The 122098-nt window shown below is 39.6% G+C and overlaps 2 protein-coding genes across 9 annotated transcripts; both read left to right on the top strand.

Moving 5' to 3' along the window:
* Positions 1-8646: 8646 nt before the first annotated feature.
* On the top strand, positions 8647-39691 carry LOC144054941 (SEC14-like protein 1). Of its 3 annotated transcripts, XM_077570391.1 has the most exons (18): positions 8647-9001; positions 9317-9342; positions 12290-12379; positions 23544-23693; positions 23843-23974; positions 24904-25032; positions 25753-26026; positions 26157-26266; positions 26349-26538; positions 27946-28034; positions 28280-28350; positions 28820-28991; positions 30018-30152; positions 30365-30499; positions 32730-32981; positions 33082-33260; positions 33559-33585; positions 37052-39691. In XM_077570391.1, the coding sequence occupies exons 2-18, from the start codon at positions 9337-9339 to the stop codon at positions 37155-37157; spliced, it is 2247 nt and encodes a 748-aa protein (XP_077426517.1). In that variant the 5' UTR covers positions 8647-9001; positions 9317-9336; the 3' UTR covers positions 37158-39691. The 3 variants fall into 3 exon arrangements, with proteins under 3 accessions (XP_077426517.1, XP_077426520.1, XP_077426519.1); XM_077570394.1 differs by lacking the exon at positions 9317-9342; XM_077570393.1 differs by lacking the exon at positions 33559-33585.
* A 1711-nt stretch (positions 39692-41402) lies between these two features.
* Positions 41403-115176, top strand: LOC144055189 (endonuclease V-like). Of its 6 annotated transcripts, none has more exons than XM_077570966.1 (10): positions 41403-41536; positions 45036-45151; positions 52163-52297; positions 55414-55453; positions 58964-59076; positions 65252-65320; positions 67810-67938; positions 83836-83905; positions 105370-105389; positions 114072-115176. In XM_077570966.1, the coding sequence occupies exons 1-10, from the start codon at positions 41512-41514 to the stop codon at positions 114186-114188; spliced, it is 834 nt and encodes a 277-aa protein (XP_077427092.1). In that variant the 5' UTR covers positions 41403-41511; the 3' UTR covers positions 114189-115176. The 6 variants fall into 6 exon arrangements, with proteins under 6 accessions (XP_077427092.1, XP_077427090.1, XP_077427095.1 ...); XM_077570964.1 differs by having other exon boundaries at positions 45036-45207; XM_077570969.1 differs by having other exon boundaries at positions 45036-45207; positions 83836-83909; positions 114072-114184.
* The last annotated feature ends 6922 nt before the right edge of the window (positions 115177-122098 follow it).

The following is a 122098-nucleotide window of genomic DNA, read 5'->3' as shown; positions in this document are numbered from 1 at the left end:
TGCAAAAGCATAAGCAAGCTAAAGAGGCTGCACAAGACGACTACACGGCTATCCGCCATTGTTGTTGACAGACTGACGGTTCGTGCGCAGTCACGCGAGAATCGGCGCCTACGTCATCAATTTGCGACAATGGTTGTCATCAAGCGGCGACCATTACGTCGTCACTGGAGGAGTATCCTGCATAAGGTGTCCAGACAGATACGTACAGGGCGCATTTTGAAATCTTTCCACTCTGAAGCCCAGTTTCAAAAGTAATTCCCGTTTCAAGCTCCGAAATCGCGCCATCGTGTGGACGAACGGCCTCAACAGTAAGAAACTTGTGAGGATACATTTAAAACCAGTTTTCGTGTGGACGGGGCCTGACTCACCGAACCCCTGGGGTTTGATCAAACATAGTTTTTTTTTAATAGTTACAACTTTTACAACTACTGTACTCTTCTAAAATCTCAAATTCACAAAAGCAGTTTTTGTTTTTGTTTAGGCACATTGCACATTGCACATTTGTACACAGTTTGGTCCTTACGATTTGGACGTTTGCAGCGTTGCTGCCCATTTTCCACTACTGACCACTAAATGTAGCAAAATTTACAATTGTAACCCACTATGTTAATTTGTATTGATTTCAGATTTTTACTAGAGTGGCGGTGTTCATTCTTAGTAACGTAACGAGCAGCACTTTACATTTATAACATGTTATTTTTGTAATGCTTACAGATACTAACTGGAGAGGCAGTTTCAAAATATTAAGTGTTGAAAGATGTCAATACTTGCTCACTTTGCATAGAAGGATACTGCGTTCATTCATGTTTTGTTTTTTTACATCCTTCATATGTTGAAATGGTTCATGAAAACACATATTTCATCAAATCTGACATTAACAGTAGGGAGACTGGGATTAGTTGTATCACAAGTAAGTTGTCACATTGCAATTTTCTTCTCCACCAGAGGGTGCAACAAAAAAAAGTGGAACACTAGGGTTTTTTTTTCCGTATAAATGGTTAGGGGTGGTGTACTGTCTAAGAAGAGAATAGCACATTGTGAGCTGAGATGAGTGCCAGTTATCTGTTTTGAACAACCCAAAGTAAAAATTTTCAACTTCATATATTTTGAAACAAAAACAGCAAATCAGGTTGACCCGTTAGAGGAGAGATTCAGGCATCTTGTCATACCTGGCTCAGCCACTGTTCTGTCTTAAGCTAACTTTAAACTAGAGTTATTAGCCAACATGGTAGTTTGGGGCAACTTGTCTCAGTTGTTTGGGGGTTTGTTGTCACCTCTGGCAACTAGGTTTACATTTTTCAGAATTGCCCTCCGGAAGCGTGAGGAAATTAGTTTGCTAGGTTTTGTTTCATTGTTTAAAATTGATTTTCCGTTTTTCCAGTTGTTGAATTGGAGCTACAATATGCCCACATGTCAGGACTGGTTTAAATTTCATAATGAACCATTCATGAATCCACTAACCGAAATGCTTTATTTATTTATTTTAATTCAATTTAATCTCAAATTTCCAGTTTAAGGGATGCAAAACAGGCATTTGAGGCTGAGCGCTATGACTTAGATGCCAGCAGTTCGTAAGAACTTTAATATATTTTATGTTAAAGTTTGCTCAATGACTATGGTAAATTTTCAAAATTAATGATAAACAATTTCTCTGACTGTAAAAACAAACAAACAAACAAACAGGAGAACAAGGATAATTTTGTCCTTGTTTTATTAGTTGCAAAATCCAGTGTGACATCTTACCCCATATACACTTACACATTGGTGGGGTAATATGTCACATGTTCTCTCCCTCTATTTGATGGCTTATAACTCTGCACTGACACAAAGTTTGAAAATGACATTAATTCAAAAAATATCAAATAAGGCTTTGGTCTTGCATCTGGGATATGTTTTGTTTATATATGATGTATTCAGTACAAGAAATATATAAAATTATAAAAAGTGAAACAACTAGCCTCTGTCTCCCCTACCTGTCTCAATAGTTATATGGATTTTACAAATGGCTGGCTTAAATCGAACATCGCATTATCATTGTTTAAACTGATGAACGCACACGGACATCTCACCTGCAAACAATGTAGGGGTGCTGTTTCGACTGTGCAGTCTGGGCCTTTTCAGCTTCTGAGACACAGACCTCCAGTACTTTCTGAAGCGGGCCCCTCCTCCTCCTTGCTCAGCGTCTGTAGCGGCGTCTGCAGAAAGCGGTGTTGACGGTTCTCCCTGTGGTGTCCCGGCAGAGCTGGACGAGTGGGTCAGGGTGGCAAAAAGTGACACGGGAGGCAAAGAAAGAGCCCTTCTGAAGGGATTTTTTCCCATTGAGTTTGTCTTGGTTGTTTTGTCTTCCTCACTCAGGGCCTTGCGCCACAATTGCATCTTGTTCCATTTGTTGCCCTTTTGAGTCCTTTCAGTTGTAGATGAGGCAGAGGCAGCTCCGTCTTCAGTCATATCATGAAGTGATTCCTTTGAGGCAGTTTCCCATTTGTATGTGTTGAGGGGGTCAATGGACTCAGCTGTTTGTCCCTCGAGATGATCTAAAGGAGGATTCCTCTTCTTCTCCGGTGATCCTTCTGATGAATGAGCAGCAGGCTCCACTTCTTTTTGCTCCTCAGTTCCCATTTCAATGATCAAGCTGTGAACGACATTAGTATCTCTTTCCCGGGTTGCATGTAAAAATTAAAATAAAAAAATTGTGCAATATACGCAGTTCATTGGACAGCCACCTATTTTCCCAACTGACTTACCTTTTGCTTGGATGTACTTGTGTATAGTGAGGATATGAAGACCTGCTGGTTTTCTCTGCATCATTTCATCATTTCCTGTTTCCAGTCGACACAACATGTCTGTGGTCGCTTTGGTGCTGTACCTAACTACTTACTTCCTCACACTCACTATTTTGCCAAATATATTTACTGAATACAGGTAATCCTTTTCACATCCTGCTCTTGATTTTCCCCGTTATATGCAGTTTTTGCCTTAGATAGCATTTTGTTTTGTTTTCTTGTATTTATTTAAAAGAAGCTCAAAATTTGCAAACAATAAATTGTGTGATGTGTCCGTGTCAGTGTGTTGCCTCAAACAAAGACAGCATCTCAGGCATTGAGTCATTTTGTCTCCCACATCTGTGAGATAAGTTGATGGCGCATAAATAAATGTATTATTTGCTCAATAACTTATAGCTTACCATCCTCTATACTCTTAATAATGAGTTCACCCGTTAAATACATACACGCTGAATTCATACCACGTACCTGGATACTAATGATCCCTATTTTTTTATGAATACTTAATAGCATTGTACATGTGCAATATGGTAAGGCGCAAGGGTGAAGGTAGCAACTGATCTTTTTGTGGTATATTGACTGCGAGGCTGCACTTCCTGCACATTGGTTTGACAGACACTGAAAACCACTTCCTGTGTTCACGCTGCTCTCTCCACTGCCACATTTCATATACATTTCGTTTTGTTTTTTAAATTTCATATGATCAATATTTCTTAATTATTTTACTTTGTAAGAGAACATTATTTATTAATTTAATTGTAATGATAACCTTGTATAAAAACATTATCCCCATCCAATTTCTATACCGTTGTTTTTGTCAGGGTCGTGTGATTTTCTATAATACAACGTATAAAAGAAATGCTTTAACTTGAAATTATGCAACAGGAACAAATTTCACTATCATAAACTTTTTAGAAAATTGTTGTTTTCCCATGCTACTCATGAAAGGAGCAGGGTCCATGATCTACTATAATCAGCCACCAGGGGGCTTCACATCTTGTGTTGCATAAAACATGCCACTCTTGCAGCCACAATAATGAGATTACACAATACAGTAACTAAAGTGTTATAGTAGTAGCCCTACTGTATTACCCAATTACTTAAATCAAGACACAATTACTTTCTGTTCAAATCAACCATCAGAAGGTGTGCCATATATCCTTTAAATTTGTCATGTCTGGGAAGATCTGGCTTTGGTTGAGGATCCCGATTGGTCCTGAGTGGATTCCTGCCCTTTCGCAGGCTGACCAATCCGGGCCCTCAGCCACTTGTGCCTGGCCCCAGCTGTGATTAGTTACCCTAATTGGTGTGGGTGAATTTAATTCCCAGGTGGTGATCAGTTCCTTGTGGGATCATTGCCGCTTGTCACGGTCACCCCCGGAGTTCTGTCTGTCATTTTGTTTTACAAACAAACACTAACTAGGGTACTGGTTAGTATTAAAATAAACAAAGGAACTGAAAAGGTACAAAAACAAAATGACAGACAGAACTCCGGGGGTGACCGTGACAAGCGGCAATGATCCCACAAGGAACTGATCACCACCCGCGAATTAAATACACCCACACCAATTAGGGTAACTAATCACAGCTGGGGCCACGCACAAGTGGCTGAGGGCCCGGATTGGTCAGCCTGCGAAAGGGCAGGAATCCACTCAGGACCAATCGGGATCCTCAACCAAAGCCAGATCTTCCCAGACATGACAAAATTATCCTTTAAATTATAATACTACGACTACCGGGCTACTACTACTACTAATGATACTATTACTAACACAAATACTAATAATAAATGGTTATATTCAGCACTTAATCAAAAATCACAAAATAATTACTCTATAAAAAAGTTTATTTTCTATACCTTTGACTTTTACATCTTGGGACTATACTGTACGTATCATTTTCCCAAATTGGAATTAGTACAAGCAGCTTTATTTGGAGAGCAATTAGTCCAAAAGGTCCATTAGTATGAGCTGTGTTAAAAACATCCCAGGTGTCACAAAAGATACTTATATTTCAAAACCAAACTACAAACTGTGATTCCCAATGAGACCAAACTTGCTATAGGGAAGTCACATTACCAGTGATGAGTCATGGAAACACCAGAGACTTCAGTGGAAGAGTTGGACATCACCAATGCCTAAGAAAACAAGACAGTTATGACGATCACATTCCTGGATGTTTGGAGATTGTCCATTGTGAATTCTTGCTGCAGGGCCAGATGACAAAAGAATCACATCCACAAAGAGATCCTGTGACGTTCATATTGTTCAGTGTGGGACAAGAGGAGAGAGTTGTGGAAGGGCTATTCATAGATGCTTCACCATGACGACGTGCCTGCTCCACATTGCTCTGAGCATCTGACAGTTCCTGTCTGAGAAGAATAACACCTTGCTGGAGCAAACTCGTTGCTCGCCTGACCTAGCACTGTGTGATTTAACCCCCCTCTTTCCCAAACTCGAGGGGGTCATGAAGATGTGGCTGGGTGAGTCCTGAGTAACTGTGATGTAATTTTAAGTCAATTGCAAGTGTCAAAATGGTCGCCCCTAAGGTGAGCTCATATTCCATAAACACAATATTGATCAGTATGCCGTTTAAAATAGTGCGGGGGCATACAACATATGGCAAATACAATGTTTAGGTTGACTTCCCCTTTAAATTGAGTATGTAAAATAGCCTAAAATTGTACTGAAATAATAATTTGTTTCCATTTTGTAGTTGTATTAAGTGTCATTATTATGCTTTCTGTCTCTTAAGTGTAAATGTGAGTGCAAATGTTTTTTGTGCTCCAGCACACCTAGGATACAAGGTAAAATGAATGAATGATGAAATGCCATCCATCCATCTTCTACCGCTTATCCGAGGTTGGGTCTCGGGAGCCCTGACCTCTTATGACGAGTACAAATATTGGATCGTGGTTTCTCTTGCCCGGATGCGGGTCACCGGTCCCCCCTCCGGAGCCAGGCCTAGAGGTGGGGTTTGAAGGCGAGTGTCTGGTGGCCGGGCCTTCACCCATGGGGCCCAGCCGGGCATAGCCCAAAAAGGCAATGTGGGTCCCCCTTCGTATGGGCTCACCACCAAAAGGCCAAAGAGGTCAGGTATGTAGCGAGATGGGGGACGGCCAAAGGCGGGAACTTTGGCGGTCTGATCCCCGGCTACTGAACCTAGCTCTTGGGACATGGAATGTTACCTCTCTGGCGGGGAAGGAGCCCGAGCTGGTTGTTTAAGCAGAGAAATTCCGACTAGATATAGTCTGACTCTCCTCCTCTGGTCCACCATCCGGCGTCTCAGGAGAGGAAAGCAGTGCGCCATTAACACTGTGTATAGTGGAGATGGGGTGTTGCTGACCTCGACTTGGGACGTTGTGAAAAAGAAAAGGACAAAGAAAGAGAAGAGGTAGATGAAATGATGGTCCAACAAGTATTATAATTCATTTAAAGTCAATCTATGCCGTTTCCAGCTGCATATATAGTAGAGATGGGACGTTTGACACTGAGACTCCGGAGCGTGTGTCAGCCGAGTGAGACAGACTGCTCGAAACAATGTATCAAAAGCCCCAATGAAACCTCCGTGATCACGTGCTGATGACGTATGGGGCTTCATTCGCGCTAATGAGATACCGGAAATTACGTAACTGATTCAATTGTTTTGGCGCGGTGTCAGCTGTTAAAAGGAGACACCGAAACAACCACTGCCTCCCCCGTAGTGATGGGATTTTCGGCTCTTTTGGGTGATCCGGTTCATTTGGATCGGCTCAGTGAAAAGTGCCGGCTCTTTTTGGCTCTCAAGCGGCCCTTTAAACTTTAGCTTTTCTTTTAAATATTTACGACAAATTTACGTGAAAAAGAGAGAGCGACATATGTAGAGAGAGAGGGGGAGAGGAAGAGGGAGAGGGAGAGGGGGTGAGGGAGACAGTAAGGAAATGACGGAGCCGGCTCTTGAGGGAGGGAGTCGGCTCTCATCGTTCACTTCAACGAGCTCGTTCACGAACGACCCATCACCACTACTACTACTACTACTACTACTACTACTACTACTACTACTAGAGAAAACTGACTTGAGAGAGCTTTAGGATGGAGAATTCCAATGCAAGAAAACGATCTCGTGTTTGGCAACACTTTGACGTTGTGTCACCCACAAAGGTAAGATTTTAATTATTTGGCATAATATTAAATGGTATATTATCAGCCTTATCATCATCATTGTAGTGTTGTATTTACTATTGTACAGTTTTGCTAAATGGCTCACCGCAACATTTGCAATAATAAATGCTTACAGAAAATGAATTAATATTACTGTATCACTTTTAATAATGTTAAAACTTTAAAGGATTTAAAGGTCGCTGGGAATCTTGGCTGTGTTACCTACATTTAAAAATATCACAGCCTGCAGTATGTCCATGGTAACCATAATAATATCTTTATTGTTTCAGTATTGCATAACAATCAGAGGTGAGGTACTTACAGTATACATATATGATATGAAAAGTGGCACTATTGTTATGTTGTATTGAATGTAATGTTATGCTGCTGGAACTAAATTTCCCTATCTATCTTTACTTTGATTTATTAATCCAGTGCAAAAATGATTATCTGTCATATTTTTCTTTTCTAGATATTTGAAGGACAAACTGCTTCCCCGGATGGAGAAGCCACTTCAATATTGGTTTCTCCACAAAACCACATACCCACATCTGTATCCAGCGGCTCTGCAGTACCTCTCAACACCAGCATCTTCAGTCCCCTGTGAGAGGATTTTCTCAAAGGCTGGTGAAATTGTCAGCCAGAGAACAAGCCGCTTGAAGCCGAACACAATAGAGCAAATATTGTTTTTGAATAAGAACTTATAAAACAAATAAATATAAAAAGTTGGGCACAAGCACAATTCCCTCATATACATACTGGTATTTGCTTTATTTTCACTGTTGCACAAGCACAATTCCCTCATGTAGGTATTTGGTTCACTTTATGTTCACCTTCCATGTGTACCTGATGATCATTAGACAGACACAAATGTAAGACTGAATGTACTGGTGTTATGTTGGAATATAAAATCAGGCTTTGAAGACTATAGCTGGTATGACTCCAGCTGACCACCAGATGTCACCGGTACGATCTATCTTATGGGGCTTTGAAGCTTCGACTCTTTTTCCAAAGCAATCAGCCGAAAGCCTCAAAAGCGTCACAAGGCTTCATTTTCCCATCTCTAAATATAGTGACAGACAGAAATGTTTTTCCACTAGATGGCAGAAGAAACATTTCACCCGCTTATCCAACTGTTGCAATTTGTTTAACTGGAAAATAGCTTTGTTTTCAACTCAATAGAGTAGACCCATAATTCACCCTTAAAAAAGTGAGTAAAGTGACTCATTATTTCCATGTACTTTTTTTTTTTAATTATTTTTTGTTTAGCGATTTAGCCTGATCTTTCTAATGTAAAATACTGGGCTGGAAAGTATTGGTCTGTTATGAGATCGGCGGAGTCTCAAATGTCAGTAAATCTAGGCCTTTGTAAAAATGAACAGCAGCACGACAGACTTCTTTCATTACATCGTGGCACGATGATCGTGCTGAAGAATCCAGTGGATACAGCTGAGCTTTCCTCATTTTAAAAACGTAAAGCGCCACCTGACAGCAGTCATTCACATCAACATTTTTGAAGTAAAGCAACAATGAAACCATGATGAATTAATGTGATTATTGGCCTGGTTAATTTGTAGACCGTCTATAGTCTTTCTGAGTCATTTCAGTCGAACCTTCTGGAGGCCGCGATGCATTTATTTATTTATTTCCGTAGGGCCACGATTGCGGCAGAGTGTCTAAACCTGCTGACGTAAGTGGGCGGGTTGATGATGTAACGGGTCGAATTGAGGCAGGAGGAGGAGACTGAAACTGGAAGACGGATATGGTCCTCCCCTGGTCACTTTTTATCCACCACAGTAGGATTTATGTCAATTTCGCGAGTGCCAGTTGGGTCGTAATCCACACCGCGTCCCCTGCCGTCGTAACCCGAAGAAGATTAAAGCAGCGGCTTGATTCGGTGGCTACATGGCTAGCTAGCACAGCGAGGCTAACTAGCGTTAGCTTCTCCTCCAGCTCATCTCCCGGAGCCCGGCGAAGTGGAGAATCGATGGCAAGAATGGCCACTTCACTCGGATAGCCCAAGAAACGACCGATATTGCGCCCAAGCCCTTCCAAAACAAACACCTGCTTAAATAACCGGTAAGTAGATATTCAGTTCCATGCTGATCACTTAACAACAATTTGAAAAGTTCATGTTTGGCTTGCAGTGTCACTGCCAGCAGTCCTGTTGTGTAATGTATGTTAACGGTGAACTAAAACTGCTGACTACCCCCTTCAGCGTCCATAGCTTGATTTTTATTTGATATAACCGATAGTTGTGTATGCATATTAATTGGTCACTGTTCTGACAAAATAAAAATTGTAAATATAAGGTTTACAGACCAGAAAGTGGGACAACTGACAGCAATTTCTCTGCATGTTCGCCTGACTTCTTGTTTTGACGTGTCTCCAAAGTTTCTGACAGACCCTGAAGCATGACGGTAATTATTGATGAGTGTGAGCATAGCTGGAGTGTGTCATTATTTTGTGTGTACTATCCTGGTTATTATTAGTCTTTCTACCTACCCTGATCCCTCCTTATGTAGGATCGGCACCTTGGCTCCCAGCCTCCCTTGCAGCATTTGCTCACAAACATGTATCATCTTGCTGAATAAGCAGAACACGAAGAACACAATCACTCTTTGCACTTCCCTGAAATGACATCAAGCATAGTGCAGACTATTTGCTTATAGTCATATCTTGTTTATTTTCCTCAAACACACAGCATTCACGATTTTATTGGCGCATCTTAGCTACTGTGGCGTCCCCTTAGCAGTTTCAATCTTCTCTTGCATTGTAAAGCATGATCAGTTTTCATATTCTATTACTGTACACGTGCTGTCTCGTGACCTTTACAGTAGCTTTAGTAGGACATACAGTGGAACCTCTGTGTTCGGCCGCAGTCAATCTGTGATTTACTAATATTTTGAACAAAGTTTCTCCATTGGAATGAATACATACATGCAGCTCACTTTGCAGTTAACATTCTTTTGAGACACATTCCACTTTTTTGGGGGGGGGGGATACGCTACACCTGGGAAAAAAAGTTTGAATTGTTGTTAAAGCAGCCAATATTTACGTTATGGTCAAAATTCAGGCTTCTGGAACATTCTGGATAACGCATTTACATATGTGAGCAGACAGTACAGTACTCCCATTTACATATCCCAATCTAAAAAGCAGAGCATGCCAACGTCATTATGCAAAATTGCAAATAGACATCATTTCCGCTTTAACTTTCCACTGTCAATAAAATACATTTATATTCATGTCATTCACCACGCTATTAAAGTAGCCGGTATCCTCCTTGTTCCAAAAGTGTGGGTCTCTGCTAGCTTGCCATGTTTCGCCATTTTTATGTTTGACTTAAGTTTGTGTATTTCCAGTGGGTTGCACGCCAGACAGACCGTCACAGACGGACTAATTATATGTTGCATATATGTGTATCTGTAGCATTTTCACCATAGAGACAAAAAATAATGTGAATAGGCCGCGGACAAATCAATGTATTCTAGTTAAGCTCATTTAGCGAGTGGCAATGTAAAATGGCTGCCATCCATAAAATAGTTCCTGATGACCAAGATTCCGTGTGAACAGAGCATGCACAGAACACAAACCAACGTTCCGTTCAAAGGAGGTACCCCGATCACCTTTATATAACAATAATATTTAGGTTAGAAAAGGGGTTGCCCAGGGGTCTTAGTTGGGTTTTTACAGATCCGAAATAGAGCATATTTGGTTTTTTTTGCGCGTTTACATGGCCTTTTAAAACACAAATATTGCCAATATTTGGGTTTTGAAAGGGTTATTGAGACTGCATGTAAACAGTCATTGATGTAAATCCACCCGGTTTAATGCTTGAGTTCAATATGGACTGATAGTATAATGTATTAGCTGTTAGCCTTAGTTAACTAGACCCTACCTTTGCTTTGGTAAAAACTGGAAGAATACACCATAATAGTGCGATTTTACTAACATCTTCAACTTGTGTGGGGTTTAAATCTCCTCAATGCAGGAAATTGAATTTCGAATCGCTACTGCCACGCGTGGCCGATAAATGAAACTGCACACTCCCTACTTCACGTGCACACTGTGTGCATGACGTCACATTCACTGACAGAGGGCAGGAAATTTCCACCCGAATCCCGTCTGAAAACTATTGGCTAGAAGCTTGCAGAAGTACCCATTGTGAACAGCTAAGGTGTTAATCTGCTAGTTACAAAATGTTTGAGTCATAAATGGACTAAGAAGCTGTTGTAAATAGATTTTGGGGCAAATTGCTACATAGAACAGCTTTAAGAGTGAGACCTCTGCTATTGTTTTTCAAATTCGGACGAAACCTAGTCAGGGTTGCGGTGGCAGTTAGGCGGTCGTGGCTGCACATGGTAACACTACAGTGTTTCCCACACCATGTTAATACTTGGGTGGGCCACCCAAGTAAACCGGCCACCACCCAAGAAGTTTTCAAGAAAATGCAATAAAAATACATAAAAAACAAAAAAAATGTGTCGCGATCAGATATACTGTATGTAACGTTAGTTTGCCATCACTCACTTGTGGATCTTGATGCTAAAGGAGACGCAAGTAACACGACTGAGAACCAACCCCCCACACCTCCACCGCCAGAGTCCACCCACACAAGTAGATTTCATATCTGTGAGAAACAATGTTTGTTTTTGATTTTCAATATAAAGCAACTTCAACATAATATTGGATGCATTCATTTTATGCATGCTACTCACGTTAATTGAACTTGTCTTACCTGGTGTAGAACTTTTCTTGACTTAACCGGAGGATGCAAATCAATGAATGCGGAACCACGCTGTAATGCTCAGCAATAGTGCCTCTTGTTCACTGAAACTTGAAATTTTTCCTTTTACTTTGGCAATTTATTTTTGACTAGTAGATAGCGTTTTGAAAATTATAGCCGAATGCTGAAGAGACAACTAGAAATAGTTGGGCTGGAAATATTTATACGGAGATTCCACCTTCGAGCGTTTGCATAATATGATCAGTTTTGTCAATTTCTGACTGGGGCATTTGAGGTTCCACTGTACATCATTTTACTTTTGCGCTCTCTAGTTTGCAGTGATGCTGTTGTTTGTTGTGATCTGTTGTGCAGCCAGTGCTGCGTTCCTTGATCAGTGATTGATCATCCCTTCTGATCCATGTAGTAGATTGGTAGGCTTCGCACAGTACAACACACACACTCACACGAAGAATTCAAATAGTCTTCTAAAAACACCTAAATTATACACTTGGGTCTTTTGTTGTAAATCCCGATGAAGCCATAAAGCTGTAATTGTGGCATTGGTTTTACAGCTAATGTGATGCCTCTAATCGACGTTTTTTTCTTCTTTTTTTTTAAATCTACTTAATTATTTTCAGGTTGTTGGTGTTGCTGCAGTTCCAAACATGGTGCAGAAGTACCAGTCACCCGTGAGGGTCTACAAGTACCCCTTTGAGCTGGTGATGGCAGTAAGTGTCTTTACTTTCCACCTGTCTAAATGAATATTGCATGTTATTGATGCAGTGTAATGTAATAGTGGCTAATCAATGTAGTAGTGGCAAGCATGTTCCCGTTCCCCATGTAAGAACGATACTGAATAACACACCTTCCATGACAAGCATAAACTTGTTCCATTACAAATTGGAAAAAACAATTTGTGGAAAAGTACTGAAGCACAGTATCTGGCTTGATCAGAGTTTTATAAACAAATGCTGTTTGAATGTGTGAGATACATAATGGTCTTTAGCTGGGTTTCAATCAGTGTTGTTCCGATAGCGATACTGGTATCGGCAGAGGCCCCGATACTCCATTAAAACAGTGGTATCGGTATCGGTGAGTACTAACAAGTAACATGCCGATACCATTCATTCTGACGCTAATATAGGACTTTGGATGCAGCATCTTGTGTCTTGCTCATGCACGACATTTACTGATGTGCGATATGTTCACTGCATGCCGAGCTAAGATATCCTATTGGCCCTTCAATGCTCTGAACCAATGGCAGGACAGCTTTTTCATGTTGAGAAAAAATAACAACTTGGGTATCGGTATGGTATCGGCATCGGCCGATACTGCAAAGCTGGGTATCGGGGGCCAAAAAACGGTATCGTAACAACACTAGCTCCAATTACAGGTTTTGGGTAAAACAAAAGCAATATTTCTACAACATAAAGAACCATTTCTACTTGTACCGGTAGGTGTTTCCATTGAAGAGTGTTTGGCTTATGAAGCAGAATTCTTTATAGCCAAATTGCTTTGCGGTTAAAAGGAGGCAGTTCCCAAAGTGTCCCGGAGATGACGGGTACAGCGCCTCTGAGTTCCGCAATATTTTGAACATTCTGTATACATTAACATATTAATTTATGAACATATTTTAATAATCAAAATGTGGACGTTTGTGGCTCGATTGAGACTCGTCCATGTCTGAATCGCGGTGCATCTAAGAATGGGAAATTCCCCCCACTCCTAGTGTTGTTCATTCCATTACCTACATTCTTTTTTATGTCACTGAGACACTTGTGGATCCAGTTATCCGTGCTTTGTTAATTGGAATAATTACACCACGGTGTAAGCATGGTGTCAATGTATTTCCAAGTCTTGCCGTGTCAGACAGGTGCTGCTTTATTTAGATAATAAGCGTTCTCCACCAGCAAGCGGAAGGATGCAGGAAGGCTAAATCTCCTTAGCACAGGGACAAACAAGTATCTATTAATAGAGTGCTAACACGTGAACACACTTGCTCACAAACACACACACACATGCACGTACCTGGCTGCACACATGTATGCGGGGCTTGTTGTTGAAAAGATTTGCACAATTTCTTAGATGAAGTTTAACCATACTACGGTCTTCTGTGCATGAAAATGATCTGCGCTCCATCTTACTGTGCCTACATAAGCACAAGCAATTTTGTCTTATTTGATAGTTAATCGTTTTTAACCGAGTTTGTGTAATTTGATTGCTTATCATTTTTCTCTGTTTTAATTTTAAGATTTCCACTTTCATTTTAGCTATGTAGCACCAAATCAGTGCATTTTTTTGTCATATTTAATTTAGGAATGGGCGAGTAGTACCCGACCTTATGGCAAAGTATCGGTACTCGTGATTGCGGCCAACATCAGTATTGGCTGCCCTTTTGTGGCTGTTAAATGATCAGGAACTCGAAATGATAAAATAATAGAAAATTGCTATTCATTTTATGCAATTATGGAAGGATGCTATATTGGGATATATAGAGCTTTAGCTTCAACATTATCTGCCATTGTTTTTTTGTGGTAAATAAAAAGTACTGGTGGTTTCGGTACTCGGTATAATTATCGGTGACTACTCAAGAGTTGCGTACTCATACTGGTATCGGTCTGAATAAAAGTGGTATTGAACATTCATCGTCATACTTACCATGGGGTTGGCCTGTCATAGGCTTGGCAAGCCAATATTGACTTATTTCGTTTGTTGGGGGATTTTGCTTGACTTTTTTTTTTGCCATGTGAGGAATTTGTGATGCTTTCTCCATTTGACTTTCGGAAAATTTGAGTCCTTGGAAATGCACAGATATTTTACCAGTGCTCTGCTGTGTCCTGTATAGTTGATGGTTTGTGCAATGCAGTTTTTGGTACAGACCTTGAGGGGCCATGCAGCACACTGACAGGTGTTATGGAAGAATTTCAAGCTCTGGCTAACACAAGTGTGGCTTTAAGTGCTGTTGCATAAGTCTTCTTGGATTGCAGCCAGCCAGCCTCTAAGCTGTGTTCCACAGGGGCTACTTATGACTTAGTTGAGAAATAATTTCTGAGTAATCACTATGTAAAGCATTTGGGATATGGCAGATTTCGTCTAATAGCTGTTTCATTTGCATCCTCAACCATTACAGTTCTCTGAATACTGTAATTTTGACCAGAGTTGGAGAGAAATAAACACGAGTGCAGACCTTTCAAAGCAAATTTGTCACCCATGTAATTAATGAGTGACGCTAAATCTAAATGTAAAAAAATGCCCACATTTCAATAGAAGCAACTTTGGAGTTACATAACACTCACAGAAAATAACACTATTAATACTGGCCGTGTGTACTAATGATACCAGGGGCATTTAAAAGTACTAAAGTTTAACTTTAGCGCCTGCAATAGTCCCTGAAGTGTACTTCCTTGTTTCAATAACAGGAAATATTGTTGCTGCTACTGCTATTATCATCTGGTAGGTAGGTGCTCTAGGCTTTTCTCTGGGGAGTCCCACAGGAATGTCAAAAAGCTGTACACAATATCCCATGCGCTGTTGTTTCAGGCCTGAAGGGCCAGTTGATGTTGGAACATAGCCATGAATAGGAATGACTTAAATAACAAAAAATAAAACTCAATAACTAACGCCAACTTGCAGATTTTGCTGTGCATAGTACCATTTACCAAAATGTTGAAAAATTATGTCATTATTTTATATAAGATCTGTACACATTAAAAGCATTTTTATAGCAATATGCCAAGTCGGGTTTTCATCTTGATGGCATGCATACACAAATCATCAAAACAAGAATCCCTATGCAAATGTATCCGGTGTTGTGTAGTGAGGATGTCCTCTTTTTAGTCCAAGGTGGTACTTGCTACATCCGCAACAGTTTGCACAGGACTATGAATTAGAACAGGAGGTGTTGCAAGTGATACTCTGTACTGTATTGTTGACAGAATCATCTCTGTCTATGGATCAATAAATGTAGAAAATGCCTAGGATTCTCTTGGATGAAGAAGAGAAGTCAACAAAAAATTCACATTGTGTTAGAGCTGTTAAAATTTATCGAGTAATCGGTTATCATATAAACCGATAACTATATTAAACATCGAATAACTATTTGGAGCCATTTCTTAATTTAAAATTGTCCAAATTCTCTTATTTCAGCATATCAGTAGTAATTGTTTACTGATTTCCGTAGTCCTTCGTAAAAGAAGACTGATTATCTTCTGTTTAGTCACAATAAGACATTTGCAAACACCTGTTTTTACTTTGGAAAACAATGACCGAACCGTTAACATAGTGCACGATCAATCCCCCCCTTTTTTAATCACTATACAAATATGAAGTACAAAATAACCACCAATTACTGGTTAATAAACAGTAATGAGGTAAAAATGCTTTCGTAATACACTTTAATGCCAAATTAAATAGAATATGATTAGTCGATTGATTAATTGATAGATTACTCGATTCTAAAAACATTCCATAGTGACAGTACTACATCGTTTACAGTATGCAAGCATCTCTGAAAGGTATCTGAGGAACTACAGTTGACTCATCTTTGATAAACTAGGACAGGAAAGTAAGGTAGGACAGGAAAGCCCAAAAGTGATAAACCAAACCATTAGTGTGTTTTTGATTCTCTTCTGTTCTCTATTCCATTGTCAATTAGGCCTTATTTCAGAGGTGGGCAATCTCGGTCCTCGAGGGCCGGAGTCCTGCAGGTTTTGTAGGTTTCTCACTTCCAACACAAGCTGATTCCAATCAACAGGATCGTTATCAGGCTTATGCAGAGCTTGCTGATGAGCTGATCATATATCAGCTGTGTTGGAGAAGGGCAACACACAAAACCTGCAGGACTGCGGCCCTCGATGCCCACCTCTGCCTTATTTGAATGTATTGTGGAAGCTACCGATACTTAAGGCAAAAAATCATCTCAAGTAAGTCCTACGGCAGCCATTTGACAGATCGGCAAATCACCATTTGTGTCAGAAAAAAGGTCTTCGTTCACTATTTTCTTTCTTTCTTTAATTATTGTGTTAATTGAAATTTTAGATATCAAAAATACTAGAGGTCGAGGAGCTCGGGATTGGCGAGTACTCAAAGAGCAAATCATTGTACTGATTTCGGTCTGGAATAAAAATGTTTTATTCAACATCCCTTATTATCAATCAATCTATTATCTTTATCAATCTTTTTTTCAAAGTGGCAACTCTTCCATCAGTCGGGCCATGGATAGGCAACTTTGATCATTGCAAGGGTCAGCAACAATAACGTCTTTGTCAGCTCTTTGCAATTTGATGTATTTGTGCGTTGGTATTGCAGTAGCGACTTGGTCAAATATTTTTCTCAACAATGTTGCTCCATGGACCAAGTGGGCATTTTAGAAATGTGTGGTTGTACTGCAAACAAATGTTATGATTATAATATATGTTATATCATTCTATACATACAGTTCATATTTTAGAATCAATCACCAGATTTGACTGTTTCTATATTATTTTTAATACTTTTCTGTGTAATGCAGACACTCCCATGTAAACAAGAGCCTTTTATACCTTTTACAATGCATCAGTTTTAAAAACTCTTTGCTACCAATAAACTGGCAGAATGTAAATGCACAACACAATGCAGTTTAATTGAGTTCTAACAACTTAACTGTTTTCAGTACGGAGCTATCATCGATCATGCTTTTCAAACTTTTGTACTCAATATGCACAACTAAGTTATTGTAGACATTAAAGAAAAAAAATACAATTTCCAAGAGGAAATATTCGATATTTAAAAATGATTTTTTAAAATTTAAAAATATTTAAGTGTACATGCATTTTACTTTTTCAGTGTTTACGAATTTTTCACATTTTGTACCTACTCCACATGCGTACTCCACATAAGTTACGTGTACATTTTTATTTTCAAATGTTTTGTTGCAATTTTTTTTATATGCTTACATGGTTATATATTTTTAAATTGTCAGAATTTATTCCCATTTGTGCTTTTTTTCCCCTTTTTCTTTTTCTTTTTTTTACCTTTTACTGAACTAATTTGGGTCATCTAAATCAATCTCTCACTTAACAACCAAACCATCATGGTATAGCACCAGCCATACAACTCGAATGTCATCCTCCAAAATAGGAACTCATGTAAGGTAGAAGCCTTTAGTAGCTGTAAACTGTCCTTCCCCCTGAACTTTAACTTGAATCATTGGCCTGGTAAAGTTTTATGGAAAATCTATTGCACTTTATGTCTGCACTTTGGAGTGCATACCCTGTAAACCTTGTTTGGTTGTTATTGCATTCTTCTACATTTAGCAAATTTTTCCTCACAACTGTATGCCCCTGTGTGCGTATATGGGTCATCCGTAACACAGTGTTCTAAATATTGGGGCTACAACACATTGTCTTGTATTTACCACTGAGCCACTGTTCCTTAACCTAGCTCATCTTGCTGTCCTCTTTTTCCCCGAGTAGTGTCCTGACCCACTTATGGCAATGTCTGGTTAATACTTCTGCAGCCTAGTTTTCTGTTGCTGAATTATCCATGTGTGTGTGTGTGTGTGTGTGTGTGTGTGACCTGCTGGCTTGTGAGTCACTCGCTTCACAGTCCCAAATTGAGTAGTATGTAAATGGTTTGTGAAAGAGTCTTGGAATTTTAACAGAACCACACACGCTTGTGTCCTGCCTTCATCTTTTCATCATCTGAAATTGAGTTTCATAATGATGCATTGTGATACTCCTTAGAGATTAGAAATCAACCCAAAACAGATTTCCTTCCTGCTTGTGATGTTTGAAGAGATGTACATGTGCGCTGTTTATTTGCAAGCATTGCACTTTTTCTTTTGAGACAGTATTGTATATATTATTAGGCTGCTACACTGACCAGTGTTAACGTTTTGTCTTGTAGATTAGTGAGCCAAATATAAGCGTGTTGGAATCTGCCTCAGTGAGAGAGAGCTTATCATCATGTTGTGTGCTGCTTGGAACCGAATGCAGCAAGGCTGTGCTACAGTCATGTGACTCATTGGAGCCAATGGCAGTTCCGCAGCTTATTTCATTCACTGATCACAGCACACTCATTCACCCTTTTTTTGTGCTGCAAGGTCGAGATGCTGCCCATGCAGCTCCCTTCCCCCTTTCTGTTTCACAGTGCTGGAAGCAGATGACACTTCTCACGGAAGTCACAATCCACCCTTTGCACTGCAGTCATGCGTCAGTGTGCCACTTCAGATCTATGTTACAGTATATAGACGATTCATTGTCTCACCGTGTCTTTTTTTTTTTAATAACAGGTTTTCTATTTGTTTCCATGACTTTGGTTACACTTTAGACAAAAAAAATGTGTTATATAAATTGCATTATCACGTAGCCATCCTTTTTCTTGTCCTACATAAATACCGAAATGAGATGGCCACTACTGCATCACTCATCACTGCAGTTGAATCAAAATAGGCCAGCCAATATTGCTACCTGCACAATCTAATGATATGAGATGTAATGCAAAACCATGTAAAATAATAAAGATAAGTTGTTCTTTAGTGATGTCAAATTGCACTGCATAATACAGGCTGATGTAATGGCAGGTCACTATAAAAAGCTCACCAAGTATTTAGGACTTAAGATTTTGTTACGCTGTAGGTTTTTCAAGTATATTATTTCTCTCTCCTTCTTCTCGTTAGTTTTTTTGTTTTTTGTAATACGGACCGCATCATTGAAATTTCTGGAAGAAGGAGAAGCGGGTGGCATGGCATGCAGAGACTAAAGGCTCTTGTATTTGTTCAGACAAAAGTCCGTTGTTTTCACCCACCCAACAGCCACTTCACATTCAAGTTTCAAATTCGTGTGACTTCAAATAATGCCAAGAAAATAGTGGCATATTACCGTAGTCACTCTGTGGAGAATACTAGTGAGGATATAAGAGTTCATAGCCCGCAGAGGCACTCGTTAGTTCACCTTAAAAGCACACATTCTCAGTTACCTTTTTAGTTTTAGAACAGCTGTGTGAAGCACAGCTAAGCAAATTTTCTTTTTCATAGGTAACAATGGAAAATGCCTTCCTTCCACCCTCAAGTGTAAATTTGAAGTAGTTTTGTGTAAATAATGTGTGTATTGTCCTGTAGCTATTCTTGAAACCACCATTCTCCATTATATCCATTTTTCTTGCCTGTTGTTATCATGACCTGGCCTCAGCTGGTTTGACTGAACTTGAGATCTGTTCTACTCAATAAATGTAAAGGTTCTTTTTATGCCATAGTTTAAAGCTATACAATGGCCTGTACACGTACTCAACTTCCTTTCTTTCTACTTCGATATCCTGAATCCCATTTTTCTACAAATTCACATATTGCTATTGCTTGTTTCGCAAGGGGGGGAAGTATTTCTATGTATGCAGGAAGAGATGAAGTAATATGCATTGCTTTGATATTTTTTGTCGTGCACCATTGAAGCTCAGAAATTCTTCAACCAAGATCCAGGAACCATTACTCACAGGCTCTCTAGTTAATTTGGGTTTGTAGATGTCATTCTGGATAGTCTCTTTGGCTGTGCTCAGTAAGTTGGAATTCAGTATTCTGATCCATGACAAGAAAAGAAAAACGTTAGTTGGCGTGTACACTTGTAGTTTTTGACATTGGTCCAAACTAGACTTATTGAATAATCATGCCCACAAAGCTATTGTGTCCAATGAATGAATGATGTGTAAATTCCTCTGGTCTAGCACATGTTGCAGAATTATTTGTGCATTGTTTGAATGAATAATTTCCTGTTCATTCAGCGGTTTGTTTCATACTTCATATTCGTATAGTGATTTAAAAAAAAAAAGTGGTGGATTAATTTATTAAATTTAACAGATCTAGTTGCCAATGTATAAATTTAAGCATCTCAAACAACTCAAAATTTGTACTAATCTTTTTTTTTTTTTTTTTTTTTTTTTTTTACAATTATGCTGATTTTGTAATTGTGGAGTGTGATCATTGAAATTGTAATTGAATTTTGATTAATTGCACAGCCCTATAAGAGCCCAGAAGAACCTCCAAAGAAATGAAAGGTGAACTCGAAGGTCAAGTTACAAAGTTACATCAGTGTCAGATTACACCAGCCGTTGTTGTTTGAGCTATAGTGGACTTCATTGAAAGCGACCAAGGACGACACACCACCTGTTGAAACCCCCCCAAAAAAGCGACACTGGAATTTGCCAAACTTTATGTTGACAAGTTTTCTGGACAGACGAGACAAAAGTCAAAATCTATGGCAAGCTACATCAGCTCTCTGTTAACAGATGCCAAAATTATGCATACCAAGAAACAAACACTGTCCCTACTGTGAAACATGGAGGAGGTTCTGCTATGTTCTCGGCCTGCTTTTCTAGACCTGGCACAGTGTTTCTTGAATCTGTGCAGGGTGCAATGAAACCTTAATATTATATAATATAGTATTCTAGAGAGAAATGTGCTGCCCAGTGTCAGAAAGCTCAATCTCAGTTTCAGGACATGGGACTTGCAACAGAATAATGAGACAACACGAAAAACACCAAAAAATGGCTAAGAGCAAACCATTGGACTATTCTATAGCGGTCTACTATAAACCCTGATCTAAAGTTGAACATTTGTGGCAGAAGCTGAAACATGCCATTTGAAAAAAGTACCATTTCAATCTGAGAGAGAACATACGACAAAGATGTATTTCAGTCTGACAAAAGCCTTCACTGAGAAGTCAATGTTGCGATTGTGGAAATTGTACTGTGCTTAATTCTCATACATAACACTTCAGATAAAATTAACCTTACTTACCTCAGCTACACTGTTAATCAGCAGGTTGTTTTTTTAGTTCAATATATATTATTATCTGTCTGAATTAATACACCAAAAAATAAATCTCAACTCTTTAAGATCATATTTTGTTGTGTTGTGTTAGATATCACATCAAATATCGCTTGTAAATAATTTAGGGTTCACGTTCAAACATTTTTGGCTCCTAGCCTTTTGAAGAAGCTCTTGTTTTACCATATTGAGGCCAATGTCAGCACAAAGCATTTTTGTTGACCTCTCTTTTCCATGGATAAGCAGTGTAAATAGTCAGCAATTGTGCTGACAGCAGAACAAATATTGTATACAATGTTCCAGAACATCATGGCTGAATAACAAGAGTTGAGCATTCAGTCAGTGTACAGTGGAAATCCGGCAGCTGATTGGCTCACCGGTCTTGGCACTGGCAGGTCTAGAAATGCTTACTTGATTGATATTGTTTGGATACATAGTGTGTCACCTGATGTACAACAGAAACTTATTATTGACCACAGTATGAGTTGTTATTTTGACTTCTACCATCAGGAGGTGCATCAGTGGGTCATGCTGTTCCAACCCACATGGTTTTATTCCACCCCCATTTATCAAAAATTGGGAGCAGCACTGGAGTACTCCAGTGAATGAATTGGCAACCCACAGTTAATCCTATATTTTATATTCGTGGACCAGTTGTATTGATGTTAATAGATTATAGTGGAGAGAGTGATGCAGGATGAAGCACACTATCTGTGAAATGGTAAATTGGCTGGTTTTTATATAGCGCTTTACAATGCCTCACATTCACCGCTGCCAGGTCCACTGGGAGCAAATCGGGGTTCAGTGTCTTGCTCAAGGACACTACGACATGGTCACTATGGGTGAGGATCGAACCCACAACCTCATGGATGGGAGACGACCACTCTACCACTGAGCCATGTTGCCACAGTGCATCTATGTATTACCACTACCATTGGCCTAGATCATTGTAGCTTGATCCTCACGAGTCAGTCCTAATATTGCTGTAATTGTTGTAGTATCACAAGAATTTCTCACATGATGTTTCTGCTTTCCTCTATCTTATTTCCAGAAAAGGCACAATGGTGGTCTTTCACTTGTATGGCACTTTACCACGCATTAAAGCACTCAAAGCGTTTCACACTGGCTTCTACTAATAGTGCAGCATCAGGGGGGTTCAGTACCTTCCTCAAGGACACTTGAATATGCTCACAAGGGCCAGGGATTGAACCCGCAACCGCTGGGTTGGGGGGGAAGACCACTCAACCACTGATCCATTTGGCCCTTATAACAACTGATACCAAATCATGTATCCCAATTAATTATATAGTATGCACAAGCGTCTCTACTAGTTTCCACAGTGACTCAAAGGGGTTGTTTTTGTTGTAAAATTTCAGGCTTTAAGCAATTGAGGCAGGAATCTACCATCATCTGGCATTTTCATGAAGCACTGACTGCTGTGTGTGTGGAGTCAGAGTTCTACAGTTTCTGAGTGTGCGAGGCAATGATGGTGTCCGAATGTAAATACCTAAGCCAGTGTCTGTGATTGAATGAACGTGTGGGGGATTGGGCGTGTACAAGCAAGGATGACGGCAGAGGTGGCAAATCCAGGTCCAGAAAGTAAAAACCCTGCCACACTTTGGCTTTAGCTCCTAGTGCTAGCTAGCTAGCTCCCTAGCAGGTAAACAAGCATCATGGGAGCTAGCTAGCTCCCTCCCTAGCAGGTAAACAAGCATCATGGGAGCTAGCTAGCTCCCTCCCTGGCAGGTAAACAAGCACCATGGGAGCTAGCTAGGAAGCTAGCTAACTAGCACCTGAGGCTAAAGCCAAACTGTGGCAAGATTTTTTTAATTATCTGGACCTGGATTTTCCGCCTCTGAATGACAGGGATAGTGATCGAGTGACCTTGTGTTTGGAGGCGTGCTGAAAACTATATTAATGATGATTCAACGATGATTATGTTGCGTAAAGTAATATAATTGTTACTTTTTCATCTGCTATCTCAGACATCAATAAGCAATATATTTCAGTCATCTGACCCTTGAATGTAATGAGGGGAAATAAGATGTGCTCTATTTAATTCCTAACCATTTGATTACACCTCTTTCTTATTCCAGGCCTATGAACGCCGGTTTCCTACATGTCACCTTATTCCCATGTTTGTGGCAAGTGATGTGGTGGATGAAGAGACAAGTGAGGATAGATCCACTCATAGGGTCGAGCGGCGCTGTGCCCTTGATGTGGATGCTCCACGCCTTCTTAAACGGGTAATCTACCAATCACGTTACCACAAATTGACACTCAAAGTTCAATGGACTGTGGTCAACTTACAATCTTTTCAAATAACTACTTTGTAGTTTGTCGTTCAGTGCATTGGCAATACTTTTGAAGCTATAATGATTGTTTGTGTCTGCAGATTGCTGGTGTGGACTATGTCTACTTCATCCAGAAAAACACACTTAACCGAAAGGAGCGGACACTTCACATAGAATCACATAATGAGACCTTCTCCAATAGGGTCATCATCCATGAAATTTGCTGCTATTCGGTATTTCCACATGCTCCTCTACATATTAGTGTACATTCTGCCTTCATAACCTGGTGGTTTACACATTTGATGCCTTTAGGAAATTCACAATTTCCGCTTGATCCTGGCTAAAAGCTCTGTAATAGTGATCTGAAATCTGTATATCTATTCTAAACAGGCCCACCATCCACTGTTTGCTATGACTTCAAATCTACTAATCAATGAATGAGCATGCATAGGTGCACTGAGTTAAACAGGTCAAGCACATTGTATTAGCACCCAGGGCTCTAATTTTAGCTCCAAGGCACCACCAAGGTTCTTATTGTGCACGTTAACTCACAGTATTAAGAGTAACTCAGCTAGACAGCCTAATTAGACAACGCTAATGGACCTGGCTAAAGCGGAAATGTTTTCGTTGCCAAGGGGGATGAAGCTACCAGCACAGTGTCTTGCATTTTCCCCTTGACTTTTTACAAAATGGTATCCTGTGTTCAATTATTATTATTTTTGAATAATATTAAACACTGTCAACTTAAATCTATTACAAAACTGCCAGAATTTGCTGTTGGCTATACAATAACAAAATAATGTAATTCTTTGCATATGATTTGCGATCCACTAGTTTAAAATTCTGCCTCAGTGCCTCCCAGTGTCTTTTCACATAAGAGGAAATCTATGACCAAAATGTTCACTGAATGCATACCCTTACCCAAGTACATTCACAGGAGTTTGACCTTTATTTTAACCTCAGAACTTTTCATTTGTAAAAGCCTGCTATTTTTATATGGATAGGCTGACACAAGCACACTTCATCTCACTGTGCAGTGCACATATTTCTCTTTGTGCATCCTGTTCTAGTGAAGTCAAGTGACCCATTGTTACAATAGTGGCAAAGCCCCCTTTATTGCTCATGTGTACAGTATGATGCAGCATGTTCTCACATTTTCCAGGTTCACCCTGAGAATGAAGACTGGACGTGTTTTGAGCAGTCAGCCAGTCTGGACATCAAGTCTTTCTTTGGCTTTGAGAGCACAGTGGAAAAGATTGCAATGAAGCAATATGCCAGCAGCATCAAAAAGGTGTTTGTGTTATTTTTTTTCCAGAATGTCATTTAGCAACTTCTTGATGCTGCATAGATGCAGTTCGTCACCGAGGATGTATAAATGTGCTTGGGTTATATATCTGAGCGATAGATCTGATGTTCCAGAATGTGCATTTAGGTAGATTTACAATTGTTATTTCTGTTTCTATAGGCTTACATTAACTCGTTTACTCTCAGCTATTTTCACTGAAGCAACCCTTTTCGCTCCCGGCTGTTTTACTGGATTTTGACTGATTTTGTAAAGCCCACAGAATATTGTGTTCTATTGCTATAAAAACATGGAACCTACCAAAACAAAGATTAGTCTCTTCTTTCATCAGGAAAAAAATATATATTTATATCTGTTTCCGTTTTGTAGCAATTAGCATTAGAATACAGCTAAGTTTCATCATTATTCACAAATCAGTTTAAAACAGTGGGGGAACTTTTTGCAACATGGCCCTGGTTGATCTCTTATACTCTGCTGCCAACTACCATTGCTTCAAGCGTTCTCCAGTTCAGAGGCTGCATCAAAGCCTTCTGTATGCTCTAGCATAAAAAAACACACATAAAAAACATATAATTCCGCCGTTGAATAATGTACATGAGGGACATATTAGTCCTCTGCTAGACCCAGAGAAGGCAATTTCATTATTTCACTCGTTGCTCGGCTTTTTGTACCATCCTAACTCTAACTTTTATTTTATTCTACTTGCAGGGAAAGGAAATCATAGAGTACTACCTAAAGGAGCTAGAAGATGAGGGGATCACTCATGTGTCACGATGGAGTCCGACCTGTCTTCCCCTGCCTCCCACCAGACCAATCAGTCTCTTTATCAGCCCACCTGCTGACCCCAAGATCCCCGTCACAGCCGCTGTTCCCATCCCACTGGCTACTGATGCCACGGACAGCAGCTCACAGGATGCCAAGCAAGACGGCGCTGGCCTTCAAGCAGAAAGTTTAACTGAGATTTTGTCTGGCACACCAGAAGGTCTGTTCAGCTGATGAGTGGGAAATTAGTCCATTCACAATAATTGAATTGGAGCTTTCTGTGAATTGTAATTAGACACGTGATGTCAATTATGAATTTGAGGTGGGATTTGTTTGTTTTGTTTTTGCAGATAAATTGGATGCTGATTATATCAAACGCTACCTTGGCGACCTTACACCCCTGCAGGAGAGCTGTCTAATCAGACTTCGGAAATGGCTACAGGAGACCCACAAGGGAAAGGTAGTTCATACCGTTGTCCGAAACACAAGTTAATTTACATTTTAATCCATTGTTTTAGAATTTCTTACTATCTTCATTTCAGATTCCCAAGGATGAACACATCTTGCGATTCTTGCGGGCCAGGGATTTCAACATGGACAAGGCTCGTGAAATTTTGTGCCAGTCGCTGACCTGGAGGAAGCAGCACCAAGTAGACTATCTTCTTGAGACATGGAGTTCACCACAAGTCCTTCAGGACTACTACACAGGGGGCTGGCACCATCATGATCGAGGTAGGTTGAAACATGTACCTGCGTTACACACCCTGGCTGTTTAGATGGCTTTACACATACATGATTTATGCCGGCTAGTCTTGCAAAGCTAGACAAGATCGCTTAGATCTTTGCTCTTGGGTTTCCTTCGGACTCAAGTTACATGATAATGAACTCAAAAGGTATTTTTTTTCACAGCCATTCAGAACAAAAGTGACGTAACCGTGCATACATATTTCAGCTTGGTTACACTGACATTAACATGTTCTTGGCTTTGGTACACGCTGTCACATCCTGTGTAAAGTTTGTTTTTGTACTTGTATTTATTTTCCCAGAGGAGTGTGCAAATAGTGTTTATATTTCAATAGTTGTGAAGGATAAATGGAACAAAAGTCTTTTCCCGGCTCTTATTAATCCGTGTATTATTCGTTCAGTCGATTTTCCCAACAAAACGGAAGGTGCAAAAACAAAAAAAATGATTTGTATTCTCAATATTCGTTCCAAAAACCAAAATGAAGAAAATTTCCAATTTTGTGCACAAATGTAAAATGGGAAAAATGGACAACAGGCGATTTGGACGCTTGATCCAGTTTGGATATTTTCACTTGACGCTGACCAGGAAGTGTTTTTTTTTTGTTTTTGTTTTTAAATCTGCCTCGTGGTCGTGCACTGATCTGTATATATCACTGGATAATCAATAAAAGAAAAAGGGGGTCTTCAAAGCAGCACATACTATCCACTTGTTAAACAATAGTGACCACCCCGCCAACCAACCACCACCCCCGCCCCCCGGCCCTATACTAACAGTTTACGAGCTGCATATGTCTAATCTGTACATATATGTATATTTTATAATAGTCTGCTCGCAGGATGGGAGTGGTAAGATGGCCGCCTTGTGGCTTCAGCGGCTTGCATGGGCTATCGGCTATCCAGTAATATATATAGATCAGAGAGTGTACACTACGAATTGCAGAAATGGATGTTTATGTGCTCTTCAGCGAGGGTAACTCTGAGGCCAAGAAGACATGACCACCGACAAGGTCAAGCCACGAGTCAGATAAAACAAACAAAAAATCACTTCCTGGTCACACAATTTGCGGCAAGCGAAAATATCTAAACTGGATGAAACATCTAAATCGTTTTTCCCATTTTCCATTTGTGCACAAAATCAGAAAACGAGTGCTTCTCAGTTTTCTTCATTTTGGCTTTTGGAGTGAATATTGTGAAAACAAGCCATTTTTTTGTTTAGTTTTTTGCTTCCTATTTTGTTTGGAAAAAACGAACAAATAATACAGGGATTCTTATTGTCTACATAACAGAAGAGCAAGTGACTATAAGGATTCTGAGCAGTTTAATATACAACCCAGTAGACTCTTAAGATTGCTACAAGTCATTGAAGTGTTTATTATTCTATTTTGTATCTTCTAGATGGCCGGCCTTTGTACGTCCTGAGACTTGGCCAGATGGACACCAAAGGACTGGTCCGAGCTCTTGGAGAAGAATCTCTGCTTAGACATGTATGCACAGTAGTTACGTCACATTAACTGTTCGCATGAAAGTACATATTAAGTCTTGATGTAAACCATTCATGTTAGGTAATCAAGGTCCATTGTCTTAAAGGAGTCAAGTGCTTTAAAAGCAGGGCATACACACAGTTGCTATATAAATAGTGCACTTAAAATGCACTCAGCGTAAATCACTCAAATCAAACTAGGGAGTTGCTAAATTCTTGAAATAAGTTTGTGGTTCTGTTGATTTTTAGGTGCTGTCTATCAATGAGGAGGGTCTGAGACGCTGCGAAGAGAACACAAAGGTGTTTGGCCGTCCCATCAGGTAAACTGAGTGCAAATGTGGACTTATAACACCAAGTATGCGAGTCAAATTTACTTTCTAGAATGTAATAGGTGCCACTTAACATTTCACCATCAAACCACATGTTGTTGGCTTTTTATGTTCGCTTCCATAGTAGGCATGCACGCTATGAGGGAGCAGAATGAAGACATTAAAGTATGTTGGCTTGTGTATTGCTGCAGTCCATGGTGGGAAGAGTGAGGGGAAGGAATGGAGATGGTATCGTTGAGCAGTAGGTGGGGGCAGGGAACTGAGCCATACAGGATGGCACATCAACTATGAATAGCTGTTGCGCTACGCTGGCCGCGAGCCACACAAGAGGATGTAGAGGGAGTCTAGAATTAGTATGCATTGCTGTGGTGACACTTCAAGCACACTTTGCAGTGACAGACTCTAAATGGTCACTTATCGGTTTGTGTTTTGTATGTTTGTGGTCTCCTCTTCTGCTCAGTTGCTGGACATGTCTGGTGGATCTGGAGGGTCTCAACATGCGTCACCTGTGGCGGCCAGGAGTCAAGGCTCTGTTGAGGATTATCGAGGTTGTGGAGGCCAACTATCCAGAAACGCTGGGCCGGCTGCTTATCTTGAGAGCTCCCAGAGTCTTCCCAGTGCTTTGGACTCTGGTGAGCACTGGTGACCGCTGGCTCTCAGATTCAGCTTTTATATGAGCTCATATTTATGGCTTTCAAATCAGTTTCAGGTGTTTGAGCCACCATTAATTTCAAACACTGACACAGTATAAAGCTCATTGTTCTACATTGTCATTTAAAAAACACTCCTACACAGCTAATGTGTTTGAGTGTAGCTACTTTGAGCAAGCGTGTAAAAGAAGTAGGGATAGGCCAATTTCCGGCCGCGCAGATTAGTGCTGTTATTTGGCATTTTGACAAATATTGCCATCGGCCTTTTTATGAATCTGAAGGCTAATAAAGTTGGTATCTCATTGAGCGGTGAATGCTTGCTAACGACAGTTTTTACTTGTCGTAAACACATTTGGAACATATTCAGACAATGCTTCACTGTGAAGATCTTTTGAAACATTTAACAAAAACCCCAAATGAGTTACATTTGCATGCATTTGTTGCTCAGTGAGATGCAGGGAACTTTTCATTTGTGGATCTATTTAAATTTCCAATAAGAACTCCTACACTTTTTATTCTTAAAAATTACACCCAAAAAAAAAAGAGAAATTTTGGAAAACTTTATTTACAGTAGGGATCTATTTACTTGCTTAGTTTTTACTTTATCTTAACACATGCTGATGACCCTGGAAACTCTCTGCAATTTTTGTTATAAGTTTTTAAACCAAATCTGTCGATATAGTTTGAAAGAAGAAGCTTTTTTTTTTTAACGCTAATATTTTAATGCAAATTAATATCTGCTTGAAATATGTTATCAGCCTCCTTGGCGGCTAATAATCTGTATCGGTATCGACCTCGGAAAAAACATCGGTCTATCACTAAAAAGAAGACATAGTGTTTCAATAAAGTAAAAATAAACAATATTGTGTGTTGGGAAGCTGCTAAAACAGCCTTTTGGGGAACACATTAGTGACTATTCTCTGCAAGTCCTGCCCTCTCCCCCATCTATAATCAGCCAGTTTAGTCAACATGTAACCTGATAAACATTTTGATGTTTCATGACTTTAGGTGAGTCCGTTCATTGACGAAAACACCCGCAAGAAGTTCCTAATCTATGCAGGAAACGATTACCAGGGCCCCGGCGGACTGGTGGACTACATAGACAAGGAGATTATCCCTGACTTCCTGGGCGGCGAGTGTATGGTGAGTGTCGAATCACGCATGTATGTTAAAGAACATGATTAAATTCTGAGATCCCCTTTACTGACCTCATTTTATGTGTGATTGCACACGCGCTCTCTCTCTCTCTCGCTCTCGCTCTGTCTCTCTCTCGCTCTCGCTCTGTCTCTCTCTCGCTCTCTCGCTCTCTCGCTCTCTCGCTCTCTCGCTCTCTCGCTCTCTCGCTCTCGCTATAGTGTGAGGTACCTGAGGGAGGCTTGGTCCCAAAGTCCATGTACCGCACTGCAGAGGAGCTTGAGAATGAAGATGTACGTTTGTGGACCGAGACAATCTACCAAAGCGCCAGCATCTTCAAAGGAGCTCCACATGAGGTGAGATTTAGTAACACATGCAGAACAAGAGGATGAAAGCAGTGACACTTAATTGATATGTAGGCCAGGACAAGACAAGAGCAGTCAACCATGCCTCAGAGATTATGTTTTGTTGAAAAGTCTGCCATCTAGTGGTTGAAACTTGTACATGCACCTTTTTATTTCTGGCATGGGACATTCTTATTTGGCATATTAGGGTATGCCTACAAACACGATTTGACCAAAGAAAAGAAAATTGTCACTGTAGCCTTCCAGATGTATGTTACATAATTGTCATAATGGCAAATATTAGGGCTGTGCAAATAATCAAAGTTGAATAACATTTTAAATTATTTCATTTACAAAATCAGCATAATCGTAAAAAAAGATTATTAAGAATAATTTTTTAGTTGTTAAAATGTATACATTTGCACCTTTTTTTTTTATGGCTAATGTAATAAATTTTGTTTCGTCTAAAAGGAACTTGCATAATTATAGTGTTTCAAAGAATTGTATTTGTCTTAATATATATATTTTTTTATGTTTAAACATTTTCTTGTTCTGTACCAAATAAATAAATGATCGTCTTACTGCACAGTGCACATGCTGGAGTCCAACTTCAAGTTTTTGCCAACATAAATAAATAAATAAATATCATAAATTATATATATATATATATATATATATATATATATATATATATATATATATATATATATATATATATATATATATATATATATATATATATATATATATATATATATTAAATTCTGTTTGGTCCAAAAAGAACTTACAAAATTAAAGTGTTTCTTTTTTTTCTTTTTAAATTTGTCTTAATATTTTTAAATGTTTAAACATTTTCGTGCATCATCATTTTAAAAATCGAATTGTTGAAAATTTGCTAAATCTTGAAATCGAGTTTTATCTTCTGGATTAGCTGGACAAAGCTGTTGTTCTTATGGTCTGTTATATCCAAATGTTTTTGTGAGTTGTAATTTTGCACAAGTGGCAGATTGCTGGATGGGTGGTTTATAAGACATGCTTACAATAGCTACCAATAGGGGTGGGCGATATTAGCTCGTGTGACGAAATGCAGGGCTCACGATCTCTCATTTCTGTGGAATCGTCTGATCACAACGTAAAGCAATTCAGCACAATTTGACCGTCAGCCGCTGGCTGAAAAAGACAGCCATGCCGCCTGTCCCTATTTGACAGCCAATCAGTGTGGCGTGCAAGGCGAGGATGAAGACAAGCTATGGCATCACTACGAACTTCCATCACCTGAACCGTCAGTGTCCCGCACAGTACAATAAGAGCCAAGATAATAACTAGCAGCGACAACAGCTCATACCAAAATAGCAAACCGTCACAGAAGCGTTTACCAAACTCACGCCGTATAACATTGGATCCGCGGTCCGAGCTGCCAAGTCGTAAGTTATCGACTTTTTCCCCAAACACCGCCATTCCTCACATGTTTGCAAATTGTAGCAAAATAGTGGCGTAAAAAATGTGCAGTTTTGTTTTGTTTTGTACAAGCGGCCACTGTAGCGTTTGTGAAATGATCAGGCCAAGCGGCAAACTAACACCTCAATGCCAATTTGCAAAAGCTACCCGTCTATGCCAGAAAACAACACGCTAACGTGCGTATTCGCAAAAAAAAAGAAAAAAATAAGTCTGTGTTGCATTCAAGGCCCGTTCAGACCATAGGAAACTACATAACCCGCGACTTGTTATAGCATTGACCTTTATTTATAAAAGGTGCTTTTTACTTAGCAGTGTGTTTTAACTTTGTAATTACATGCTCCTCTTTACTCTTTTTAAAAAAAAAAAAAATTATCATGACTTTACCAGCCAAGTTGTGTTTACTTTAAGACATTCGCTGTTTTGAATTCAGTACACTACTTGAAAACAGAACTGTGATTTTTGTAAAATGTATATTTTTCTTTACACAAGGTATTTATTATTATAGTGTTCATTTTCACAAACTAACAAGTGTAGCCGTACTAGCCTCGTATTTATTCAATACTACTCAAATTTAATTTCTATTTCATATTAATTTAAAAAATAAAAATCGTGATTTTATAATTAAAAAATCGTGATATTCAATTTTTGCAGGATCGCCCACCCCTACTATTATTTTTTCCTTAATCAAGCAACCCTAGCAAATACTGTTGTGACCTTCGGACCCTTGAAAGGTGCTATATAAATTCAAGCTTTTTATGACTATTTCTTGTTCTTTAATGTCCAGCTTCTGATTGAGATCATTGACGCCTCCTCGGTCATCACCTGGGACTTTGACGTGTGTAAAGGTGATGTGGTTTTCAACATCTACCACTCCAAGCGGGCGCCACAAGCACCCCGTAAAGACCCACTGGGAGCGCACGGGATCACCTCCCCAGGTGGCAACAATGTGCAGCTCATAGACAAGTCATGGACGCTGGGGCTAGATTACAGCATGGTAGAGTCCCCTCTAACCTGCAAGGAAGGAGAAAGTGTGCAGGTGAGGTTTTGAGAATATACTGTAAAGGAAGTAAATCATTGATTTGGTTCATCTGGCAAGACATTTGTTGTGACGCACACCTTTTTTTTTGTTTGTTTAGGGCTCCCATATTACACGCTGGCCAGGTTTCTACATCCTCCAGTGGAAGTTCCACAGCATGCCGGCTTGCTCGGCCACTAATCTGCCTCGAGTAGATGATGTGCTGGCCACACTGCAAGTCTCCTCGCACAAGTGTAAAGTCATGTACTACACCGAGGTTTTGGGCTCTGAGGACTTCAGGTTGGTCACTCATCCAGATGGCCACAAAACACTTTTGAATTGAAATGATTGAACCTCAATTCTAGAATAAGTTCAAATCAAATCTTCCCGTCCCCCCACTATAAAATATATATATATATATATATATATATATATATATATATATATATATATATTATCAGCCCTGAGTATTGAAATGAGGATGCTGCTTTCCTTTCCCAGACTTTTTATTTGAAATTCTTTTTTTTTTTTTCCTTCCAACGCATTCCTGTTCTTTCTTGTCCTCTTCCTCCCACCGCTCTATCTTCTTCCTGTGAAGAACGGCTTGCTGTGACGTGCAGAGTTTGTAAGTGGCGCAGTGGTTGCCTCTCTTCCTTTAGCACTACCCCGTCGTCATTCCTGCTTTTTGGCTGCTAACTTGACCTCCATGGCAGCTGGCCAGGGCAGTCCCGATGCCCTGAGCGCAGTTGGGCTTTCAGCCTGTTGAACTGCTTGCATGACTAACAATACTAGCAATCGCTGGCCTTAGGTTGATTTAAACGATCAACCTGCTGAAACTGCACTAGCTGTTTTGCTGTAGTCTTTTACTACAGATATGACCGCACCGTCTTTAACATTTTAGAACTGTTGGACAAACTAATATTTGTTTGTATACAATCTCCTCCAAAAGCATTGGAAGTGCAAGGTCAATTCAATTGTTTTTGTCGTCGACTGAAGACATTCGGGTTTCAGAACAAAAGATACATATGAGACAGAAGTTAAGAAGTCCAGCATTTATTTCTCCCTATCTGTATCTATTCAACCATCTAATTTATCTGCATCTGTATTTGGAGGGGGCGTGACCTAAACTGGAAGTGGGTGTGGCCTAAATTTCAAATGGCCATGGTTTGATTGGAAATAAGTGGGGCTTACAGCGGTAGTATTTTATTTATTTATTTTTTCAATATCACACTTAAATTAAATGGTAAAACAGTGTGAAATTGATATGGATTGATCAAAAATTAAGAGAAGGAGAGTGTGAGATTGAGATTGATGAGACCAAGAATTACCTCTCGACAGTGATGGAAAAATGGAGAAAGGAAAACTCTTATGCTTATGGTCCAAAACACACTAGCTCATCTGTGGATTATGGTCTTGGGCTTTCATGGCTGCTTCTGGAATGGGGTCACAAGTCTTTATTGATGATGTAACTCATGATATTAGCAGCAGAATGAATTCTGAAGTCGACAAAACCATTTTGTCTGGCAAATGACGGAAAAATCCAAACTAAACTTGTGACAAGTTTCATCATGCAACAAGGCAATGACCCAAAACTAGAGCTGGTAAAATTAATTGATTAATCGATTATCAAATTAATCGACAACTATTTTACTAATCGAGTAATTGTTCAGAGCCATTGTTTAAATTAAAATTGTCCAAATCCTCCAATTTCAGTCTCTCAACAGTAATTATTCTCTGATTTCTGTAGTTCTTCATCAGAGTAGACTGATTATCTTTTGCATTTAATAAAAATAAGACATTTGCAAACATTTACTTTTACTATGGAAAACAATGACCAAACCTGTGACTGAATTTGTTTCAAAAAGGTTGGTAAGTACAACATAAATTCCTAATGCTGAATTGATGTGTTGTTGGTTTTTAATCACTAAAAAATACTAAAGAATCAACAATAATTGGTTAATAAACAGCAATTAGACATAAATATATGATTAATCGATGGAATAATCGATAGAATAATTGATTCTAAAAATAATCGATTGTGACAGCCCTACCCAAAACACACTGCTAACACAACAAAGGACTTCGTCAGGAAGGTTTTTGACTGGCCGAGTCAATCTCTGGACCTTAACCCAATAGAGCATGCATTTTACCTCCTGAATAAAAGACTGTAGGGAGAAAGCCCCAGAAACAAACAAAAACTGAAAGAGGCTGCATTAAAGGCCTTTAAAAAAAAAAAGCATGTAAAATAAAGAATGCAAAAGTCTGGTGAAATCAGTGGGTCGCAGGCTTGATGCAGTTATTGCAAGCAAGAGTTATGCTACCAAATGTCAAGTGTATTCACTTGAAGGTCATTTAGTAATGTCTGTTCCCATACTTTTGCTCACTGCATATGTTGGTGGCTTCAAACAAAACGTGCTCTATCCCGAGTTGTTTAAGGCATCTAGATGTAAATACCATAAAATAGAAGTTGGAATTCTAACCTTCTGTCTTGTATTCGTCTTTTGATCTGAAACCCAATTTCTTCAGTATACAACAAAACAAAGACACTGACCTTGCCATTTCAACACTTTTGGAAGGAACTGAACCTGTTGCTAACTCAACTAATCTTATTTTAAGTATATAAACGGCTTGTGCTCTTCTTTGTGATCAGTTGAAATGAAGTGATACGCATTTAACAATAAACTATTCGGTCTTAAAAATCCTTAATTCTGCCAAATGAAAAATGAACATTTTTGGCTCTGTGATTACTGTATACTCTCTTTGTGGAATCCAATTCTATCCTAATTTGAGCGGCATTCACAATTAGTTAATAATACAAGAAAACAAAGGACAAAATTTACTGTATTTACTGTTTGTGTTTATGCTTTTCCACAAACAAACACGCCCTTTAAAATATGCAAATGGTTGAACTTCTACCAAGTAAAGCCTGTCATGAATTTTCAAACAGGAATAATGAAATGCCCTTTTGTTATTCTGTGTCGCACACACACACACAGTAAACTTTTAGTAGCTAAGCTGATGCATTGTAGGACATGGGTCACCAACCTTTTTCAAAGTGACTGCTACTTATTGGGTACTGATTAATGCTAAGGGCTACCAGTTTGATACACACTTCTGAATATATAAAGATGAGTTGAGATAACAAATGTGCTCAATTTACCTTAAATCTCCGCCAGTGTGTACATTTTCAAATGAGCACTTGTACAACATTCCTAGAAAATTACAATGCGCCGTCATTGTTGAGCTATTTTCAGAACAGGCCCGCTCCAGGCTACTCATGTGGTCCTTGGGTTGACTATGGGGAGACATTTGTATAAAAAATATTCATGACATATTCGTCATTTTCACAAGTCTTTTTAAATTTTGTGTGTGCATTTTTCATGACTTTTGCTTGCGAGTTGGCAAAAGTGCGTTTGTGGATCGTTGCGCACGCTAATTTATTTTTGAGACAAACATCACGCTTTTTTGAGATATTCAGACACACACTAGCTCTCAGATATTCGCGTGTCTAAGGCCCGTTCCTCCGCCGTCCACGGGGAGGCAGTGTTACTGTCTCCATTGAACGGGAACAAACCGTTTCTGTTTCTCGTTTAAAATTAGACATTGAAAAACAGAAATCGAGTCTTTATCTGACCTGTCATTATGTGTTTATTTTGCACAAGTTGGGAAACAAAATGCAACCTTATTTTAAGTTTGTTTCTCTTGAGCTTCCTTTAGCTTTACTCGAAAGGCAATCTTCTTCTTTGGCCGCTGCTGCTTTAGTGGCGTAGAAGAAGAAAATTCAACAGCAGAAGAAGAGACGTGTGAAAATCGCAGATACATTTGCGGATTTGAAAAACACGTGAAAATCACCACAGTGAATATTTTTTAGACAAATGTCTCCTCATAGCGGGCACCACGTTGGTGACCCTGCTGCAGGGTGTTATGGCCTCTGATAGAACCTAAAGCATTGAGTACCGATGAGTCGATCCTGGTAGAAGTGTGCGTCATGGTCACATGATGCTCATTTAGTTGGTCAAACTGGGGCTATATTTGTAGCTGGAAAAATGTAAAGGTTATTTTCCCTTACCAGTCTGTGTCTCTCGTTGCAGGGGTTCGATGACCAGCTTGGAGTCGAGCCACAGTGGCTTCTCTCAGCTAAGCGCTGCCACCACTTCATCCAACCAATCCCAGTCCAGCTCGATGATCTCCAGGTAGACAGAGCAGTCGGAGAGCACCGCCTCGACACCATTTTCAACTTTGGATGCTGACCAGCAGAGAGCAAATCGTGGCTCGAAAAAAGAAGAAAAAAAAGAAGAGAGAGTGCGTGACCTCCTTTTAAAGGGCTGATTATTTTTTTCTGTTTTTGCACAAAGGTCATATTTCAGTACTTGGTGTCTTTGCTAGGTAACGAATGAGACCGAGCATTAGGAGAATTCAAGTTTGTGGCTTAATTAGAGTGCAAATGTTAAAGGCATCTTGGGAGGTTAAAAGAAGCAATATTTTCATCCCAGGAGCAGCACGTTTGAATGGATGAAGACACTGGAGGCGCTGTTATTATATACTGTATAGGCATTTACTTTTACACTCCAAAATTCCGTAGGCAATAATCAGATGACGCGCCCCTCATTCTTGAGCGCGACTGTAGAAGATTGGAACTTCTGTTACACATGTTTGACTTTGCTCTCATGATATTAGAACAGAGATCTGTTTCAATGTAGAGAGCAGTGTAGAAAATCCAACACTCTTGTTGAACTTTACATTAACATTTATTCAAGAACTGATCCTCAAAAGTTGCACATCGTAACCCACAAATCCATTGTGAACATTTGTATGGGCTTCTTACACTTTGAAAACACAGTTTACGGAAATTTGTTTCCAATAACATGCATATGTTTTCAAAACAAACAACGCTCCCGAGTGGGTGGGGCTTATTGAATCATGGCAATACAAATGGAGTCAAACGGATTGGGAATTGTCATCTACTGGTGTCCAGATGTTCTCTGAGCATCCTGACCTTGATTTGGCAGGCCCCGCCGTCATTTTGAGGGCTCGGCCCGTCGACCATGCTATGAACAGCTTTCTTTACCAGCATCTCACTCTATAGTGCTTGAAGCAATAACATAGATTTCTACTGTGTGACATATTTATATTTATCATTGAGATGTCCATTTGTAGATGGCGGTGATGGTGAGGGCTGATTGCAGGTGACCTTAATGTAATGCACAGGCAGGCACAAAGGCAACCTGAGCCACTATGTGTGTTTGATCATAAACAAGTAACTCAGCCCTTTTTTTCACCATGGGCACCGCAAGTTTGCTTTGCATTCTTGTTTGTGAACGTGCTCGAGATCAACAAATTCATTGCCAAATTGCCTCAATTGTACGAGGTCATCATATAATCGGACAGAGCTGCCATCATTTGACTTTTTGAGGGGAGGGTGGTGACATATGTCATTTCTGCAAAGGTGGCAAATCCTGGTCCAGAAAGTAAAAACCCTGCCACAGTTTAGCTAGCTAGCTCCCTAGCACCATGGGATCTAGCTATTAAGCTAGCTAACTAGCACCTGAGGCTAAAGCCAAACTGTGGCAGGATTTTTACTTTCTGGACCTGGATTTGGCACCACTGCATTTCTGTGTGCATAAGGTTGAATATCTTTATAATAATGTTTATCATTTGACAGTGTTTTAGTTGAAAAAAAATCTCTACATGTACTAATTATGTTTGAGGATTGCTACTGTTTTTGACATACTTGATGGGGTTGAAACAGTGGTTTGTTACTGCATGCACGTTACACATAGTGACTTGGTTCACCAGTCTGCTATTTGTAAAAAACAAAAAAGCCATTTTTTAAATTGTCAATTAATACCATTTTAGCCTTTGTAAGACTCACGTAGAAACAGCTGCTCTTTTCAAGTCAATTAATGAATAATCATCATTGTCTAAAAACATCATTTCTAACTGGATTAGAACAAGCATTGATGACTTGACTGTAAATTGCCACGAGTCATCAAATGCTATCTCTAAGGACACATAGAAGAACTCCAAAGGATACTCACCGTGCATGTTTTAGATACACAAAACTGTTTTTATCTCCAAATGAAAGGTCAAGATTTTGTGTGTGGAATATTTGCAATAATGTGAAATGTTTTACCTCCTACGAATGAGGGCTATCATGTATGGATGTACAAGAATGAATGCTGGAAACAGCAGTGAAAATATGACATGCCTGTAAAATGTATGTACTGTACACAATCCCAATTTGAAGCATGTCTGGACCCACACAGTCAGCTAATTCTTTATACAGATTCATCCATTTTATTTAACTGGTAGTATGATTAAATATGCAGAAGCAGACCTACAGTAAGTACTTTTTTTGTATATCTAACAGAGTGGACCTTAGATTTGTACAACTGCCTTGCTGAAATTGAAGCCATGGGCATAAAGTGATCTTGGATCCAGTATTTTCATTACCACGTGAATTCAGTGTTTGCGATACCGGAGACCCGTCACGTTTTCTGTATCCTGCTGCTCTGATTTCCATCACGTGTACATTCTCAAAGATCTCTTGAGGGCTATAAAATGTTTGTCATTACTTTTCCATGTGTTTGTTTGTCCGCTTCCTACTCTGGCAAAGTTGCATATCTCCTATCTTTATGCGAGATATTATGTAAAAAGTACTTGTTTCAATTCATGAGAATATTGCGCCTTTGCTTTTTTGTGTGGAGAACATTAAACTTGAATTATGTACAGTTGTGTCCTATTCATTTGCATGTTACTTAAACCAACATTATTTTATCTTTACTTACTAAAATAGATCTATTGAAAATTCTCGCTGTGCAAAAGCACTTGTTTAAAGCAGGAAATGCCTAATAAACCTGATGATTTCTTTCTATTTGTTGTCATGGTAAAAATGTTAGGGGAAAAAATTGCATAAAGACTTTACAGCGCTAAAGAAATGAGAGTAAGCCAAAGGAACACATTTGCCTTATTTAATTTCCTGTATCCACTTTTGCTATTAAAATTTGATCACAAGGCTGAGAAAGCATCCACAAAACTTTGTGAAAGTTGAAATCACTGACCATGACTGAACCCACCCGCTTTCCAAATTCGGCAGAAATTAGAATCTTAAAATGAGTTGATGTTCTGCTCTTTTTCCTTCCCTACCAGAGAATATGTATTAGTATATTAGTATAATAATGTGGACTACTGGCATTCCACGGGAAATAGTAATTTAGTCTGTGGGGCTGAAGCCTAAAGTACTGCACTGCGGTCAGCCTCCAATCAAAAGCCATCCACCACAAAGATTGTGTTTATATACTCTACATTACAGCAAGTAAGCATATTAACTCAGAATTTCTCCCAGGAAGTCTCACACAGATCTGATGTTGCATTTCAAAATTAAAGGGAAAGTCAACCCAATACCTTTCTTAACAACAATAATGCGTTCCATGCTGCCCCACTTTTCTAAACACGTTAAAGTGATTAATATTGCATTTGTAGAATTTGAGGTAAACAGTAAAATGCACCTGTCTATCCATCCCAGGGGGTGGCCATTTTGTCACTTGCCATCAACTAAAAATGACACATAGTTGCTCAAGGGCTCCGGTAACGACCAATATCACAGTTTTGGCCCTCTTCGTATTCTCGTTTTTACAACCATTAAGCCTGTATCTCACTGAGCGGTGCAGACTAGGGAGGGTCCGTCCACGAAGCGAGTGTTGATTTTTCTGCCGGCTTCTTTCAATGTGGCAAAACGTCTTGCCGCACTCTCAAACCCTCTTTATCCTGTCAAACCCTTTTTCTTGGCGCAGATTTTTTTTTAACATGTTAAAAAATTTATTGGGGGGTTTGACACGATCACATGACACAATCAGTGGCAAGGAAATATCCTGTTACAAAAAAAAGAGCACATATATTCAAGGATTTAACAAACTAAACTAACTATAACTAACTAACTAAATCCATTTAAAAGTCTTACGTGACCACTTTAGAGTGCATTGTGGGATAATTTTTTAATAGCACAAATATGTAGTTTTCTGCAGGCATAATAATGCTGCTAGATGAAGTAGCATTATTTTTTACAGGACTAGTAGTGGTATTTGATTGGCAGATGACAATTGAGCGTGGACCAGCGCATTGATAGCGGAGAGAATAGCTTGAATTGGTTTAGGCATAGTCTACCTCATTCAAGTTTAGCAGTAGTAGGCTGTTAACTTTTTTCTGTGTCAAATTAAAAAGGCACGTTCATTTTCACTTTACAGGGATTTTGAAAGTGTCATTAATTAATTGTAACTGGGAACAACAGGTACTGTATATGTATTTAATTTCAAGTCTTTATTTGATGGTAAGTTTGTTAAAATGGTGCCACTTTTGGTCCTTTTGTTTTAATAGTCACTGTGTTTCGCCTTTGTGCCGCTAGACGGTAGTGTTAACATAGGTGATGCTTTCGCAGGGTTCAGGCGCAGGGATGACGTCACACACGGAAGCAATGTACCCAGAGTAGCAGTAAATAAAATGACAATCGAATGTCTTCTGTCAACCCGTTCTATAGAATAAATGTCTCCAACAGATGAGTTGGTCAAGCAGTGGGAAAGGTCAGTGTGTTTGCGAAATAGTATACTTATGTTTATGTTTGATCAATAATCCGTGTTCTGAACGAGTAGTAGATAGAACCACTTGTCACAATTCAAGAGCGCTGTCTATCATTCTTTCTCTCCGAAGTTAACATTGCTCAGTTTTGAGTAAATACCCAATATTATGGCTCAACACACTCACTTGTACGAACCAAATGATTAGAAACAGTTATCAGTATTTTGTAGCGCAGTTTAAACCACAGATAGAAATGACAACCTTGGTTTGTGTCAGTCAAAACTGAGCATTGTTGTTATCTTTAAGGAAGAATTTGTAATGCAGATATGGTATTGCACTCATTACCTCATCATCTGTAATAAACAAATAAATAAATAAATAAATAAAAAGGGGAAATATTTTATTTTATTTATATATTTTAATTATTTAACTGGGTCGGTCCCATTGAGAACCTTTATTTCAAGAGAGACCTGGCCAAGACAGGCAGCAGCAAAAAAACACAAAGTTATTTTGCTACTGCTTGTGTGTGTGCGTGCGTGTGTGCGTGTGCGTGTACTTCTACATACGACATTGTGAGGACCAAAACATTTGGCCGGTCCTCACAACTCAAGACCTCTTTTTGAGGGTCAAGACTTGGTTTTAGAGTTTAGGTTTGAAATGCGTTATGGTTGAGGTTAGGGTAAGGAATAGGGGTAGGCAATCATTTTTGATAGTTGGGTTAGGGGAAGGGGCTAGGAAATCAATTATGTCAATGAGATGGCCCCACGGCAGCACGGTGGCTGACTGGTTAGCACGTCCGCCTCCCAGTGCAGAGGACGTGAGATCGAGTCCGGGCTTCGGCCTACCTGGGTGGAGTTTGCATGTTCTCCCCGTGCTTGCGTGGGTTTTCACCGGGTACTCCGGTTTCCTCCCACATTCCAAAGACATGCATGGCAGGTTAATTGAACACTCCAAATTGTCCCTAGGTGTGATTGTGAGTGTGGTTGTTCGTCTCTGTGTGCCCTGCGATTGGCTGGCAACCAGTTCAGGGTGTACCCCGCCTCCTGCCCGAAGCCAGCTGGGATAGGCTCCAGCACCCCCGCGACCCTTGTGAGGAAAAAGCGGCCAAGAAAATGGATGGATGGATGGATGGATGGAGATGGCCCCACAAAGATAGTAAAACAAACCTTTGTGTGTGTGTGCGTGCTTACGTGCATGCGTGACTGCGTGAGTGAGTGCGTGCGTGTGTTTGTGTGACGTAACCCGCTCCGGCAAATGGGTGGGCTTGTCAGAAGGATTCATTTTGAGATACTGACAATTATAAATCATGCTGTATTACAAGAGGAAAAAGAGAGCCACAATATAGTACTATAAAGAGAAAAATGAGGGCTACCAGACCCCAAAACAAAGATCTGACAGCATCCATCCATCAAGAAAGCCTGCACAGTAAATTCTGTAGTGTAAATTTGACTCCTCCGTGAGTCATCATCTTATCGTGGTGGTGGGGTTTGCGTGTCCCAATGAGCCGAGGAGCTATGTCTGGGGCTGCATGCCCCTGGTATGGTCATCCATGGCAAACAGGTCCTAGGTGAGGGACCAATCAAAGCATGGCTCAAAAAGACCGCTATGATGAACCTCAATTTTGGATCACGGTTTCCCATGCCTGGGCGCGGGTCACCGGGGCCCCCCTCTGGAGGCGGGGCTCAAAGGCGCACGTCTGGTGGCCGGGCCTATACTCATGGGGCCCGGCCGGGCTCAGCCCGAAAAGACAACATGGATCCCCCTTCCCATGGGCTCACCACCTGTGGGAGGAGCCAAAGGAATCGGGTGCGCAGTGGGCTGGGCGGCAGCCAAAGGCGGGGACCTTGTCGGTCCAAACCCCAGCTACTGAAGCTAGCTCTCGGGACGTGGAATGTCACCTCTGTGGCAGGGAAGGAGCCCGAGCTGGTGTATGAGGCCGAGAAGTTCCGACTAGATATAGTCGGACTTGCCTCCACACAGCTTGGGTTCTGGTACCAATCCTCTCGAGAGGGGTTGAACTCTCTTCCACTCTGGAGTTGCCCACGGTGAGAGTACCCACCCTTTCTGGAGTCTTTGGAGGGTGTGCTGGAGAGCGCTCCATCTGGGGACTCCCTCGTTCTGCTGGGGGACTTCAACGCTCACGTAGGTAATGTCAGTGAGACCTGGAGGGGCGTGATTGGGAGGAACTGCCCCCCGACCAGAACCCAAGTGGTGTTTTATTATTGGACTTCTGTGCTCGCCACAGACTGTCACAAGGGTGGCCAAGTTCGGTCCTTAAGAGCCACTATCCAGCCTGTTTTCCATGTTTCTCTCCACTCACACACGTGATTCATGATCAGGATTGTTATCAGGCTTCTGCAAAGCGTGCTAATGAGCCGGACATTAGATTCAGCTGCGCTGAAGGAGGGATACATGGAAAACAGGCAGGATAGGGGTTCTCGAGGACCGAACTTGGCCACCCCTAGTCTATAATGAACATCATGTTCAAACACAATGGTGTCCATATGTGCACATGATCGACTTTGTAGTCGTTTCATCGGTTACTGGAGAGGAGGGTAGTCGGGAAGTCGAATCTCGGATTCAGGAGGAGCAGTGTGGTTTTAGTCCCAGCCGTGGAACAGTGGACCAGCTCTACACCCTTGGCAGGGTCCTCGAGGGTGCATGGGAGTTCGCCCAACCAGTCCACATGCGCTTTGTGGACTTGGAGAAGGTGTTTGACCGTGCCCCTCGGGGAGTCCTGTGGGGGGTGCTTTGGGAGTACGGGGTACCGAGCCCCCTGATACGGGCTGTTCGGTCCCTGTACGACCGATGTCAGAGTTTGGTGTGCATTGCCGGCAGGAAGTCTAATTAGTTTCCAGTGAGGGTTGGACTCCGCCAAGGTTGCCCTTTGTCACCGATTCTGTTCATAACTTTTATGGACAGAATTCCTAGGCGCAGCCGAGGCGTTGAGGGGGTCCGGTTTGGTGGCTTCAATATTGCACATCTGCTTTTTGCAGATGATGTGGTGCTGTTGACTTCTTCAAGCTGTGATCTTCAACTCTCACTTGAGCGGTTTACAGCCCAGTGTGAAGCGGTTGCAATGAAGATCAGCACCTCCAAATTCGAGACCATGGTCCTCAGCCGGAAAAGGGTTGAGTGTCCTCTCCGGGTCGGGGATGAGATACTGCCCCAAGTGGAGGAGTTCAAGTATCTCGGGGTCTTGTTCACGAGTGAGGGTAGGTTGGAGCGGGAGATCGACAGGCGAATCGGTGCGTGTGCAGTGATGCAGACTCTGTATCGGTCTGTTGTGGTGAAGAAGGAGCTGAGTCGAAAGGCAAAGCTCTCGATTTACCGGTCGATCTACGTTCCTACTCTCACTTATGGTCATGAGCTGTACACTGTAAAATACTATAAAGAAATCCCAGGCGTACAAATGATGAACCATGATATCGTGGACTTTATTGTTAAATATAATGCTCAGCATGTACTTTTTTTTTTTGCATTGGTCCTGTGTCATGTGTGCAGTGAGCAGGCTTGTCTCAGAGAGCAAGTGGTGGAGGAGGACACGGAAGACTGGCAGAAGAGGCCAGACTTCTCGGGACTGGAACGGGTTGCTGGACTGGACCTCTCCTTCATCAAAGGTGATGACATCAATGCCTGCTCCCAGCTCGTTGTGCTCAGCTACCCTGACCTTGAGGTGAGCTGTGTTCGCTCTTTGACTACACTTTTTAAGACACCAATGTGATCACTTAATAAACCCATGACTAACATTTTGTTGTATCCTTTGAAACATTTTCATTCATTGCTTTTGTTCCGACTTTTTGGGGTGAAATCAATTTCTTTACTTCTACCACATAGAAATGAACAGCTGAACTTCATTAGGGGTTAATCAGAGCTACTTTAAATGGTGGCAGATGTGTGTGGACTCACATTTTGTAGGCCCCGTCCACACGAAAGCCAGTTTCAATGTATCCTTACAAGTTTCTTACCGTTTAGGTTGTTCGTTCACACGATGGCGCGGTTTCGGAGCTTGAAACCGATCACTTTTGAAATCGGCTCCAGAGTGGAAAGATTTCAAAACGCGACCCATAAGCTTCCGTCTGGAGACCATATGCAGCAGTGATGACGTAATGGTCGCAGCTTGATGCCGACACATTGTCGTAGTTTGATGACGTATATTCCAATTCTCGCGTGACTGCGCGCGAACCGCCAGTTTGTCAACAACAATGACTGATAGTGTCGTAGTGTTTTTGCACAACTTCCTTAGCTTGCTTATGCTCTTACAACAAAATATAGTGATTCTTTATTCCCACGTTCAACAAAGGGTGGAAATTAATAAGATATTATACCAGCCCTCTTCATATCCACCGCGCAAGATGGCGAGAAGTGCAAGCAGACGAAGATTTTAATAATAATAATAATAATGCATTGGATTTATATAGCGCTTTTCTAGACACTCAAAAATGCTTTACAATGGAATGTATACCTTATTCATGCACTCACACATTCACACTGTGGTGGCGGTAAGCTACTTAAGTAACCACAGCTGCCTTGGGGCAGGCTGACGGAAGCGTGGCTGCCAGTGTGCGCCTACGGCCCTTCCAACTACCTCTAAACATTCGCACCTTCCATACACCAGTGTGAGTAGCACTTGAGGCAACGTGTGTGAAGTGCCTTGCCCAAGGACACAACGACACGTGACTTGGGGAGAGCGAGGATCGAACAGCCGACCTTCTGGTTACTGAACGACCGTCTCTACACCATGAGCCACGGCCACCACAATTTTGGGTAAGACCAGGCAAAACCAGCAGCTGGTGGGACAACTTTGTCAATGGGCGAGTTGTCGATAATGAATGGAGGGAGAACTTCCGCATGTCTCGGTCCTTTCTCGTCACCCTGAGCGAAAAACTGAGCCCATACATTGAGTGAAAAACCAAAAACACGAGGATCCCAATTGGCCCAGTCAAAAGGGTGGCTTTGACGTTGTACTATTTACGCGACGAAGGAAGGCTCCGGAAGACTGCTAACCCCTTCGGTGTGTCTCGGCAGGCTGTGTCGGTCATCGTAAGAGAGACATGCTGCGCGATCACCATCAACCTGGCTCCTACCTACATCAAGCTGCCTTTTACGGAGCCCAACGCTGAGGAATTGGTTTGCAGGCTTTCACCGTCCGCATGGCATGCCACAGTGTTTTGGAGCTGTGGACGGCACCCACATATAAATAAAGCAGCCTTCTACCAACTCTATGGATTACATTAACAGGAAAGGCAAATATTCCATCAACGTGTGATTATATGTGTAGATTCATGGATGTTGTGATAAAGTGGCCTGGAAGTGTGCATGATGCACGGGGTCTTTGCAAATTCCAAGTTGAACAATTATTTAAAGACAAGATGACAAGATGACAAGATTCCTGCTTCCAAAAAACAGATTGTGGATGGTGAAGATCAAATTCCTATTTTTCTTCTTGGAAACCCTGCCTACCCCCTGCTTCCTTACCTGTTGAAGGAGTATTCAAATGGTGGCTCAACACCTCAGGAGCAGTACTTTGGGTTGTGTTTATGTCGAGCACGTATGGTAATAGAGTGTGCTTTGGCCGGTTAAAGTCCAGATTTGCTGCTCTCAAAAGGCCTATGGACATAAACCTGAATGGCTTGCCATTTGTTATTTACTCCTGCTTTGTCCTCCACAACTATTGTGAGGCCCGGAAGGAGGCGGTGGTTGAACCCTCGGTGCTGGGAGCAAAAGCGGACTCACAGCCTCCCATACAGTGTAACAACTATCTGACTGACTGCAATGAGGCTGAGGGGAAAAGGGTGAGGAGAGTGATGATGAATTACCTTGATCCTTAATGACTGTTTGTCTTAGATCATGTGAAGTCAATATTATTTTCTTTCTTGTCACAGCATAGCTCACTGGGTGCAATTTTGTTTAGAAGAAAAACAATTCAATGGCATCACCATAATTGCATTACATTTTTGCTAACAAACATTTTTTAACCTGTGTGTGACCTATGTTTAGATAAGTCACCCAGTGTAATGACATGTAAATACCTTCTTTTTTTTGTCACAGAACAACTGCTGAGTCCATTTTATGTTTTGGAGAAGAAAAACAATGCACTGGCATTAGCAATATTTTGCATTTATTTTTCCATACCACACATTTGGTAAACTGTGTAAAGGCATTAATAATTAACTGTGAACTTTAAATGAAAGCATCCAGTGTATTAACATGATGAATAAAATGATTGAAAGTATTGTCACAGAATGGCCACTGAGTGCATTTTTGGTTTGTTTTGAAGGTAAAAAATAAATAAATATTCCAATTGACTCCGCTCTGTCGGAAACACGTGACCTCCAATTCTATCTTATTTTTTTTACTAAGCCTAATCGTAACTATAACACTAAACATAACCATAATCTTAACTCAAACTAGCATTAAGTAGTAGTATTTGTATTTTTGAGTATATTTCGCTGTTTTAACTACTAACTACTGTTTCGTCACCACCAGAAACACGTGACCCCCATTTGAACACCAAAGTTGTAGCGCAGCACCACCGAATAGTGAATGGAGTGTAATTGCAATACATCGTGTCTTAAACGCACGCATTTGGTTTGTCTGAACAACTAGGTGGGTGGAATCTGATTTATGTTGTGATGGAAATATTAATTCACAATGAATTGAATTTTGGTCAGTGAGAATATGTATATATATTGACGTGGTGCTGTACTAGACACGACAGCAAATTAAGTGAACCTGTCTAATTGTTCACTTAATTTGACAGTCATGTACATTGCTGTAAAATTATAACTGTTGACTGAACATTGAGTGATGAAGAAGAGAGGAAAACAATGTCAAATTTCCTTTCAATTTAATTAAAGTTGGTTTACACATAATACATGAAAGCCTACTACTCAATTGTGCAGGATTGTTGGATTAAGCATATTGCAGTACCCCGAGTCTTAAAGGTCTCATATTATTCAACTTTTCAACATGCTAAAATAGTTCTCAAATGTGTAAAAGACATGTCTGTGACATGAATTTGTCAAAATTGACTTTGGATCTAATATTTTTGCTGTCCCTAAATCAGCCAAAATTATTTGCCATAGATTTACATCCACTAATTTCACTTCATAAAAAGAAGTTGCACTCACTCATTAGAAGGTCATCTTGCGGGCCTTGCGCTCAGCAAAGTCATTTATGACGCTCCTCAGGTCTAAAGACCTTGCTCTCCTTTTCTCAATAGATAGTCGTTCTTGTCCCGTGCTCCTTAAATATGTCTTTATCAGCTTCAGCTTGGAGAATGAGCGCTCTGCAGTCGCGACAAGACAAACATCAGCAAATGAAGCTGCGATAGTGCTGTTTTCCACAATTAGCATCTTAGCCAGATCCTTCACATTTGGCTCTTTTGCTAGACTTAAAGCAGGCTCTGAATGCAAGGAGTTGGTCGGTGGAAACTGGAGGATAAATGCCTGCTGTATTGGTCCGCAAGGCGCTGTGCATCTTGGTGAAGCGTGTCATCCTGCGTTTTTTCACTGTTTCCGGGTGGATAGCGTGGAAACACATGGTTAGTTTCACGCATAGAAATGAACCTCTGTGAAAGCTGGCTGATAACGATGTCCAAGCTGTCATTGAGGGCATTGATTGTGAAATAACTTTCACCATCACCGAGCCTTTTATCTTCACAAAGTTCATCCAAGTGGAGTTCCACTCTCCTTTTGCGCATTTCCATCAACTCAGTCTGTGCTCCCCATTTTGCTGCACAGATGCGCTTCACCTGGTCAAAGTCATGTCGGTTTGCTTACAGGGTCTGAATTGTGTTTGCTTTTTGGATGTTGAAATCTATTCCTTGTAACGTCTTTGACACTGCATTCATGTTTTCTCGTACTTTTGTTTGCAGTACAACTAGGAAAATGAAGCAGAATAAATGATCAGCTGGTATAGGAGGTGGAAATGATCATTTGTCTGTCTACAAAATAAATCTGTGCGTCGCACCGGCTGCACCGTCGATACTTACGCCACTGGTCTGCAGCTAGACCCTTTGTGTCCCTAAGCGTCTTTTAAGCTGTTTAATGACACTCCAGTTGGAGTTAACTGTAATACTAAACACAAGATAAGGAGGATAACATACAGTGTGTATTTAAATACAAAACATGCTTCGTTTTTAACACATCATGAGCCTAGCGGTAATGCTAATGCAAGTGAATGGAGGATCCCATTCAAATGCTAACTGGGAATTAGCATAAACTTCGGGAGTTGTGTCAAATAACGAATATTCACACACAAATTCTGTGGAAACATATAACCATTAAGATAACACTACTTCAAGGCACATATTATTCCCAATTTGTGAAAAACAAGTTATTTTAATAGAATTAAATCACAACTTTTTTCTGTTCTCATTGTAAGCGTGTACACCATGGATGCATGGCACCACACTGCCCCTAAGAGGCCAAAACGAGCAGGAACACCCAGTATTTGTTTTGCAGTTACTGTTTTAGTATACAGTCTTTTTATTTGACTTTTTAAAATTTATTTAGTTTTTTTATTTTAAAGATTCACATAATTTTATTTTCCTCAAAATTCAAGGATACAAATATCCAAGGACTTTTTTGCCACAAGGTGGGCATTGTTGCCGATTAATCGAAGTGCTTAGCTTTGCTAATTACCTTAAATAAAGTTCAGGTGTTCTACCCGGTTTTTCCTGACAATTTTTTTTTATTGATTTGATTATTTTTTTACTTTCTAGCAGAAGCCTGAAGGTTTTGTGCTAATACTAACTGGTATTTGGAGCTGGTTATCATTCCCTCCATGTTGGCTAAACCTTCACCACTGCACTCTACTGTAACTATGATGTTCTTTTGTTGATGAGCAGTGTGTTTGCATCCATACATACCTTTTTCAATTATGGCTTAAAAGTTCAGTCCCTCCAGGCTGTATTTTTTTATTTATTTATTTACTTTTTGTTATTATTTTGTTCGCTGTGTTCCTTGGTATATCGAATGCCTTGGAAATTCTTTTGAACCCTTCTACTGATACCTTTTGAACAATGAAATCCCTCTCATGCTGTGGAAGCGCTCTGCCGACCATGGCTTGTGCTCTGTGATGTGACTACAAAAATATCAGGAAAATCATATTACAACATCTAGACTTTATTTGTGGTTAATAAATTGCACATTAAATGGTGGCAGGTGTGGGCTGACTCCAATATAAGTTTGAATGTGATTCTGTACACAGCCACATCCTTAGTAATAATGTGCAATAGGGCCCGACTGATTAATTGGCCGCCGATTATTATTGGCCGCCGATTATAATTGGCCGATCATTGCCTTTCAAACACCGGCCAAAACAATCGGCTAATTTGGCCAAATGGCCGATTATTTTCCCCTTAAAACGTTATCATCGAAGAAAACCGAAGTTTCTGACTATGTGAAAGTACTCTGAATGCATCATTTTGCTTGCGTAGCATTAACAACTAGCATGTGTGTAGCGTATGTTATTCTGGTTATTCTGTTGTCCCTAAGCGTCCTTCAAGATGTTTAATGACACTACAGTTGGAGTTAACTGTAAAACTAAACACACGATGATAAGAATTACATCCACTGTATATTTAAATACAAAACATGCTTTGTTTTTAAAACATCGCTAGCCTAGCGCTAATACTAAAAGCGAAGGGAAGATCCCATTCAAATGAATTGGGTGAGGGGGGGATAATTTTATGCAATAAATATTTATTTTTAAATAATCGTCAGATTAATCTGTAATCTGTATTTTTTTTTCTTCCCAAAATCGGTATCGACACCATATTTCAATGTATCGGTACTTGCAACAGAGATCGACTCTGGTTTCGGCAGCCGCGATTGTGCTTGTTTTACAATCAGGAACTAAAAACATGTAAGGTTGATAGCTGGTAAATGGTAGACATTTCTAATGTTAATTGAAGCACTATTGTTTTCAATTTAATTCTTTGCACTTCATTGTATAGCTTAGAAATAAGATGTACAACCACATCTTTTGATTGGGACTTTTTCTGGCCACTGGATTATTTGTTTTATTTATTTATTTTTTAATTCATTTTATTGTGTATTTTCTACAAAATATGTCTTTCATGTACAAAAGGAAAATATCATAGAAAAATGTTATTAATTTCATGCAATTTTATATACAGTATATTAGGACATATAGGTCTTTCTTAAAATTATCTGCTGTTTTTTTTTGTGTGTGGGGAAGTTTTATGTATCAAAAGTACTAGTATCTGCACTTGGTATCAGTATTGGTAAGTACTCAAGAGTTGGATATTCGTATCGGGATTGGTCTGAGAAAAAGTGGTATTGAACATCCCTACAAATAAAGTTTCCTCAAAATGTATTAAACTGGAAATTATTTTAGAAACTTGTATCTCATGATGTCATTAAAAAACAAATCAATCATACAGTTTGAATGTGATGGTTAATTCTGAACACATACACTTTAACAGTTATTGGAAGGTGTGCATACTGGTTATCTCAATTGTTTATTTTTGCTTCCCTCTGGATATTTCATCAATTTAAGAGCCCCTCGACAATAAATTGTGTCTAATAGTTTGTGTTTATTTGTAAATCCGGCTGCATTTGGAGGTATTTGAAATCTTTCTGACTCCTTTCTTCCTCCAGGTGCTCTATGGGGACAGCCAGATGGTGACACTGACAGCACCCTACATGGCAGGCTTTCTTGCCTTCAGAGAAACGCCTTTCTTCTTGGAGGCTTTGCAGCGGCTTGAAAGGGAAAAGCCCGCTCTTGTGCCTCAGGTCAGATTACATTGTGGAGTATCCCATGCATTGTGAAAATAAATTCATGGGACCATCATATTCTTTACACTTATCTACAGTACATACACGTGGACAAAATTGTTGGTACCATTTGTTAAAGAAAGACAAACTCACAGTGGTCACAGGAATAACTCACAAAAGCAATAATACAATAGGAAAAACAACCAATAAAAATCTGACATTTCTTTTAAATTTTTGGTTCAACAGAATTATTATTATTAAAAAAAAACTCTTAGGGGTGTGCCCAAAAAATCGATTCTCATAAGAATCGCGATTCTCATTTAGTACGATTCAGAATCTATTTTAAATGTCCCAAAATCGATTTTATTTAACATGTTTTATACTGTCTTCCCTTTATTGGGAGCGCTGTTCATGTTGTACCCAATTTGGCCACTTAGGGGCAGTGTGGTTCCACGCGGTCTGATACACTGTTAAGTTGTAGCCACATTAGAGAGTAGAAGGAAAAAGTCACAATCAAGTTATTCCAATAAAAGTTGTTTTTTTGCAGCGTGGAGCCGTTCTTTTGAGTGATAAAAGTGCCACGAGTAGAGCACTAATTAGCATTAGCGAGTCAGACTGGAGTAGATCATTACGATTTCTTGAACATCTATAAATTGAAGCAAAATCATTGTCAATCAAATCATTTTGAATCAAGAATCGATTCTGAATCGAATTGCACACCCACAAATTGGAATCGAATCGAATCATGAGACATTCAAAGATTCCCACCCCTAGTAGAAATGATTGAAAACAATTTGTACAGATGTTAAACCAAGGTGTGTCCCTTTAATTAGCATCACAGGTGTTTTCAAACTTGTCAGTAGGTTTATTCAAAGGGTTACAAGTAGTCACTGTTTGGTGACATGGTGTATATCACACTTAACATAAACCGAAGAAAGTGAAGGTGAGAGTTGTCTCAGGAGATTCGAAAGAAAATTAGAGACAAGCATGTTAACGGTAAAGGCAATAAGACCATCTCCATACAACTTGATGTTCCAGTGACTACAGTTGCACATATTCATACATTTAAGATCAACTGGACTGTAGCCAACTTGCCTGGATGTGACCGCAGGAGGAAGATTGACAGTTAATATGAATGGTAACAAAGAGCTTAGAACAACTGCCAAAGAAATTAAAGGCCACACCATCCGTTGTTGTTTGAGCCAAAATGGACTTCATGGGAGACGTCTAAAATAAATTGATAAATGTTGAAAATAAATACAAAAAAAATAGGGTTGTGCCCAAAAATAGATTCTCATAAAAATCGCGATTCTCATTTAGTATGATTCAGAATCGATTTTAAAAGTCCCAAAATCGATTTTATTTCAATTATTTTATACTGTCTTGCCCTTGTTTGTGTGTGCCTTTATTGGGAGCACTGTTCATGTTGTACACAATTTGGCCACTTAGGGGCAGTGTGGTTCCGCTCGTTCTGATACACTGTTGAGTTCTAGCCACATAGAAGCAAAAAGTCATGATCAGGTTATTCCAATAAAAGTTTTTTTTTTTGCAGTGTAGGATGTTAAGATGCTTATCTGTATACATTCCTGAAACATTTTGTATGAATAGTCGTTCTTTTGAGTGATAAAAGTTCCACGAGTAGCGCGCTAATTAGCATTAGTGATTCAGACTGGAGACGATCATGACTATTCTTTGCATATCTATAAATTGAAGCAGAAATCTTTGTCAATCAAAAATTTTTTTTAATCTAAAATCGCTCTGAATCAATAATCGATTCTGAATCGAATCACAGACACAAAAATCGGAAATAGAATCGAACCGTGAGACCGTCAAAGATTCCCAGCCCTATAAAAAAGCGAGACTGGAATATGCCAAACTGCATGTTGGCAAGCCACAAAGCTTCTGGGAGAATGTCCTATAGACAGATGTGACAACATTGGCACTTTTTGGTAAGGTGCACGAGCGAACATGTTTACAGATGCAAAAAGAAAGAAGAGAACACTGTCCCTACTGTGAACCATGGCAGAGTCTCTGTTGTGTTTTAGGCCTGTGTTTTGACATCTCAAGACAAACAAGGTATTCTAGAGAGAAATGTGCTGCCTAGGGTCTCGGTCACAGGTCTTGCAACGAAAATATGACCCAAAACACAGAGCTAAAATCACCTAAGAATGGCTAAGCACTCTTCTCCATTGAAGTGTGTGTGTGTGAAGTGTGTGGGTTTGATCCCTCGCTCCTGTGACCTTACTGAAGTATACCTCTCATTGTTGCATTATCAGTCCAAGCATGAGCTTTTTGATACACAGCAAACATTTTGCTCATTGATGAAGGAGGTGACATGATAGATCTTATACACAGAAAGGTGCTGTGTAGATAAAATCAATTTACAATTTTAATCAGAGCAGTTATTCAAATGTATGCTAATATTCCTTTCCAATCCAACACAGCATGGTAATTTGATTGCAATATGGCGACAAATGTTACACGGCACACGGTCATTTGTAGATCACAATTTCTTACTGTGCTCTGCGGATCCACACCAACTCGTAAGGGCTTCGCTTTTGTGTGTGTGAAGGTAATAAACATATATACAGTATGCATATAAACATAGGTGAAAACATAAACTCTGTTGCGCTTTGCTCTTGGCAGGGGTAATAAACCTAATGAGTTCCATTTGTTGCATGCTAACATATAATAAAGACAGCAGACAAAACCTCCCTTAAGGGATACTTAAACAGATGGATGGGAAAGTGCGATTGGTAAGAATTGCTTACTTCCCAAATAACAATTCATTATGATCATCATCTAGCTAACATTTCCATAGTCACCCATATATGATTATGGAAAATTCTGCAAACATGCACCTACACATCTTTCAAAGTGCATATGAAAAAAAAAATACAATAATATTAGGTTGAATTATCTGTGACCAATAAATTAGGAAAAGTAATCCATTTTGAGTTTTCAACTAATTTTATTGAGATGTTTAACATAATTGTGATGGTTATTGATTGGCATCAAAGATAAAATGTCCCTGGAAATAAAAACATGTTGATTCAGTTAATACTGCAAATTGCTATAGTTAAGATCAATTGTCAGTGTTAATGTTTTAGTTGGTAATGTGTTTGTCTCAACAGGTGCTGTTTGTGGATGGCAATGGCCTCTTTCACTACAGAGGTAAGAAAACATTAAATTACTCATTTCTCATGCAGTGTAGGTGCTGCACCACTCCAGACATAATCAACGTACTGTATTGTTAAATTAATAACTCTTATTGTGTCCATACAGACTGAGAAGAAATTTTTTTCTTGGTCTTCTTGTTTTTGAATTTAATTTGTTAGTTGGTGCGTGATATGGAAATACACTCTGGCCATATTATTGTAGCACTTAGTTTATTTTATTTTTTAAAGGCCTTTAAACCCACTTTTAAAACGATACAAAAACATTTCAACATGTGTCAAGTAATACAAAAGAGGAAGATCAATGAATAACACATTGTAGATATTGTACTAACAATGTGTACTCAGGGTGACTCACGCTGACGACAATAATGAAGATGAAGCTGACGTAATACAGTACATTCCCGTTTCAGCGGCGAAGTGAAGGTGTCTTATTTGTAAACAATTGACAGACTTAAAATGTGTTGAAATTGACCGTCTAAAATGTTCTGCAATGCATGGGCCTATGATACAACTGTGCAACAACATCTCAGTTCTTCATTAACTCATTTGCTCCAAAATACGTATAAATACGTTGTATTTTAAATATTACCATGCTCCCAAAGACGTATTTATAAGTAAAAAAAAAAAAATGTTTTATGTTTGTTTAAAGTAATGGTAGTTATTACAAAAAACAGCCAGCAGGTGGCAGCAGAGTATAAGAGATCAACCAGGGCCACGTTGCAAAAAGGTTTTCCCCCCACTGTTTTAAACAGATTTGTGAATAATGATGAAATTTAGCTGTATTCTAATGCTAATTGCAGCAAAATGGAAACAGATACAAATATATTTTATTTTCCTGATGAAAGAAGAGACTGTAATCTTTCTTCTGGTAGGGTCCATGTTTTTATAGCAATAGAACAGAATATTCTGTGGCCTTGCAAAATCAGTCAAAATCCAGTAAAACAGCCGGGAGCGAAGGGGGTTGCTTCAGTGAAAATGACTGGGAGTTAGGGGTTGGCGATATGATGATATCAGATCGTGTGATGAAATACAGGGCTCCCGATCTGTCATTTCTGTGGAATCGTCTGATCAGTAAAATTTGTCAGCTCATTTTCTGCAACTGACTGAAAAAGACAGCCATGCAGCCTGCCCCTATTTGACCGCCAATCAGTTTGGTCAAGTAGCGCACACTCCACATTCTCTTTACAAAAGGTATCTATTATTACAATGTTCATTTTCACAAACTAATAAGTGTAGTCTTACTAGCCTACTATTTGTTTAATACTACTCTATTTTAATGTCTATTTCATATTAATCAAAAAACAAATCGTGATAGAATCAAAATCGTGATTTAATAAATAAAAAATCGTGCTATTCAATTTTTGCAAGATCGCCTACTCCTACTGGGAGTGAATGAGCTCATGACTTTTTTTTGTTTTTGCAATGAACATGGATATACATATCCGATTTCAATCATCAGATTTAAATAACACGGTTACGTTAACCGGTCCCACACAACTATTTCATTTAAATTGGATTAATGTTGGATAACTGAAATTTAACTAATGTTCTAAATTTAATACTACATTATATAGTTGTGTTGAATTTACACAATGCTGTTATGCCCATGGGCAGTCACTTGCTGGCTGTGTTACTTATTTATTTACATTTTTTTTTATACCTGAGTGGCTTCGTCAATGCTTTTTGGAACTGCAGTGAGCCACACCGCTAATATTAGCATAGCATAGCATGGGAAACACGGAAAATTAGCGCTTTAGACTTATTATATATGAATGGATTAACAATAGCGCTGACTCGCCGTAGCGCAAATTGAAACCATTGGCGGCCATCTTACATTGCCTCTCACTTTTAGCACGCCTAATTTGAATGTATTGATTTCTCCACAGCATGATCACGTTATTTTCTGCCTCTACAGTGAAATTGCTCCAGTGTGTGGTTGTACGAGTAAGTCTGGGACAACTGCTATGCATATTTAATCAGTAAGACATTGTGATTATAAATTTTCTCTCATAAGGTATATCTCAGAGTGCCACTCAAAGTTTTGTCTACATCATGTTGTCAGAACAATGAGAGTTTTACTTTTCCGTTCTCCGTTATGTTACCATAGTAGGACCAAAATTGACTTTAGGTTACAGGGATGTTTGGGTATTTAACTCTTTGACTGCCATGGACGTTAAAAGACGTCAAGTAAAAACCTACGGAGGGCCGCCAATGACGTTAAAAGACGTCATCCAATTTATTATTTTATTTTTTTTGAAACGGGTGGAGGAAAGCCTTGGCCAGCTGTGGTGAAAGTTTCAAGCAGATCTAGTTAGCCTAATGACTATTTTTGGCCCCTAGATGGCAGCAATGACTCTCTTTTGACAAGATTGGGTAGGCGTCAGTAGAAGACGTGAGGCGGAGCTAGAGGGGACAATGGCTGGGGAAGGGAAGAGAACATGGCGACCGGTTGCAAGCAGCTCATGCTCGAGCAGTTTTTTTCAAAGACGAAAAGCATCAACCAACGCTAAAGAGCACATTGATGACGACGATGATCATCATCGATGATGATGATGGTGACTCCAAGATTGACGCCGAAGTTGGAAGCGCTGACGCGGCGGCTATGACGACGTCATAAACGTTCACGGGCTAGCGATGCTAACACCGGAAAACGCGGAGCACAACCGAGCACGCTCAGGCGGACGTTCAATCGGACGACGAAGAGTGCCCCGAGTCCAATGCATATTCATCGGAGTAGTGGGTACAGTCTGCTACTTGCTATTCCCCGGAAAAAAAGGCCGTCAAGAAAGTGTAACATCTGCACGCGAAAGGAGCCATCGCAAGTAAAACTAATCTGTTGTGCAAATCCTGCTGCGTCTCCTTGCACGCATGGGAGCGTTACAAAAAGAAAAACTGTATTTGAAACATCCACATAATTGTAAATAGTACCACAGTTGCACACATTTGTAAATAGTTTAAGAAATTATTTTGTCAAATTGTTTTGTCAAATTGTTACACTGTTGAATGGAAATAAACGTATTTTGCAACCTAAAAACACTTTTTCATTGTTGGTGATAGTGTTTTACAGAAGTAAAGCACTATTTAGGTGTTTGTGGCATCATTCATGGACAAAAAGAAGTGTAGAATTCACTAGAGTGCATGAAATAACATCGTTTCACAAAAAGCTCTTTTTCTCCGCTTTTTGTTTCAAAACAGAGCATTTTGGTGAAACTAACCATTTTCTATTGTTTTCTATTGTTGATTACTGAAGAACGGAATAAGGTAGAAACAAACTTTTTTTCTGATGAAAGATGAGAGTTCAATATTTCATTTGGTAGTATGTGTGTTTCCATAGTCCAAACACAACATTTTCTGTGGACCTTGAAAGATCAGTCAAAATGCTTAAATTGGCTGGCACTGGTGACATCCCGTTTCTGAAAACGTCTGGCAGTCAAAGAGTTAATATTGTTCTCATCATACATTGATGACATTTTTTTTGCATTGCTGTTCTATGTGGATCATGTAGAATTTGGACTGGCATGTCACCTTGGAGTGCTGTCAGGGCTGCCGTGTGTGGGTGTTGCCAAGAACCTGCTCCAGGTCCAGGGTGTCAACAAAAATGAAGAACACCAGTCTCAGGTAAACTCTCATATTTATTTTTTAAATTTACACTGGTTTCTTTCCATACCCTGATGCAGCAAATTGTAATTGAGTGCCCGACAAAACTTGTGTGGGAGAAATTTGGGCAGCTATCCATTCTGTCTGATTCTCTATTGCATTTGTGAGTATTTTTTCTCTGTCTTTTATTGGCATTGGCAATAAGAAGCTCACACCAACCGTCCATCCATCCATCCATTCATGCATCTATTTTCTTCTACTTATCCGGGGTCGGGTCGCGGGGGCAGCAGCTTTAGAAGGAAAGCTCGGACACCCTTCTCCCTAGCCACTTCGTCTAGCTCCTGCAGGGGGATCCCAAAGTGTTACCAGGTTGGCCAAGAGACATGATTTCTCCAGTGTGTCTTGCGCCGTCCCCGGGGCCTATTGCCAGTCCAGAGCCTTTCGGAATTCTGGGCGGATTTCATCTACCCCACTAAGGAGCTTTTTAGCCACCAAGGAGATTTTTAACCACCTATGTGACTTCAAGCCCAGAGACAGGAGAGCCAAACTCAGAGTCCCCAGACTCTGCTTCCCCAAAGGAAGGCATATCAGTGAATTGAGGATGTCTTCAAAGTATTCTCCCAACTGACTCATGGTCAAGCAAATGAATGTACTGGTGCATTATTGTATATTTGATTATCAAGTCTAATGTGAACGGTAGTTTGTAGTCTGTTTGCTGATGTCTTTCTTCACAGCTCTCACAATGTCTTCTACTGAAGCTGTTTTCATTGATCTCTGTTTACAGCTGTTAGGATATCAACAGTTACTTTCTTCTTCTATATAACTAGTATAAATGTAGTATTAATTCAGAATCAACCCACATTTGAAAATGCTCATTGGTTTTATATACTGTAAATTGTGTATTAGATGCAGATGTAAATACCTGGAAACTGTAGTTTGATCTACATCTTTTAATTTGAGGTTTACAGCAAAACTAAAGCAAAACCTCTGGAGGGGTGTGTGTAGCAACGTGGGAAAAATTAAATTGGATTTCATAAATATGCAAATTGAGCCCCAATGACATGCTGAGGGTCCAGACGGATCAATTCGTCCAATAAGCAACCATCTTATGCAGGCATCTAAAAGATAAGAAGAAGCAATAATGTAGTTGTTGGATTTGGAAGAAATTATGTGGCGTCTGCTGAATGAGGCCAGTGAGCTGACTAATAATGCATTCGACATGGATAGTAGACTGCAAGCATGCACATATACTGTTTTCCCCCCCAGAACTTTCCAGAACTCCATCATTATAGGTTCCGTGCAATGAGTGTATTCATACACTTAAATATTTGAATAACATTATTTGTATTCCTATTAGTGTGACACATGTGGAAGGTTTCATCTCTTATAGTAAAAATATGATGTAAGACAGAAATTGAACACTATATTCAGCATTTGGGTACTCAACCAAAGGATCCAAATCTTGTTGTCCATCCATCCATCCATCCATTTATCTTCTATACCACTTGTCTGAGCTCATCAATGGCATGCTTATTCAAACATTAACATTGCATCATCACAGAGAGCAAGCCATTCTCAACAATTAAGATGGGTCAGTCATTTGTAAAAAAAAAAAAAAAAAATTAAAATATTAATAATAATAATAACACCCACATGTATGGTGCTGACACAGTTATGCTTGAACAAAAACATGGTGTTCGTTATGGGCAATCCATGACAAGCACAGAAGTTCAGTAACAGAACACCGCTTAGGTTCTCATTGGGGGGGGGGCATATTTACCTGTCTGTTCCCTCTGCCAGTCTCGCCACCTTGGGGAGCACAGCATTCAGCCGATCTCTGCAACTCACGAACACTCCAACTCAGAAACATAGACTTTCAACCCATTTCAAATCACAATCACTTTTTGCTCTGCTCTTTTCATTTCCCCCCAAATGTATTTCTTTGATTCCGCTTTTTATTGTTGCATTAACTTAATATAATATCCATCCATCCATCCATTTTCCTAACCGCTTTTCCTCACAAGGGTCGCGGGGGGCGCTGGAGCCTATCCCAGCTGACTTCGCAGCAGTAGGCGGGGTACACCCTGAACTGTTTGCCAGCCAATCGCAGGGCACACAGAGACGAACAACCATACTCACAATCACACCTATGGACAGTTTGGAGCGTTCAATTAACCTGCCATGCATGTCTTTGGAATGTGGGAGGAAACCAGAGAACCCGGAGAAAACCCACGCAAGCACGAGGAGAACATGCAAACTCCACCCAGGAAGGCCGAAGCCCGATCCCGATCCAGATTCCTCGATCTCACGTCCTTTGCACTGGGAGGCGGACGTGCTAACCAGTCAGCCACCGTGCCGCCCTTAATATAATATATTGCCTAAAATGCATTATTATTATTATTATCATTATTATTATTATTATTATTAGACACTTGTTGGTGGTATATCTCTGTTTCTTCAATAGATTTTGGGAGTTTTGCTATGTTCTGGCCGGCCTGGTACTGATCCCCCTTGAATAGCTTGGGTCCACACTATTACTTAAGGCAGACATCAACACTTAAGCGAACTCTTGGAAAACATTGTGTCGAAGGTTAAAGTTATTACTCCTTATTGCTTACTTTGGGAATAATGGTGGCGATAACAACCCATTGGCAACAAAGTCTGTTTTGTTGACCTATCCATCTTCCCAGAGGCATAATTTCTGCCTCTGCTTTGGCCATGATTATAGTTGCAGCTGAAAGTAAATGCCCAAGGTTGTAAATTTAGTTTGTTTTGGGGTGCCTGCGTTTACGGCTGATCTTGTCTTTTGCCGGGAGGATGGTGTAACCTATCGATTAGACGAGCCTATTGAGTTAGTTAGGTGCCAAAAGCCACTTTGTAAAATGCATTCAGAGTGTGATAAGGATTTTACCTGGATGTGTTTTGATTTACTATTTCTAGTGTGAGTAGAGTCAAGATCTGATTAGAACTGTTTCAAGAAACAGTGCGTCATTCAAAATATCCATAAGAACACATTTTGGTTATTGGTTTTGGTAATTTATTGTTTTTAAGGAGATCAGGACTGCAAAATATGGTTTGATCAAGTTCTGTTGTTAGTCGCAGCATTGAAGTACAGGCTTAAATTGGAAAAGCAATGGTGAGATATACTGCTTTACAGACATGGCTGGTCTTTTAGATTCTAATGTGTGTTTTATATACACGTGTTGTTCCTTCGAATGGTAGATGATGGTGGATACATGTAGAATGACAGCATGAGTCAAGCAGAATACAAAATAAATACATTTTCTCAAAAAGGCTATGAGGGCTAAAACAAAGCCAGCTCAAATAATACAACTAGCACAAGAGCATGTCACAAAGAGTTATTACTCGTCTGTAGATGTGTTTATGAGACATGCCGCAGCTCACAGTGACACGTGACCTCTAATGACTGGTAGTCCTGGTCCAAGGAAATACATCAACACAGAAACAGCATGAACTACACATTAAAGCCATGAAACAAACTGCAAAGCATTAAAAGGACAAAATAATATGGTATCCAGGAGAGCACTGTTCAAGCCAATACTGTTTTACTCCAGTCCTGCACGTGTTGCTAATAAAACCATTTTCTTTAAATCTTTTCACATCCGATTTGACCTCTAGTGCGTCACTGCCCTTCTCTCTCGTCCCCATCCCTCCCTTCCCTCTTGCCCCACTAACCTAGTGCTAAAAGTCAAACCATTCTGTTATTGATGACTTGCTGGCTTTGTGACGTCTGCTGCTGTAGTATGGACCCTTTACTTGTTTCGCCTTGCACTCCCCGCACAGCATGTAGGCAAAAACAAACAAACCTCACCTGCATCCAGCAGAGATCTGTGCCCCCTTTTAACCTCCCTGTCTCCTTGTTGTCTCATTGCTTTGATGAGTCATAGTAGACTGGACACCGCATCCATTATGGAAGTGCCCTTCATCGTTCTGGTCTATAATGCACAGTACACCTTCCGCATAATGACATCTGACTTCTTCTCAGTTGTGTGAGAGAAAATCTTGAAACAATCAACTACTCATTGAATTAGAAGGCTATAATCACTTGCATTGGTACTGGTTTTATTATTTTATTGTGGAGATTCATCAAAAGTATCAAGATTCAGAAACATCTGTATTTCCTATCTGTGGTTAGGTTTCTCCAGGTATTGTTATTCAGTGCTAACCACTTAATTTCAGTGTCGAGTCTTGGACTTCATTTGAAATTTATGAACAGGTTTGTGTGATCAGTCAACAGTGTAGATGATTCAGCAGGAATAACTGAAAACTACAAGTCATGTTTTATGCAACAGCACACAGGTAGCCACTCTTATGTAACCGTGACAACTAAACCAGATGGTTTCTTCAATTCTTTTGAACGTGAAAAACTGTCCAAGAATCAGAAATGCTTTCTTATTTCCCTCTGTCATGATGAAATACATTTGACTGATTGTTTTTAGTGCCATATTCTCCCGTGTGCTTCAGTCAGACAAAAACGCTGTGGTGCACACTTTTTTGGTTGTGCCGATTCTCTCACCTGCCCCTTGTATGCTCACTGACTGCCCAACGGCTGTGTATGTGTCGCAATACATTACGATGATAGCTGAATGTCGACATTAATTTATATCATATTCATTAATGCAAAAAAGGGTCAGCGACAGCGGACCTTTTTTCTTCACCTGTGAGGACCATATCCACATGCTGTTAGGACTTGCAGTTGAAGTGCCGATCACTAACAATAGTCGTTGTAATAATGGACCATTGAGTTATAGTTACTATCAGATGTGCTACACGTGAAGTGCATTGCTGGTCAACTCTCAATTTGCCAATTTTCTCTTTCTTTATGAGAATGGCATCTGATTAAATTGCTTGAATTGGATTTATTAAAATGAGTGCTGTCAAAGTTAAATCATTAAAGGTGTATTCAAGGATCTTTTGTCGCTGCGTCTTCCGGGTGGATCATCTTGGATTGGTTCTCATCCTGTCAATCAATCTGACATAATGACGCAGTGTGTGCTCATTGCTAGCTGCGCATGCGCACTTCGAGTGTTTGTAGCATGTAGCCGGTGAGCTTCGGATACAGCCAATCATCGTTGTAGCTCCACCGATCCCACTACATACTTTGAAAATGCCTGAGAAACTTAAGAGGACATCCGTCTATGAAGCGAGGCCGGCTGCAGAGACTGATGAAGATGAAAATGAAGATGAGCCCACACGTTCCTGATATTTGATAGGCGTTTCCCCCGGACGAGCAGGAGAGCTGGTGAAAATGGACGCATGGGTTTTACTTGAGAGAATCCCTGAATACACCTCTTTGATTAATCACAAAAAAATTATCGCATTAATCATATATTAACGCAAATTAATCACACTATTAATTTTGACCACAGATGACCCGTTTAGCTTGATAGCGGATGGTAATGTAACAGGTGCTCTTCAAATTTGGTGGGCAAAAAAATGTTGATTAAAAAGCCTTTTTAATTATTTGATTAATCATTATTAATCAAAATTCTAAGATGTGATTAATCAGATAAAAAAAAAAATCAATCATTTGACAGCTCTAATTAAAACGTAAATGCAAAAACACAAGGTCCTTCAAAGTAGCCTGTTTATGAGCCGCACACACGTCACCGGCGATAACTTCCGGTGTTAATTTCACACTTTACCAAAACACGGCTCTTTGGTGGTTACGCACAAATTTCCTAATTATCCATGGTGGCTTTGTCAGAGGCCTTGACAGGAGAATTGCCGTGCTTTGAAAGTGCGCAAATAAAAGCAAGAAAGGAATTGACATGGTCGCAAATGGGAAAATATGTCCCTTAATGCCTTGATTTAGGTAATTTATCTGTAAGGTAAATTTCAGTATAAAGGTGTATTAACCATGACCAACATTGTACATAATATATCAAAGGTTTTAAGGATGTACAGAGAAGATGTAGATATTTTTCTATGGATAATTTGGTGTCATAATATCTATTAACCAACCTCACCAGATTTAATGTAGCATTATTCAGCCTTTTAACCACAAGTTTCTCTTCTTAGAGGCAAGAGATGTTGACATTGAAACCTCCAGATATCCAAAAGGACCCAGATAATAAATAGAGCAAACTAGTAATACATTTACAGTGGATGTGTGTGTGTTTTAATTATTATATTTCTGATTATGACGTCCAGTATATTTCCTTTGCCTTCATAGATATCAGCACTGCAGAAAGGAGGAGACAGCTTTCCACTCAGAGCAACCTCTGGCAAAGTGCTTGGAAAGGTACAGAGGAAAGATGTGCTAATTAAAAATGACGTACAATCTCTCCCTCGCTGTAGATGATTACAAGTGTAAAAATTAATGTGCAACAAAATGAACCTGGCTGTCACGGTTAGTAGACCTTACATGATCAATTTTTTGGGGGTCAATCATCAATCACCGACCTGTTTTACGCCATATATTATCAAGTATTAGACCCCAACGTACACAACTAAGGGTTAGGGATAAAACAAGGCTAAATTATTGGAGTAAAAATAACTTCAAAGCAGCAATGCGGGAAAATAAACCCCCAGAATCAACCAAAAATCCACAATGTGGATGGACGGAGCGCTAAGCAAACAAAATTTTAAAAAATGAAATAAGGACTAAACAAGGACAAACAGGCGACACTAAACCAGAAACTAGAAACAACAAGGCAATGGCATTGGGCAATGATTAGGTAATAGTCTGGCATCTTAGGTGTTGTGTTTTAGCGATGTTCTGCTGTGAAAGCATTTTATTTTTTTGTCTATTTGTGAAATTGCTCTTGCCGACCTGTTTGTTTAGGAAAAGAATGTAAATAAGAGCGGCAAATAAATGTATTTTTTCAAAAATCAAAATCTACTACTTCTCTTCTTCTCTTCTACTCTTTCTTCTTCTACTTCTTTATGTTTTAGTGATGTTCTGATGTAAAAGCATTTTTTTTTTTTAATCTGTATTATTTTAATTGCTCTTGCCGAGCTGTGTGTTATGAAACGAATGTAAATAAGTGCGGCAAATAAATGTCACTTTTCAAAATCAAAATCTTTTTCTTCTTTCAATAATTGGCGTATTACAAGCAGTGTTCAGGTGCATACCGTGATCTACTGTACTCACTCATGTCCTACTTCTCAACTTAGTTGCCCTCAAAAATGTACAAAGAGCTTACCTCACACACCTGAACATATCTCCTTCTCCTTCAGACCAAAGTATACCACCACTCGTCCACTCAGGCTATGCTGCTCTCGCATTCCATTTCAGCCTCTCTCTCTCTCAAATGTGACCTTTCCACAGTACACAATTCCTTCGTAATTTACTCTCAACATTATTTATTTATTTTTTTAATATTGTCTTCCATTCTTTTCCCTTTCCCATCTTTTTTTTTTGCCATATGTCTAACCCTTTTCCACTAATGGTGCTTTCTCCCTCTCCTTTTCCCAATGGTACTGCAACAGTTATATTCTTTCCAAGTGCTCTTTTTGCAAGAGCATCTGCCACTTCATTTCCCTTCAGCCCTGTGTGTGCTGGCACCCAGCAAAATTGGACCTTAATGCCACCCTTGTGAATCCTGAGCAAACTATGTTGTATTTCAATGAACAAGTCCTCCCTGATTATGTTCCTTGGGTGTAAATTCCCCACCATAGACATTGAATCTGTATGTATCACCATCCTATCTGGTCTTATCTCTTCCATCCAATTGTTGACTAATAATTACCACCCCCAATTCTGCTGTGTATACTGACAAATGATCTAGGTAGACACTTTGACATTCCAACCCCAAATTCTAGAATAAACACCCTCACCCTGTGCATTCTTCAAACCATCAGTATAAATCATAAGGTAGATATAATATGTATGTGAGTGACTATCTTTCTCTAAACACTTTGTATTCATATCTGTATTTGCCTCTGGATACATCCATGGAGGAATTGTACCTGGCATGTGTCCCCTCTACTCCTACACTTAAAAAGCTGTTTTCAATAAGGACCAGTGTGTGCAGGACACAGCCACTGAAAAAAACAACAACCCAAACACAGACCAGTCAAGATCACAGGCTCATAAAAAATCCAATTGCAAAATGGAGTAATATTTCTATTTAACAGCATGGCTCATTGAGAAAGTGGTTGTCTCCCTAACTCGATGGTTGTAGGTTCCATCCTCAAACTTGACCATGTCGAAGTGCTATATTAAGTGCGCTCCATTTACCATTTGACGAGTACAACTTCATTTTTAGCAACAATGTAGCTGCTTTCAACACATGAAGAAATGCCTAAAGTACTAAATTATTTTGTTAATACATTTTCAAAATTATATTAATACATTCTTTATGAATTACTAAAAGATTATTAAAGCATTTTTTAGGTGTAATTCCTGCATGGCAAAATGAAGTGAAGTGAGATGCTCCTTTGTATATTCTTTCTTGTATTAATGGACAACTTTATAAATCTTTGTAAGCACTGAGGGCATTATGCAAACAGGTTGTCACATTAAGTGCCAATTGCATGTTTTGTTTGTGGGAAACACTGTGTTTGTAATCACTTAATTCACGGATCCAGTCAATGACATCATTGATTGGATCAACAAATGAAGGCAATTCACACAATGTGCATAAAAGGCAAAATATCAGACCATCCGGTTTAGCCAACCAGGTGGGTGTAAAACCCAGTCACAATACAGGACAAGGAGATAATGCAGTTTTATTTTTGTTTTTTTGTTTTTTTTACACATTCACAACCTCTCAACTCTTCATGCAGGCACTTCGTAGCTCAGACAAGAGCACCAAGCCAGTCTATGTGTCAGTCGGCCACAAGATCACTCTGGATACAGCTGTTCATCTCACACACTCCTGCTGCCGGTTCAGAGTTCCGGAGCCAATCAGACAGGTAACAAAGAACATGCGCATGTTCTTTGTCCCTTCCCCTAACCCCAACCATCAAAAATGTTTGCCTACCCCCATTACTTAGCCTAACCTCAACCATAACCCAATTCAAACCTAAACTCTAAAATCAAGTCATGACCCTCAAAAAGAAGTCTAAACTTGTGGGGACCAGCTAAATGGCCCCACCCGTATGTGAACGGTACACAACCCTTGAGTAGTCACCGACACCTATACCAAGTACCGATCCCACTATTACTTTTGATAGATAAAAACTATTTCAGACAATTTTAAAGAAAATCTATACATATGTCCCAATAAGGCATTTTTCTTAAAAATGCATGAAATGATTGGTAATTTCCTATTATTCTTTCTAGTTCCTCATTGCAAATCAGCCACAAGAGGGTGGCCGATATTATTATCGGTCGTCGTCGTGAGTACCAATACCTTGAAATAAAGTCTAGTATCGGCCTGATACCGATATGAGGTATCGGTACTCTCCCGTAAATAGACAAAAGTCATCACAAGACAGCTTTAAAGCTGCCCAATGCAGAAAATTGAATTTCAAATCGCTACTGCCACGTGTGGGCCGAAAAATGAAACTGCACACTCCCGTCTCATGTAACCTACACAATGCGTGCATGATGTCACATGAGATGACAGAGGACGGGAAATTCGAACCCGAATCCAGTCTGAAAACTATTGGCCAGAGGCTTGCAGGAGTACCCAGGTGTTAATCTACTAATTAGAAGATGTTTGAGTCATAAGTGGTCAAATAGAACGGCTATTGTAAAGATTTGTTTGGCCAGTTGCTACATAGGGCAGTTTGGGAAAACAGGGAACCAATTGGATGGACAAAACAGGCACAGTAGACACAAGCCTTGTAGTTTATTATGTTAAAAAAAAAAAAGGCAAACTAAAACAGGGAGGATTTAAATGTAGCAAAGGACAAAGAAAAAATAATGCAGGGGAGAGGGTCCTATAAAACTAATAACAGGGACCATGATGGCACAATCTAATCTAAATTTAAATCTAAATCTAGAATCTACGTTTTATACTTTTTGAGGCTGTTGAACTCACAAAAATAATCTTGCTAATCCATCATGTTTTGTAACAGTCATTTGAGGGGACAAATGAACAGTTTGTTGACACTTGCTGTGTTACCAGGAGGTGTACTATTAGCGTTTTAGTGCTTTTCTTGTTTTCTGTCTTCTTTGGCTAATTTTTGGGGGTAATTTAATGTGTTTGTCGGATTACGACCGTTCCTATTGCTTTTCAATGGAGGAAGTCAGATTAAGGTGAAAGAGCAGGTATTGTTTTAAAATTCAACCGATGTAATATCACAGAATGAAGCAAGTAAAAAGTAAAAAAAATCTTCTGTTATCGGTTTTTAATGACCACCAAATTCAAATGTTTCATGTCAGTCACACAATACATTAGATATACGATAGGACATTAATTGTTGCCCTGAGGTTGTGACTAAGATTATTACGCTTCATTGTGAACGGTCTCATCTCTATTACTCATCTCCATTGTGTATTACGGGAAATATTCCAGCTGCTGATGACTCTTAACAAGGTACGTGAGTATTGAGAACTACTGTTAGTTTTACAGCCCTCATGCGAACACTCAAATAAGATATTGCATTGACAGCATCAGGTCTTATTAAAACACCCACGTTTTTTGGAAGGAGGCAAGAACATGTTTTGGTTGACCTGAGCTGATCCTTCCATCCTGCCTTTCCCCCCCACTTGCTTCCACTAGGCTGTGCTGTGTTCCCACACTTGAGTATCCTCACTGCAATGACATTTCTTATGCGCACACATTTTAAAATCAGCAGCAGCAGCTAACTCATCCCTGCCTTGCCTTTATGTGTGTTTATTTAATCAAAGTGTAATCGTGATTTGTTTCGCTGGTGGGAGGGGAGTGGAGGCGTCTTTAGCAGTGGTCGTAGCAGCAACAGCCGACTTGAACGTGGACAGCAGACAAAAAAAGGGGCACATTCTTCTGTCCACACTACTGACTCTTTTTGTTTTTTTGTTTTTTACACTTGCTCCCAAATACTGTTTCTCCTGTGTCAGGCTTCATTTGTCACCTGGGTGTTTTTCCCAAGCATTGTCTTGTCTTTATCACTGACAACGCCTTTGACAAGTTTTGTGGGTGTTATTTTAGATACGCACGTCAAAATGGAGGTCAACGGCTCCCCTCTTTGGTGGAGGTTCTCATGCATGCTTGATCCACCACACCAGCATCTACTGAAATTCAAACAGAATTTGCTTCTCCCACTGGTCGCTGAATCAGTGGAGGCTGGTGTTTGAGGATCTCGCTCTTCTTTATCTATCATTCCTTTAGTCTTTCATCTGGTCTCTTGAGGTCTCCCTAATCTGTTGGAATTTAGATGTTTCTGCAGGTTGGTGAAAGATACTGGTTTTGTAACTGTTGGTGGTGTGTGGTTGGTGCTGGATTTTGGACTTTGTTTCATCTTTCTTTCCTTTGATCCTTCCTCTGCTCTCCTGATGACTGGCGAGACTCTGAAGTATCCGGTTTAGGTGAAGGGTTTGGGATTTTTAACAGGTTTCAGGTGAATTAAAGAGCACAAATGCACATGGAAAAAAAGTTAGAATGGATGGCAGCACTGTTTTTTAGTGTATAACCACAAGGTAATCATATGAACATGGTAAATAGGTTTAAGTGTTAGTAAATAATACTTAACGTTTGTATGTATGCAATGTGCACACTCAGTTGCTCGGACTGAACAGCTGCAGATTTCTTGTGATGTGACAGACTTTGTTTGTGCTGTGGTTTTGTCCTGTGGTTAACCACACTTTGTAAATGCGCCAACCGTACTTAAATGTGGTAGGTGTAGTAACATTCTTAAACTCATTTTTTGGAGCATTTTTTTTTAAATTATTATTTTCCAGCATAATTCAACTTTTGCTGTAGGAGTCCACCATCGTGGCTCATCTTGACTTTGAAACATTTGCCACTTCTACTTGTGAAAGTGTCTGATTGCTGATCAGGGCGTCTTCCTTTTCCTTTTTTGCATTCAAATCATGATTCAGGGTCAGGTTGGGGCCATTCCATTCTCATCTTCTCCTGAATCAACTCTTTTGTTGACCCAGATGTATACTTTGGGCTGTTTAAAGGTGAAAATCTGTTTATTTTTTTGCAGAAAGCCTTTGTGTTTTGTGTCAGACCTGACTGGTATCTAAAATCGGTCATGTGTTCCACTCAGAAAAAAAAATCTACAGTTGGAAGTTTTTCTTTGCATTTTTCTGGTTATAAATGATGTCTCTGACTACATCTGCATCACTAAAATGTTGTATTCTTATGTAAGAGCTGGTAATTGATCACTCTGTATAGAAGCTCAAATGAACCTTTCTGTCTCTTCCGCTTATATCACAACTGAAAAATAAATTAAAAAAACCTTGCTCCATTCAGCCCAACGAGGGATTGGAAGTAAGAAAAGATGAAAGGAAAAATGACATCATGGTGAGATCCTCCAGTGAAGGTTGATGGGTGAATGCACACTGCAGCAGAATTGCTCCCACACCTTTAGATTCTAACACTTGTCACTGTCTCATGTTTCTCACAATAAAGCCCAAGCGAAAGTACTGTAAACGGAAGTGGAGGATGGTCACGCAATAATCACAAGTCATTTCTTGTTTTCTGTTTTTGTCTTCCCAACCTTTGGGTTGTAGCAGTGAAAGACTGTGAATAAGACATCAGAAGGCGCTTGCACATGAGTTGATAATTTTGTGGCCACTCAAAATCATGTCATATAAAAGATATATGTCAAAGAATTATGTGATTTAATGTGATTGTGTGGTTTTAAAACACTGGAATAATTTTGTCTCATGGAACCTAATAGACCAAAACCTGTTAGCATTAAATATTATTAAATTGAGTTCAATACACTCTGTATGAAATTATGTCTCAATGTTTCCATCATAGCTCATCTATCTCAACCATTTCTTCTTTTACTTTTATTAGTTTAAATATGTTGAGTGGTGTCATTGCTGTTGCCTGTGGATGATTTAAGAATAAAAACAAAACAGAACATCTCTTACTATTAAAATGTATGAATACTCAGAAATAGGCTAAAATGAAATGAGATGATAATCTCACAAATAGCAATCAATGATGCTGTTGAATAAATCACAACATTTCTCTTGGCTTCTCGGAACAGTCCCCAGACACCATGCATGTATATATACAGTATATATGCCCTTGCCGGGCTGTGAGCAATGTGGCGATGACGTCATTGCAGTCTGATACCTGCTTATATAAAGTGTTTGCAACGATGCCGTGACAACAATGCCACAACATTGTGTTTCTGTTGCATTCTATCACTTTGCATTCAATCTTGCAGAAAAAGTGAAATACATATGAAATAGTATTGTGGTTCGTCACCAGGATTATTTTTTTCAAATTTACTGAGACAAGTGATGTATAGTTCAAGAATTGGCAAACCAATTACACTGGCTCAATATGTTAGGTCCTGTTAGTTCCCAACCCTAACTTGGTGAATGGCTGTGTTAAGTGGCTGTGCTATTATTGAGCATTATTAGTTGACGAATCATAACAAGAAATCAAATTCCTTCAGAGATTGTGTATGTGAATGCTGAGATACGTATGTTGCCATAAAGCTGGAAAATAAATGTCATTGGTAAATTTAAAGAAAGAAGAAGAAGAAGAAGCACAGTCCCAAGCAATGAAAGCCAGAGGGGATTGCTTAAAAAAAATCAGCATTTTTAAATAACATTGTTAACAAACCATAATCTAATAAAAAGGTTAAGAGAAATCTATTGCTGACATTCAGCACGGTTCATAACCGTCAATCCGTTGTGTCATAAATATTTTTCAAAAGCATATCTTACAGTTCATATGAAGGTCAAATTCTTCTTCTCCACCATACAGTTTCACTTTAAATTCATACTCTGATCCTCAGAAAAAAAAAAAGTCTGTAATGAGAATTTATTGTTTGTTCCATTGAATCAACACATACTAACTTTTTTCTTTCTTATTGGCAAATCTTTGTGTGCGAATTGAGTGTTGACATTTACCACACACTTTCTCGGAACACTAAATCTGTCTATGCCTCAATCAAATCACAGCACAGTAGATGACCAGTTTTGATGCGCCCCAAAACGTTTTTTTGACGATGGGTGGCGGATAGAGTGTTTTTACTCTTGCGATGTCCCCCAACTCGGGTATCGAATCAACACCGCAAGCACATCTCTGATTTGGGAGAGCAGAACACTCACTGCTGAGCTAAAAAGTCTGGGCTGCTAAATTAGCTCAGCACCTAATTAGAATGTACGGTAATTTAGGTTTTACACATAGCTCAAGCTGCTAATGGTTAAAGGTGTATTCAAGGATTTTCTCAAAAAGTAGAAGCCAAACGTCCGTTTGTCACTTTCTGAAAAATGCACATGCGGAAGATCATCCTTCCAGCTTTCCTGCTCCTCCGGGGGAAACCCCTACCCAAATGTCAGGAACGTTAGGGCTCATCTTCATCTTCATCAGTCTCTGCAGCCGGGCTCGCTTCATAGACGGACGTCCTCTTACGGGTCTCAGCCACTTTCAAAGTATGCGGTGGGATCGGTGGAGCAACAACGATGAATAACCGAAGCTCACCGGCTACATGCTACAAAAAGTACGCATGCACAGCTAGGAACGAGCATGCAGGATGTCATGATGTCAGATTGAATGAGTGGATCGAGAACCAATTGTTGATATGATTCATCCGGAAGACGCGAAAAAAGATCCTTGAATACACCTTTAAATATGAGGCGGAATATTTGCACTAATGAGAAAGGATGGGATGCGTGGAAGTTTTAAAAAGTTTTTCGGACCTCAATTTTGTTTACCAGAATCTCCATTTTGTGACGTTCTCTAATCTGATTATCTAATCATGCAGAGTTATTATTCCCACTGGCAGTCCCTTTTTATACTAATTTGCATATTTATATAGTGGTGTGGAGAGACAGTGGCTCTGGTACACCAACATTTCCGCATTGAATGTGATGTACCAAAGGAATGTCCTTGTATTCATGCGTACGCAACATTTTCTGGATTTAGCCGTACGCTGGTTTTCAAAATGAAAGCTAAACAAATTCTGAGACCCCAAGTGACTTAAAAAACACATCATCCCGATAGGCTAAAACTTCTCATCACTCCCCTCAAACGTACATCCACCGGTAATAGGACTCTTAGGAGCTCCATGAGACACACAGTAACGTCATACTTCCTGATCCTACCCCCTTTGTCTGGAGTGTGTTCCACTAAATACGTCTTTAATAATATTTGCTGCCTCCTGACATCATTTACTTGTACATTGTTGCCAGAAAAGAGCTTCTTGGATGCCTTTTCCTCTTGTAAAATACTCACATTTACTACACTGCCGTCAAAAGATCTTTGCCCTCTTCAGACTAACTTATTTTTTGCATAGTTTCCCCATTTTAAGGTTTAGGATCATCAAACAAATCTAAATGTTAGACAAAGTAGAGTGGGATGGCCATCTCTTGCCACTCGAAGGCCCAGACACTGCTGCACTTTTATTTACAAGGCACTTCCTTACTACCTTAATATTTTTGTGCCTTAATTACTCTGAAAAATGCTGAATCTCATGCACAAAATGTATTTCTTTCAGTTCCCTATGCTTATACTGAGTTGGGTAAAGGAATTTTTGTTAACTCTGCTCATTATGTGAAGAATATGCAACAAAAAGGCTAGAAGCTAATCGATTTAATTTCTTTAATGACTTTTTAGTCCAAACTGTTTTTGAGACAAGTTCCATAACTTGCACTTATTTTTTATAATGTGTTTATATAATGCCATGTTAAATTTTTAACTGCATTTTATGTTTGGCCAGGACTCCTTTGAAAAAGAGGTTTTTAATCTCTATCGGATTTTTCTTGGTTAAATAAAGGTTAAATGAACCAAAACAAATTCTGCCGACCACAGCATGTGGTTTAGGTCCTGAAGTAACAAAGCAGTGTCAGGCAATCACTCTACCACCACCGCTGACTGTTGATATGATGCTCTTTTTCTAAATTGCGGTGTTACATTTACACCAGATGTAACGAGACACACATCTTCCCGAAAGTTTGTCACATCAGTCCATAAAATACTGTATTCTTCCAACAGTCTTGAGAATCATTCAAATGTTTTGTTTTGTGCAAAAGTAAGATGAGCCTTTGTTATGTTTGGTCAGCTGAGTTTATTGCTTTGGAACTCTGTCATTTTTGTGCAGGCTCTTCTATTTTGTTGAACCCTGAACATTGACATGAACTGAGATGAGGGTGGCTTGCAGTTCTTAAGTGTTGTCCTGGGTTTCTTTATGACTGGCATGACTTGTCGTTGTGCTGTATGTTGGCCACTCCTGAGAAGGTTCACCACTGTTCCATTTATTTATATATTTTTTAATATTGGTGGATTGTGGCTGTGGCCTTGGTTCGCTGGATTCCGAAAGCTTTAGGAATTGCTTTGTCAACCTTGGACTTCAATGACTTTATTTCTCATCTGTTCTTGAATTTCTTTGGCTTGTAGCATTTTGTTGCAGCTTTTTGAGATTTTAAGCTGACTTGGTTTTTTCAAACGGTTCTATTTAAGCAATTTAAAAAAAAAAAAAATGTAACAGGTCTGGATGTAATCAGGCTTGATGTGGTTATTGAGAGTGAACTTAGCTTTCCCCAAAAATTTGATTATTGCGGTTAATTCTTGATTTAACAAAGTCGACAAGTACTTTTTCACACAAGGCCGAGTGGCATTGAATATATTTTTATTTAAAAACTGAACTTTATGTTTACTTGGTTTGTCTAATTCTGATGTTTACATGTGTTTGATTATCTTAAACATCAAAATGTGGGAACTGCAAAAAAAAATTTTGAGAAAAGGGCAAGTACTTTTTCACAGCACCAATTTGAAACAGTGAAACTGGTTACTGTGTTTTACTTAGGTTCTTGTCTTGATGCTGCTTATATATAATATAGCTTTACACTATCTTTCTGCAGATCCACTAACACTTAAAGAAAGGCTTCCTTGCAATACCGAAAGCTCTTTGGATATTGGATGTGTACAACCTCCCAGCTAAGAAGCAATTGGTGTGCCTCCATCTTGGGTTTCCATGCTGCCCGGGTGTCAGGCAGACAGGAAATGTAAAAGCAGCTGCAGTTCCAGATTGCAAAAACAGATGGAATTTTAATGCGAGTGATAGGCAATGGGAAACCTGCATGAACGGAATGAAAGCGATTGTGGAATTCATAGTGGGTGGCTATACATGTGGTGAGAAGAGGAGGAGAAATGCAACATGTTTGTTTTGGGGAGAGCCGTGTGTGGCTGCGTGTGTGCGTGTGTGGTATGGCTTGGTCACTTGTGTCCCCACTTTTTCCAAATCTCTTTTGTCCCTAACTTCTTTCATCCTCTGTTCACATAACTGTCTTTTATTCATCCATCTATAGCCACCTGCATCCACATATCTCCTTCCCTCTCTGAAACTTTCTGAATAATTCAGAGCAGCGTAGCTTGCATATTTTTGGATGTGCTCTCACTTCTGCAGTTCTAGAAACAGCCGGTACTGCAATACAAGCACACAGTCCTCCATGTGCACAAATGTGACTGCAAAAACTTACACACAAAACTTTACTATTAGTGGCACCACAGAGACTAACAAGGAGAAATAATATCCTTATTGAGAGGGAGGGAAATCCTTACAGGGCTTTTTCAGTGTCAGGGATGCATCCTTCCAGTCTCTCCTGCTTTTATTTAGGTCCATCCATCTATCCATCCATGTGTTTTCTGTACCATCCGTCCTAATAACTTTATTCTGTTTATCTAAAGTAGTAAAGTAGCATGTGGTCAAAATCACAACTTTGAAGTGTCTTGCTTGTGATCTCATGGAACAGTCTTTTCTCATTTGTAACCATCACCTACAGAGACTTGTTAACCTACCCCCCCCCCCCCCCGTGTTTGTTTTGTCTGACGGTGAACACAATTTCTCAAAAAGTTATGAACAGATTTAAACTAAATTTTGTGCTTTGCTGGGCAATGGGCCAAGGAAGACGATTAGATTTCTAGGTCAGCCAGTTAATGCACTGAACTTGAGAAAGAATTGTTTGTATTGAGATGCAGTTTGCTACTAGATAAAATATCTGCACATATATAATGTGCAAATATGGTCATAAATAATTATTGCAGGGGCTGTGCTCTCTCTCTCTCTCTCTCTCTCTCTCTCTCTCTCCCTCTCTAAGTGTGTGTGCATATGTGTTTTTAAGTTTTACCTACATAGCCTTCTGTCCATTATTGTAAACAAAAACAAATTGCATGCTGTCCTTTCCTTGCTGCGAGTTGCCAACTTCTCAAGTGGACTTTCAGATTTATGGGTGTTATTCCTTTTCAGAAGTAGCTACTGTATTCCACTCCACTTTCAAGGTGCTTGTTTTTACAAGGCACTTGCTTTTTGAGGCAGGCAGACAGACAGATAAATAGACAGACATACAGACATTATAATCAGATATTATAACTACATGTCTGATGTTTGGAACAAACTAATCAATGTCCAAATCATTAGCAAATTTGATAACTGAATAATTTGTTGGAGCCAAACACAGTTACCTCAATACAAGTGAATGCAAGAAATGGCCGGAAACTCCGTTAAAGATGGCAACTAAGTGTGAACGTTCTTAAACGGCGAAGGCTCCCTCTAGTGGTTATGTATCTCTATGTCCATGTGTCTCCCAATACAATGGTACTTCCCAACGACTTCACTTCGGGGCGACGACACACCGTTAGTGAACTACAATACAAAGGACTGTTTCAACTTTGTGTGCCATATGGCCTTATTGCTGTCACAAAATCAACTCTGCCGCAGTCAGTACGTTTCAAATAAACCTTAAAGGCATATATATTGGATTAATTGGCAAAGACTAAAATGAAGGACATTTTCTCTAGTTATTAGGGGTGGGAATATTTGAATGTCTCAGAATTCAGAATCAATTTTTGATTAGGAGCGATTTTTTATTCAAAATGATTTGATTGACAATGATTTTTGCTTCAATCTATAGATGTGCAAGGAATTGTAATGATCTACTCCAGTCTGAGTCGCTAATGCTAATTAGCGCGCTACTCGCGGCACTTTTACCACTTGAACAGTGCTCCCAATAAAGGCACACACAAAGAAATGGAAGACTGTATAAAATAATTTAAATAAAATTGATTTTGGGACATTTAAAATCGATTCTGAATCATACTAAATGAGAATCGTGATTCTTATTTGAATTGATTTTTTTGTCACACTCCTAGTAGTTATAGTTCATTTTTATTAATTGGGTTAACTCAACAAACAATTTCCCTTTTTTTTTTTTTTTTTTAATAAAAATTCTTAATTGTTTTGGTTTGTTTTCATTAACTATAATAACTTTGGTCGTCAGAGCACACTTTTTGAAGACTTGTAAACATATTTTAACTCAAACAATGAACAAAATGTATAGAACTGTATTGTACGTAATCTGTGTACATTGCATGTGCCTTTAAGAGGCGGGACGGCACATGAGTGTCTGTGCGAGAGCTGTGCCCAACAGCGACTTCTGTGGGAGTGTGCTCCCTTTGTTTTATTACTTTCACGTATGAAAAGTGCATTGGTGTCTATGGTGTCCGTTTCCCACACGCAAGGTAAATATAGCAGCGGATTAATTGAATAAATTTTCTGGGTAGAGAATGTAAAATAAAATGATTTCAAGGAGTGTTCTTCTCAAACCTTTTCAGCTTCCGACCTGCATTAAAAACTCCCTGACTTTTAAAAATACACGATGTCTAACATAAAAATCAACATGTACTTATAAATTATGGCTAAAGAACAAAACAGGCATTTTTTTTATAACAATAAAGATGAATCAGAGGGCCCTTAGCAATAAAGAATGTGCTATACGACTGTGTGAGTACCTTAAACTAAGTTTGTGCCTTGGGCTTATTACCAAGGATTTGTTGAGCCACAATGAATTCTTGTTCTGACGCACTTGACTACTTTCTGATGACTGATCCCTTGACCACGCATGTGAAATAAAGATATTAATTGACATCTACACAGTCATGACAGAGAGGTTAAAATGTCATTTAAGATTGACGTCATTGCTCTGTTGCTGCCAGCTGTGCCAGTTGACTTGTGGAACTTATCTGACTGTACCAGAAGGGTGTGATTGATTTAAATCGGGCATCTCCTTTGAGCCCTGAGGCTGTCTAAATGTTAATATATGGCTGTCTGACATTCTGCTGCTGCAGCCACTGGACTGGAGGTCGTCTTTGGGTAAAGTGTGGTGGGTGGCAGTGAGAATTAATTGAATGACCTGAAGGAAACCTAATGATTTCAGTTATTAAAATGCTTTGGCTTGAACCAACCATTTGGGACGGTGGATTCCAGTGAGAAAGACAGGATGGAGTGGACAAACAACGGGGCAGACAAGCATAGCTGCTTGGTTTAAGGGCTTTTGTCAGGCTAAATGATAAATACTTGCCCGGGGCTATTGGTCCAGTCACCTCTGCACATGTGTGTGTGTGTGTTGCCTGACAGCGCTCAAAGCTACTACAAAGAGCCAGCAGTGCACATCTGTTTGCTTGTGGCCTTTTCTTCACTCTGCATAAACACAGCCCTTCTTTTATCCCTTTTTCAACTCACTCAGTGCTGTGGCTATGTTCTCTTGTGACCATTAAATGCTATATAAGTTGCCTATTGACAATACTGATATATCGCACAACATTCTCTTGAAGCAGTAAATGCAGTGTTTCAGTAATACTTTGTATTTCAGATGTTTTTCGGGATGAGTAAGGGAGTCAAAAGATATTTGGCAAAGAGACAAATGAATGACAGCTGGTTTAATGTCAAAGAGGGACACTTTGAAATGACTTCTGGAAATGTACTTGAAATCAAGCATGAAGAATTTTAATTTATTAGCCCTATAAAGCCTGAACCATGAAATAATTGACAGAACATTCTGATTCTTTGAAAATTTAGCCTTTATTGGTCCTTTTGAACAAATCTTTTTTTTCAACTTCCAAATATGACTTTGTGCCATATTTGATACTTCCCACGAATAATCAACTGTGTAACTGCTAAATTAATAGAGCAAGGCGAGACCTGGTGCTGGACCAATTCAAGCTTAAAATTCAAGTTCACAGTAAATATATCCTATGCCGTAATTCCACATCGATGCTTCTGCGGCGCCACAAATGGTGCCTCTGTAACACTTGTCTTTACCTGCTAATTGTGACTGGACTGCAGTCACTGGATATGCTCGTGCTTCTCAACACGGATCAGTAGGTTGGAGATTTATTTTTTGAGCGCAGCCGTTTCACAGATTTGCCTGCGGGTCAGATTGTGCAGAGTTTCAATGTTTTGTGCTTGTATGGGTTCTCTGTGGATTCCTTCTTTCCTGGACTGTGAGTGTAAAGGATTGCCTGTGTTTATACGGGAGTTTCGAGATTGACTGGTGATCTGTATACTATGTACCCCGACATCTCGTCTCCAGCTCCCCTGCAAGGTATGAGCAGTATGGAACGTAGTGTGATGGATAGTCTGCCTCTCCAACTGACAAAATCGGAACGGCAGAGGAAGTGTTCCTAATTTAATTGTCTTTTTGTGTTGATTTTCCAAATTTTTCCCTTTTGAACTCTCATTGATTGTGGATGTATAATGCGATATACTGTACCCAAACTGCACTCCTAGCCCTTGTAAAACAGAAATAAAAGTTTCTGAAGTAATGTTGTCTCATTATAACGAACCATTCGCCAAATCAAGTGGGACTGTTTACTGTTAAATGCGTTTAAGAGACAGTCACAAGAAGTCATGCGCCATCTGAAAAAAGTCCTTTCAACTCTGCAATTCCTTGTGTCTCGGTCAGTTCAGCACATGGTGACAAATTGGTGCTGGCTTCTCCCAGAGTATTTTTTGGAGTGTGTTTTCCCAAGTTTTAAATACAGTGTTAAGCATCCACATCAACACGGGACAAGTTGCCTAAATAAAACAAAATAATTGGAGAAATATTTGTTTTCTGTAACGCCTTTGTTTACCTCTTATTAACAATTCTAATTCCATTACTTGATTTAATTACAAAAACATTACTTTCTCGCATAGTGTCAGAAAATTTCTTTGGTGTAAGGCTTGGGAAGCGAAAATGTATACAACAGATGCATAAAATTACATGAATCTAAAAAGGGTAAACACACTTGTAATTACTTCATGTTATTATTGAAGTAACACTGCTGGAGGAATAAAAGTGTTATTGTAAAGTGTTTTGTTTGGTCAGGGGTTCGTGGTAATGGCTGCCTGAGGTCCTTGATGATGCAGACGGATTTCCTATGTACTGCACGAATGTGCAGGTCAGCGAGAGGAGTTGGAGTGGTGCCGCCGATTTTTACTGCTTGTTTAATGGCGACTTTATTCTTGCTTTTGCTTTAAGGAAGTTATACCAGGATTTGATGTTGAACATGAAAATGGGTGATGGTATACTGCAGTTAAAATGCCCTGTCTGATGTTAAAATTCCTCAGCCTCCACGGAAGAAACTTGCACTGCTCTGTCATTTTGTAAAACCCTTCCACATTCTGCGTGAAAGACAGGAGTTGGTCGATATTCTTACCCAGGCACCTAAAAACATCGACCTGTTTCACGGTCCGCCAGTCCCTCTAGCAAACGGCTCAGAGAGAGGATGTGGTGTGTCACGGGTCTGTCATCCCCTGCAGTAGAGCTGTTTTTCTTTTCAAATTAACATTCAGTTCTAGTGAGATGAGAGAGGAGTTGGGTGGAGTTGAGGTGGAGCTGGTGGTTTTCTGTAATGTCACTCCTGAGCCTGGTGTAGAAGGTGTTGAGTTGTTGTTTAACAAAAAAAGGCAGGGTCTGAGCACCGGATCACTTCAACTCTCTGCCCATCATGATGCCTCTGTTGTTTTTCCTCTGGTGAAATTGTTATTCCATCTTGTTCTTGTAGCGGAGCTCAAATTTTTGGTCGCATCTTTGTCACCTTGCAATAATAAATAAATAAATAAATGAATAAGGAAGAAAGGAATTGTTTTTTAAATTTAATTTTGTGCCCTCCCAAATGTTCCATGGTAAAAGCCTTCACAGCTACCTACACTCTAAAAAGATGTTGAACCAATTTAAGGTTACAAATTGAATTGTTGACTTAATAAAATTTATTCAATTGGTAACACACTATTTAATTTAATTAATCCAAAGTGAATATATTAAGTTCAATTAATTATGAATTCATTAAACTTAACCCCTCAATGTTCCGACTTCATTTTGGATTAATTTTGGATTAATTTAATCCAAGTGAATATATTAAATTTAATGAACTCATAATTAATTAAACTTAATATATTCACTTTTGTTGAACTTAATTCAATTGTGTGTTACCAATTGAAGCCATTTTATTAAGTTGGACAACAATTCAATTTGCAATCTTAAATTGGTCAAACAATTATCTTTTTAGAGTGCAATATGCAAAACCCTCTTTTAAATACGGTACCACTTTTACAAAGTAATGCAGCGATGCCAACAGTTTCAATTTGTCTGTATTTTGTTGTGGACAGTTGGCACGTGTTCCACTGCTTTGAATAAGTCAAAGGTGTCCCATAGAGATAATTTTTGAGTTAGTTTAACTTGGAGACAGTGTGCCAGTAAGCGAGCGACCTGTTTGTATTTTGGGATTCTTGGGATTGTGGTAGATACATTTGGACACTATCAACCAATCGCTGTTGAGTTTGTTGATGTCATGGAATCTTCCTCATTGTCAAACTGACTTCAAGCACATCGGACTACAGGGCTCAGGTTGGCAGCCCCTTCGACAACAGAGCATTGGTTGGCTAGCTAGCATGGCTGAACGTGGTGCAGACCTGTTCCACCATTGCCTTCATGGCAGAGAATAAGCAATACTTTTGACAAGTTTCGTTATCACGAGAGGAGGACTTAACAGGAGAAGATAGCTAAGTCATGCTAAACCGTTGAGATATTGTTAAATGTAGCCAAGAATCAGAATCTGCGTTACGGCAGAGAGTGATCAACTCTCAACAGAGCAAATTAATTTGTGTCAAGAGAGAAAACATAATACATAGACACGCACAGGCCAAGTCCAAAGACAGTCTGCCATCAGAATGTATGTGTTTACTTTAAGCTTTTTAAAAATTGCCATGTAATCATTTATTTTAAACACAACTCAACTTTATTTCATTTTTGATATTGTATCTAATGTTGCAATTTAACAACAATTGCAGGTGTAAAAAAAAGGTGCTGTACATAAAACACAAAGCCAGTAATTAAAATAATACAGTCATCCATCCATTTATTCTATGTACCATTTATCCTCACAAGGGTCATTAATGTCATAAAATAACTAATAAAATGTTGTTTTCTAAATAAGATGAGTAAATTTAAGTGGGAAGAGTTTGATGAAGACCATTTCCAATTCCTGTATAACTGCAGTGCATAAAGCAAAGTCCCTGAAAGCATGTTTGGATGAATTTGTAATGGGGGAACTTGACAGCTTTGAAAACAATGCATTTTTATCATTTAGCCAATCCCAAGCAGACCACAGCTTTGTCTGGTCCTCAAATAGGACCAAGCAGTGTTTAGATAGAAATGCTGAGCGGCGTTGGACTAAAGACCCGTCTGCACACAATGATTTATCTTTGTCAGGTTTGGCAGCAGAGACCAGAGTTTTGTTTGTTCTGTGTAATGTCAGCATCAAGGTCAGCTCATTTCCATTTCAAACATCCAGTGTGTGTGTGTGTGTGTTCACCGTGTCGGGGCGTTCCCGCACACCTCTGATTGCATCTGATTGTATGAGTGATGTCTTCCTTTCCGTGTCTTTCCCTCGTTGCGTTCTCACTTCCCCCATCTTTCTTCTTTCGCAGGCTGACTATCGCTCCAGAGAGTACCTCCGTGCTCACTTCCCTGTTGCAGAGACAGGAAGCACAGAATCAAGTGGGTGAGTGAACGCAGTTTTGTTTTTTTTGCGGTCTGACGTACACACACATTTTTTGGCACCCAATTAAGGAGAGCTAATTTGTCTCAATATACGTTTAAAGCCACAGCATATGACTCATTGGGGATACTCTGAAAATCAATGTACCCTGTCAGCTTTGTTGGCAAGCATAATCATTCTCATCAAAGTTGCCATTTCATTTTAACCCATATAATTTAGAGGTGGATAAACACCCTGAGGAATTCAACTTTTGTTAAAACATTTGCTAGAGGTGTTTAAATTTCTTATTAGAGTGCGGTCAGCGACCACGGTGAAGTCAGAATCGTTTGAATCCAGTGAAATTAAAGTCATATATCACAAACACAGAGTTGCTTACATTACCAAGGTTATGATCCCTATGAGGGAATCATTTTTCTAAACCTATTCTGTACCAACATGGAGGCGTGTGCTCACCAAAGTCGTCAGCACAAGAATTATTTTCACCTATTGTAAGTAGGAAGCCAAACTGAATTGTTTCCTGTCTAAATTCCCAAGTATCTTCCTTTGTCTGCATAATTTTTAGGTAGAAGAAGTTTGATTGGACAGAAAATGTCAACAGAGACAACTTGTATGGAGGAACAAACTGCAAAAATGTAAAATAAATAAATGACTAAATCAATAAATAAATGAATAAAAGTCAAATAAAAACATATTAAAAATATAATTCGAAAATTAAAGCCCCAAAATATCTATATAGATATATAGATATATAGATAGATAACTAAATAAAAGTAATTATAAAAAATGAGAATTAAATATCAACCAATACAGTAAATAAAATTGCTCTGCTCTCACATTTACTTCAAATGAGGGGGTGGTCCTAAGCGACTTAAGTTGCTCGACGACAAGTCGCGATGCAGTGGTCAAGATAGTCGTCCATTGCTGAATCTCTCCATGCAAGCCGGTGAGACTTCCTTGTTCACCGACCCTCTCACTCGACCATTGAAAGGCAGTTTGCAACGGCGGAGTCCAACCCAAGACACGCTTAGGACCGCACCCTCAGCTGAATAACATTTTGTCGTGAATGAGTGTCTGCAATACGAAATAAGTAAATGCGAGAGCAGAGCATTTTTATTTATTGATTGATATTTAATTATGTTTATTTATTTATTTTTGTATATATTTCGACATTAATTTGGATATTTATTTTTATTTTTGAATCTTGTTTTTTATTTTTTACAACAATATATATATATATACTGTATATGTATATATATATATATATATTGTTGTTTTTATTTCCATTTATATTTATTTTTTTGGGCTTTAATTTTGAATTATATTTTTCTATATCCGTTTTTATTTTCACTTTTATTTATTTATTTAGTCATTTATTTATTTTGAATGTTGGCAGTCTTGGTCCTCCGTAAACTTGTTCATGTAGTTTCTAAATCACAATGCTTTATATTTATGTGTAAGGTACCCCATGTTCACCTGTCAATGTAGGGCTCTTTAAGTGACTGCACATTGTACAGTATGTCACCCAGGCAGTGCTCCACAAATTGAGACGTAATGATTATAGCAAACAGAACATAGAAACATAAAAAATGTAGATCTACTCAACCTTCAACTGACACCGTAGCCGATCAGTGGTCAGTAGCTCCAAATGGAAGAACGATTTTGAAGTACTGTACGGTGTTACTGCTTTTGAAATATCAAGTGTGCAGGTGTGCACAGTGTATCTCGGTGCACCCCACTGGCAAACGTAATGGGATGTCCGCGCTCATCCACTCAGAAGCTCCCTGACGTGGTGAATCCTCTGAGCGCGCTCTTATCTTTGATCACTCGCTACAAAGAGGCCGAGACAGGAAGATGGGCTTTGTGCTGAGTCGGCAGGACTATAGAAGGTTCCTCTTGGCCTTAACCCAGTTTTACCCTCTGAATGAATGAATTGGAATGAATTTAAACTAAAATAGAAATACTTTATTTTTTTTTTTCAATATACAGTGGTACTATAGTAGTAGTATAATAATAATGATTGTTAGGAAATATTGATGTATGCACATCCTTACTCTTCTAAATACCATTAGAATGAAACCTTCGTGTTTTGATCCCGTTTGTAACCTGAAACGTTCATAAATCAGGTAGTGTTTCCCATTTAAGTAAATGGAAATACAATGAATCTATTCCAGCCCCAAAACTAAGTTGCATTTAACTTTAACTAGGGAGGGGGTAAAAGTGGAGGAGGACTACAGCTCCTCTGATGAAAAGGAGTCTTCCGTAATAACATGGGGAAATCCGGATTCAAGTGTGTGTGTTTCTTTCCTACTTTATTGGTTGATTTTGGCATACTGATTCGTCCTTTTCTATCCCCCCAAAATTCCGAAAATGAGACGTCACATCATTTTGTAATTTAAAAGCTTAATCCACAACGCATTTCTTTTGGTCATTTATATAATTTTTTTCAAAAACCGAGTGGCTTGCCAACGGACAAACAGTTGTTTAAAAAAATGCAGCTACAGTATAATGTTACAATTTCAACGTCACAAATATTTTTCTCCATTTATTTATTAATTTATTAGCATTTTTTTCTTGTCATTATTATTATTAAGGATGGGCGAGTACCAATATCAAGTATCGTATCGATGCCAATACCAGCCTTAATTTAAGGTATCGATACTCACGACATTGGCCAATGCCAGTATCAGCCATCCTCTTGTGGCCATTTTCAGGAACTAGAACATAGAAATTTGAAAAATTGAACATTTCAATTTATTTCATGTAATTTTAAGGGAACAGGCTATATTGGGATATGTAGTTTTTGCTCTAAAAGAATCTGTCATTGTTTTCGGTTGAATTAAATGTGGGCTACTAGTGGTATCGGTATTTGTTGTCAGTATTGGTGACTAATCAAGAGGTGAGTGTTTGTACTTGGTATCGGTCTGGGGGTAAAAAGTGGTATCGAACATGCACAATTATTATTATTGTGTTTTTTTTTCCTGTGTTATGTTCGATCTTATCTTCTTATCTTATGTACAGCACTTTTTGTTACAGCTGTGTGTGTGTGCTTTTGTCTTTGCTACATTGTGGGGCCCATACACATGTGTTTTTCCAGGTTTAACTACCATGGTGGGGACCGACTTGAAATTGTGGGGACATTTTGGTGGTCGCCACAAGTTCAGACCTCTTTTTGAGGGTCAAGACTTGGTTTTAAAGTTTAGGTTTGAATTGGGTTATGGTTGAGGTTAGGGTAAGGAATAGGAGTAGGCAATCATTTTTGATGGTTGTGGTTAGGGGAAGGGGCTAGGAAATGCATTATGTCAATGAGATGTCCCCACGATGATACAAAGACAAGTGTGCGTGGCTGTGAGTGGCTGTGTGTTTATTGGGCGTGATCCATAAATACAGTTGAATTGAGAGTTGAGTTGGAGTTAACAAAGTAAGTTGTATGCATGTGTATGTGTCTCCCCAAATGTGGAAATTGTTCCAATCAACTCCATGCTGTTATACAAATTTCAGTGCCCTTTCCGAAAGCATTTCCAAAATGTCATGGAAGATGTTGTAAAGGCAATCAGCTCAAGGTTGGACCGATCAACTCTGTTGGGAGTATCTGCTTTCATTAAAAAGTTCTCGTGGTACAAGGGCACACACCAGAGGTGCTGTTCGGTCTAACACTGTAATCCATAACGTTGCTTGCTGGCATTTTTAAGCAACAGCATCACTTGTTGAGTTTGATTTATTGGATGAATTTCCCGCCTTGGACCAATGAACATTTGACACGACCCGTGACCTTTGCCTGTATTGTACTTCAGTGCTTACGTTCTATATTGAGTGACAAGACAGGAGAAGAGAAGACAAAATTTGTTTTCATTATTCACTTCCTGGTTTTCAACCAATCACACGCCACTCTGTAAGATGTTATACTCTGCTCATAATACAGTTATGATTGTGAAGGTTGTTTTAAAACATTCAAATTGTTCTCTAGCAAGTTGATGACTTGAATTATACTGAGCTCCATTTGCATAGACTATTTATAAAAAATCTGAGAAAATCATCATTTGCATAATCATTTTGAATGCAGTAACAATACATTTAGACAGATGAAGGTTGTACACCATACCAAGTGTCCAATTTCGATTTATTCTAAGTAACTCCATAAGTAAGTGAACAAATATTAAACATTACATATTGTTTAGTTGGCTTGGGCTAGCTCTTGCCTCTGATTGATTTAAATGAAGGCAAATTGGTGGACATATTAGGGCCATGCCTCTCAGACAGCAGGCATGCAGGTGGAGGTGCAATTGGCCACTGTTTTTTTGGCCAATAGTGTGATTGTTTTGACTCACTTGTTGGCGGTTTGGACATAAAAATGTGTTTACATTCAACAGTGTGTGTTGTACATAACTTTATATTGGGATCACCTTTCATTTTCATCATATTTAATGCACAGTGCTTCTCACTGTCGATTAATTGTTGTCATTTTTATGTGCTTATGTGTATTTTTGGACCAAACTCTGGTGTGTGTCAGAGATTCTTTCGATGACATCAATCTTGCATTGACGGGATATATTCCATCTTTGTGTTTTTTTTTTCTGTGCTTGGATTGACACAATGCCAATACATCAGAATTTTAGTCAGATTTTGAAAAGGTCTGGGTGATCTGAAAAATCCACTTTCATGTGTTTTTGTCTATTTCCGCTGCTGTAACTCATATCCAAGTTGTGCTGCTTGAAAGCAAAAATGAGAAATTGTCAATTATTTGAAGGATGCGGCATAAATCCAACCTAAAAGGCCTTTGTTGATGTTCCCTCTGAAACATTTCCTGCAATTTAAAAACACAATTGTGTTGGTAACAGGTTGCCTTGCATGCCACGCGCACTTCAAATTTCTCATAATGAGACGGATAGTGTTGGATTGTTTGCTCCAATTGGTCCCCCGATGATATCAAAAGCAAATCAAATTTAAAATGTACATGTCCTACCTCACACACACTTTCCTGCGCTCTTCTGGGAATTCCAATTCTTCCACTGTTTGCACGTGATGGTTTGGGTGCCATCTTTGTTGTTAGCTCCTAAAATATTTCTCAGTAGTTTGTGCATATTGTTGCTGCTATATAAAAAACACTTACGACCATTTTTTCCACCCATTTTTTTATTTTTATGTTTTTGGGATGGAACTGAATGCAACCCAAAAATATCAAAATAAATAAAAAAGGGGTGGAGGGGTGGATAAAAGTGTTTTTCCCATAGCAGATATAATTGTTGGTAGCGGTCTATAACATATATATATATATATATAAGTACATATTGTATCATAGCGACGGTATTGGGCAATTTGACGAATAGTGGTATTTAAAAAAAAATCTGACAGCCGATATAGGCCAAATTTTAAACCATTTGAATCTCAGCGAAGTATTTATTTAAATCTTCAGTTCACTTTATAATAGATGCTGCTGACCCTGTGAAGTAGGGGTGTTCGAAAAAATCGATTCGGCAATATATCGCAATATTACAGCGCGCAATTCTCTAATCGAGTCGAAATGCGGCCGAATCGATTTTTAAACATCAATTTTTATGGGAACATTCAACAAAACGTCTTACTTAGGGTTAGGATTCACACATTAAGCATGGAAGAATTTTTAATTAATGGAACATTAAGCCTTAATATTTGATTTCAGTGCTGTTCAAACATGAAACAGACTGCAACCTGTTTGTTAAATGCAGTGGCTCAGTTATAAGCCTGAATTTTCAGATAAAAAAATACATTTTCATACAAATCTTACAGTGTACATGTACACGTTTACTGATTATTATATATATTTTTTAATTTGAGTTTAAAAAAAATCGCAAGAATCAATTGATAGATTTGCATCAGGATTAATCGGTATCGAATTGAATCGGGACCTATGAATCGTGATATGAATCGAATCACCAGGTACTAGGCAATTCACACCCCTACTGGGAACGCTCTGAATTATTTGTTTTTGTTCGACATTAAAACAAAGAAATGTGAAGGTTATTAGGTATTTTTAAATTTTGGAAAAAAACATTTGCTGTAGAAAACTATATAGAGAGCTATGGTATTTACTTGTTGAAGTTTCCATTTAACTTTTTAATACATACTAATAACCTTGGGATCTCTCTGAACATTTTTGTTAGAAAATTAAAAGGGTGTCTATTGTCTAAGATAAATAAAAAAAAACTTCTACATTTTGAATAGTCTAAAGAACTTTCACTAAACCCCTATTAAGACATTCCAACAGAGTCAATATTAGCATTTGTATGGCCCCCTCCCCCACCTTCCACCCCCCTTTGGACTCAAATAGCGGTTATCGGCCTCCTTGACTACTAAAAATCGGTATTGGCGCAGAAACCCCCCCATATTGGTCTATCTCTAATATGCACAGTATTTTTGTATGATTATGATATTGTATTGATTCATTTTGTACACTCATTGAATGATTACATTTAGTAATTTATCAATTTATGAGTTGTATTACTTTTTTTTATTTGGTTAATTGTCATTGGTGTTTGCTCATGTAGTCCTGGTTTGCTGGCACCTCTTTGTCATAATATTTTTGTGCTTCATGTAAATTTGTAAATAAGTCTGCTCTTTCTTGTTTTGTGTGACTCTTCCCTTATTTGGCCGTGAAATGTTCACTGGCACATTGTGCTTGTCGTCGAGCAGATGGAGTTGTTTTGAATTAATGAAGGATAATGTTAAGCCAAGGATGATCTTTTCTTAATTAATGAAAAGCTAATGGACATTTTCATGTCATTATTTTAAAGTAATTTTTATTACTTGATCCTGTATTGCATCTCCCAGATGTGTCTCACGGGTGGACTTGCAAAGTCAGACATAGCTGAAGGCATCAAGTTGAGTTAAAGTAGTAAAGTAACTATACTTTATTGTTATTTTTCCTCCTAATAATTATTCATTGTATTAGTATTCTTAGTTCATGGCAATGGAGAACCAAATTGCAAAGACAGGAGCCTGAAGAGCAACAGCTTCTCTCGGATTCAAGGAAGAAGAAGGTGATGATAGTGATGCTCTTTTTTGAAGTCCTTTTCCATCCAGCCTTTTCCACCCTCTGTCTCCTTCTACGCTTCTGTTGTTCTGATGCAGCAGAGAGAAATAGCATCCATTTTCATCATACATAAAACTCTGGATTTTGCGTTTTGCCTCACCTCCCTCTGCCAGAGCGCCGCCATGCGCCACTCAGGGATTGATAAATCGCCACCACCTGCCTCATTTTTCATCAATGCTGCCTTGTTGTCGGGAAAATATTCACAATAGCCACATGAACTCCTCAGCCATGTCAAGAATAATCCCGTAGCCCGAAGAAAAGTGCACATTCCGAGATTATAAACTCTGCGATTGGGTTTGGGATAGGTTACTCGTGACCCTGATGTGGATAAACAATCTAGAAAATAGATAGAAAGAAGTAGTGGAATCTTAATAAATACAGTGTGGCATCTTAAGGCAGTTAAATGATGTCATAGTAAAGAAGTTGAGTTTTAGGTTTACTTGGATCAATTAACTACAAGTTATATAGTTCTACCAATACAGTATAGTGGAGCCTCCAAAACCAAGTCCAATCAGTTTCATGACTCTGGCTGCTTCCGATTTGTTCACATTTTAATCTGCCACCGGTGTGTCCCTTGGTTGCAGCTCAGTTCCGGTTCTGTATTTTGTTCGTCATTAATGTTCATATTTCTCCTCTTTGCCTTTTCAGATTGTGTGGAGAGATCACACAAAAGAAAAATACGTATACAGAAATACTTAAGAAGACTTTAGTTCATTTAAATCCTTTATCTGCTCACTCAACTAAAGACTTTTAAATTGGCATTGAGTTTTGACGCTACTATTTGGAACATGATTGTTTAATATAGGGTGCTAGTGATAGGTTAGTACATCATCCTCACTTCTGAGGTTGAGTGTTAAAAAGTAGTTTACATGTTTTTGCATAGGTTTTCTCTGGGTACGCCAGTTTCCTCCCACATCCCAAAAACATGTATGGTCGGTTAAAACATTTTTTAAATACTTTGTCCTTTCCCAAAAACGTGTTTATATGTCTTTTCATGTTGTTGTTGTTTTTCACGCTAGAGCATACAGAAGGCTTTGCTGCAGCTTCTGACCTGAAGAGGATGCATAAAGCAATGATAGCTATTACAAAAAACGGCCAGCAGGTGGCAGCAGAGTATAAGAGATCTATCAGGGCCATGTTGCAAAACGCTCTTTTCCCCACTGTTTTCAACAGGTTTGTGGATAATGATGAAAGTTAGTTATATTCTAATGCTTATTGCTCCAGAACGGTAACAGATACAAACTTTTTTTTTTTCTGATGAAAGAAGAGACTCAAATCTTTCTTTTGGTAGGTTCCATCTTTTTATAGCAATAAAACACAATATTATGTGGGCCTTGCAAAATCAGTCTGAATCCAGTTAAACAGCCGGGAGCGAAGGGGGTTTCTTCAGTGAAAATGGTTGAGAGTGAATGACTTAATTGGATACTTTAAATTGTCTTTAGGTGTGAATTTGAGTGTAAATCAGCGTTGTCCAAACTCGGTCCTCGAGGACCGGAGTCCTGCAGGTTCTGGATATTCCCCTGCACCTGTTCCAATGAACAAGATCGTTATCAGGCTTATGCAGAGCTTTCTGATGAGCTTCAGGTGTGTTGGAGAAGCAAAACATCTAAAACCTACAGGACTTCGGCCCTCGAGGACCGTGTTTGGACACCACTGGTGTAAATTATTGTTTGTGTTTATGTGCCCTGCAATTGGCTGGCAATGAATTGAGTGTGTACCTTCAGCTGCCACCTTAGTGAGGATAAGCAGTAGAGAGAATGGATGGATAGCTTAATATGTGGTACTGAAAAAAAATCCCAGTCATTTTCTCTCAGACACTAAGTGGTAACACCGCTGCCACATTTCGCGGCTTTATAACTGTAAATAACATCACCGGCAGCCCAGTGTTGGGAAGGTTGAATCACCCCATAGATCTCGGCAGCATACCGCTGCGTTCAGAGTATCCTCCGGCAGGAAATCGGTCACTCAAAGCAATCGAAGGACACAGCGACGGGTAAATCAATTGAATCGTCACTTGTCAGTTTTTTTCGAGTTCTCATCATGCATCATGAGTCTCTCCTGTGACCTTACCCTCTGTTGGTGGATCATCTCAAACTGTAGCTATAATACACCCACCGGTCACTTAATTAGGCACACCTGCACGTTTTAATGTAATCCAATAGAAGAGCTGTATAACATGATGATTCCTAATTTCTACAAAACCGATTTTCAGAATTCTTCTTAAAGCTTGTATATTTAATGAAATTGTATATTGCACATTTTTCACAGCAGAGAGAGAGTAATAGAACCAACTCCCAGCTAACCCCAGTTAAGCCCATACTACAATTTTGGACGCTTTAGACAAAACATTTACAATCATAGGGATAATTGGCCCTTGTGGTTGAAGAACGATGGTCGTACCTTTGGCCTTGAGACAGAGACAAAGATGAAAATGTACACATTGTGCAACTAAAGGCATGCTGCAACGAACACCAATAGCGTGAAATGTTTTTGAAAAATTGTCTGATTGTGCATCGCCATCTCACTACAGCTTTGATCACTGACAGCGAACCAACCGATTCAGAAGATGGAAAAAGTGTTTCTGATAGTGTTTAGGTCAGCAGAGAAAGCTTTGCTACCAGCCCTCTAGTAATATTGGCATCCCAAATTGGCCCCCTTATCCCAACCACAAATGTGACCACACTTTCCTATTCCTCCTTTTATTGCTGTTGTTTTGATGTGCATGAACACAGGTGCTAAATTCTATCTCAAAGGCACCCTGACAACGCGAGGGAATATAATAATGATAATAATTAAAGCAACCCAGCTTGATATTGTGTTAAGCGCTTGCTATTGACTGTATCATTGATTTCAATGCAAGCTCGACCCTGTACGTTTAGTGAATTGATGAGCCACCCTTTAGAAAGAACACTTGGAACATTTTACTATACTAGTTGGCGGATTTGCAACAAAACTATTTTGCCGGGTATCAGTGGAATCTTGTATTTCATTTAGAATCAAACCAAATGCTCAAACCGAGTTAAAATGTTCCATAAAAACACGCTAACTGTAATAAACAGGTTGAACCAGAATGGAATTGTATTTGGACTCACAAGGGTGGTCTTTTGCCAATCCGATCAAAAGTCATGTATTCAACCGGAATAGTCAGGCTGCGTTCTTTCTGCGCATGCTCAATGTGGATGTAAATATGCACTGATATCATCGTTTACACACAGAATGGCAACTTCCAACAAAAGCTTCTGTGCCATGGGGAAAATGTGTTTTGATGGAAGTTTAAAAACAAACCACAACTACTGTGCTACTGTTAATAGATGACTGACTTCCATCCTGATATGTCACATGATATTTACATCAATCTGTACGTCACATGGCTGTGAAACGGCTTTTCGGATTAACGTAGTGGCTAGGGATGCACCGAAATGAAAATGTTTGGTCGAAACCGAGAATGAAAAATGCTTGGCCAAAAACCGAAAACTTAAACGTCGAAAAAAAATCATGCCAATTTTTATTGTCATTGCATTTCTTCTTTTCCTTTTGGCTTTTCCCTTCAGGGATCGCCACAGCAAATCAGTTGCCTCCATCTAACCCTGTCCTCTGCATCCTCTGCTCTCGCACTACCTACCTTCATGTCTTCTTTAACTACATCCATAAACATCTTCTTTGGTTTTCCTCTAGATCTCCTGCCTGGCATTTGGAAACTCAGCATCCTTCTGCCAATATACTCACTATCTCTCCTCTGGACATGTCCAATCCATCTCAGTCTATCATTGCATTTATTATAATTAATTAAAATTATAATATTATTATAAAATATATATTTAGCACTGACATTTTAACAAAGCACAATATAAATTGAAATGTGCCCACACCGCAGACATGTTGGCTAATGCTACATTAAACACCAACGAGGGTTGAGCATTTTCTGGCGGTGCGATTGCACTTTATGATCAATGTAGTTCGCACAGGCTGGCACAGATGCGTGCGGCGGGACAAGGTGCGGCGCACATTCACATATTCACCAACGTTTAAAAATAAAATAAATATATTTGTTCGCACCAGCTAATCAGCTTCGGGAACGGACTGCAAAGTCACACACAGCATCCTGCACAGATCTGTCGCCACCCGGAGATAGCAGTAAGTGTTTCCGTGTTTAAAACTGTTGCTAGCAATAGTGCTAGCATTAGCTAAAGTATTTAGCATGGCCACCGGGATGCCGGTGAAAAAGTTCGAGTGGCTCTTATAAAAAAAAAGAAAAAGGGAAGGCGCTGCAGGAGAAAGAGTGGCTCACCTGTACTGCAGTACGCGGCAATTCTGTCTTTTCTCGACCCACTTAAATGTTGTACACCAAGCGACGCCCCTCTCCTCCGGTATGCCTAATGAGCCCGGAGCTGCTGTGACCGACCGATGCAAACTCACACAGTGAAAAGCCAGCAAGAAGTGAGGGGACACTCACTCCCACGTTTGCTGTTGAATTCAAACTGACGCTTGCTTGCAGCGTTTTTTTTTTTTTGCTTGCGTCACCACAACACCCGGTTTCGGCCATATTCTTTCGGCTTTAATTTTATTTCGACCGAATGCCGAAAATGGCAAAAAAATGCCCAAAATTTTCGGTGGCCGAATATTCGGTGCATCACTAGTAGTCTAGGTCTAGAGTCACAATGACGAAAAAGTCTCCATGTAAACCGAGTAGAACTATTTATAGTTTTGAAAATGCTGATTGACAAACTGTAGTTTGATGCCATTGTTATTGGCCTCATGGGAGGAATTGACTTGGATCGATCATATCCCACACAGAATGTTGGATATGTAGATCTTCATGTACTGTTTTTAAGTTTTGTGTGTGTCTGTTCATATTTTTATCCTTTTTTAGCAGTAGGCCTATTGTAATAAAGTGACATGTTTGAGCATTGATACGGGTCAAAGCAAGTCGTAGTTTGCTTGAATTTTGAAGCCACTTCTTTTAGCAAATGTGTGAGAGGTTTCTGGAATTATTAACTGGCTTCCCACCAAATAGAGCTATTCCATTTGTCCAATTGCTCATTTTAATTCATCCATCTATTCAGCCATTATTTAAACAATGAGCACACGTACTTTTCTATTTTTGTTTCCTGGATTTGTGCAGCATTTTGACTTTGTTACTTTCTGTTTTGTATTATTCTTGTTTTGGAAAAACTTGCCTGGCAGATGTGAGGATGTGAAGTGAAGCTCATCCTATGTACTTCAGTGCACACGAGCGCCTTCTGACAGGGAAAATGACAGCCAAATATTTGCTCAAGTGACAAGCTCAGGCTTTTTTGCACCTTTCACATGTTTGCTGTAAACTCAAAAATCCATGGTCTTTCTGTTTCCTGAGACCGCTAAAGACAAATCAATTGAAACAAATCTATTGTAATAAGGACCAGTCAACCTTGAACTAGAAAAGGGAGATTTTATGTTTTGCCTCCATTGAGTGGCTGTTATCTGAAGTCTTAGTAGATTCACCAGCACTTCCAACAGCCCGCTTCCGTCTGTAAGGTGCTTCAGTCAGCAAGAATGCAGAGCTTCATCAGGAGAGGGATTCTTGCTCTCAAAAGGCTTTGACACTGACTGGAGGCTTTAGACCCTAATGAGATTCCTGCCTCTACTTTGTTGTGTAACATTAAACAGTGAGAAATCTTTCAGAAAAATAAAATAATACTGATGTATAGTAAGAATTGTTTCCTTCATCTGGTAAATTAGTCTAGCCTTGGCCTCCATATAAAGTATCAAATAACCACATGCATTTCTCAAGGACATCATAGTCAGGCCCGGGGTGTAAAAGACTGTTGCAGGTAGATGGTCGATTGTTGCATCCTTTCCAGCTCACTGTTGAGACCTTTTTTGCCCATATTTTAATGCCGGTTGGTGACTTAAACTTGTATCAACTCCAATCTGGTGGTAGCAGGCGTTCTTAACTACTATTCATTGCTGAAACAACTTCTCAATACGGCACCCGACCCCACTGCCCTGATGCTCTGCTGACTGACCCCCACCGTATTTGATTCACAAAACAGATTCTTAAGCCAATCAGATTCTAAAATATCGTTTTGCCCTGATTCCGCTTGGTTCTACCTCCCTTCCATGTCTACCCTGTCGCCCACTCACACTGCGCTGAACTCGGCTGCGCTTGAGCTTGTTTATGTGCACCAGCCCTTCATCATAAATAATTCATTGCTGCAACTTCCTTTACTTTGTAGAGTCATTCTGGTTATAGTGTCTATTATGCAAAGGGGGCGGTTATCATTAATAACTGGTGAGATGAACGATCACATTGATTATATTGCATGTCTACCTTATGCAGCGGTGCATAAATAGTGTACCTTCCAAATGTATTGGGAACAGGGAAGTGTCACATGATTGAACAGCATAAAAGGGATCACACTAGTGAAACATGAAAGATGTGGTATTTCCACATATTGGATTTTATGTTTTGCTCTTCAGTCTTGCAACTGGAGTCCAGACTTATATAATGTTTTCTATAATGAATGTTTTTCTTGCAGTTTTTATTACCGACTCTATTTACCAGCTTGCCTTGTGTTCCATTGTTTCTATATGTGCTGTGGTACTAGTGTTGGTGGTGGCCTCCAGAAAGTGAAAGGTTGGCTTGATATCAAGTGCAATGAGGGGGTGTTTAACTTTGCTTTTGCAATAAGTTGCCTCTTCCTTTCTCTGCTCAAAATACTCCATTGCCACATATGAACACGATGCTCATTGCAAATGGTGTGTTTGAGACTAAGCAACATTGGTCTGGCCAGTTGGCATGAATGAGTGTAGGCATTTCTTAGTTGTTGCGACAATTTCACAGTCAAACCCTCTGAATAAAAGACATATTATTATTTTGTTTGAAGTACAGAAAACATCAATGTATTTACAATTTCATAAATTGTTGATAAGTATGTCACTGTCTGAGTGTGTAACAGACACACATTGTGTAAACAGAGGCGGCAGAACAGTGCGGAGGGCACGTCCAAAAACACACACAACTTTGATGGGTTGCTGATAAGCAACATCATTCTCAGATAGGCACCACCATATGCAAAAAATAAGGTGGGTGGAAAATTATGTGATAAAAAGGTGCAAAGGGACACATTAAAGGCAGGCCAAAAAAAAAAAGGTTGACTATTGAGAACAATTAAGCCGGTACACACATGAGGATTTTTCAAAATTTTCAAAGATTTTGTATCTTTGTCAAATCAAAGATCAAAAATAGGATATTTAATAGTTTTGGTCGTATTGTGTGTGGGGTGCGCAGATAATCTAATCAGAGCTCCCCACACACGTAAAAACTATCGTCCATCACTGGTCAACAATCCATTCCTCCAAGGAAAAGCTCTCGCATGATCACACGTGACTTCACAAACACGAAGACAACCAGGCACTTACGGGTATGCCCTGATGATTGCCGATTGTTTCCGAAAGGGACAGGAGACAGGAACAGTATTAAGTTTTAGAGTCTGCAAAGAAATAACCCCTAGATTAACCGCATGTGTGTGCGTTGCGGATCGACTACGGATCAGCACCGTCGTGCCGGAGCCCACCGGTCAAATAGACCTATTTTCTATTTTTGCCAGACGACGCATCCTTCAGCATCCGTCAAATGGCAAAGTAGCACAGAAGACATCGAGCGGGACAAGAAAACCGACGCCGTTTCAAAAATTCAAAAAAATCCACTTTTTTCAGAATAAAACACTCGCTAGATCCTATTTTGTAATCATGTCAGCAAAATGTCATAATGCCTAATGCATATTCATGGTTTAAACACCAGTGAACATGGACAAGGAGGGATTTATAACGGATGCGGAAAGCCACAAAATTATATCTGACACGGCACATCATTTTATAAGGACGACCTAAAAAAGGATGCTGCATGGAACGTCATAGTAGAAGCTATGGGAATGGACGGTGAGTTTAATCCAAGGAAGTCCACCTCTCCTTCTGCTTCTCTGTTGAGCACAGACTTTCTGTGTGTTTGTTGTTGTTTTTAATGCCACATTATGGCATATCACGCGAGACACGGCGGGAGCTGCCGGACCGCAGTTGTGCGCAGCCGATGAGTATTTGTCCATGGTATTGACGTGTCCGGAGCACGCAGTCAAAACGAAGCGGAGCGGATCCGCAACGCACACGCATACAGTGTAATCTTGGGGTAACTGCTTTGGAAAATAATTCCTGCTGCTTGGAGAACCCACCTTTATACAAACATGACATTGGGTAGGTCGGTTTCAGAGCATATGCTGTTGTCAAGAAAAAAAACAGACAGCGGGACTTGATCCCATGACCACGCTCTTGCGGGGTAAAAGCTCTAACCTCTATTTTACAAGGTGGTACACCTTAACATGCGCAGATTTGCTACTTGTAGTTATCACGCAATTCACGACAGCCACTTGTGGCTTGTAGCTACTCCGTATTCACATTGATGGATGCACTTCGGGTAGGATATTAATTTGTTTTAATTACCGGCGCTTCCTCATTTGTCATGCCAGAGAGATATTTGATTGGCTGTGACGTCACATTGACGTCACAGGCTCTCCTCGGCGTATCTCGCTGACGAAGATTTTTGTCGTAAATATTGAACACGTTTATTATTTCAAATTGTCGACCCCGACTTGTTTGGGACACAATTATTGGGACAAATCCACTCTAACACAGACCACGTTAAAGATATTCTTATAAGACAATCTCATAGACCAGAGGTGGGCAATCTCGGTCCTCGAGGGCCGCAGTCCTGCAGGTTTTGGAGGTTTCTGACTTCCAATACAAGCTGATTCCAATCAACAGGATCATTATCAGGCTTATGCAGAGCTTGCTAATGAGCTGATCATATATCAGCTGTGTTGGAGAAGGGCAACATGCAAAACCTGCAGGATATCGGCCCTCAATGCCCACCTCTGTCATAGACCCTTCTAATGTGACGTCACATTTAAGTGGTGCCCCTTGCGGTGGAGGACAGGGCATCAATGAGAGTGAATTAGAAAACAATCAGTGTGACCTAGAAAATAGGTCAAACAGTTGATAAATAAACCACCAATGCTATGGTGAACTTGTGCGCGGCCTACGGATGCTCTATTCGCTTAAAGAGAGATGAGATCATTCTTTTGGCTGCCGGTAGTGATTCTAAACCAGGCGGAAGACAGTGAGGAGTTGAGTGAAAGACTGCACGGTGGTTGGCGAGCCTACGACGTGACTGCTTTGCACCCACAAAAAGTACGAGGATATGCTCAGATCATTTTATATCAGGTAGTTTTTCTCTTTTTCATTAACAGTGGGTCATAACATTAAACTCTGATTGTAAAGTCCAAGCAGACGTGATGAGTGTGCCATATTAATTTTAGTGAAACAATCATTCATAAAAAAAAAAATCATAAGTATTCAAGTAACTTTGAACAAAAAGTTAACGATTTAACACGATTATCACAACACTTTAACTCAGGCTTTATCTCTGCTGAGAAAATGTGTCTCAAACATGCTTTGTTAGCAGCTAGCAAGCTAAAATTGCTTGAAGACTTCTATATACAGCAAGACGAGTACAGACACAAACGATTTAATGAATGACAATTTACAGCATGAAAGTAGTGATCGACGTCGCAGTAATGTAGTGTTTTTTGTAGTTTTTTTACACTTGACATATTTCCCACCTTTTAACGAAAATGCTCGCTGAAAATCAAGCTCTTTCCATTTATTTGTTATGGGGGGCTTGTCCTTGAGGAGGTGGAGCAGTAGCTAAGCAGTGACGTCAGCTAGAAGGGTCTATAAGACATAAGATTGTCGGACGTTTGACTACCTTGGTCGGGAAGGGGCAAAATCATGACAAAAACAGCCCAATTGTATGTATGTGTGTACCAGTTTTTAGTAGATGTCTCTTGGCTTCTACTCTATATTCCTAAATATAACAAGTAAGCCTGTTCTAGCAGGTTATTATATCACAACTCCTTTTCTAAGCCATGTGTCATATGAAGACAGACCGGAAAAATAACCTCTCTATCCAAACCATTTTAATTAACGAGCATGAGAGAACTTTTGGTGAGACACTGAAGAAGGAGGAACATTTTGTTCAAGTGCACTCATCACATGAGTGACAAGTAATCAAAAAATCAAGCAGAGTGCAGGCTTATTCACCAACATGTCTGAGAATAATGTTAAGTGAGACCATCTTTGTTTGCTCACGTTCTTTTTTGGATGGTTTGTGTCAGAAATGTCTCTTATCGTTGCGTGTCAGTAATGCTACAGGTACATTAGCTAGACCTCCACTCGAGCACTGTAGTAAGTAAGTAAAATCTTAATCGGATGGTCCCTTTTTTCAAGGATGACCAGACTATGTGTCAATGCAGCTATTAATTGTTTTGATATTAGAATATCCTACTGAAAATTCTAGCGAATAATCGGATACTTGGATAGAAATAATAAAAAAATATATACTTTCTTGGTTAAAGAACAATTATAAATACAGAAGACAAATGAACAACCAACTGTTTTTTATTTTTAGATAATCAAATCACAGTCCTGCCTGTTTTCGGTGTCTCCTGCCTCCAACCCAGGTGTTTCAAATCATCAGCTCATAATTACGTTCTGCCGGAGCCTCTCAGCTGTGTTCGAGGAGGGAGACATCAAAATCATGCAGGACTGCGGCTCTCTAGGACCGAACTTGCCTACCCCTGGTCTATGGGGTTAAAGTGACATCAGACCCACAATAGCGATTTTGTCAGCTCAATAGCACATTTGAGATTTTGAGTAAGCCTGGTTTATTAATAAGTGATCAGTAGGAACGGTAGCTGGTAGGTCGCTGCTAGCTAGCAGTCGCCGCTAAACGCTGGCATCAGGCGCCGTACAATACAATGTCACCGTAATTATGTCTTAGTGCTCTTAACTGGATCTTGAAATACTGACGTCTGTCGCAACAGTTTAGGGCATCTATATTGCCGTCACAAACTCTAAATACACGAGTCACGTCAGCCCTTACACCACGACGACATGCTTCTGGGAACAACTTCAAAATAAAAGCGCCACAATGCATTGATCTACATACACTACTTGGTAAGGTAAGCTTAATTTGGGTTTTGGGTTAATTGGGTTTCTCACAGCGTTAGCCATGTGTACTGTCATGCATACTGCCATTGGCTTGACTACGACTACCTCAGCGGGTATCCAAGGGCGAAATGACGAAATGACAAGCCCTAGTATTAATACACTTTTTTTTCTTCTTTTTTTTTTTTTACGATTATGCCAATTTTGTAATCGTAGAGTGTAATAATAAAATAAAATAAAACAGCCCTACTCCCAAGACTAATAATCGTAAACATCTCTGTTCACTCTCTTTATGGCCGAAAAGGTTTCACCTGAGCTATTTGTGGATCAAGTTTAGAGCAGTTTACAGCTAAGAATCAGCTCCTCCAGATATGAGTCCAGGGTTCCCAGTCGGAAAAAGTTGATTACATCCTCCGACTAGGGAGTGAAGTCCTGATTCAGGTGGAGGAGTTTCAGGTATCACCATTTGTTCACAAATGAGGGAAGAACGGATCATGAAATCATCAGACAAGATAAAGGAAGTCTGGTCATCCCTACTGGACAAAATGGGAAAAGACTGAATAGATAAACCCTTATTTCACATGCATACTGCTTTTCTAAAACCCATCTTGTTGTGATTCTCTCTAGCCACAGTAATGCCGAAAGTCAAACAACCACATTTTCATCGCTACAGTATCTTGTGGTCTGAAACGCCTACATACTTCACTGTATGCTCATTTTATCCTCCAAAGAGATACTGGATGCATCTCGCAGTTTCAAGCTCTGAGTTGATCCCTTGCTAATCTTCAGAATCAACCTCTCATCTGTGAGCTGACATCCCATCAGTAGTCCAAGTGTTGCTATCCCTCTCGCATGCACGCTTATTTGCTTGCATTCCACACTACTCCCCTGACAGCCCCTCTGCATCACTGTGTTCTTGTGCTGACAAATATGTGTGCTTCTTTTTATTATTATTCTTTCTATCTGCCATCATAATCGCTAGTGTCTTTGGCAAAAGCAACGGTTTCTACTTAGGCAAATGCTTACCTCCCCTCACGCACAAACGTACAGTATCCACACATCTTGACTCACAATAAAGAACCCACAGCCTGCAGGCTATTCACTGCAGCCTGCTATAATGCCTCGGCTCCCGCGCCATTCATAAGCTGTAATGGGTGTGTTGGTGTGGAGTAGATCAACATGAGTGGTGGTGGCTTATATTGCTTGTGATTTTCCCGAAGATACTACATCACACCCACTCCTACTCATTTGCATCAGAGGACTGTGGAGTTTCACTCCCGGCAAGAAAAGTATGTGATTTGTTGAGAAGATGAGCAGTGAATCAGTGATGTTGATGTGAGACTTCAAACTCTAATGTTGCGCAAATATGTTTTCGCTCTGTCCAGGCAAACAGTGCCAGTATTTATCGCCACATTTGCAACACAGTTGGGTAGGAGACCCTTTTTTTGTTAGTTTTTTTGTGATTCTCTGTTTAACAATCATTAGACTAAAGTGTGTCTGGATACAGTGGATAGAGTTTGATGTAATATTTTTGGGGGGATTCAAAAATAGTTTATGTACCATTGGTCTGGCTCTGTGGTTAATGCCTCGCAATCAAAAGGTCTTTGGTTCAAATCTTGAATTGCGGCCCTCCTCTTGCATTCTTCTTCCAGGTACACCAGCTTCCTCTCATAATACAAAATCAAACAAACAAAAAAATGTATGTTTAGTTCACTGAAGGTTGATTGTGGCTGTGAGTGTGAATGATTAATATGTGTCCTGAGGTTAGCTAGTTACCAGTCCAGTGATTACCTTGCCTCGAGCCTAAAGTCAGCTGGAATAGGCTTCAGATTACCCGCCAATTTAATGAAGAGCTGTATAGATGGATGGTACCCTTTGGTACTGCAATCCTGGGGTTATTAACAAAAAGAAAGGCCCCCAAAAATGGTACACTAGTTATAATTTATCCCCCATTCAATGCTTTTGACAACCAAAACAAAAAAACTTGTGCATTTACCAATTTAAAATGGCATCTACTGCATGAAGGAATTGGGCTGCCCTGCAATTGTTTGGTGAGCAGTCCAGGGTGTGCCCCGCCTCTCTCCCAAAGTCTACTGGGATATGCTCCAGTTCACTTGCAAACATAATGAGGACAAGTGGTATTGAAAATGTAAGGATGGATGGACCGGCGGTGGAAATTAGACTGAAGTACCAATTTATGAGTACTGTGAAGCTACAACGGTTCACCAAGACACATTGTTCTTGGAGTTAAAAAATGTAGTTCAAATTTTGAGGTGCATAGATTAAACCGACTGTTCACTGCCAGGATGCAATATGGGGACAGTCCTCGACCTCATAATAACTGCCCAATGTCTCAGCAACCTGAGGAGTCTACCGTTTAATTTCACATAGATATTTTCCCCATCCAATTCTCTTCCTCTCCATCACTTTCTCTGTCAGCCATCAATCATCCTGCAACTTACTGACCCCTTCACAATGCAGTGACTTGTATTGAGGGCATTGCTTTAAAACGCTTGGTGATAGTTGGTGAGCAGCTGCTCTGGTGCGGAAATGAAGGCGAGCCGGTCAGACAGATAGGCTTTTCACTGCTCACTGACTTCACCTTTTTGGAATTCATCAGTTGTCAGTGCCCATGTTGGAATTAACTGAGGGAGCCAGTTTAGTGGACAGTGAGAGACCTCAAGAGTGAAGATATCAGCAGTCAGTAGCAGTATGTGGAAATGGCCTGTTTCTATTTACTATAGACTGAAATTCATGCTTTCTCAAACAGTTACTTCGCACTTCTACTGGATGTTATGGGGGCAGGTGTGAAACTTCAAACTAGTTCCAAACATATCCAGTGTTGTGCACTGTTAAAAGGGGACTTTAAAATTTGAAATATCGTGAAAAAAAATTGAACTCATGAGTGGGGCTTCAAGTCATATAGGGGTGTATACCTTGTTTCACTTATAAATGTTAATGTTTTAACTTTGTATTACCACGTAATACATTGTGCAATTTCGATCACATATCTCTTTACAATTTCGTATTATACAGGTCTTCCTTGCGTCAAATTGAATTTGATCTATAAAAACACTTCTAACTCACAACAATCTTATCTCAATTCAACTTTCTCCACTTTAATGAATGGAAATGCAATTAATCTGTCAAGCTTCATCAAAATAACCAATAAACATTTTCTTACATTTTGTTCTCTATGAAAACATATGCAGTAATAACATAATTAAACTGAATGTAAAGAATTAAAAATGTTGTGCATCATGATTCATTAATTGCCGCTCCTTCAGGTGTGCGCAACTTGCGCAGAATAATATAATGATGACTAAGCTGCACTAATATTTATAATTTTTTTCGCAGAGGATAAAGACTATATGCCTGTGAGTATTCTTAAATTGTCTGTCTACATGTGCTGATGTACCATTTGTTTTCAAATATTTGTTGCTTGAAGCATTACAACACCACTACATAGATACTATTTGTTAGCCGGCGTCTTGCATGTATGTTAGCATTAAGCTACGTGGACATCAGTCAAAGTGCCGCTTGTGAAGTTACTTGAGTTCACTTCCACCTTCCACCTTTCAGCACTCATATCTCCAATTTTAGCTCGCCAGTCAAAGCAAAAAAAATTGTCCGAACAATGGCTCGTATCTCAAAAAACCTGCTTTAGTTTGGTCACTCTTATCTCACTGCACCACTCTACATGTTTTTTTTTTGTTTAGTTTGTTTTACAGATCAGGCTTGCAAACACATAAAATGAAAGTGTTTGCAGCTCATATTGTTGGACTTCAGTCATGTCGAATCTCTCTCACATAACTCATAATAATGATGGTCATTGATGTCCATGGATTTGATTCCACGCATCTGCTCCGCTGGATTTCGCCAGATTTCCTGCTAACTTTGAGGAGTCTGCCGTACAATTGTGATTTTTTTTTTTTTACTGTTGTTTTGGAACTAATAGCATAGGGCTTTGTGAGCACACAAGCACTTATGGGACACACATACACACAATGGAGGACGACGACCGCCAGCATTCATGGCCATAATGACTCACTTGGTCCCTCTTCTTTGCCACACACGCACCATAGTGACCCCATCCGCCATGATTCATTTCCCTGGCCGTGTGACGTGTAAGGCAGATTATTACCAGTTGACGGACTCGGCCCCTCCAAAGAGCTCCAGTGCTCTCGCCTGTGGAGGAAATGGGAAAATATTGCTCATGTTTATGGCACCGTTAGTGTGTGTAGGCATGTGTTATGTGCAGTCGACTCGTAATGCCTGAAGCCTTACCAGCATGGCATCACATCTCACAGCCTTGTTTACCGTTTGAAAATGTGCTGACTTTTTGGGTGTGTGAACACTTCTTTATGCAGGTGTCAGTAAGTGTGTTTGGTTTTAGCTGTGTCATCACATATGTGTGTAGATTTTACAGTCTTTGTGTACAGATGTGAATACTAAATGTTATTTTGGCCACAACAATCTTTTTTTTTTTGTATTATATGTCTGTCCTCACATTTCACTTGAGATGGAAAATGGATCAAATAGACTGCTGTGTCAATCTGTTCACCAATATTAATGAAAGGGAACAAGCCTTGATTACGTTACGTCTCACTGTTTTTGTTAATAAGAAGTTGGAGAGCTGGAGCATAGAAATCTGCACTCAGTTTGTGCTTCTTAGCATTGGAATTGTGCACGAGTACACAGAGTCACTGCTGTTACTGCTGATTGCCATGCAGGTGGTGTATTTGTCATCTTTCTGGGCATGTTAATGCCACAAAGTGTTTAGCATAATTTCATAAAGACATCGGATGCAGCTCAAGCACCACAGTTACCTTAAGTAACCCTCACATTAAAATGAATAGAATGTCCTCTGTCTTTCGGAGCATCCAGGTTTTTAGTAAAGTTGAAACAGATGTCGGGTTGCTGTTTGTTCTGTCAAGTGTGAATGCTATCATGTGCACCAAACAAGTGGGCCAATATGTTATTGTTACAGATGTTCACTTTTGACACAGTGTTCCAGGTGCATGAAAGCAAGTACAGTGTGCACTCACAGGTCAGACAGGTGAGCAGAGATAATTGTGCATCGATCTGTTGAAGTCTGAAAATCGACCTTTCATGTCTCTTTCTTTGCTTTGAAAGCTTCCTGAGTTGCCTCATCAAAATCTGTATCTCGGGCTTATCTTTATAACAAAAATGTTGTAGAACAGCTTCAGGGAGAACACGGTCCATTAATTTTTACATTTTTATGACACAGAAGCCATTTTTTTTTACATAATTATATTATAACACACATTTCCATTTGACTATGACCAACAATGTCATCACGTAAAAAACACGTGTTTTCTCTGCAAAGCAAACTTGTAGTGGGTTTAAATAATTGAATATGTGATAACTAACAAAGCTAAACTTAATAAAGAAGAAATATCACAACACAGTTTACAATGAGTGTTGAAGATCCATTCTCATCACCTATTGGTTTGCCTGCGCCTCCTCTTTGCCACAACGCAGTCATTTTATGCACAAGGGTCCCGGCTTGCTCCTGCCTTTTAGCATTGAATGATGCACAATCAGCCACCCTAATTTGTCTCAGGTTTGATAAATCACATTGTGTGTGCTAAATTAATCTACAATACCGTTCAAAGGTTTGGGGTCAATTCTGTGTTTCTTGGCAATTTCTCGCATGGAACAGCCTTTGCTAACATTATTGCACAAAGGTTTTTTTTAATATCTATTAGCCTTCTGGCGCAATGAGCAAACACCTTGTAAATTAAGAACACTGCCGTGATTGTTGCTGGAAATGTACACGTATGTACATATTTCACCAAAAAAACTGACATTTGCAGCAAGAATAGTCATTGACCACATTAGGTCAATATTAGATCATTGTGGAGAGTGTATTTCTGATTAGTTTAAAGTTATCTTCATTGAAAAACAGTGCTTTTCTTTCAAAAAATAAGGAAAATTCTTGACCCCAAACTTTTGAACGGTCGTGTATTTGCATTTTCTCCTCTCAGTATTTTGCGCATTTGGATCGTAGATCAGTTTCCACATCTATTTGCATGGACAATCAATGCACATCAAGGCATGTGATGTACTCAAGATGACCAACACAGTACATTACACGCATAACGATATCTCTAATGACAACCTTGAGTCTTCTTTCTCAAAACTGTCATCTGGTATATTACCAAGACTAACCTGTGAGAGGCAACACGGTGCGACAGAACTGCCAGAAAATACAGTGAGGAAGAAATTATTAATATTAATATTAATATTAATATTAATATTAATATTAATATTAATATTAATATTAATATTAATATTAATATTATCATCATCATCATCATCATCATCATCATTATTAATGGTAATAGTAGTAGTAGTAGTAGTAGTAATGTTAATAATAATTTTGCCACAAAGTAATTAACAATGCAATCAACAACAAAAAATCCGAAACAGGTTAAAGCATTAAGTCATATTCCCATCCATACATAAAGTAGTCCTAAAAGTTATTAAGACTAATAAGCTTAGTAAATACAAAATACATTAATTTAGTAGTTGTAAAGTGCTTTGCTACAGACTAGTCACAGCTGTTGTGAAAGCGCTATTTAAATAAATTTGTGTTGAGATACAAATGTGCGGCGTATAAGCAAGTTTCATAAAGTGTAAAATGTCAAATATACAAATTGCTTAATTTGATTTAGTTTCTTTTCCCTGTGAATAAGTGAATAAATCGAGGTAAAGCTAGGCGTAATACATGACCAACTTGATACATTTTTGCACTAAAGTACAAGTGTACCTACCACTGGTAATTGTGTTTGTAAATATACACTTTTTGTAATTAATTACTGCTTCATCTCTGTTAGTGTACACCCCATGTATCACCCTGCCCCATATTTAATTAAAAACTATGCATAATTGCCCATTAGACTAACACACTCCCCAAATCTAATTGGTTGAGCCATGGGCCATGGAATCACCTCGGTTCATTTTAAATGCATTGGTTTCATAAAACAGCACTCATCATTTATCTTTTTACTAACAGCCCTCCTAAAGGAAAATAGTAATCTCGACTGGTCCAAATATGTGCAAGGCTGGCACACGTGAAGTGGAATTAAGCCATATTCAATAATGAGAATGTTCTCTTGCTTAAGTAGTGTGTATTTTTGGAAAGACCACATCATAGATGGTAGCATGATAGGCAGTGAAATAAGAACAGGATGCATTCCTATTTTTATTTTCACTGCTAAGTCTGACACCGGCTGTGCTGTGCCGCAAAAAAAATGGTACACCACCTGCTAAATGGGCGTGGCGTCAAATCTTCCAAGTGATTTCTGTGATCGTCGTGATTGTAAGTCACTTTCGTAGGATCTTGTGATTTCATATTTCTTTTATTCAGCATGAAACTTCTTACAATATTTTGAGTATGTGGATAAGTGGTACAGAAGATGTATGGACGGACGGACGGACGGATATAGTCAAGTTAAAAAAATGTTCATACTGTTTCATGGGATCTTTTTTGGAAATGAAAATATGGTCACCCTAGTAAATATAGGCTCTGTTTTTCAGTTGCATAACCACCATCTGGGTTGGGGGGGGGGGGGGGGTGAATTGGAACCTTCTCAAGAACATATTTTTTTCCACAGTCACAAATGTTGCACATTAGCATTCACATTAGCACATTAGCATTTGTGTGTTTTTTTACTGCTTTGGATACAAATACCAAAAATGAGGCATTACATCACCGCTTTACAGAAAAGAAATGAGGCTTCAGCTATCAAGCCAATGTGCAGTCTCTCACTTGTGAACATGGGTCACCTAAGTGTGGCTTCAGGGCAGGAATTTCATTATTGACAGGACGAGGCAATTTCATAATTGCAAAGGGCATTTGTTATGTCCACTCTAGATATTACAACTGGCAATTTCTACCCTTTTAGTAGCCTTTTGTCACGGTAACAGTTGATGTGTTATTTGCTCTTGGGCCACCCTCTTCACACTGACACTATCCTTACTCCACCTCTCCTTACTGTTATTGTCTGCATAGTGCACTGCAAGGGTCCTGGGTGGCCAGTCAGTTTACCAAACTAGCTGCACTTGATGAAGCTGCCGCATTGTTGAAAAGCAATAATGGAGACTGCTAACGGCCTCTTCTTTTTACGTGTTAGAACACACACACAAGCAATTCACTACTACTTTAATACAGACCACTGTGTAGATGTGGTTCCAAGGTTGTCACAGCCAGGAGTGACACTGGTGTACGTTCCCAGTGCTCATAAAATGCTTCTTATGGCGTGCGTCTTAAAAAGCCTCTGACAACTAAATCCAACTCTTAGCCTGCGTGTGTGGTTTAATATCTAAGCCCGGCGGAACTGCTTTTACTAATAGGAGAAGGGGCGAGGGCGGATCTCTAGCGCCTTAAAACCAGATGCTTCGGATAGATGGTGGCTCGTTAACCTGGGAAGGTAACCCATCTAGGGGAAGGTAAACCCTGATCTTAAACCTCCGCTGCCTTGCGGAACACCCGGTCACGGGAAAGGCTTCGGGAGTCAACCCTGAGGAAAAATCTGGAGTCGGAGCCCCTAAGGCAGTTTATTGTTGTGCCCAACATCGTTCTGGCAGCTCCTGCTACGGCGCTGGTGCCGAACAGCCCTGCTGTTCCTTTGGATCCATTAGTGACGGCTGGCTGACGCAGGCACCCCGAGAGAGTAGAACTACACATTCTGCTGGCAGAGAAAGGGCAGTAACGAACAAAGGGAACATGGAGTGGGCTTTGTCGTGAAGAACACCTTGCTGAAGATGGTGAAACCAGGCAGCAATGGCACTGCACGACTCCTTACCCTCCGCTTGAACTCCACTCAAGGCCCAGTCACCCTTGTCAGCGTAAATGCCTTAACACTGGCAGCCACACCAGAGGCAAAGGACGAGTTCTATGACAATCTCACAACTATCAGAAACATCCCCAACTCTGAACAACTCATTTTCCTTGAAGACTTCAATGCCAGAGTTAGTGCTGACCATAACTCCTGGCCCTCCTGTTGACAATAGACAGCGGCTGCTCGGGTTTTGCACATTACTTGATATGTGCATCACAAACTCGTTCTTCAAGACCAAGCCCCAACACAAGGTTTCCTGGCGGCATCTGTGCTCTAAGCATTGGCACCAGCTGTACTTGATTTTGACCAGGTGCACTTCACTGAAGAACGTGCTAATCACCCGTGACACAGACGAGAAAGAGAATCTGTTAGGCAGAAGTGGGAAGAGCTGCAAAACACCATTTACCGTACAGCCTTGGCCACCTTTGGGAGGAAGACCTCGAAGTCACAGGACTGGTTTGATGCCAAGCTGACCAAGATGACCCCCGTCACAATAAGTACCCAAACGAGAAGAATCTTCAGAATCTCAGACTTGCGAGAAGCAAAGTTCAGCAGACGGCTCGGCGTTGTGCCAACGAGTTCTGGACAAAGCTCAGTCAAGACCATTCTAACAGCTGCCATAACAGGGAACATCCGTTGTACGTACGATGGCATCAAGAAAGCACTCGGAGCGGCTCAGAGCAAGATGGCCCCCCTCAAATCATCCACTGGGGAGATTATCACAGAAAAGAATAAGCAGATGGAGAAATGGGTAGAATATTATTACTGCGACCTCTTCTCCAGACAGAACACCATGGCACGGTCAGCCCTTGAAGCCATCGACTGCCTGCCATCCATGGACGAACTTGACGCCGACCCAACCATTAGCGAACTTATTAAGGCCATTGATAGCCTGGCCGCTGGCAAGGCACCAGGCAACGACGGCATACCCCCAGACTTTATCAAAAACTGCAAGACCACCTTACTGCTGCCATTGCACAACATCCTTTGTCAATGTTGGAAGGAAGGTACCGTACCACAGGACATGAGGGACGCCAAGATCATTACCCTCTACAAACACAAAGGGGAGAGAAGCAGCTGCAGCAACTACAGGGGCATTTCCCTCCACAGCGTTGTTAGTAAAGTCTATGCACGAGTTGTTCTCATTGTCTACAGAAACTCACCGAATGTGTCTACCCCGAGTCTCAGTGTGGCTTCCACGCAGAACGATCAACGGTAGACATGATATCCTCCATCCGCCAACTCCAGGAGAAATTTAGAGAACAGAACATGCCCCTGTATGTCGCCTCACCAAAGCATTCGATCTGGTCAGTAGAGAGGGCCTCTTCAAGATCCTGTCAAAGATAGGATGCCCACCAAAGCTGCAAAGCCTCATCGAATCGTACCAGTATGCAGGGGATAGTGCAGCATGACGGCAATGTCTCAGAGCCATTCAACATACGCAGCGTAGTGAATCAGGTCTGCCTACTTGCGCCAACCCTCTTTGGGATTTTCTTTGCTATGCTCCTTCAGCACAGCAACAGAGGGAATCTCCCTGCACACAAGATCAGACAGCAGGCTTTTTAATCTCGCCCGCCTGAAAGCCAGGACCAAAGTACGTGAGGCTCTAATCAGAGACATGCTGTTTGCAGACGACGCTGCAGTTGCAACCCACACACAGCAGACCTTGATGGACTGCTTCTCCCAGGCATGCAAGGACTTCGGTCTTACCATCAACCTAAATAAGACTTATGTAGGTATAACATATTGGCGCAAGGCACGGAAGCACTACCAACCATTACCATCGATGATTACGAGCTGGAAGTCGTGAATCAATTCACGTACCTGGGGGCCACGATCAGCAACAACCTCTCCCTTGATACAGAGATCGACAAGATGATCGGAAAATCAGCCTCCACACTCGCTTGTCTCACCACACGCGTGTGGGAGAATCCTAAACTCTCTCAAAACTAAGATGACAGTGTACATCACCTGCATCATCAGCACACTGCTCTATGGGAGTGGGACATGGACAACATACACATAAAAGAGACTGAACTCCTTCCGCGTGCGCTGCATTCGCCACATCCTGGATATATCTTGGCAGGACAAAGTGCCCAGCACCGAAGTTTTGTCCCACGCCTGCCTTTCTTCCATGTTCACTCTACTAGGACAGCGCAGGCTCCAGTGGCTAGGCCACATCCACCGCATGGAGGATGGCAGAATGCCCAAAGACATCCTCAGCGGAGAACTGGCGACTGGTAGAAGAGATGTTGGTCACTCACGGCTGCGCTTTAGAGACGACACGAAGGCCCTGGAGATCAACATAGAACGCTGGGAGGAGCTTGCAAAGGACCGCTTCGAATGAAAAGACACTCTGGCCAGACGACTCGAAGCGGGCGAAAAGAGACTGACTATTGAAGCAGATGGGAAAATGGCCCGCAGGAAGAACCGTCACACCCCCCGGCACCAAAGAGACCACCCACAAGTGCGAACTGTGATAGGGACTGCCATTCACGCATGGCCTGTTCCGCCATAGACGATGCTGTTCCATTAAAGCCGACGTTTAGGATTCTGTTTCATGGTCATCATAGACCGACAGAGGCCGAAAGTGTAGATGTTCACATATTATGGTTATGAAATTTATATGTTTAGTAATTGTTGACCGTCTTGACATGCAATTACAGATTTCAAATAGGGCCCTGCCACTCTTTAGTTTGGAAAGGACTGGGTTCTTTGATTGAAACATGTCAGAAAATAGTTTTAAATGTTGATCAGTTTTCCCAAGTCCCAGCTGATGTCCACGAATGCCTTGTTTTGCTCAACACACATCAGAAACCCAAAAAGAAAACAAAAATATTGGAGAGGTTCAAATCGGAAGTTTTGGACTTTATAAAATGGTATTTAAAAAAAACAAAAAAACTTTTAAACCTTTTCACTTTCTTTTCTTTTCAATAAGCTTTTCCTGAAATTTTGGGTTCAGTTTTACCACATTTAATTATCTGGTTAGGCGTTTCTGTCATTGTGTTTTACCCCAAGCAAAGTGCAAAAGAATGATCGTCATAAACAATTAGTTTTTTTTGTTCACATTTCATTTTATATTTTGCTTAATTTAAGTTTGATTGTCATAATGTGTTAACAGATGTACGGTATTTTTTGTGACTAATGCCTCTCTCTCTCTCTCTCTCTCTCTCTCTCTTTTTTTTTCAGAAAGTGAGTGATGCGGCAAAAGGAACTTTGAAGATCAGCAACTTTGTTGTACAGTACTGCAAAATGCAGTGCAAACGCTGTGTGTGTTCGTGTGTGTGTGCGTTTTTGAGCTTTTAAGTGCAGGTGTTCCAAGAAGACACGTTCAGATTGTCTTAAGTTTTTATGCACTCGCCCTACATTTAAAGTGGATATGGGTCAGCTTGACTCTTTTTATATACTGTTCTCATTACATTTTTGGGTCAGTTTGATTTTTACACTGGGTGCCTTTTCATTAAATAATAAATTACCCTAATATTCTAGTCATCTATAAATATGCATGGTCGTGTGGTGGGACAACTACATGGAATTATTTCTTATTGTTCTTAAATGACTGCAAGTGGTGACTAACATAAATAGTAAGAGAGCATATTGTGTGTAATGTGTCATCAGCAAGTGGCTCTTTTCAAATGAGTCAGACTTGGCAGCTGGCAGCTGCCAGGCGGTTCCGTCGAGGTGAACGGAAACCAAGGACAAGGTGGGGGTGAGTGAGCTGACTCCGCAGGGATGAGATCCAAAAATAGAAGTGGTCAGATGGGGCAGTATTGATCGCTAGGAGGGGTCGGGGATCAACACATGACTGCTCCTACATCAGAGAGTGGAAGGTAAATACTGTACACTCATTTTGAGCAGAAAAAAATGGTTTACCTGTTAGCATCGTGAACTAGGTGTAAAAATATCTATATTAAGCTAAAGTTTAATTACTGCAATGTTGAAATGATTGACACTAATGCTGTTGCTGACCCAACATTCCCAACCAGTGTGCGGCGCACCATGAGAGATTATCAGGAAAGTATTCCATTTCACTTTAAAAGTATTATTTATTAATTGCAAATATGTATTTGTTGTAGATGTTGCAGTAAAGCAGAAGGTTGATTAATAACTTTTTGTATCCAGTCTTTGTGACATTTTAGTTGCTGGTGTGCTGTCAGATTTGTTTCTAATTTAAAATATGTGTTTTGGCTTAATAAAGGTTGGCAAACTGCTTACTAGTACACTATGCAGGTCACTAAACTAATTTATGAGTTTGCTATGGTAATAAAATAAACACTGTTATTATTACAAGGCATTTTTTCCCTATGTATTATTGCTGTAAACATTATTTACTACAGCAACAGTGATACCATTTTTTATTTATTTTAAATGCACATGTATTATTAATATACAGTATGTATTTATTATCAGATGTTTTAAACATGAGCAGGGGAGTATATTTTTTTAATGATTCTTTGACATTTTATATTCAACAAAATAGATCATTTGTAAGAATGAGGTAAAGTGTATTAAGACAAACTGCATTGAAACCCCCTCATTGTCCCTCTTATAGTGAGTCATTGTAGCAGCATACTTAAAGGTGCATTGTGTCGTTTAAAAAGTTAATATTAAAGCTTTTTCTACATCATACATGCTCCACCAATGCCCAAATGAGTACGAAGAGCCCTGACTGTTTTACTGTGACTGCACCTATCATTAATTTCCCTCTATAGTAGAGTGTGCGGTCCCACACACTCCACAATTTTTTAGGGGAGTGGAGGGGCGGAGTTTTTCTTACCTCATTTGAAGTCATGTCTTCGTTTGTCAACTGTGGCTGTCGCTTTAAGATCGTGCACGTACTCGCACGCGCACCATGAACGAGCCTGACACAGATGCTGCAGTTACGCTTTGGGCCAGAGGTGGCAGTCGCGAGTAAAAAAGTGACAAACTGCACAAAGATCCTTTAAGCCTTTTAAAAATAGTATTTTTTAATTAGAAACTCACAATTTCGATTTTATCATAATTTTTTATTGAGAAGAAATACAAATTTAATTACACATGAAATAAGAGAAGTATTGATTAAATAATAAACTTATTTGTGAAAATTTACACGGAATTAAACCTTTTGTAAAGGAAAAATATAAAACCGCAAAACGTCTGAGTAAAACAATAACAAAAGTCACAATTCCGTTTTCAAGTAGTCTAATCAAAATACTGAATGTCTTTAAAGTGCACACAACTTGGATGCAAGTCATGATTAAAAAAAAGTAGAAAAAAAAGCAGCACGTAACCACTGCTAGTGACTAAGTAAAAAGCTCTGAGTCATTGTGTTTGTATTTTTTCAGTCATCCTACTGGGTGGCACATGCAGTACTGTATGTTGGGGGCACATAAATAATCATTCGGGGCTTCAACAATCATGGTGGTGATGTGCTTCCACCATGTAAATCCTACACTCCCACAACGGCGCAGAGTTCCCTCTCATAGATCCACTGGCCAGTACTCATCTGCGGACTAATCAAGCCCTAAATGGTATTGGTTTGAAGTTTTAATTTTGCGAGGCTGTGAATGTGTGCCCGCAACGAGCAAATGAAAATTACAAGCTCTACCTTTTCAATATGTAAACTAAGTGCAGGCTCACAGGACGTTTTCAAAAACAGGCAGACAACAAATTGTATAATTGGTTGTTTGGGTTCACTCTTTGTATAAACGCAATTAAAAACAAAAATGTTCACATCCCCTTTAAGGAGTACACACGGTGGACAAGCAATACCAAGTGCTGAAAGTTAGAGCTTATGGTTGCTCCCACTTGAGCCTGAGCATTTTCCTCAAAAGGGTACTGCATGGCCATTTTTGAAGTATTTAGTTCCATCCAAAAGAGTGTGTGCTTAACAATTCATTATTTTGCAGTAGTTCCGGCTGCTTACCCACCGGTCTAAGGCGAATTGTTGATCACATGATCTGACAGGTTCTGACTGCAATTTTGTCCATTCTGACATCTACACTTACTCGATTTTCCTCCGCTCACTCCCAGAGGCCCAGAGCTCTTCAAACTCCACTTCCCTTTTGCATTATTTTCAGTCCGAAGATTCTGACAAAGGGCACAAAAGCCTTTTGTTCTCCTATGACAGCGCTTCCATTTTTCAAACCACTTATGAGTCCAATCTTAGTGCTTTTTGTTTGTATCCGCTCCTAATTGAGAAGTTGAATAAACAGATGGATGTTGCAGGAAATGTATCTGGTGGATTTCACTACTTTTAAATGTTTCATTTGACTTTATTACAGTATAATCATTCTAATCCCTCAAGGGGAAATTCAACTTTCACTCTGCTGATAAAAAAAATAAATCTCATTCAACGATCTGGATTGTGTCAGAACTAGATAATTCATCAGTAGCAGAGTTTTCATTGTTTTCACATTATTATTGCAAGCAGTGTTTAGCTTAAGTCTGATTACTGCTGTGTGTATTTGAAAGGAAACACATGACTTTTTAATTGTTTGTATACTGCATTTATCAAGCTAATTTACATATTATCAGTCGTCGCCCACCACTAAAGATTCAGAGCCATTTTTGAGCGACAGCAGGACAACACACTCTGAAACACTACAAAGCTAAAAGGTATATTTCGCCCTATATTTGATTCATCACTATTAATTTCTGTTAAGAACTATAAAACGATGCACAAATGAAATCTGTTAATTTCAGTAATTAAATAGATGCTGTATGAAAAAATAGCATTTAGTTGTCATTGTTGCAAACCGTAAGGTGACAAGTTGACAACCCATTATTTGTATTATGTCCCAGACCAGCAGCATCTCGAGTAAGACGCAAAGAGACGCTTTATAAGTCACCTTGAAAATCGAAGATTGACACAAATGGGCAACCTTCAGAAGCTGCAACAAAAGACAATGAGCAATAAAAAAGTGAGAGTAGCCGTTGGTTGGCAAATAAAGGACAACATGGTTTAGTTAGAAGTAGCCTCGGGAACATGAGGAAATACTTTATGTGGTGAACTGCAACACAGTTAGGTCAATTGTGATTCTACATGTAGACATTTAACATTTAAGTTCACTGATAGGCTACACGTGCCTACTTTCATCCGTCAAGAAGTTATGATGATGTTAGTTGCAGGGGTATATGGACAATGACAACTGTTTTTCTTTAAAAAATAAATAAATTACTTTTACTTACTGTATATCTCACTTCATTTGGATTTGAAATGGCGTTTTTATCCATCTCAGACGGCAACCATTTTGCAACTTGTCGACTAAGAATGACATCACATTTGTTCAGGGCTCAGGTAATGAATGGCCAACATGGCTTACCTGTGTTCTGGGTTCGGTCATGTGACCTTCACAAACTGAGTTTGAGACATTCATCCATTTTCACGGAATCTTGTCGTCAGGGTTGTGGGTGACTGAAGCCTTATCTGCTCCATGAAACCTGGCAATATCCTGCATGGTAGCAGCCAACCACTGGTGTATGAATGTATGCGTGAATGGGTGATTGTGAGGCTTTGTAAAGCACTTTTATGTGGACACCATATGGTGTAGATAAAGCGCTAAACAAAAAGCAGTACATTTGTGTGAAAGGCGGTAGCAATGGATGGGTCGTCAGCCAATCACAGGCAATGGTTGGAGGCATTTCATTCAAATGTCTTTCTTTTGTTGATGCTGTCACATTTTTGAGATTTCGCCTCAATTATTTAAACAGACACATCTGGACAGTGGATTTTCATTTCTTTCTATGGTTGCTTTTTTGGCTTTTATGTTTTGAAACTTCTTGTGTTTAACTCATTCATTGCCATTGACGGCTATTGACGTCAAAAAAGGATTTGAACTATTTCTATTAGTTTAACATGTTTTTCAACTTTTAACAAAAGTATGAAAACCTAGATTTTTTATTGTACATTTAGAACAGATATAAAATTTGTGATTAATCATGAGTTAACAATTGAAGTCATGCGATTAATTCCGAGTAAAAAAAATGTATCACCTGACGCCCCTAATTTTTTATAATCATCTCGTCAGGCGATAATTTTTTTTAAAATTGTAATTAATTGCATGACTTCACTAGTTAACTCATGTTTAATCACAAATTTTGTATCTGTTCTAAATGTACATTTTCATACTCTTGTTAACAAAAGTGGGGGGAAAATTAAACTAATAGAAATAGTTCAAATTAATTTTTGACTTTTATAGCCGTCAATGGCAGTGAATGAGTTAAAAACATGCATATGTAAAGCTTTTTTCAGTTTACGTATCAAAGAATCTTAAATTACACTTCACTACTGCAGAGGAGGGGGGAAAAAGTTCACCTCACTTTCATTTTTTTCTCTGTATTTGATCACAATGTGTGTTTCAGTGAAGAGGCCAGGTATGATAGTATGTTTCTTATTTGGGAGAATATCATAAGATACCTTTTAGACTTCGCCATTCCACCCCCTCAAAAAATCCAGAGCTTTTCCATTGAACTTTATGTACATTGTATGAAGTAGATGTTTTGCTGTTAGAAACCTCATTATTCAAGCTCCCACACCAGATGAAAGCAGACAATGTACATGCAAAATAGTGAGAACTTGCTGACAGGATGGTACAGTGACCTCAGCTATATTATAAGAACGTAGGAGCAGTTGGGAGTAGGCCGTGTAAACTGACGGAGTGCGGTTAGCGGAAGATGAGTCGCATAGCGTACAAATACCTACTTTATGCCGAGTCAATCACTACAGACCACCAGCTTCATGTGGTCTTCAGATTAGCTCAAGAGAGCTTCATTGAATGGGTTTCCATGGCCAAGCAGCTGCATCCAAGCCATTCATCACTAAAAAACAACGCATAGCGTCGGATACGGTGGACTAAAGCCACTGGACTTGACAGAAGTGGCGGTGACCAATCACAACTCTTGATCTGGCAATCTGATGGACGAATATGAATTTGGCCATTGCCAGGAGAACATTTCTTGCCTGATTGCATTGTGCAAAGGCACTTCATAGTGATATTGACCCCCTGGTCAGTAGCTAAATGGAAAGGAGAGGCCAACAGTACCTTGGGGGCGGACCAGAAGAAGGATGAATGTCATTATGTTACATACTCTATGTGTGGTTTGAGTGAAGTGCGAGATTTTTTTCTTTTCTTTGAGTGCGCACAGGGCTCTACTGCTCTCCCTTTGAGACATGAGAGCAGTAATTGGTGAGAGGAACTGACAGGGAAGTTAGCCTCTGTCATGGATGGATCTGCTTGTGGGCTCATTTCCCATAGCAGAACACCCAAACATATCATTTAGTAGCTAGAGTGAGATCAAGAGAGCTAAAAGAGGTACTGGTAAAAAATAAAAATAAAAGTATTGTGATTGTAGTTTAAATGATGGTGAGTCAGTTCTACACCACTGCAAACAACCACTTGAATACACATTACATTGATAAAATAATACCTCTGTGGAACTGTCAATCATAACAGAAGATTATTATATTTTTAAAGGAAGAATTTAAAGACTGCACCTGTGAGTAGCTAGCATGAGTCTGGCTACTTTGTGCAGTTACTCATTTAAAAACAAACCGCTGCTTTCCTATACACTTTATCGCCAAAATAAACATTCAGCCAAGCTGCAAGCTGTCGTGCAGAAGCGAGGCACAATTTCTGCGGTCCATAAAAGGATAAAAAAAAAAGGTTATATTCTTTTAAAGTTTGCTATCTGTCGACAAAAAAGACTATCAGTTTATTTTGCTACTTTCTTTGAAGTCAGTTTGCGGCATTCTAATATGGTAAACATTTTTTTTAAAACACTAAAGGGTAAGAGTATGGGGGGCACGTATCGCAGGATGGTCGGATGTTGACTTTTAATAAGGTGTGTCGGAGTTCTGGATGTCGAGGGGCATGAGTTCCATAAGGTTGGAATGGTGGTGGCAAAGGCTCTGCCCCGCAGTGCCGTACTTTGTCTTGCTGATGTGGGTGAGAAGGTTTGCGTCCGCAGAACAGACGGTGTGAATGGCAATTAAGAACAATATTCAGGTATGAGGGAGCGAGATTGTTCACAAGTTTGTAGGCGATGAGGAAAATCTTGTACTTGTGACATTGTTGTATAGGGTGTCGGTGAGGATGATGGAGGTTTGGTGTGATTGTGTTCCCTGGATTGGGAGCAGGTGAGCAACTTGGCAATGTGTTTTGTGCATATTACATTATTATATTATATAATATATTGGAGGACAGTGGAAGGGGAGATATAGGGCCTTATTTTTGTGGACAGGTGCCTTTTCTCTCAGCATAAAAACGGGCACATCTTCATTTTCAAGCTGGTGCAAATCTAGCTCATCATGTTTAGGAATTTGGCAGACCACCATGCTGGGTGTTTTCTTTTACACGCCCCCAGCCCACCTGACAATTTGGTGACAGAAAGTAGACTCGACTTAGACCAGGTGAAACCAGGTTCAAGTCGTGAATGATCCCGATGGTGCAACAGGATTTTTGTGGATTTGGTCGAGGTGCAAGCAGACAGATTGGTGCATGTAATTGAATTGTACTTCATTCATAAATATGACTTCAGCGTGCTTCGAACCCTCTAAATCACTCTTGAAATCAATATATTGAATGCATTATTATTGTGATCATCTTTAATATATTTTTCAAAGCACCCCTGTACCACGCCACAACTACTACATTTCACACATTTTGTCCCGCCCACTTTTTGGGCAAGGCCTACCTTTCCCCCCCATCTCACCCTGTCAATGTCATCGATGGAAGGAAGCAAGCATCGGTTATATGGGGATTCTGAAGAGGCGGAGTTTAGTTTTAGTTATTTACTGATTTCTCCAAAACAAATGGATGAAATTAAAAATGCATGCTAATATCATTTTCCAGAAAAAAATAAATAAAAAATATAATAGGGTTTTTTCCTCCGCCGGAACTTGTGGAGAACTTTTCAATTTACCTTGGTAAAATTCAGTTTGCGTGTTTTTCCACCAACAACAATTTCCAGGGTAATTAAATTCCCCAGGGAGCATTCGAGTACTACCTCAGCAGCAGGGTCTTGCTGAGACAGGCTGGAACTTTGAGGGGGCGAGCTGCACTTGGAGGAACAAAACTGCCAAAATTTTAAAAAATGAATAAATAAATAAATTACTATAAATGAAAATAAAAACGGATATAAAAAATATAATTTAACAATTAAATCCCCAAAAATAAATATGAATGGAAATGAAAATAACCAAAAAACATATATGCATAGAAAAATACAAGTAAAAA

Source organism: Vanacampus margaritifer, chromosome 7, assembly GCF_051991255.1.
Source record: "Vanacampus margaritifer isolate UIUO_Vmar chromosome 7, RoL_Vmar_1.0, whole genome shotgun sequence".
NCBI lineage: Eukaryota > Metazoa > Chordata > Actinopteri > Syngnathiformes > Syngnathidae > Vanacampus > Vanacampus margaritifer.
The sequence above is the reverse complement of the archived record's forward strand: the minus strand, read 5'-3'. Positions and strand labels throughout refer to the sequence as shown.

Coding starts and splice junctions, on each gene's coding strand:
- LOC144054941 (XM_077570391.1), top strand. Junction 12,380..23,543: donor CCTTTGAGCTGGTGATGGCA/GTAAGTGTCTTT, acceptor TTCTTATTCCAG/GCCTATGAACGCCGGTTTCC. Junction 32,982..33,081: donor AGGAAGGAGAAAGTGTGCAG/GTGAGGTTTTGA, acceptor TTGTTTGTTTAG/GGCTCCCATATTACACGCTG.
- LOC144055189 (XM_077570964.1), top strand. CDS start 41,499: ATGTCTCCAACAGATGAGTTGGTCAAGCAGTGGGAAAG. Junction 41,537..45,035: donor TTGGTCAAGCAGTGGGAAAG/GTCAGTGTGTTT, acceptor TCATGTGTGCAG/TGAGCAGGCTTGTCTCAGAG. Junction 59,077..65,251: donor ATGAAGAACACCAGTCTCAG/GTAAACTCTCAT, acceptor TTGCCTTCATAG/ATATCAGCACTGCAGAAAGG.